Source organism: Falco cherrug, chromosome 4 (genome assembly GCF_023634085.1).
Source record: "Falco cherrug isolate bFalChe1 chromosome 4, bFalChe1.pri, whole genome shotgun sequence".
NCBI lineage: Eukaryota > Metazoa > Chordata > Aves > Falconiformes > Falconidae > Falco > Falco cherrug.
The window spans coordinates 511,187-651,576 of NC_073700.1; the positions used below are offsets into that span (position 1 = coordinate 511,187).

General features: G+C 45.9%; 4 protein-coding genes and 1 long non-coding RNA gene across 24 annotated transcripts in view; 3 read left to right on the plus strand and 2 right to left on the minus strand.

The window, feature by feature from the left end:
• Positions 1 to 2,814: 2,814 nt before the first annotated feature.
• Positions 2,815 to 23,045, plus strand: LOC114014896 (high mobility group protein HMGI-C-like). 6 transcript variants are annotated; one of them, XR_003558591.2, is made up of 7 exons: positions 2,844 to 3,573; positions 9,243 to 9,389; positions 11,027 to 11,238; positions 11,823 to 11,909; positions 12,315 to 12,362; positions 17,029 to 17,119; positions 20,258 to 23,045. XR_003558591.2 is itself a non-coding variant. In XM_027800190.2 (7 exons), exons 2-6 carry the CDS (start codon positions 11,149 to 11,151, stop codon positions 20,320 to 20,322), a joined length of 381 nt encoding a protein of 126 aa, XP_027655991.1. In that variant the 5' UTR covers positions 2,943 to 3,573; positions 11,027 to 11,148; the 3' UTR covers positions 20,323 to 20,343; positions 22,896 to 23,045. The 6 variants fall into 6 exon arrangements, 5 of the variants coding, with proteins under 5 accessions (XP_055564144.1, XP_055564145.1, XP_055564142.1 ...); XM_027800190.2 differs by lacking the exon at positions 9,243 to 9,389 and having other exon boundaries at positions 2,943 to 3,573; positions 20,258 to 20,343; positions 22,896 to 23,045; XM_055708169.1 differs by lacking the exons at positions 9,243 to 9,389; positions 17,029 to 17,119 and having other exon boundaries at positions 2,815 to 3,573; positions 20,258 to 20,343; positions 22,896 to 23,045.
• On the minus strand, positions 8,129 to 35,976 carry C4H3orf18 (chromosome 4 C3orf18 homolog). Of its 11 annotated transcripts, none has more exons than XR_008731913.1 (6): positions 35,825 to 35,974; positions 31,774 to 32,164; positions 30,512 to 30,537; positions 28,756 to 28,885; positions 23,047 to 23,146; positions 20,284 to 21,408 (listed from the first exon to the last, which is right to left on the minus strand). XR_008731913.1 is itself a non-coding variant. In XM_055708160.1 (6 exons), exons 2-6 carry the CDS (start codon positions 32,005 to 32,007, stop codon positions 24,922 to 24,924), a joined length of 501 nt encoding a protein of 166 aa, XP_055564135.1. In that variant the 5' UTR covers positions 32,008 to 32,164; positions 35,825 to 35,974; the 3' UTR covers positions 24,002 to 24,921. The 11 variants fall into 11 exon arrangements, 10 of the variants coding, with proteins under 10 accessions (XP_055564136.1, XP_055564135.1, XP_055564141.1 ...); XM_055708160.1 differs by lacking the exons at positions 20,284 to 21,408; positions 23,047 to 23,146 and adding exons at positions 24,002 to 24,942; positions 25,252 to 25,341; XM_055708166.1 differs by lacking the exons at positions 20,284 to 21,408; positions 23,047 to 23,146 and adding exons at positions 24,002 to 26,821; positions 27,752 to 27,791 and having other exon boundaries at positions 35,825 to 35,971.
• A 62-nt stretch (positions 35,977 to 36,038) lies between these two features.
• Positions 36,039 to 70,585, plus strand: HEMK1 (HemK methyltransferase family member 1). 4 transcript variants are annotated; one of them, XM_005435553.3, is made up of 11 exons: positions 36,039 to 36,184; positions 38,450 to 38,876; positions 39,351 to 39,442; positions 41,993 to 42,086; positions 57,198 to 57,350; positions 59,360 to 59,424; positions 63,402 to 63,451; positions 64,817 to 64,922; positions 65,801 to 65,896; positions 67,732 to 67,845; positions 68,192 to 70,585. In XM_005435553.3, exons 2-11 carry the CDS (start codon positions 38,586 to 38,588, stop codon positions 68,226 to 68,228), a joined length of 1,098 nt encoding a protein of 365 aa, XP_005435610.2. In that variant the 5' UTR covers positions 36,039 to 36,184; positions 38,450 to 38,585; the 3' UTR covers positions 68,229 to 70,585. The 4 variants fall into 4 exon arrangements, with proteins under 4 accessions (XP_005435610.2, XP_055564129.1, XP_055564128.1 ...); XM_055708154.1 differs by having other exon boundaries at positions 36,040 to 36,184; positions 38,450 to 38,539; XM_055708153.1 differs by having other exon boundaries at positions 36,144 to 36,280.
• Positions 70,586 to 101,546: 30,961 nt separating this feature from the next.
• LOC129735920 (uncharacterized) overlaps positions 101,547 to 140,390 on the plus strand; it is a 43,671-nt gene continuing 4,827 nt past the window's right edge. The window contains exon 1 of one of the 2 annotated variants that reach the window (XR_008731915.1): positions 101,547 to 101,966. This is a non-coding gene — a long non-coding RNA (uncharacterized LOC129735920). Of the gene's footprint in view, positions 101,967 to 116,131; positions 120,372 to 140,390 lie in introns of those variants that run through there. The other variant, XR_008731914.1, reaches the window with a different exon arrangement.
• CISH (cytokine inducible SH2 containing protein) overlaps positions 138,146 to 140,390 on the minus strand; it is a 9,611-nt gene continuing 7,366 nt past the window's right edge. The window contains exon 3 of the mRNA XM_005435554.4: positions 138,146 to 140,390. This exon is cut by the window's right edge and continues 892 nt beyond it. The gene's annotated coding sequence lies outside the window, so the exon portion shown is untranslated.

Consider the following 140,390-nt stretch of genomic DNA (forward strand, 5'->3'; position numbering starts at 1 on the left):
GTGTGTGACCCACTTTTTAGCTTCTCCATGGGCAGAGGCTCCACAAACTCGTAGCTTATTCCCATGTTCTGCTGTCCTGACCGTGAAGTCATTAGGCTTTCCTTAATGTTCAGCCTAACTCACTTCTGCATTGAAACTGACTTTTTATCCTATCCATACGTTACTACTTTCCTATATGCCACACTATTCAGTGTATTTGAAAGCCATTATCATGTTCCTCCTGTTCTCCTATCACTATTTTTAACAACCCAGTTCCTCAATCTTTCCTCACAGGCCATGTTTTCTAAGCCTCTGATTTTTGGAGACCTTCGGGCAAGTCCACAACTTTTCTCAAAGTGAGATTTTGTAACCTTGCGTCATCCAGAGAGTTTGAATTGCTGTTGAGCATAATATGAAAGAATTAAGAAATATAATATTATGGGGCACACTTCCATTACAATGAAAAAATAGAGCATAGCAAATCTATTTCTTATCTTGTGGAAATCACACCTCAGCCCAATCTCTAGTTAAAATATTCATTAATACAGCCTAAATAATAAGCATGTATAGAACAATTACTGTGAAACTAGCTTTCATTACTGTTACGAGATACAGGTTTGTGCACATGAGAGGGTCTGACAAGATCAGGACAGCAGTGAATGAAGCTCTTTGTATACACCTGTCTAACAGAAAGGGATTATACACAAATGAATCTACAGTTGGTGTTAGCCTGTGTCTATCATGCTATACCACAGTGACCAGTCTAGTTTCTGGAAGAGAGAAGATAAGGAACAGGGATGCAGGCAGAGACTTGCACTGCATTGTGGTAAAATCTGGATGTTTCCTAAAGGAAGCTAGTAACTATCTCGCAGGCACAAGCTAGCCCTTGTGTAGAGCAGGTCTTGCTGCAAACACACCAAACCCTCTCAGGACATTAATAGCTTAGCAAGTCACTCAGGAATGGAAACCTTGCTAATTTGATATTCCACCCCCCCCACCCCCTATCTAAGGGGAGGGAATTTGAAGGACTTCTGTCCTCCAGATTTGGCTGCTGCTGTTTTTCTTCTGCTTGGTCCAGCTCATGCTTGTTCCTCCTTCATGGGGCCTCTGAAAGAGAAATTGCCTAAGATGGTGCAATTGTGAGCAGGCTCTCTTCTTAAAATTTATTAATATTTGAAGATGAGGAGAGGGGCACACATTTTTTTTTGTGGTGGTTTGTTGTTTTTTTTTTTTTTTAGGAAAAAAAAGCTTTATAGTGTGAGACTTAAGGAACTCAGACTATTTAATTTTTTTGAAGAATAGTGTGAGTAGACTTGATAACAGTGTAGAAGTATCGCTGAGCAGGGGAGGTAGGAAACAGGTAGGCTGGGTGCTTATCTGAGAAAAGTATGATAAGAACCAGCACCTGCAATCTGAAAGCACACAAATCAAATTGTAAATTAGGCATCTTTTTTAAAGGGGATTAACCACTGGAACACATGTCCAACAGTAGTGGTACATTCTCCATCCCATGATGTCTTTAAATCAAGAACACATGATTTTCTGGGACTGATGTTTCAGCCAAGTATAAAAGTTTTGGGCTCAGTCCAAGGATAATGATGAAATGACAGTCATTTATATACAGAATTATTGAATCATTTTTCTTGGCCTTAAATGCTAATGAAATTATGAAGTGTGGATATTAAATTAAAGACACTATTCTTCAATATATGCCCAATAAAGGTTAAATAGGACTCCATGTGCCAATTTTATATCTGACATTTTCTAACTAGAAGTTTAATTTTTACAGTATTAATGATGTTCTTTGTACTTGTGGACAGTCAACCATCTCTGGTTTAGTGCTGTAGAATCAAGTTTAAAATTTCCTTTCCAGGAAGTATCCATACGAACTGCAGATTTCTTCATTTCATACAAAGCATAACAGTTCAAAATCTGACCTAGACTTTATGATTACACTGTTTCTACAGCATGCATACAGTTTTGTCTCTAGTGATATTTAAAATAATATTAAAATATTTTAATTTAAAAAAATGAAAAGAATTTGCATGTTTCTATACGATACAGTAGTGTGTCTGGAGGAAGATTTTTGATGGATTAGCTACATATATTTAAGCATTTAGATTAATAGATAATTTTCAGGTACTTGAATTCATATACTTTTAAATGATTTTTAGATCAGATATTGTTGCAGGGGTGCTTAAAGGCTTTTCTTAATATTTCATGTTCATTTTGTTTTATTAGTGGTTAGGAGCTCCAAGTAAAGTCTTGAGGCACTTTGTCTAAGACCTGTGTAATTATGTGTGGGAAATTTATTTCTTGGCCAAGAAAATACTGTCTAAATAAGCCAGGTGTTCTGTGTGTTGTGTGTTATCCCCATTTTACATGTGGGAAACTGAGTACAAAGGAACGGTGACTTTCCTGAGGTTACAGAGGAAACACATGGCAGCCCCAAGAGCTGGACACATCTCCAGAGCCCCCATGTACACGTTTAAAGAAGAGATCATCATTCCCATGGTTTAATAAGCTAGAGACTGGTATTTTCCAGATTGCAGTAAGTGATTTAAGTGCATTACTGACACCTTCATAAATCACCAAGGAACTCAAGTGATCTTTTATATGGACAGCTCTGAGAAAAAAAATTAGGTTTCAGTTTATTCAATTGTACTGTCACTGTAAACAATATACTACTTGACATAAAGAAGAGTCTCAGACTTTGTCTCTAAGATACTCTGATGGGTTTTATACAGGTACAGATTGAGATTTTTTTAAATTTTCTGGGTTTGCTAATGGTGCAAAAAACACAATATAAATGTCTTAAATATACCAAGTCAGTCATATGAAAAGTCTGCATTCTTTTTTGCAAAATACTTCTGGGGACTTTTGCCAGCCCTAATGGTTGTTCACATAATTAATGTTGAATACCGAACTTAGAGCCATGTATATTTATGCTCAAGTGAAGTCAGCTTCCCATTTTTTTGTGGCTTACAGTAAATGCCCTGAGCACATTTTGCACTCAGATTAATAACCACTTTGTTATCACAAGCCTTCCTGGGGCTACCCATTTGGGGTTTCTTTGTTCTGGTATTTTTCTTTCATAAAACAGGGTCAGCGTGATTCTTTCTAGCATTTGTAAAGAAGGAAGTCTGCGAAACGATCTGTCCCCTTTATTCAGATCATTCATTTCACGTTTGGAAATGGGCCTTATTTTTAGCAAGCAGGGCAGTGGTACAAGCTGGCTGGTGTGAGTGGGCTGGGGTGGGGTGTTCTTATTTTTGGTTGTTGCTGGTTTAGTGTGAGGTTCCAGGCAGGCTGAGGTGAACTCAGTTTCACTTGCTGTTGCTACTCAGGACTGCCATCGGAAGGAGATCACTGGCAGCGCTCATGCTGCTTTCCATATTGCTAACTGGGAGCGCAATAAATAGCGTTCAGCTCATTGTAAGGCTCCTGAAACGAATGTGTGCAGAGATTTCTCTTAGCTGCTTCTCTCCAGTGCAGGAGGGGTGTCAGCTGCTGGATACCTCTGTCTTGCTCTCCTGCCCTCATTGCTAGGTCTGCTGGGGTCAGGTCAAGTGGTGCTGCCCAACTTCTCAACAGGTAATCTTGTTCCTTTCTTACCGCATTAGCCAGCCTGCATTTGAAATGTGTATGCCGAGCTCATCTGCAAAGCACTGGGGTTTATTAAGGCACAGGGATTAATAAATTGCATCTTGCTGCCTCGTATGTCGCCATGGCAGGTGCCAAAGTGCCTGTCCTCACCAGGAAATTCAGAGGGCCGTTTCCTGGGTTTGTGCAAGTGGACAGTGTTTGGCTGATGTCAGTAGTTGGGCTGAACAAGATAGTAATTTGGTGGCGGAGTGAGGCTTATCTGAAGTAAGAGAAGACTCTGATTTTCAATTTTGTTTTAGTAACCACAGATATCTCCTTATCCTTTTATTACCCTGTGAATACTGTTGTTTCTTCTCCACTGGTTTAACTCTGCAGTGCTTGGGGAGCTTGCTTTTTGGTGAAAGTGTAGGGACAGATACTCTCAAGAGAAGAGAGTCCTTTATCAAACATTTGGGTCTTTGGGCAAATTCCCTAAGGGACAACTTTAACAGACTCTTAATGTGCAATGCTGGGGAGTCTGCAATCCTCACAGAGGCACTGAGTGTCACTGATCTTCCTTGATACTTTTGCGAGAAGTGTTGGAAGGGTGTCTTAAGACCTCAGGTGGAGGCCTCAAGACTTGGGGTCCTGAGTTGGGTACGTGAGTTTCCTTGGATAGAGATGGTGAGAACCCTGTCTCCGCTGCCTGCTCGGCTTCGGGAGCGGGCGAGAAGCGCTGTGCAGGCTGGCAGCACTGCAGCTCCAGGGACCCCTAATCGCACCCCAGCGCTGCTGTGCCGCGTTCCCAGGGCAGGGGACTCCAGGTTACAGCTTTGGCCAAACTGATCCCACTTCAGCTTGCTGGGGAAAGAGGGTGAGGGTGTGTTTTTCTGCCCAGCAGGATGTGGCTGATCTGGGCTGTTTTTCTTCAGTTGTGACAGCCTCTCCTTTGTGCTGCCAAACACAGCATGGGGGAGGCTGCTGGTGCAGTCTGCTAATGTCTTGCTCTGTTCCCTTCTGCTGGGGTTTCTGAGTTGTACCCTACAAATCAGAATGATTTAATCCTCAGTCTCTCCACCCCAGGTTGAGGACAAGTGTTAATACTTCTAATACTTCCAGTGTTATTCCTTAATCTTATAGACAGAAAATGTGAAGCACAGAAAGATTACGTGACTTGCCCAAGATGAGAGTCAGGAACAAGTTCCAGATCTCTCTTCTTCTCTGGTCTTGGCATCCAGCATGCTTTTACACATCTTCCCTGGGATGGTTAACTGCCTCCTTGCTTTGCCTGCTCTGACCACAGGAAGCCTGGGCCCTTGGCAGGGCTGGGGAGCTGGTGGCACTGAGGTAGGACTGAGGTTGAGCCCTTCACTGTGGGAGTATGTGGCAGCCTTCAGGAAAAGTCCTGCACGTACAGAAATGAACAGAACCTCAGGGCAGCTAGGATCCCCACCTGGCCTGACTCATTCCACAAACAAGTGCGAAGCCTCACTTTTCCAAGGGAGAAATGGGACTATGTTAGGCTAGCTACGGCAGAGCCATGGTAGTATTTCTATGATTAGTGGCAGTATGGATTAGGATAAGCAGGGTGCCTCTCAGACTGGTAGCTGGCTCAGGTATCTAGACAGAGAAGTTCACAAGCATTGCATCAATCATAGGTTTGTTCAAGAGGTGCCCTTGCAGTGTGCTGAAGCTGGGTGCTCAGGATCTGGGAACTAGGAAACAGAGGCTGTTCATGTCCACATCATTGCTTGAGACTCGGTAATCAGCAACCCTTTTCCCATGTAGCTGTGCATGTCTCCAATGTAAAAAAAGTTTCTAGCACTGTTTCCTAGTAAACAGGAGTTTAGTCCATAAGCTTCCATCACAGCTGGTAGCACCTGCCTACTGTGCTGGCTGTCTCAGAGGAACAGGCACAGGCAGGATGGCTTCTTTCTGCCTCTCTTGGGTTCTTTCCCCGCAGCCCCATCACCAGCATAGGAAGTATGCACACTTTGTGGATGGGGAACTGAAACACACGAAGGCCCTTTCATTAGAGTTACACAGAGAAATCTATAACAAAGTCGGAAGTGCAGCTCTGTAGGTAGCTACCAGAAGTTCCTGTTCAGGCCTTGAACTGGTCCCTAGAACTGATATGAAATATGGAAGCCTGTACAGTTCCTGGGGTGGTTTATCTGTCCTCTGTAAGCTTGAATAGTTTCTGTCTTCTGAATTGGATATTCTATCAGTTGGGACATGCTGGAGGTGGTGGAATAGCTTGCTGGTTGAATCAGTTGGGTAGGTCATGCTACTAATGTTACACAAAACCTGAATTTTTCCAACTGAACTGCTGCTTAGCCCATGCTTCTCAGATAAGTGGGAGGTTAAGTTAGTCAAGATGTCCTCACTGAAAACAGGTTTGAGAGTAAGAATCCTTATCATATTCAGAAGTGTTGAGCTCGGATTGCAAAGCGTGTAAATGACATCCAAAATGATCAGGAGATATGATCACATCCCAAGAACTGGAACACACTGGCTTGTTCAGCTGGGCAAGATAGATGGGGGACATCCAATTAATGTGTCTTTATCTCATAGAGTAGGTTTAAAAATGGAGGAGAGAGGAATGTTGCTGCTGAAGGACTCTAGAGATGCTAGAACTAATGACAATAAATTGCTCCTTAAAAAAAGAAAACAAAAACCAGGCAAGGAAATAGGAGTCTTTTAAGCATGACACCAAAGAAGGCTTAGACTTAGCCACTAAAAGTAGTTAGGGAAATCGCCTTGTGAGGTTATTTATGTTTCTGATATGTGATTGATGAGACCATGGCAGTTACCTGCTGTTGCCACAAGCTTGATTTAGTAGCCCATAAGTTCCTCATTTCACAGAAAAATCTGGCAGAAAAGTGCATTTGCCAGAGCGTTACTACCACTGCTCTTTCCCAAGGGAGATATTCTAGAGCTTGGCTGTCCTGCTTTTCTGGTAAAACGGTCCATGGGGAACCATGACAAGCTGTGTTATTTCTTGATCTGCTGCGAGATCTGAAAAGACATGAGCATTTGATTTCTTGGAAGGTGAAAGTAATTTCTCATAATGCAAGTGCAGATGGTTATTACTACAGTTACTGGAATGAAAGGTTTTTCTCTGCCTGGCCTTTTTAGTCCCCTTCTTTAGATGTCTTTAACAAAGTCTTTTATCCTCTTCCACTTGATGCAGGACTTGGGCCAAATCCCCCCCCCCTCCCTTTTATGAGAGTGACCATGTTCACGTCAGTGAAGTTACCCTGGATTTACTTTGTCACACGTGACAGCTGAACAATGGTGCTGTGCTACTAAGTGGGAGTTGTGCTCTGTGGATAGATTTTTGCTATTATTATAGAGACAGTGCCGGAGTTAAGGCTGTAATGAAGGGCCTCTTATAATCATGCTCCTATTATGCCTTGAACAAGGCTTTCTGAGCTCTGTATTTCCTATGCGGGCACTGCAGCTAGAGTGTCATTTTCTGGTAGCGCTTGCTGTGAATCATGCACACAGTTTAGAGGGTTTAGTACAATGTCTCAAGCATCCCTGTGTCCTATTGTATCTCTCCTGAGGACATAGCATAAAATTTAACCTCCCCGAGGAAACAATTAGGAATGGGGTTCTGCCATTTAATTTACCTGCCCAAGTCAGCAAGCACATCCACAAGGCTTCCTCTGTAGTCTGTAGAAAGGAAGAAGTCCCTCGAGAACACTACTCGATACCCTGTGTTGGACTACAGCTCCATTGCCCTGAGGAGGAGCTTTTCTTTCTTAAGGATTTGGTATGGTAGAAAAACTGGGTTTGTACAACTTAGCACCCAAATCTGGTTCAAAGTATTAGACTGTGAGAATCCCCTGCCCTCTGCCAGGTCCCTGGGAATGCTTTTGGGACATGAGATGCTTTGTTTTAGGTGATGTCTCTGCAACACAGAGGTCTGAATACTGCCAAAAACATGTGTTCACATATCTGCATCGTTTGCAAAGCTGCGTACTTGGCTGACATGAAGGTGATTTAAGGCCTGTGAGTGTCTGGACTTTTTAGATCTTGTGGACAGTGTATAGGACTGGAATTCAGCCCTGCTAGCTCCACTCTCAGCAGGGAGTGCAGTGACCCTGGAAAACATACCTGGTTTTTGGTATACAATGGGAGTCAATATTGGTTTAGGTTTTTATATATATAAATGGAAAGCTATTGTTGAGAAATTTGAAGTAGAATTGCAGTGGGTGCTTTTGCTTTTTATGCATCTTACATTGAGTCATGTAAAATTTACAAAAGCCCTAAGAGCTGATGCTTGTATAGCTTTGCTTGTGTTTTTTTCTTTTCACACCAGCCTTCAAGAAGTATGTGCCTTTAGTGGGTGATGGGAAGGTGGAAGAGTGATGTACAAAGGCACTGCTGTCTCCTGGCAGTCTCTGTACTGTTTGTCTGCAGTCCTGCCTGTAGAAAGCTTGCCAGATATGTGGAAGACTTTGTAGAGTGTATCAGTCTTAACAAGATTTAGAAAACAATCTTTGCGTAAGAACTGACTTTCTTTGCATCTGGGGAAAATGAGTTCTGTACACTGTGGTTGCTCCTACTTGAATAATGACATGCAAAATTTGGATTTAATGCAGGTTTCAGTTACGGTGAACTCGTAAGAGAGGCTATGTCAATAAGAGGAATGGCTTCAGTGTCTGTCATGACTGCATTGTTAGAACGTGGTGTGAAGGCTGGAAGTTTTCTTGCGGCATCTGCCAGTGATGCTTTCAGATTCTGCGTGTCCAGCCTGAGGTGACCAAGCAGATAGTGTGATCTGAAATTTAAAAATAAAATACAGATACATAAGTCAGCCTTCCTATCAGCACAGCCTTCACCACATATACTACATCTGTTGTTGTTTTCTTTGACAATACCTGCCATACCTCATCATTCATCCTGTTCCTTACACTTTGGCATTACCAGGAAAAAAACATGCATATATGATGCTTTTCAAGGACATGTTTATATTTCCTCCTTAAATCTTTTCCACACACTATCATTAGGACCTGAATTCCAAGAAACACTGAACCGGTGCTTTCCAGTTGCTGTGATTTATAGGTAGAAGCCGTGTTGTCAAAGCAGCCATAATGTCTTCTCAGGGCACTGGCTCGGACGGCACTTTCACACTTGCACGTTCCTATGGCGTTGTCTGTTCCCTTTCCACAGGCGCCTGAGGGGAGGCTCAAGCTCAGGAGGCTTCAAGCCACTTTTGCAGTGCTCTGGGCTGACCCCGTGTGCAGCACAAGCCAGGGCTGGCTTGGAGCTCCCTTGGGAAGAGGCACCAAGGCTCCTCTGCTCTTCGGGCAGTCCAGGGCCTGTGTACCTCGGGGACTGCCTCCTGCTTCAGCTAGCCCCACGTGCCAGGACCAGCACAAGGCCGTTTGAGCCCCAGTTCTGACCAGTAAATGCAGATGCAGGAAACAGTAGCTGGACCAGAGGGCAGGGTGTTTGTTGTTATCTACAGTTAAGGCTGTCTCATCTTTGGAATTTGAACATCTGATTAGACTACACAGCTCTGGTAACAGTTCCTGAAAGCACAGCTCTTCTCTGAAAGAGACTGCAAAAGTGTTTCGTGCTTGTCTCTGAGGGAACTGGCAGCAACTGTGCATGGCTTGCAAGTACAGAGAAACTTTTTTTTCTTTTCCTAACTGTCTCCCCTCCAGACGCAGCCTGAACTCAGAGACCTGAGCTACAGGCTTTCCATCGCCCTCTGATCAGAGGTTTGGAATGAAAAGCCGAGTGGTGCAGCAGCACCTGTGAGCCAGGTGCCAACAGAGAGCACAGAGGGACATCCAGAGGGAGTTTGCTGGGTAGGGCTGCTCATGCATGAACTGGAGCCGAACCCAGCTTCTGCCCTCCAGCATTATGTTGAAGAAAACAGTCACACCCTTCTTCATGGGGCAGCTGTTCTCTTATTTGCAATGCTGCCTTTATTGCCTCAGGTAGAGCCTGCCAGAGGGACTTAGGGACCCAGCAGCGCTCAGGGCCCATAGGACAAAGAGCTGTTAAAGCACGCTGTTGTTACCTTTAATTTAACAAGTGAGAAAGGAGAAACAAAACAGGTAGAGCAAAGAGCTGCAAAAAAACATTTCTTAGGTGAAGGTAGAAGAACTTCTATAGGCAAGGCAGATTACACACACAATGTCTAGGTGAGAAGGTGGCAATGGCTTTGCACAGAAGTTGGTTACCCGGCTGCACTATTCTCAGCTATTTATTTTGTGGTAAGAATTACTGACAAAAGAGGATTCAGCCAGCACTGCTGGTCTCTATCCAGCCAGGCTCAGTCCCCTCAGCCCGTCTCATCTCCCTCCTTGAGCTCTCCCTCCTGGGCAAGGAGGAAAGGAGGGCCAAGGTCTGAGGGAGGTGCAAGTGCCTTTTTCCAGCAGACCAGCAAACTGGGAGCTGGACTTGGATCCTTGGCTAGGGTTTACTTACACACAAGCAGGACTAGTGACCTCCACCTCTCTTAATGAGCCTGGGATTAAGGTGCCAGCTGCTTCTGGTGAAGGTCTCTTTCTGCATTGGGATGTGGGGGTGTAAAGGCTCACAGTCAGACTGCCACCTTCTCTGGCAGACAGTGCCAGAGGAGAAACCTCAAGCAGCAGCAAGGAAAGTAATTGGTGTCCTATGTACCTTCAACAGCTTGTGATCTTGGTTATTGGAGCAAACAAGTCAGATCAGGGCTCATTCCAACCACAGCAGGAACTAAGCAGAGCTTGGAGACAGCGAGGAGGTTGGCAACCCTGCTGATACAAAACTTGCAGTAGACAAGCCAGTGCTCCAGATCCAAGCAAAGCCCAGGTCTGAGTGACTTCTGTCCTGTAGGAAACAGTGAGCCTTGTGCAAGACCAGAGGCTGAGCACTCTGAGGTGGGGTCAGGCCACCTCTCCAGACAGCACCTGTTCAGCCAGTGATTAGGAACAAACTCTTGAGGGGCAGCTCCAGAGTCACATTCACCTCTTTAATAAGAGTTTGTATCCTGATACTTGTTCTCTTAAGCACCCAGTTATAAGGCTCTTTCTGCTGTGAATTTGGTCCTCAGGATTAGCTTTGATTAGCTGATGATATAGGAGCTCCAAATGAAGCTTTGCCCTTGAATCGGGCATTTTTAACTCGCCACCACCACTTTGTCTCCCACCTCCTTCCTCCTCAGACAATGGAAGCTGATGAAGAGGGGAGTTCAGAGAGCTGAACACATTGTCTTTGTCAGTTTGGATGAAACTGGCTAACTAGGGAGGAAAGGTAGACAGAGGTACCAACATACTGTGGCACCTGGAGCAATCAGCTCCTTTGGCCAAAAGCCTCAGAAAGCTGAACAATAGGCCATGTAAGGGAATGGTTCAATTAATATTTATGAAGCACGGTTACGCTTCTGAATGTCTGCTGTGTCCCAGAGTCTTCCAGCGGATAGCAAGCTGTCATGCCTTATTCTCTCTCACTATTTCAGCCTTGCAGGTAGAGGAGAATCCATAACAAGATAGAGAAAGAAAGAGGAGATACATTTTATTTCCCAGTCCATGGAAAAATAATCTGTTGGATTATCATCTGGAAACTGTGGAAGGTGCCAACATGAGCAACGAGAGGCCAGTGAACCCCGACACATCTACACTGACTGAAGGCCTGAAGAGAAAGAGGGGAAGACCAAAGAAGCAGCCACAGGTGAGGGCACATCATCCTGAGAGGTTGCCTGAGGATGCTACAGCATTAGCCTAATAGGATTTGCAGGCAGCCCTGGGAATCTGCTCACTAACAAAGAGCAAGGGAAGCTGAGCTGTGATGTTGTAAATATTACTGCTATTCAGGAAAGCAGCGATACTTGCACCCTGGGACATCTCAGCCACTGGCTTCGGATGTGCCTCTAATGTGTTGAGCCATGGCTGTTCAGGCCAGTAAATGGCATGAGAGGAGCTAGGCAGATCTCTGTTCCAGTCTGGAGATTTTCAAGTGTCATCAGCCTCTTTTTCTGTACCAGTAGCTAAATACAGTGGAGAAGGCCAAGGCTTTTTCTCTTCCAGGCACTATGGTCAGAGTTCTGGGAACTTATTCATTTCCCCAACCCAAAAGACAAAGGGGTAGGGGTATTGCCATCTTCTAATGCACTTCACAGCTGGAGAAGCAGAGACAACCAGGTATTTAGTGGCTTGGGTGCTGTTATTGATATAAGATAATCTAAGACATATTAGAATGAGAAGCTGTAAGTTCCAGGGAAGATCCTGCTTAAATGATTTTCTCCTTTTATCTAGGAGGAAGCTCTGGGACCATTGCCAGTGAAGAAACCACGAGGAAGGCCAAAAGGAAGCAAGAAAGTGACTGCTGTATCTGGACAAATGGTAAGAGTAAATGGTTTATATTTCTTTATGGGTGAGAGAGGAGCTGGCTGTCCCTGCTAGAGCAGCAAGCTGGGAGGTTTCTCTTACGTTAGTGATAGACAGTGAAAATTGCCCCTAATTCAGCTCAGCTTTAATTGCCACTGTTGGACAAACCAGTTATTGTGGTTTTAGTGTTGCCATTGCCTGTTCAGCAGCTTCCTTCTAGTGTTTCTCCTCCACCATTGCCAAATAGTCACAACCAGTATAGTCTGGCAGGGGTTTCCTCCTCAACTGTCTTCTATCCCCAGCTTTCTTCTTTTCTGCTAACTGTCTCACAACAACCTTGGCCACGTTCAGTGTATTAGTCATAGTGCCCAGCAAATGAGAGCTGAAGGTATTTTTCCCCCCGCTTTGTTTTCCACAAAGGTAGGACCTTCTGCTGGGAAGAGGCCAAGAGGGAGGCCCCGCAAGTGGGTGAGTACAGCATTTAGCCCTTTTCCTCTTTTCCAGTCATGGGTCCTAGGGGATTTTCAGTTGCATTTGCTCTTCTCAGGCTCTCTATCTGCAACCAACCAGCCTAGGTGGCCTGGAAATCTAACACATTTGGGAAGCTCTGACCTGCCTTTCCAGTCACCCCTAAGATTCAGGTCCTGAAGAATTCTGAGAGCCCTGGAGAGCTGCTGTACTTAATTCAAGACATGTTAGTCTTCCACAGTACTTTCCCAGGCTTGGAATGTCAAACCAGAGATTGCATCCTTTCCCAGGCAGAGGGGTTGTATACCCAGCAGTCTTGAAAGACTGAAGTGATTGCATAGTGTGTCAGTTTGTCTCAAAAGAAGACACTTAAAATTAAGCAAATAGAGAAATTTCGTGAATGACAAAACTTTGAATCCTGCCAGCAGGAAGCTCTTCTATGCAGCAAACAATGGATTAGTAAGAATCAGTAAATGAAGACAGAACATTTCAGGCATGGAAAAAAAGGTGAAAGCTTTTAATCAATAAGGCTATTCAGCCCTGTGAACAATTAATGACGTTATCTATCATTAGGAGTGATTTTAAAAAACCTCACAACAATCACAAACCACTAGTTGGTGTGTATCTGTTACCACAAAAAATTCTAGACCAAATGCAAGCTGTGCACTTGCTGCAGGAATCTATAGGTTGGTTGTAAGCTGTGGTGCCAGAGGAGTGCATGGGTGGGAAAGAGACACTGGGTGGTTCAGCAGAAACAGAGGGATCTAGCAGTCCGTGAGGGCTACGCAGGAGGCTGGGAAGGAAGTCTTCACCAGGGAGGAAGTGTCCACATGTGGGAGAAATTAGACTTATCTGACATGACAGTGACCTTAGGATTCAAATGTTTCTTGGATAGTGGTGGAAGGGAACTGCAAATCCAGTGAAGAACTGATTCTCCCAGACAAGAGATCTACTCCATAAATCTATACAGTTGCTGTTTCTTCTTTGAAATCCAGATGAGAAGGCCACAGTCTGGTTCAGCACATAGCTTTTGCTTAAAGTCTATTGCTTTTTTTAAGCCCACTTATAATTATTATGTTCTTTAAATACATTGTGTAAGGAAATCCAGTATGTTACCAGTGCTTAAAGCAGCCAGCTGTGCAAATTGGGATCCTTAAGCTCTATGGAAAAGCATTGGAGGCCAAAATGGCTGGGTCTTAGAGACAAAAACATCATACCTGGTGAGTTCTGCTGGTGTCATTCATGGGCTGGCAAATCACAAAGACAAGCAGGAGGACACAGAAGGGCATGAATAAAGGACAGCGTTCTCCCTTTCAGTAGTAGTAGGGTGCTGTGGCCAGGTTGTTGTGAAAAGCCCAAAGTACATTTGGAGGAAAAGGAAACATCTTGGGGGTACAAAGCAGAAAAAGAAAAAAAAAAGGTTGTTTTTGTTGGGTTTTTTTGATGGGTTTCTTTTTTTTTTTTTTGAGGTTGTATTTGTTTTTTAGAGAGAGGCAGAAATATGACAAGGGAAAAATACAAAGCAGCAGCAAATTAGGAGAGAAGATGCTCTTTTATGAATTAGGTGTAAGCAAGCAAGAAAAATGACTTGACCCTGTAGAGCTCAGAGAGATCTATACTAGAGCCATGTGCACTGGAGAGCTGTCAGAAAGGGGTAAGGAGGCACAGCCAGTTCTAGGTCTTGATTTCCTATCAAGCACAGAGTGGGTCAGAAGGAGCTCAGGCTCTGTGGGGAAGATGTTCTCCTGCCCAAAGACTCTATAAGCAGGGATACATAGATTGCTCCCTGGACCAGATGAGGACCACAGTCCTGGCCAAGCAGAGTGTCCAGCACATCAGGGACTGTGAGAAGGGAGACGTTACCTGCTGATGGAGAGCAGAGTTGAATGTTGCTGAGCTGGACTGAGAATGCCAGGGTAGTACTGCGAAGTGTGAGACACAGCATCAGCCTGAACTAGGGCTGGGCACAGGGATCTGTATGGCCAGAAAACATACCTCTGACTCCCCAGGTAACAATGATGGAAGATAACTTTATCAAAATGAAGTAATAGGTAGTATAGGTGTTCCCTGAAGGATCATGATTGCAGGGTTCTCCCTGCTCTGAGAGTTTGTCCCAGATGAGGGGGTTTCTCACCCCTTCGTGGGAGGGCTGGGCACTGGCGCTGTATTCTCCAGCTGCGGTTGAGACTGTTCGAACTCTGATTTGCAACAGATTTCAGACAGACCCTGGGGGCAAACGGGTGAAAGTTTCAGGAAGCTCAGAAGCTGACAGTTAGAAGTTACTTTAAAATTGTAACCCAGATAGAAAGCAATAGCTAGGAGAGGAGTTGTGCTAAAAAGAAGCACTGCTGAAAATAGAGGAACATCACATGGCATACCTCCACCAGGTGAATGTAGGGTCAGGGACTGGCATCCAGATGGTTCCATGAGGTCTAGCAGGCAATCTGAGTGGTGTGACAGCCCTTGGGAGCAGTGAAAGGTGGCAGGGCTTTACAAGCAGCTTTGAAGTAGTTGGGACATTGCTAGATTTGAGAGGGGGTATGAGGGATATTCATTAGCAGGTGCAATTTGACCTGGTCACGTGTGAGGGGAGGCAGAGGTTGAAAGGAGAGGGGGAAGGAGGCCTCAGCTACTGCCTTGCCTTGGACAGTGGTACAAATGGATGTGACCTGTATGTGTAGCCACAAACTACAGTGGGTAAATGCAACTGCAGAGGCCAGAGGCCTCCAGGCGAGCTGGCAGGCAGTTTCTGGCACTAGTTGATGTGTTTTTCATCGAATCTGACATAGGCAAGTTTAACCCTCAGGAGTGCTATAGTGTTCTGCTTCCTGCCTGGTAAGGGAAAAAGGCAGTGAAATTCTGTGGGAGCAATAGATTCAGTCCCAGCTTGTCCTGTTGCTGTGATGCAGTCTGAACTGGGGCAGAGAAGCCTTGGCTGTGAAACTCTGTTATTGTGGGGTTCAGGAAAGCCAAAAAAAGTGAAGTATATTCTGTATAAAGCTGAGGATCCTATGCAGGACAACTCTGAAAGAGAGATTCAGAGCAAAGGGCAGTTTCTAAAACACCTGCTAGTAGGGCTGTCTTGTGGTTAAACTGACAGTAATGGTGACAGAGGAGATGGCTTCAGCCCTGCTTTGTAGTTAATCTGTGTGCCTGCCACTGCTGCCAAGAGAGGAACACCTCCCTTCCTCCCCAGGGAAAAGGAAATGGGGGCAGCCAGGCAGCACCAAGAACATGCTCCCCAGCATTTTATGTGGCACAGCCAGCCATGTGTGTTGGCAAAAGCTAACATCTGAAATAAAGGTAGCTGGAATAGTTTTCCTGTCCTATGTTCTCTCTCTCTCTTTTTTTTTTTTTTTTTAGAAGTGGAATTTCAAAATAAATCTTCCATGCAAATTCGTATTTTTCTGTAATGGTAATCTAATTAAAACACTTTCTTATAAATTTAGTTGGCTCTTTATTCTTCCTTGAGACCTTTATGCCACATGGAAGAAGCAAGACAATAGTTTGGAGCACCCTGATATCTCCCAGGATCTACTAGTAGTGGTAGTGAATGTCTGGTATCCCTCAGCTGTGTGTGCACCTATGCTTCTCTTTATTTTTTTAGAATCATAGAATAATTTAGGTTGGAAGGGCCCACTGGAGATCATTTAGTTCAAACCACTGCTCAAAGCAGGTCTAATTAGATCAGGGTACTCAGGGATTTGCCCAGTCTATACAAACACCTATAGCATACTAGAAATAGTATATAGCCATCTCTAATCTATAACAGGCTGCAAATGAGGTTGGAAAAAACTATTCCAGCCATTCTCTTCTGTAACTGATTGTAATAGCTGCAGTTGTAGGCTTAGGCTTGGGGTTTTGTGGTTAAATTGAGTTCTGTGCCAGAGCTGTAAGTTAGGGTGTTTGTTACTGTAAACAGTGAGCTGCCTAGTAATTTGTTTTAAAAAACCAACCAACCAAAAAAAAAACCCCAAACCCAAACCAAAAAAAACCCCAAAAAACCTGTGCTACATGCTGGTTTATTGACATTAAAACTTTTTGTACACTGGCTCATTTTTCTTTTTAGTGTTTCAAAATGTGTCATTCTAGCTTTGGTTAGTGAATCATTATGATGTTTCAATTCAAATTAACTTTTTTTAACAGCTGAGGAGTAGGAGGCAGGGAGGCAAAACCAAAGCAGAAGAAAAAGAACAGCCATTTGGATTTTAATTTTTGATGGACAAAATGTTTAGTTGTTCAGGACAGGAAAATACCTTGAAATACAGAAAGTGCTTTCAAGGATGAAACAACCTTCTCCATAGCTGTGTAGTGGGGAGATTTTTTCACAATGTTCAAAATTTTTTGCAAAATTTTTCAAAATATTAAAAAAAAATCTCAAAAGACTGGTATTATCATAGCTTATTATGGGTTCTGATGACCATTCAGAGATGCTTGTGAATGTGTGCAGACACTACATGCAGTGTTGCTTGCTCTTGCATATGGTTGGGTATAGGCAACGGTGACAAATGGGCATGCTTTCTAGGCTGCACAGTCTTATTTAAGTAACATTGATCAAAGGCTTTTTGTTTTAAATCTACTTTATGTATTTGCAATTTTGTCCCTTGATCCTAATTTTAGGGGTGGGGGGTGGGGTGTTGTTTGTTTTTGGTGTTTTTCTTCATAGCCTCAACTAGTGGTCCAAGAAGGAGTGTCTCAGGAAGGAAATCGTCAGGGAAGCAGTGACTTGAATTCGAACTTGGCGCCAGCCACACAAGGTTTGAAATTAGATAAGTATAATTACATGGGACTAAATTGTGCAGCCATGCTCCTGGCAAACCATGCATGTACCCCCAGAGCTCTAGCACTGGCTGCAGTCATTCTGGTAAATCCTACAGAGGAGAATTTGGAAGGCTTCCCAGATGCATTACAACAGGACATGTAGCACATTCCTTCCATCTAATGAAGCTGTGGCCACTTCAGCAGAAGTGAAGGCAGAAAAGAGGGGTGGGAAGGAAATCCCTATCTCTGTCTTTCCAAAAAGTCACATATCTGAGCTTCTGATGACTGTTACAGGTATGGCTCAGTGAAATTCTCTGGCTGTGGTATGTAGTCTGTAGAAAGTGAAAATAGTTGCTCATGAATGTCTTGCGTTACTTAGGTGGGTGGGGGGGGTGGGGGGTTGGGGAAAGTTGAAGATCCCTTGACATTTGGGACATCCTGATATTCTGGATTAACTCCAGCATGCCTCCATGATAGTCTTGCACTCTCCTTCCCAGTGTGTGCTCTAAGGCAGTGCTCTCTCCTGGTGGCACAGGAGCAGAGATGCTAGTGTATCAGCAGCACAGAGAATGATGACACTGGCAAGTTTCAGTATAGGGCTGCAAAGTTATCTAAGCCTCTCTGAGACGAGATGCCAGATAACTGTTATCACTGTCACAGGAACTTACAGATGCCCCAGCCTCGCTACAGCCCTGGGGAAGAGCAGATCCATGACCAGCCTGTACCATTGGGGGCCGTTTCTGAGGCAGATGCCAGGAAAACTTGTGTGCAGCTGAGTCCTACCTTCAGTGAGCATTGTAGGAAGCTATTCGTTAAACATTTTCTCTTGAGGGGGAAGGGGCCAGCAACCCAAGAGAGGCAGATGTTGCCTTGTTTTGCCATGTGGTCAGCACAGCTGCTCCCTCATCCCGCTGCCGTTAGCGCAGTTGAGCGTGGCGTGCGAAGCAAGCTAACTGATGCTGGGCAGCCGAACCCAGCCTGAGGTTCTTAGAAAGTCCCGGGAAATGCCGCATGATAAAACACCAGCGCAGTTAACCTCAGCTGCTCGATTCAGTTTCCTCTCGAGCGCCTGCTCCTGTATCACTTCCTGCCACCAAGCTGTGTGATGCCATCAGCAGAGCCACAGGCTCACAGATGATGAGCTCACCTCCTGCCCAGTCGTTGCCTTTTTGTAGTACTCTTCAGCATCGCCCAAAACCACAGCCGATGTGGGTACTTTCTTCTTCCTTTCAGTTTGAGTGGGACCGAGGGCAGTGACATGAGGAATATGTTTCCCTCCTGTTGCAATGAGGTAGAACCAGATGTGACAGGATAAAGCGGATGCTGCGGTCAGCACAAGACAGCAGTGCAGCGCATGGCGCTGCGTGCTCAGCACCAGACACGGAGAGGGGAGTTTTACTGTTGGGGAAGGCATGCGCTTCTGTAAGAAAAAAACCTGCTAGCAAATCAGTGGGATTAACCAGAAAATCAGTGAGGATAAGCGTGTACAGCATGAAACCTGGAAATCCTCTGGAAAATTTTGTAGCAGTTGTTATTCACTCGGGAGCTTGAGACGGAGCAGTAATCCTGTCTTAGAAACTTCTGACTAAAAAGGGAAAGGGGAAATTTACTATTCTGACTTGCTGGAAACTAAATCCTGTGGCTTGTCTGCAAGCAAGATGCAGCTGTAGCAGCTTTCAGACAGTTTCTGGATTAACCCATTCTGTGGGTCTGGGTTTAATTTAGATATTAAATGCCTGCAAGCTTTTCTGTTGTGTGTGCAGGAGGCTACTGCTCTGAGATTTGTTGTCAGTATTCTGCAATCACGTAATAATCTTCTGCTACAGGCACAGCCAGAGCTTTTGGTCATTGCGGGGTTCATTGGTTTGCTTTTTCTTTCAGGTGAGGATTTTTGAGGTGCTGGCTAGAGAGAGGTCATGGGAGGATACACATGCTTGCTTATCCTGCGGGTTGTATGCTGTAAAACTCTGGGAAAGAGATCTGCCCTGGGCTTCATGTCTGCAACATTAAGAAAGAATTGCTGAAATAAACAATGACTGACTCCCTGGTTTTCAGTCAGTCTGTTACAGGGGAAATCATGAAATAGGAAGAGCCGAACTAGAAATACGCAAGACTTGCAAACCTGCCAAGGGGCAGGGAGCTGCTTTAAAGCTAGCTGATATTTTCCCATGGCCTTTAGTTGGGGGATTCAGCTCCAATTTTCCCAAGGCACTGGTTATGGGTGGCTCTAGGTTATCCAGGAGCAGGCAGGGGTTTGATGATGGTTCAGACTTTATTGTGTTGCTACATGCAAGTGCTGCCAATCACAGCTCAGTTGTTAAAGTTTTTGGTTTCTGGGCCAAGAAGCAATTGTCTTCTCTTCCAGGAGTACCACTACCAAATAAATGATTGATGAAGCTGATTCGTAGCCTCCTAAGCCACAAAAGCAGCCTGGGTTTGTTTCAGTAACTTTGTTTGGTGAATGAAGTATAGGTGTGAGAGGGAGTTTGCTTTACGGCTAAACTTCCAAGCCGCAGTCCAAAGCCAGAAGCAGCCTCCAGACCTTGCTCCTTGCCTGTCTTTCCTTCCCCATGTTCTCAGTACATCGAGAGAGCAGCTGCCAACTCCTTTGTCTTTGTTCCCTCTGCTGCCCCAATATCTCAGCTTTCCTGAAACCATGGGGTTAACCACAGATCAGAGCAAGCGTGTGTAGCCATAAACATTCCCCACTCTGAGGCATTTTTTAGACCTTCTGTGCATCTGCTTTCCTGATGTTTACGATGTTGGGTAAGGCACTTCTGGTACTCTGTGTCTCATGAGGATCCAGAGTTGCACTTGGAAATACATAACTGCTCACCGCAGAGGTTGATCATGTGTGTTTGCACAGCAGAAGCCAGAGGATTTCACGCAGACTGTAACTTCTGGGCTTTCACTAGCCTCCTGCTGAGGCTGGCTGCCAGGGAAACCAGTGGGTCAGTCTTTAGCCTGGAGCTGGCAAAAGAGCAATGGGAATGTTGCTGTGAAGACCTTTGTTGTTTGGAAGCAGATTCTTGCCACCTTTTAACCTTGCACTGACTCTGTAACGGGGCATTTGGGCAGCTTGGCTCCTGGACCCAGAGCTCTAACCCTCTCTCTCCCGTGATCTTTCCCTTTAGGCATCACTGGAAAAGACGGTTCCAGGCCCGGCAAAACTACTGGTCTTAGGAGATCTCTTGAGTAACATCCTTGCTGCAGCTCAGTAGTATGTCACCTGTTCATGTCTTGCTGAATCCAGAGGACTGGAAAGCAAACGGGATTTTTAATGTCATATTTCAAATTCTTTCTTTGTGATAGTTTTGGCCAAGCTTTCTCTCTGTTGTCTGTTGGCTTACCCCAAACATCCAAGCAGGGACTTAAGGGAAGAAATGGCAAATGCCTTGTCAGAGAGATGCTTTCCACGGTTTGTAGTACATCTTTTGTGAGGATATTGATCTTTCTTAAGAATACTTGGGTAACAGGGTGCCTTGCCCTGCCACAGACAGCAGTAGTTGAACAGAAGGCTAATGTTGACTCAGGAGTGCAGATACAGTGAAGGAAATCTATTTACACAGCTAATTGCTGAACTTATATGTCATATCACTTCTGGTAGATTGATGGAGTCCCAAGAGTTAAGTTTTGGTCAGTTGCCCACAGGAACTGCATCTGAGAGACAGTCTTTGAGTCCTTGACTATATGGGAAAGAAAACTTCCATGGCATTTCCAGCTTACTTAATAATGCTGTTGCTCCAGTGGTCCGTAGCTTGGATGGTTTAGAGGAAAGTTCACACCCTGATGTCTTGGGGATCGGTTCAGAAACTTTTATCCTAGCATTATCAGCTTAGGGCCATCCCCTATAACCAGCTCCTGGCCTGGTGGCCCTCCCCTGAATTTGATAGCAACTCTGAGTGCACAATGTTTACAAGCTTAGTCACAGCCACTGGATTTCATCACTTCAAAGGACCGTCTGACAAAGGTTGCTTCCTTTCAGAGCCCCAGGATTCAATTTAAATTAGTTGGTACTTTTAGTTCACAGTGTGTGTATGTGAGGTCCTCTAGTGTTGCAGTTATGCAAACAAAAGCTTGCTGATACAGTCTAGTTTTGGGAGACAGCAGTAGCCAGTTGGTCAGAGATTGTCACTGCCTGCTCTGTCTCGCATTGTATTGCAGATTTGTGCTTTGTGTCACAGCTGACCTTGCTAAATTCTGAAGAATTGAGGGTATTTCCAATATCCAGTTGTAAACAGTGAAATTCTAGTGGTATTTTCCATCTCGTGGATGCTCTGCCTGCCTATTAAAGGGACAAAGTGGGTATTTCAATTATCTTTGACAAGATGTAAAATTGGCTAGCTTTACAGTGTTAAATATTTAAACAGAACATAATTGGCTTTAAATTTATGGCAGTGCATAGCAGAAACCCATGAAATGGTAGTATATATTGAGCTCATTTATTATCCTTTCATCAGAGGTTTGTTCCCTTAGCAGGTATTTGTTTAACATGAGAAAATGTATGCAGAATTAAGAGGAAAGGCTGATTGGAGAGAGATAATAGGAGAAAAAATATTTCTTCCTTCTAGGCCATTTTGTCCAGTCCACTCAGTTTAGCAGCGATCAGTCCTGATCCTGTTTATTCTATATCTTGTCTGGTTTGCCCCAACAGTATTTTCTTGTGTATGGAGTTTGGTGGTCTCAGTAGAAAACTGCATCACAGATAACCTTTGTGCCTCCCCTACCACATATCAGATACAACAAGGATTAAAAGGATTAGATAACAGGGACAGACATAAATCTTACGCTTTAGGATGAGGTGTGCTGCCAGGTATGGGAAGAGTTTGATCCCCTGCTCCTGCTCTGTGGATAAATCCAGGTGGGCACAAATCTATAACTGTTGATGGTTACATGAGAAGATCAAACTGGATTTCCTCTGAATTCAGGTTAGGGAGCTGCTCTTCTTCCATGGACATGCAAGTTCAGCTGCAGGTCATGTCTGCATTTAAAGTCCGCTCCAGTTGCAGACCAAGATATTTTTACCTGCTTCTTTTAGCCGATTTTCAGGCAAATTGGCAGGTTTAGTACTCTGCTTGCAAGGCTGTAAGGCCTATTTACTTAACCCCTATTACCTGAGAGTAATAGCTGTTACAACGTGAGACTGGAACTTCAGCTTCCTCTAAATGGATTAGGGATTGCATCTGTAAGACTCAGGCTTTTCTTATGACATCAGTCAAACCTTTCTCAGCTGGTGGCATGGACTAGGGATGGAAACCGTCTCAGCTAGATACTAAACCCATTTGCTTTAGGTCAGCAGTATTCCCCTAGGACATGCATACAAAATGCTTCTCTTAAAAAAAAAAAAAAAAGAAAAAAACAATCTGGTCTTTGCTACCTCTTAATACTCCATTGGGAAGCCACAGTAGAAAACATGTCTCCATACAAATGTAAGTGTTCAAGGAACAAGCAGAATTCCACACTATTAGGAGGTACTCTGAGTAGCTAAAATCCCAGTCCATAGCTTCAGCTTCCATGTTTACACAGAGACTTGGAATGAAAGCCAATGCCTATTAAAGGTGGGCAGGATTCTAGCCATCCTCAGAGAGCTAGGATCTCATGCTGGATTACATGGATTTTCTTTTTTTGAAATGATAACCAATTTTTAATTCCCATATAGTTAGTTACCTTTTCTACGTAGCCAAATCCTATGTCTAAGCAAATTCATTTCAAGTGTTTTTAAGTTCAAGACAGTTTTGGTCTGACTCAGTCAAAAATAGGAATTCATTACAGTTGGATTCAAAACACAGGAGCTGAAGAAGGTTTCTTATCTAGCAAAGTTTGGAAGATTCTCATAAACCGTTTTGGTGAAGGCATGAAGAGCGTTGGCAACTTGCAAATTAGCCTTGAAGTTTGTTTTTAATAAAGGTATAAAACATAGTACCTTAGGCTTCTGCTTTGCCTCTTCCATGTGCAACAACCTCAGCACACATGTATAGGACCAGACAAGGTCAGATTCTTTATCTGAATTGGAGTTTTGGGCCCTATAAAACATGATTTGGTCATTCAGGAGCTACAGACCTATGTGAAAACAAGGAATAATGAATGTGAGGAATCGCACACGGAGGAAAACAGATAGGCCCTTAAAACCCAATGTTGATACCTAATTCCATCCTCTTGTAGATCTTACAGTACCTCATAACTGGCTGGATTGGAACACAAGCCAGTTCTGCTTCATGTGTACGTCCAGAAGTCTCCACAGCAGTCAGTTTATGCCCCACATTGTTCTGAGTGCCATACAACTATTTAGCTTTTCATACAATTAGTTTTGTTCCTGTGCATAACCTCTTCAGTTAATCTGACACCTTTCTTAACTAGTCCCAAGTTTTGGGTCTGTGGGCCAGAAGGTGAGGCAGAAAACAAATCTCAAATACAGCAACAGTTTCACCAGGGAGCTACTAATGCTGCTGCCCACAATGTCCACCCCAGTGTGGGCAGGCTATTGAGGACAGAGCTGCAGGTGATCTGATGAACCCCTAGTTCGTCCAGGAATTAAGTTGATTAAAGCATAATATGGCAAACAGACAATCTGGCATTTGTCTTTATGCAATCTAGATGCCTAGGGTCTGTTAGGCTGGAAGATCCTGCCTTCCTGGCTTCTCCACCAAGCACCAGGGTTTCCTGGACAGGTCTGAGTTTCCATGCTGTGGAACACTAAACCTTGACACACACATACTCCCCTGCCCCGAGTTTGTCCTTCCAAGTTTCTCACACTTACTTCAGTCTTTGAAAAAGTAAGGGAATTCAGTACACCTGAATTAACAACAGGTATTGAGGATACACTCCAGCAGTTTTCTGTGGAAAACACGAATGGTAAGGAGGGAAAAAGACAACGACACTAGATTTCATGTAAATAGTTTAATTATATTTCAATGCTTAAAACACAGAAACACTTGAATTAAATTACATTATAATGCTTCTGCTAAACTGTACATATACTTCCAAGACCTGTGAGAGGAGGTGCTATTGAACTAAAAGAATACTCCAGTGCAAGCCCAGCAAATACCCGTAATATTCTTTTAGTATTTTATCTGTACTTCTTTAATATAAGGGCAGTCATCACAGGACAAAGCCTACTGTTACAGGAGGAATGGTTAAAGAGAATTCCTCTGTAACTGAGTTTGTTATACAAGATATAGCTCTGCATCAAAGTGGAACAAGGTGCATGTTTTTGCACCTGAGCTGGCAGCTGCACTGCTTGGCAGCTGCATGCACAGCACGTGGAGGTGGGTAATGAGCACAAAGTAGGTTGTTGGTCTGAGGAATCAGCTCAGCTTACACTTGCCTTTTATCTAGTTTAAAACAACAAATGAAGTTACAATCCTAAGCGTTCCAGGGGAAATGCTGTGATTTAGGACAGCCACACACGCCTGCTGCCGCTTGCATCCCTGTCTGGCTGCAGAGCGTGGGAGTGTGATAGGCAGTGGCGTGGCAGCTGCTGAAGGGAGAAATCTGATGTCTTTGTAGCTGGCTGCCCTCAGTGAGCATTTGGAGGAGATGCTTAAGTATGCATGTGGGGGGTGGGGTGGGTGATGTGTCTGCCTCTCAGCTGGTCACAGAGACATAACCTCTGGGAAGACCCACAGATAGCGTCCAAATCCTAAGGACCTTATTGTGTATTTGTACCCATGCACCTTCCTTCCAACTGTACCCCTGGAGTGCAAACACCAGCAGCAACCAACAGCCTGGGAGTAACTCCTGCCAGATCCCCTGGGTATGGAGGATGGGCTGTTTTCCACAGATGATGACACTCCTGGTCCTAATACACTCCCAGAACTCCCTGGTTTTTAAAAGAAAGAGGGATACTGTAAAATTAAAGCAACTTAGCCTTGCAAAAGTGCCAGGAGGGAAGCTGTGTCAGTGAAGAAGGGCTGGTAAGAAACTGTGTGATCAGTGACACATGCCCAGGAAAGAGTCTACATTTAATGAAGGGGGGTGGGTGGTGGGGAGGGAGGAAGATCACAGTGGAGAAAAAAGAAGAAAAATAAAAAGATTTGGGAGAACAAAAAACGCCAGGCCCAAACTTGCCACAAAGCCCATGATACCTGAATTGCTACTCAGTGCAATGGTCTCCTTGCATAAAGCCTACCTTTAGATATGTGTTCAAATTTTGGCTTGCCTTGATTCCGTTTTGACCGGTGCTGTGGATGGAATATGATCCAACTGACAAATGCATATACTGCAAAAAAATATCAGGTGATCAATGCACGGCTGGGCACTGATGCTTGCATGCAGGCTCTGCTGCTGGCCCCTGGCCACTGTGCTGGCCTGCAGCACTCGGGGCTGGTGGCCACTGAAAGGCTCTGCCGTGGGCAGCCCCCATGCCGCACAGCCAAGGTGGCCAGAGACCCCTTTGCTCTCTCTCCCTCCTGCAGCCCTGAAGAACGCACAGGCAGAGATGCTTCAGGGTTACAGGGCAACTCCTGGCTTACTTGTCTAGTTCTGCCCTCCCTGCATTAGCAGGTAACACGAGCAGAAGCTAACACAGAGCTGGGGGTTCCTTCAGCAGGAAGAAGAGGAAGCTCTGACTGCAGGTCCTGGCAGGAAAGGAAGTACGAACCAGCTGTTCAGTCACCTCTGTGGGCAGACATGGGGCTGTTGTAATGATCCTGAGCCAATACATGTTTTTCCTTATTTAAAAGAAAATATTTCAAGGGTTAATCTTTTTTTCTGGATAATATTCTGCACTGTAGAAACTTCCCTGAGCCAGAACAGGAGGAGGGATACATAGTGTCAGAAGCCCAGTTCTACTTGACTCCTCTCTGTGGCTCAAGCACTGTTATTCCTAGCGCAGCAGCAGGGAGTCACATCGCCAAACATTGACACCTCCTGTCTCTAGCTGTGTGAATTCCCTGCTGTGTATACAGCAGCCTTCATTTGGGATATTCAGCCACTTGCTCAGTTAAGATGTAATCAGCCAGATGTTCACCATTTCACTTTTTAAAGCTGGTGAACTCCCCATGCTTCAACGTCATCCCAGACACACATTTCTCAGCAGCCTACGTGCCACAAGGGGGATAAGCTCATGGTGTTTTTTCCCTGCCACGTCCCAGATTACCACTCAGCTAGGGGAGTCTGCTCTCCTTACTCAAAGGGGCTTTGCCACGAGTCACACCTCCAGGACCAGCCAAAGATGCGGTCACTGTGCAGAGAGGCTCATTCATCCCTTTTTTGGGGGACTGGTGGCACAAAGCCAGTGGGGAAGCTCTCTGAAACACGCACCTCTCCTTCCCTGACCCAGAGAGCATGCACATGTGCTCTGACAAGTTAATCTACAACAAAGCAGGCACTGTTCCTAAGCACGCAGCTCTGTAAATGATAGCAGTCAGCGCCAGCCCAGAAACTGGAGCTCAGGACCTTTTAGTGGTAACAGACGCGCCAAAAAATCACCACTGCCATCACAAAGGGTTTGCTTCCCAAAGTGGTGACAGTTCCCAGTGCTTGTGCCCTTTTGTAACACAAACCAATGGAGTGACCAGCTGGGCTCAGTGGATCGGCCGTGCTTGCGGGAAGTCACTGGTTTGTTGGCTTCATCCTCCCCAGTCTCAGCATGATCCCAGAGCAGGGGCAGGTATTGTTCATGCATTGATGGCATTGGCAACGTCTGTGAACACAAGACGGCTGGGTCTCTGGAGGGCTCCTTGACTTGTCAGCAGAATCTGCATTGAAGCAGTGAAAGATGAGACCCAGCAAGTCTGCCTTTGCTCAGGTGTGTGTGCTTGGCACAGACTGCACAGTACTGTAACTAGACTCTGCCCCTGATGGAAGGGGAGGCTGGCTGACCAATGTGGCATTAACAAGGCTGTGTCAGAAAAATACCAACAGGCCAGAGAGTACGTCAGCCCATCCATGCCGGTTTAAAATTCCAACATCGTTGGACTACTGGGTCTCACTATTTATATATACAAGGCAGCACGAAAAGACTTTTCATCAAGAAGGCCTGGAAACGTGCCACAGACTGAACTTTAGCTGTTGTTTATAGACTCTCCCACTCTTACTATGTTAAGCTTTTAAGCTTGTGTACTTTCCAAGCAGAGATATCTGTGCATTAGCAAGCTCTGGAGGGATCTGAGGTATCCTGCTGGCCAGTCCCTACATAGGATCTGCTTTTACTGTGCTAAGTTTAACTCTGGCCTTGTCATTTCCCCCTTTTACTACCTGAAGGGAGTCCTCTGTGTGCACTAACAGAAGGACCTGATGTTTTCCCAGTATGCGCTACTTTGAGGACAAGATCCTTTGCTTTTATACAACAGTATTCCTTGCTGTACCAAACCACTGTATGGAATATGTTGACTATCTTTCATATTTCAAGACACACATCTCCTTTGAGCTCTTTAGCAGCTTGGGAAGCATATCTCAAGGTAAATATTTTATAATTACAGTTGTATTTATTATTTCCTCTTTTCCTTTCTCCCACACCAAGCTTGCTACCGATAGCTGAAGGTGTGAAGTGTGTGGAAACTGAGAATTGCTCCTGGAACTGGAAAAGCAAGGGAAGACACAGGCAACACAGAGCAGCTGGAGAGGAATTCAGGAAAGGAGAGATGCTTACTCTAAGGGGAGGCTGCATCACTGGCTAAGAGACATACCTTTTCCAACCATCCCTGCTGGCTCTGTCTTTCAGAAAGGCTTTTTGTGTGGTTGTGGCGGTGACAAAGGAAACAGAAAACACTGTGAAGGTGGCTGCAAACGATGGTGAGAAGCCCTTCTTCCCTGTTTCTCCTACCTCTTGAAGATGGGGGAAGGAGATGTCCAGATGGGTCTTTGACAAAAGACTTATTAACCAAAAACAACTGGCCAAGCTATCAGGCTCTTTCCTAACTCACAAGTAGCAAGTCAGTGGTCTCTGAGGACCCTGTCATTTTGCAGCATACTGCATGCTTTTGAACACTTGGGAGGGGTCAAAGCAAAGCTGCCTTCCCCTCTCCCCAAATTCAAATGGAGAACTCTCCTCCCTTTTCTCTTTCTGAGCCACACTGCTCTGTGCCCAGCAGGGTTGGCCTGGAGGTGCTGGTGAGAAGACCAGATGTACCATGCCACAACAACGTGCAGGCTTTCTGCTTGCGTTCTTCAGGGCTCGCAGCACAGTAAGCTGTTACTACAGGCTTTCCCTCAGCAAGGCCTTGTTCCATACTTAAGTCCTTGGGCAAAGCAGGGATACCTTAAAACTGGGTGGAAATTACTTGCTTTTCAGGGCCAGGGCAAAGGAGCCTCAGTGCCTTGTAGGCACTGAAGCCCATCTCCCAGAAAACGGCATTCATCATCCTACTGCTCCCTTGTGGTGCCCTGGGCAGTAAACTGTAGTAAACTTGCCCTTAATTACTGAAGTTGTTCTTTTCTCTCTCCTAGTTGAGCAGAGCCAGTGCTTTGCCTCCTCAGGCTCTTTGTCCTACTTGCCTGACTCTTCAGTCCATCCTAAGCACTCCAGAATGCTCAACCCCTGTATCTCCAGGGCTGGCAGAGATGGGCAAAGTCCTCCTGAAGTCTGACATGGTTTACTTACTCTACAATCCTACAATGTTTTGACTCTGTAACAAAAACAGTGCAGGTGCCAGTGGTTGTAGTAACAGACTCACTGGTCCCTGATGCCTACCTTGTTCTGCGATGCCTGGGAAGATGCTGCATCTCGCCCGTGTTCCAGCAGCTCCTGCTCCAGTTCATCCTGTTCCTCAGTGGGATCAAAGTTGTACATGGGCATGAGCTGGTGCCGTAACTTCTCCAGTCTGCCCATGGGAGGGAAGAGAAAGGGTTGGCTGAGGAGGACAGGTGCTCAGGCTGCCTTCCCCACCTCACTGCTGAGGCTATCTGCAGCCTATTTCTCCTCCTGTGCAGGGATTCTGCTCATATTGCTCTTGCTGGATAAGGATTATGTCCTGTCCCACAGAGATGAGGATAAGAACCTACTACACATAGCTGGCAGTAGTGGAAGATACCCAGAGTGCAGTTACAGGGATTAATTGCCATCACTAATCTATGTTAGCAGGCATTATGAATAGAGGAATCAGACAGGGATTTAAGTTCCTGCAGACCTTAAAATACCAAGCTTTATGTGGTGGGACAAAAGAGATGGTGGAACATACTGGCTAGGCATTTTGTGACCTCCCCTTCCTTCTATACACAACAGCCTGTCCTGCGACGTCACACCATGTCTGCCAGCAAAAGTCCACTTCTAGCTCCAGTGGTCTAAGAGCAGTACTTTAACTCTGGGGTTGAAGTACATAAAAATAGAAAATAATAAATAGAAAACAGGAAAGAGAGTTTCTCATAGGAGGTTGATGCCTGTGGACAGACTGTTCTTACTCTTCTATCATTGCTCCAAGTGACAGAGCTATAAAGTACTACCCCAGTGGGTCTCCCTAACTACTGGGCAGCTCAGAGGTGGAGGACGGATGGGTGGGCATGCTCTTGTGAAAACACTAAGCCCTGCCTTAGGCTGTAGCTGAGTTTTGGGCGGTGGGGCAGGGAAACACACAAGCAGTTACTGGCAGTGTCACCACAAATATCTATTTTGGCAATTGTTAGGATGACACATTCCCTCCCTGCTTCTACACAGGTTTGCCAACACAACCATTATCTCCAGCAGCACTATGTTAATAGGCCAAGCATTAGCTGCTACTATGGCAGTACCCAGATCTGGGATTCAGGGTCTGGCTTGGAAATTTTACAGTGGGCAGCAGCACTTCTTCAAAGCCCATGGCCATGCCAGGCCTGCCACAAGGTCAGGCAGGGGGGAGGTACCACATCTAATGGATCTTCACCAGCCTCTGCTGTCAGAAACAGAAGAATCAAGATGTGTGTCTCCCTGCATGCTGCTCTCCTCTCTATTTTCAGCAAGCTTAACAAGGAAATTAACACTAAGGCTAGAAGGCTGCATCTCTGCACTATGCTACTGCCAGTTGCTGTGACTGCAGCTAAAGAGGCCTTCAGCCTTGCAAGGCCAGTGTCATTGGCCCAGGGTCTTGGAAAACGGGGATCTGGGAATGGCTGAAATGTGAGATCCACACCTCTCATGCAAAGGTTCCCAGCTTCTTTACACGCTCATTACACTCTCCTCTGTTTTAGCGTATCTCACAGATGAAGCATGAAGAGTTTGCAGGCTAACCTCCTGCTCAACCATGTTTTCCTTGCCAAAGCTGTGCGGGAGCCTCTGAAGCTCTGATGTTTGAAGGTGGCCCAGTATTAGGAGTGCAGTGTCCCTACCCCTGCCTCATTCACACACAGCTGAATCCCTGTAGGTTTGTTCTCAGACAGCCATCCCTCACACTCTCCCCATCTTCCTGTCTCCTTCCTAGTTCTCTCTGCATTTTGAAGTACTGAGCTTCCTTCAGCCAGCAATAGACGTTACTTACCTCTTCCTCTTCCTGATATACAGAACCTGAGGGAGAAAGAAAACCATCATTATAACAGTCACAGTAGGATGGGGAACAGCTGAGAAGAGAAATTTTGGGCACAGGGCACAGAGAAAGGAGGTGTAGCAAGTCTGGTGTCACTGCACACCAAAGCAGGGGGAAGGGAGAAGTGGCAACCAAAAATGAATTTTCATGTGCATCAGTGTAAGCTTGGTAGCACATCATGTCTGACACTTACGTGCTCGAGTGGCGTGTTATTAGGCGTGTTAGTAGTAGTAAGAGTATTAGGTGTATTATTACTAGGTGTAGTTCAGCACATTTCTGGTGGCTGCAGGACATGTGTGGCAATTTAAGAGTGGATGAAGAACCTTTCATCATCTGTAGATTTCCTACAGCATGGAAGTGCTGTTACCCCCTCCCCAGTATAAAGGGAAGAAGCAAAGAGGGCATGCTCAGTGACTTGCCTCATGTCAGCCAGTAAGAGTGGCTGTGCTGGGAAGGAAGTGAGGCTTTTGGCCTCCAGAGCCTTGTTCTGAGAACTACGAACGCTGGGTGTTGCTCTTGGGAACTTAGGACCGTTTCCAGGATAATGTTTCCAGGTTCTCTTAGGGGCTTTTGGAAAAACTCCTCCTCGGGTCTGCAATGCAATTTTGCAGTAGTCCCTTTCTGTAGGCTCCTCTGATGGTTGTATTAGTGAAGCCCTTCCTCATATGAGGAATGGGAGCTTGCTGCTACCTTCTGTTCTCTGTTGGCAGGTAAATGATCTGGTTACATATCAGAAGAAGAACTGCAGCACTTGCATTGCCTGTGTCAAGCCCAGAACTACAGTTTCTGAAAGCTGCTGCCTACAGCATTAACAGCAAGGCTAGTTATGCAGGAAAATCTCAAGTACTTTGCTGATATCCAGCAAGCAGAACCTTGGGAATGCAGTCCAGAATGAGTCCAGCTAAAATGGATTCAGGCCGCTTTAATTCAAAAATTCAAATGTCCACAGGGGAGATTAATGTGGTTTCAACAGTCTGCTTTAAAACTTGAATTTGGATGAACTTTCTTGCAGGGCCCCTGTGTTGACAAGGTTTAAATCAATGCAGCTGTTCCACTTAACAAGTCAGAACAGAATCTGCTTTGCATTCTTTTAACCAAACTTCCTACTGCTATTAAAAATAAATACTGATACCACATATGGCTTCCATCAGTCCTAGAGCCCCTTTGCCACCCTCCATCCTCAACAGAGAGAGAAATATTTAGCAGGCCTCTCTTACCATAGCTACAGCCAACCCAATCACGGTAATGATCCCAAAGGACAGCAGCATTGTGCTCATGCCGGGTCCGGTGCTAGCCACGTCTGGGATTTTGGTGCTGTTGAAACTGGTAGTCTCAGGGCTTATGGTAGCTGTTTCTGGTACAGTCACATCCAGAGTTGTGCCTGTGCCTGGCTTGGCTGTGGTGGTGCTGCTGTGATACACATCATGTATAGAGGGTGAGCTGTAACTCATCCTGCCAGCTCTTGGTAGCTCCTTTCACCAACCTGTTGTCCTCACCCATCAGCTACATAAGTAGAAAGCTGCCCTTCGTATCAAGGACCCTCATGTGAGACCTCCTGTAGCATCATCACTGATGATTTTTCTTCATAGGAACCACACTTGTTTCAGCCTAGGAAAGAATGAGAACAAATGAACAGTGCAGAGCTCTTAAGAGACAGGCACAACCTTTTCCAAAGTTTCCTGATTCACTGGTACAGCTTTTGAGAACAGCTCACAGATGCCCACTCAAAATAAGAAAAAGATTTTTCAGGGGTACTGAGAGCCCCCAGAGTCATGCCCGATCCATTTGAAATCAGTGATACACTCTCCCCTTGCTGCTTCAGCTCTGCCTCCTTGCAGGCACTTGGCAGACCGATGTGGGGACAGCCTCAGAACCCCTGCCTTTGTTCTGCTTCAGGCTGAGGCAGGCGGCCTCTATCTGCAGATACAGCATTTTCCTGCTTCTGTCTCGTTTTTCATTTTTGGAAAGTTACATGGATACCCTTATCAGTGGGAACACGTCCAATAAAACAACACTCAGCCATGAGGCATCCATATCTCAGAATGTTATTGAATCTGAAGTTGGACTTCCCTGTTGTGGTAGTCACTGGTCTATCCAGTCACTGCACTCTCCGTTGCCCCACATTCCTTCATCCCATGCACCCCGGAAAGGCACTTCCTTACACTGGTCCCCCATCTGCTACTACAGTCAGTGAGTATTTTTCAAGTCCCTCATGAAAGCACACACTCAAGCTTAGTCATGCACTGCTGATTATCAATATTAATTTTTAAATTAGTCCAATTTTGTATGAGTTGTGAAATTTGATACATCTATTCATGCTGAAAACATGAAAGGCTTAATTGCTTCATGCTTCTATTGCGCAAATCATCAGGAGTTGCAAAACACCATGGGATGATCCTATGGGAAGCATTTGCACAACTGTGTTTATAAAATCACTGCCTATAACGTTAGTTCAGCAACTCTTTCTGCGAAAATGCAGCTACCTCTGGACCAGAGCAATGACAACCCCAAGAACTACTGTAGCAGTCCTCTGATAATTCCTCAGCAGTTTAGCAGATATAACATGTCTGGACTAGAATGCAGCAGGGGGACAGGGGTTAATGAGCTCTGAATGGAAAAGATGTGTCTGCAAAGAGAAATGAGCCATTGTTCTGCTCCACTCTGTTCTGTTCTAGGCAAGGTTACTGTGCAGCTCCCATTACTGTGATGCCTTACCGCTGTCCATAACTGCATTAAGCAGCATGATTAACATCTGTCACTAACAACCGAGGCAGAGAAATCATACCAGACGAACAGTACCAGGCTGCTCTGTGGTCAGTCCGCAGCTGGAGTAGCCACCTCGACTCAGACAGCACTTGTCCTGCATCTCCCTGAGCAGGTACGTTTCTCAGCACACATGCAGGATCTGTCTCACAGCTCCCTGTGAGCAACTTTGTGAAGCACGAGTTGCTGGGGGATTTTGAAGTGCCTGGGAGACTGTGTGAGCTGTCAAACTCCCGTGAGTTTCTAGAGGAACGTGAAGATGGCAGTTCCGGTCAGGTCCCACCTAACACCATGCTGAGACACAAGTTCATTGCAGCCTTCACTGACCACCAAACTGTGCACGCCTAGTTTAAACCATGTGGCACCTGGATTTCCCCAGCCATTGCTGACCACACTGGAGCTCAAGTGTAGTGGACACTAGGGCACAAAGATGGCAAATTTGAAATCTGAGTGCCACAATAGCAGCAGCAGCAGCTACAGCCCAGCAGGGAAAAGGAAGGAACTGTTGAGCAGGTACTGGGCAGACCAAGCAGCTGCCCAGAGAGAATCACTGACTGTGCTGTTCAGGGAAACTCTCAATGATGATAATTCACATTTTTTTTAAAAGCCACCATCAAGGAAACAAAAAGTGGAAAAAGAGCCTAAGTGAAAGGAGTGAAGCAGGCCCAAGGGCTTTGCAAAGTACGGCTTGTGATCTCGAACAGCTCCTGAATTTTGGAAACAAAATGGGTTATGCCTTCACCTCAATATGGTGGTCAGCTTTGGAAAACCACTGGAACTTGGATGGTGAAGCTGATACCAAGCCTTTGGGAAAGAACCCTTTTGTATGGACCACACGCTGTGCTGCTATGCACTGGCTAGTTTAAAATTAGCCAGCTGAAAATCTGGTCTGGTGGGAACAGAGGCTCTTGTTCATGCTTTCAGGGTCCTGTCTATGCTGAAGGATTCCCAAGCCCAGAGACCTAGCTCTAAAAGCAGTCATGTATGAAAGGTTTCTGACATGGCTTAGACAACCTCCAGGTCCAGGTCCAGATGAGGGTATTGCTGTTCCCAAGCCCCTTCTGGTCTAGGTTGCAGAGGGGCAGATGGGGAGGCTGACTGCAATTATGGCTCAGGGCCCACAGCTTACAATGGTAGAGCCAGGGGCAGATGATGATGATGATCTTTCCCACCACTTTCCCAGTTGTCATCCTGGTGCTGGAAGTTTGATCTGCAGGCTGGGTACACTCCAAGTCTCTGATGGCTGCTCTAGGGCCAGGGACAGCTACTACCTATTGCTGGTGGGTTTCAGCATAGTCCATGCACAAATAGAACAGAAGAGGAACCAGATCCTCAACTGCTGCGAGCTGGCATTCTTCCATTGCCTGCACCAACAGAGCTTCTCACACAGCCAGGACCGCTCTGTGCTGGGCTCTGCTGGGTCTGGGAATAAGGAGAGCACATTTGATTCTCCCCTACGACAGCATTTCCAAACTGGTTTCTGATAGATGCTGTGGTGGCCAGCACCTCTGAGATGCAGAACATCATGTCGGGCAGTAGCCTGAGGCTGCTGGCTTTTTGAGTCTTGGGTTTAACGCTGCAGCTTCCTCTTGGGTATGACAGGAATAGAGGTTTGTGTCACGGGGATGAAGATGGGTCGCGGGGTCTCTGGATGAAGAAGGCAAATAACAACTAGTATTTTTTCTGCTTTACTTCACAAAGATGAAGTGTCTCCAGCCATTCCACAAGGCAGGCGGCACAGGGCTGCTGTCGCCTATGGGATCTGGCTTCCCGCTGCGAGCGGGAACCGGGGGCTTCTCCCCCCCGCTCCAGGGCCCAGCGGGCTGGGGCAGCCCCGGGCTGGGGGAGTCGCCCAGCCACCTGTGCCCGCCGTCCCGGAGCGCCTCGTCCGCCACCCTCCTGCTGCCGCCGCCGTGCCACGGCCCCGTCCCGCCCGGGCACCAGCGCGGGGCGCTCCCCGGGCGCGCCACCGCTCCTCCGGCTGCGCACCGGCCGCCCCGCGCCCGCGGCCTTCCCGGGCAGAGTGGGCCCGCAGCGGCGGGGCGCGCCGTCCCTGCGGGAGGCCGCACGTTCGCCGTCCCGGGGAGCCGCTTCCAGGCGGGTAACGGGTTGCGCGGCCCCTCCCGCTCCGACACGCTCCGCCGGCGGCGTGGGAGCGGTCCCGGGGCTGGCAGCCGACTCCCACCGCTCGCTCCGCTCCGCCCGCAGCGCTGCGCCGCGCCTCGCCCGGCCGGGCTGGGCGGGCCTCGCCGGGGCGGCAGGCACAGAGACGGGGCCGGGTACAGCGCGGCGCGCGGCCGCCGCCCGCCGCCCGCCCTTCCCCGTCACCGACAGGCCGCGGCAGCCCTCGCCTGCGCCCGCAGCCCGGCGGGACAGGACGGCCAGAGACCCCCGATGGCCCAGCCCGCCGCCGCCGCGCCCCTCCCCGGAGGCAGCCGCGTTTCAGCGCCGCGCCCCACCCGCCGGGGCGGCTAGTGCTCCCGGCTCTCCGGGGCCGGCACTTACTGAGCGCTCCCCGCTGAGGCGTCCAGGTCCCCCCGGAGCGCCGCTGGCGGTGGGGCCGGCGGGGGGCCGCGCTGCCCGCGGGGGGCAGGCCGGGCCGCGCCGGGCCGCTCAGCTCCGCCACACCGCCGCTCGGCCGCCCGCCCCGCCCCGCCGCGCCCCAGGCGATTCGCCGGCCCCCGCAGGGCTCGGCTCGCAGTTGGCCACTGCGCCTGTCACTCATGCGCTCAGTGAGTGGTGGGAGCGTCTCGGCCGTGCTCCCCACAGCCCTTCCTCGAGTCCCCACCGCAGGCTGCGGGGCGGGAGGCCGCTTCCCCCGGCCCCGGCCGTGTCTCTAGCTCGGCCGGTGGCGGTAGCCATGAGGTGAGACGTCGCTGTGCGGGCGCGCTCGCCTCTGAGGGGCCCCCGGACCCGCCACCCCCCCCAGGTGAAGGGGCCCCGTGGCGTGGTGCAGGCCAGGTGGGCCGCCCGCCGCGGCCGGGTATTGCGTCTGCAGGGAAGGCTGGGGGGTGGCTTGAAGGAAGGCCGGGCTGCGGTGCCGGCGGTGGGCTGTGGGGCTCGTTACCGCCGCAGAGACGCCCAGTCAGTGGAACTGAGGCGTGGGCGGGCAGCCGCCCGGCTGGCGAGTGGGGGGCTTGTGCCCGCTGCCCCCCTGGTGCGGCCGGCGAGGCTGTGCCCGCTGTCCCGGTGCTGCCGCCCGCCGCCCTAGTGGCGGATGGTGTCGGCTTGTGCAGCGCAGCGCCAGCTCCTGCCCGAGCCTGCGGGCGGGACGAGGAGCGTGGGGCAGGTGCCGGGAGCCGGGCAGGCCGTGCCTTTCGGCGGCTCCAGTGCACGTGTTGGACTAAGTGAATGGGGAACTGTGGGTCAAATAGACCAAACCACAGACCTGCAGGGGGAAAAGAATATGTGTTCCCTACCTGCGTGCACACAGGTATTTGCACTGAGAAGTAGCACACAGTCACTGTTCTTGGCAGGGACCTTGCATCCGCAGCTGGGCTTTATTAATTGTGACAGTAGTGGCAGCATTGTTCCAGTCATGGCCAATTAAAGTCTTATCTGACTCCCTAACAACAGTAACGGTTAATGTTTTATTCCTTTAGTGTTCCTCTTGTGGCAGTATCATCAAAACAGGGCCTTGGAGTGGGGAGCTGCTCTGGTAAAGACTACAGTTGTCAGACTGCTTATGTGTAACATAAAAGGAAGGCCTTATAGGGGCTGCTTATCTATCTGCTGGGGGTAACAAAGTTGATACGAAGGGGATCCTTAGGCTATTCGAGCACCTGCCCCTTTGCCAGGAGGTAGCAGGTAAGCCAATCTGGAGATCTTTGCTGCAGGGTATTCCCTTTGTTGCTTCCCAGGGCTCTGGTTTGATTTTGCAAAGGAGGACAGTAGAGGCCTGACTCTTTCCAGTTTCACTGCAGAAAGAGCAGGGCAGGCCCCATGCAGCTGCTTGTGCGGGTGTCCCATGCAACAGGGTCCAGGGCTGCTGCAGTGGTTCAGTGCCAGCATCTGCCAAGGTGGGAGCTGACCCAGCCTCCCCAGATCTCCCTGCAGCAGCATTCCTCCAGGGCAGCATCCACCCTGGGTGCTGCCTGCAGCTTGGGGGAGGTATTTATTTGTTTGTGTGGTTGTTTTCTGGAGGAATTGGAGGAGGGGAGGTTGTGGCCTCTCTGAGATAGTGATGAAAACCAGCCATCCATAGAGGACTGGGAATGGGTGCTCAGGGAAACCCACAATGGCTCCCAGGGACTGTGAGTCAGGAGGGAGGGGCACCCTTCTTTCTATTGGATCACAGCAGGAAAGTGGGGTTGGTGTTCTGTTTGTCTCTCACAGTTCCAAGTGTGATACACAGCAGCTGTTTTGTAAAGTTTCATCTACTTTGTCTCCTGCAGGCATCTAGTCTTACTTCCTTCTCTGTCTGGCTCTGCTTGTTCTCTCCTTTAAGAGACTGACCTCCCTTTGGCAGGGTTTGCCTTTTCTGGTCTTTGTATCTTTCAGGTGTTTCTCTTCCCTTTAGTTGTGCCCTGTGAGCTTTTCGCCTTCCTCTGCTCTTAACAGTTCAGCACTGGCTCTGTGGCCCCTTGTCTGCTCTCCAGGGATGGTGACAGTGGGGAAGATCCTTGACCTATGAAGTCAAGGGCTTCTGTGAGCCCACCCACTAACCTAGGACTTGTGGTTTATGACCAGAGAGGGGAGTAAAGGAAAGAATCCAGGAGAGACTGAAAGCCTTCCTTCAGGGAACCAGGGTGACCCACTCATGGGATAGAGCACCAAGTGCTGGAGCTGAAGGCTGGCCTGTTTGTGGCTTTCTGGGACCAGGAACAGGTGGGAGTGTTGTGCCTGTGTGTAGGCGCATTCGCTTCTGCCCTGCCATGGGCCCAGACTGGCCTCCTGGTAGCTCTGGCCTGTGGAGATGGGCAGCTCTGCAGAGAAATGTATTGCAGTGGCAGAGCTGGTTAGCTGTCACCCAAGTCTTTTCTTGGGGTAATCCTTTGTTACTCTTAGGGTGCAAGTAATTGGTTTTGTACCTGTGGACTGGGATTAGGGCAAGCAGTCTGCGTTCTGTCAGGGGAACCTGCGATTTGCCAGGCCGAGGGATTCAGGCTGTACTCTTGTCTCTTTTTCTAGACCAGAAGAGCTGCAAACTAGTGCCGTTTTCTTGCTGCCCTGAGGAGGATCTACTGACTGTGGTCAGCTGGTGCTTCACAACATTGGCCTGTGAGTCTCAGCACTGACTAAATTAGCTGATGGCAACAAGGAACACATGTTGAAGCCAGGAACTGATTTTGCCACAATGCGATGCCTCAGCCACCCACTGCTCAGGAGGTTGCTGGGTCTTGCACCTCAGTGCGTGCCAGGGAGATTGAGTCAAAGTCAAGGTCCTATCCTCAGTCCAAAGCAGTCATCTCTGAGGCAGAACTGCAGCACAAGACCTGGGTTTGTGACTGCCACTGATGTGGTGAACTACTGGCAGAAGGTGTTCGAGACAAATGGGATCCCTGAAGCACGTGAATCCAGTGAATATATTGTGTCATTTGCCCTGGGAGCAAAAACAGTTAAGTAATAGGAAAAGAACAAGGTCTGCGTGTGCTTCTCACTTTGTCACTTTGCTTGAATCCCTTACCTTTCTTTTTATCTCACAGGAAGTAGAGCAACTTTCCCTTCCTTAGATGGCAGTGAGGCATGGTTTATTAATGCCAGCAGAACACCCTGGGGTCTCTTAAATGCCCTCTTCTGCAGAGACTGAAATATGACCCATGACATATATGCCCACACTGTACCCTGACTTGCTTGGTGGAATGATTCTTAATCTTACTACTTATTCTGAGCCCTGAAAAGTAGCAGAACAGTTGTCTAGGTCTGTTTTTAAACATGCCAATAGGTTCTCCTAATCATTTGTGGTTTCCAACAGTGCCAGGCATACCTGTTTGTCAGCATACGGGGTCTCCCTGGAGGATGCCCTTGGGAGGGTGCAGAGGACACTCAAGTGGCACAAGTAGGCAGGTTTTAAAGTGACCTTGTCTTTCAGTTTCAGAGCTTGAATTCCAAAAGCCTGCATACTCCACTTACAGCAGTGCAGCAGGAGCAAATCCAGCAGCTGAGCAACAAGCGACTAGAAAGGTAGGAGCATTCTCTTACAGTCATTCCTTTGGAGGGTTTTCCTTCAGTCTTAACGCAGCCAGAAGACCAGTGGAAGAGGGAAGGCAGAAGAGAATTAGCAGCTGATGTGTTCAAGTAACAGTATTGTGTTTGTCTCTCATGGTGGCTCAAGGGATGGGCACTTGCTGTTGCTGTCAGGTTGCAAACCACCTGTCTGTCTGGGAGCAGAGAGGAGTAGGAAACTGGCAGTATTGGCTCTGAGTTGAGTACATTTTCATTAAGATCTTCTGTGCTAACAAAATTTAGCCTTGGTCCCTTCTGTCTGATTCAGCGCCCTCTTCAGCTGCCAGTCGTATACTGGTCTGTGGTGGTGTTGTGCTTTTCTTTCTAGGCTTTGTCTGCAGAGGGGTTTCCCTGGTGTTTAGAGGTATCCATGGCTGATGAAGCTTTGGTCTCCATTTGGCCTCCATTTGCTTACTCTGTGTGAGGGGTTCTCTTAGCGCAAAACTTGGATGGGTTTGGTGTGAAGGAGCTACCTGTAATCAAGGTGGACCTAGGGAGTAGTGTGTGGGGAGAGGAAATATTCAGGAACTTGGATCATTGAGAAGGATGAGAGATGCTTCAGAATACATTTGGAGGTGGCATCCTTCTGCTTGTTTACAAGAGTGTGGTTATGATGTGGATCCTTGTTTTGCTGTGTGGGTTAATCTTGCCACGACTTACACAGAATAGGATGTGAAGGTTTCTCAGGGAGGCAGAGTGTTAGCAGTGGTTACTGTTTGCAGGATTTGAGTGTCTTCACTGAAATTTTCCTGCTGCTCTGGATTCTTGTGTTAGGAGCAGAAATGCAAAATTCCCAGGGCTGTCTGACTTGCAAATTGCTCTGACTTAAGTGCTGTTAAGATTGCAACAGATACGTCACTTCTTCATGTAGAAACAGCAGATTGAGGCCACAATTTCAGCCGCTGTGAGGCACCATAACTTCACAGAGTCATGGAATCATGAATGCTGACTGGGAGCTTTGGAAGTCTAGTCCACCACCCCTGCTCATAGCAGGATCAGCTAGAGCAAGTTGTTGAGGGTCATGCCCAATTTGGTTCTTAATATATCCAAAGACAGATACTATACAACCTCTCTGGACAGCCTGTTCCAGTGGCTGGCTACCCTCACGGTGTTTGGAATGGAGAAAAAAATAACAGGTGGGGGGAGGTGCTGGTGATTATTAGGTTTGAATGGACTTTTCTATATTTCAGTCTGTGCCCTTTGCCTGTCTTTTCACTAGACATCACTGAAGAAAGTCAGGCTCTGCCGTCTTTACTCCATCTCACCAGATACATGTTGTTATTGTTGAGATTTCCTTCCCCTGTCCCTCGCCCCTCACCCCTGCCTGAGCCTTCCCTTCTCAAGGCTAAACTGTCCCAGTCTCTCTCCTTGTATGTCAGGTGTTCCAATCCCTTAATCATCTTAATGACCATTTACTGGACTTACTCCAGTATGTCCATGTCTTTCCTATACTTGGAGCCCAGCACCCCAGATATTTCCTACCAGCACTGAATAGAGGGGAAGGATCCCCTCCCTCGACCGTCTGGCAACGCTCTGCCTAATGCAGCCCAAGAAGCCACTGACTGCCTTTGTTGCAAGGGCACATTGCTGGCTCATGGTCAGCATGTCCACCCGATCCCCAGGGCCTTCTCTGCAGGGCCACTGTCCAGCTGTTTGGCCCCCAGCCCATACTGGTGCATGGGGTTATTCCTCCTCAGTTTTTAAGACTTCGCATTACTGTGCTGAATTGTATGAGGTTCCTGTCAGCACATTTTTCCAGCCTCCTGAGGTCCCTCTGAAAAGTAGCACATCCATCTGGTCTATTAACAACTCCTCTTAATTTTCTGTCACCTGCAGACATGCCAAGGGTGCTCTCTGTCCCTTCATCAAGATTATTAATGAAAGTGTTATGCTATATTGGCCCCACTGTTGACTCCAGGGGTGCTCCAGTAGTGACTGGCCTTCAGCTGGACTTTGTGCTGCTGAACATAGTCCTCAGAGCCTGCCAGTGTGGTCAGTTTTCAGTCTACTTCGTTTATCTAGTCCATATATCATCAGCTTGTATATGATGATGTTAGGCGAGACAGTATGAAAACCCTTAGGAAAGTCAAGATAAACAGATTATTCTCTCATGTGCTGAGCTAGTCGTTGTGTCACGAGTGGCTGTCAGGCCGGTCAGGAAAGATTTCCCCTTTATAAATCCATGCTGACTACTCCCAGTCACCTTCTTGTACTTGGTATGTTTGGAAACAACTTGATCCATCACTTTCCCCAGTATCAAGGTGAGGCTGACTGGCCTGTAGTTCCCAGAGTCCAGCATTTTATGACAAACTCCTGTGGGAATGGAGCTCCTGCAGCTTCCTTAGAGTGCACGTGTGTGTTGCACATGAAGCTGAGAGCTGTGGTGGTGTCTAGGTGCTCACCCTAAGGGTTATGTGGTTAGTAATGAGGTAAGCATGGTATTGAGAGCTGTTCTGTGTTACAGAGTGTAGTCCTAAAGTGTTCGTGCTTGCTTTTTGCCTGCCACAGAATGCCGGTGCAGTATGTTCTTGGTGAGTGGGACTTTCAGGACCTGACTCTGAAGATGAGACCCCCAGTATTTATTCCTCGGCCTGAAACAGAGGTATGAATGTGGGGAACCAGGAAGGGGCAGGCTTGAATCTGTAAATTACATCGCATTGCTGTGAAGGTGCCCAGTGTATCGTGAGATTGTAGTGATGAGTAGGTCAGATCACTTCTTTTAGAACAGAGGGGGATTCTAAGCTTGTGAACTGGAACCAGTGCTGTTGAACTTCACCTCCTGGCTCAGAGTGAGAGATGTTGCAAGCTAGCATATCGCTTAATTACACAGACATCCATCTTCATTAATGGAAGGACTTGGCTTTCTTTCCTTATTTCTAGTATAGTAATGACTCCTAGAAGTTCAAAACCCATACTGCTGTATCCCAGTGGCTTAGTACTTTGATACAAGGGTAATAATCTCAGAAGTTGTCCAAAGATTGTTAGCAAAATCCTGCAGTAGTAGAAAGCTGCTACTGGAAAATGGTGATGGACTCCAGAGAGCTTGTTTGTCCATGTGCAGACTAAAACAGTGCAGGCTGGTAGGAAATGGCACCTACTGCCTGTCTGATGGCTCCACAGTGGTTTCTGGACAAAGACTGGAAACTGAAGGGTAAGTTCTGACCTGGGCTGGAATTAAATATAAATGTCAGTTGTAAGAATGTAAAGGACAGCCATTCACGATCAAGTTAAAACTCCATTTTCCCCAATGTTGCTGCTGCTAGAGAAAAGCCTGAGAACTACATGGTGACAATTTCCCTTACAGTAGCCTAGCTTTCAGCTCATGGACCATCTTATCAAGGAAGTCTTTCTGTTTACTGGTCCCCAGGAGGTTTCTGTTTACTAGTTCTCAGGAGGTTTTAGGTTTTTTGAGGGTTTTGAGTTGGTTGTGGGTTTTTGGTTTTGTTTGATTGTTTTTTTAAAAAAAAATTCTGAGAATTTATTTTCTTTTGGAGCCTGTGTGAAGTTTTAGAGTTACAATGATCTCCATAGCTTGTTATTTAGGAGTCCCAGAAGCTTAAACCTGTTTCAGTCTAATAGTCATTTCTTCAGTCATCTGCCTGCTGCTTGATGACTATTGTAATATGTGGGCAGCCCTCTCTGCTCAGGACTCTATAAGTAGGGGCCCATGTTGTAAAAAGAATGAAGAAGCTCTTTCAGACAGAATGTTCCCTACTGACAGTGTCAGAAGAGATGCCGAGGACTGAATGAGCTTTAAAGATGGGAAGGCCACCTTTGCTTTTTATGGGGAAGGGATGGTATTGGGAATGTATGAAGAAAGCAGCAGCTCAATAGAGGATGCAGTCTGCAGAATCCTTCATCTGACACCTTTTATTACACAAAAGTTAAAAGGCAAAGGCAGCCTGTGCTTCTGTTGTGCCCTTTGAAGAACAGTGCTACTGAAATCCATGAGGGTGTTCACAGACTGGTCAGGGTTGGAAGGGACCTCTGGAGATCAGCTAGTCTATCCCACTGCTAAAGCAGGTTCACCAAGAGAAAGTTGCACAGAATCATGTCCAGGGTTGTTTTGAGTATCTCCAGAGAAGGAGACCCCACAGCCTCTCCGGACAGCCTGTTCCAGTGCTTTGTCACCCCCAAAAGAAACAAAAGTTCTTCCTCATATTCAGAAGTAACTTCTTGTGTTGCAATTTGTGCCCACTGCCCCTTGTTCTGTCACTGGGTACCACTGAAAAGAGCCTGGCCCCGTCCTCCTGACACTCTCCCTGAAAATATTTGTAGACATTGATAAGATCCCCTCTCAGCCTTCTCTTCTCCAGGCTGAACAGGCCCAACTTGCTCAGCGTTTCCCCATAGGGGAGAGACGATTATTCCAGACAATTTAGTCGGAATCGGCACAACTACTACTTAGACATCCTCTCATCTTAACCTATAAAAGAAAATTCAGAACCAGAATCTTGGTTTGGGGTGGGGCATCATTAGCATCTCATCGAGAGTGTGTTGGGCCCTGAATCATAGTGATAACACTTGTGTCCAGAGAAGGTGCGAGTTCTCTGTTGTGTCTGAATTTGACCACTCTGTGGTGATTAAATTTGGAAATAGGGTCCTAAGGAATAGTTTTGTGAGTTGGAGCCCTGCAATGGTTAGCTTTGTTATTGTCAACAATATTTCTGCTCTAGTTGATTCAAGAGAGTATTTCCAACCTCTAGCTCCCCATTAATTTGTGGGTGCAATGTTAGCATTAAAACCAGGGAGAACTTGTATGTTCTGCAAGTAAAACATCTGCTGTCAAGGCTTCCTCTGGTGATACGCTCCAGTTCTCTCCATGCAGTGCCAGGCTTCAAACAAAGGACTATTGTGTGGAGTGGAAGCCAGGGTGGCTCATGTCTGAGAACACTGTTAATTACACCCACATGCATGATTTTGGTAAAGGCATCTCTGCTGGCCCAAACTGAAATGCAGTGCTCTGTAACACACTGTGTTTGAAACCACTTAACATACCCTGGTGCACAAATGTAGCATGAACAGCTTGATCCAAACCTTGTGTCTCTGGGAAAACTTTATTTGATGTGTCACGGTACTTACTGTGAAGGCACATTTTTAGCTCATTAGTTACGGAAGGCCAGAAGTTTATGATGATAGCTCGTGTGAGAGTTTTCTTGTGATGTGGTACTGGGGAGATTACTTGGACAGGAAGAGCATGGAGACAAGATCCAGCTATTTAGCAGCACCACACAGGATGCTGCTTTAGGCATGTGCTGCTTCCAGGACCCGTGTACAGTGTGTAACCTGTTGCACGAAGTGAGTTGGTGTCCAGATCCTTTCTTTCTGCTAGGAAGGAAAGGTTGGTCATCTCTCAAAGCTTTGTGTGATGTGTTTGGGTTGGAGTTTGCTTGTGTTTTGTTTCATCACAGTAATTTTGCCAGACTTCACTGGAATATAAAACTGTAGTGGACATATCTCCTTTTAAAAATATTGAAGTTAGTTGCATCTGTTGCTCTTTTTTTGTTTAGGATTTGTCTGCAGTGTTCTTAAAACCAACAGTGCTGAAACTTTTCACCAGATAATATCTGTAAATAATCCTTGTTCTTTAGGATTTTTTATCAATATTGATGTCCCAGGTTTAAGTTGCCGATCTGTGACTGCACACACAACCTACATGGCATATCTTGTCCTTGGCTGAGTAAATGTGACTCCCTGAATGGACTTGTTAGTGCAGATATGCAAGCAGCTGCAAAATTTGCTTCCTAGTTATATTTATGTAGCTTCTGCAAATGCTCCTGCTTGTTGATTCAAAGTTTGAAAAGAAGAGGAGCCATCTTTATGACACACTTTATGGTTACGACAGAAGGGTTATGGCTTTTGCTCCCAGATGCATTACTAATGTCATGAGGTTAAACACAGTACGACAAAATCCACCAGCATTGTTTCAGTCCTGGGGACAGAGACAGACATGCAAAGACAGAAATTCACTTCGCTTAATTTAGCCCTATGTGAAATTTGCCCTTTTGTAGTCTGTTTAGTTCTCTCTGGTTGCTGAGCCCTCTCCCATTCGCTCCCCTTGGGAATATTTTTTCAGCACATCTGGCTTTATTCTTCTGTTCCTTGGGAATCTGGGTGGGGAGGGGACAGGCAGCCAAAATTAGGAAACTAGCAGGTCCTGTTTAAGCTCTGAGAGTGGGATAACAGAACTGATTCCATTCAGTTGTAACTTCTTGGCATACAGGACTGGTGGATACTTCTGTGAGCACAGACATACTGTGTTGGAGGAGAGTTTTGTTAAGCTGTCCGCAGTCTCACCTTCCTCCAGTTACCTTGCTCTCTGTGAGCAAAGCTTTGGCCTCCCTGCTACAAGCACTGAGTGGGTTTGCAAGGGCTTGCAGAACTCGGTGTCCTGCCTGCTTTCCTCGTGTGACTGCCAGAGCCAGGCTCCTGCACTGCAGAGGTGTTTGGGTCAAAGTTAAGGGATGTTCTCAGTCTTATGAATTATCTTTGTTATGTCATTATTACTGTAATGTCAAAGAACCCCTGTCTCAGCGTTGCTCAGTCGCTGTATTAATGGAGAAGAAAGTCCTTTTCCCAGGACAGGGCCTTCTAAACTTGGGCCACAGCCTTGTGGATCAGTGGAAAAATAGGACAAAGAGGAGGAGAACTCAGCCAGCGTGGATACAAAATGCCTTTTTGGTCCGGGTAAATACGAGCTAAATGAAGCCTCACCATGACTTCACTGAGGAAAAGTTTGGTTTGGTCCAGGACTTCCCTGCAGTGCTTTGGGGTGTGCGGCTCTCCGGGCCCGTACCTGCAGAGGGCACTCCAGGCTTAGGCTCGCGTTGCTCCTGAACAGTTCTGTTTCCTATTAATTATAGGATTTCTGATGCCTCTGAGCCCCTCCTCTCTCAGATGCTGTGTTTTAAAGAAAATGAAGGCTTATTTGTTTAGTTGAAAACAAAAATGGTCATCTTTTATTCCTTGCAACTACTGTGTGGGTAGTGTTGGGTTCTTTTGCTGGAGGAGGCTCAGAACTGCTTGGGAGGATTGTCACGGTCCCACTATCCCCTCTGACCTTCAAGCCACCCGTAAGTCCCCTGGTGCCACCCCCCTGACCTGTTGTGATCTCAGCAGGAGCTCAGATCTACTTTTTTTTTTTTTTTTTTTTTCTGTCTTGGCTTTGTTGTGGTGTCTGTGTTCTGAGAACAGTCCATTGTCCTCTAAGGGACACTGTAGGGTGAGGATGCCTGTTTAACCGGGGAGAGATCTTAGGGGAAGAAATTGCAAGTCTGTGCCATGCTGAACACTTTTTAGTAGTCATGCAAAAAAGATCACGGCTGCAGCCTCCTTGAGAGCAAGAAAGAAGACTTGGTCAGACTGTATTGGTCTGTTGAGTTCAATGTACTGTGTCTGATTGGGGCTCATAGCAGATGGTGGGGGCAAAATTACAAGGGAAAAGATAGGTATGGAAGGATCCTTGGATGCTCAGCAGTTAAGGGCTGTTCTTAGCCAAAGCTGGATTTGGGGCCATCCTGCTTCATAATCACTAATGGATCTGTTCTCTATTAATTTGTGTAATCCTCTTTTGAGTCTGTGTCTAGTCTCCATGACATCATCTGACAAAGAATCTTTCTAATTTGGTATTGTAAGTGGGAAAAATATTTTCTTTGCTTCTGGTACTGCCTGCGCATTTAACAGGAGCCTCCTTCTTACTGCATAACACAAAGCATTCGTGCTCCCTATAGCATTTGTAAATTTTAGTCCTGTCACTGTTCTAATCAGTTGTTTTTCCACCTATGATTTTTAAGCTTTTGTTTCCCAAGATAGATTGGTTCTTTCTCATGATAAAACATGCTCAATATGCAGAAACCATTGCTGTTTACTTGCATCTGTCAGCTGAATGGCAGTCATTGTGTTGCGGTGTTGTGTGTGGAATAGTCAAAGATTTGCTCGGAGAAACCTTTCATGAGTTAAACCTTACTTGTAGCTAAACATAATCATTAACCTTTCAAGACAGTCAAGTACACAGAGAAGGGAGGATTTTTGTTTCCTGACAGGTATATGCAAATATACAGATTGCAAGGTGGGGCCTTTCTCCAGTGCTTTGTGTCAAACCAGTGTACATGTTTTCTGTTTAATCAGTGCCAAGAGGAAACTTTTGATGCAGAATGGTCTTTCATTTCCCTAATTTAATTGCCACAGATGGCTACTTTTCAGAACGGTCAAAAGGTCACACTGTCTAGTGAGTACAGCCATTGATCAGAGGTCAGGAGATTGCCCTTTTTTTTTCCATGGTTTTGCCTCTGACCAGTCGTCTCTTCAAAGGAAGGCTGCTTCTCCTTTCTGTGTCACTGGCTTCCCAATTTGGGGAATGAAAAGGGTAATGGTGTCCTATCTTGTATGTAGCTTAAGGTCCTTTTTTGAAATATATATAGACTCCTATAAGGTATAATGAATGTAAATGCAATAGGACATTATTTGATACGTCAAAAATTAACTGCTGTCTGTCAAAATGTAGCTGTAAACAAATGTGCTAAAGTTGGAGCATTGCTGTTATGGCCTCACACAGATCAGATTTTGTCCATATGATAGCCAATATTTTATCAGTATGTTGGAAGAAAACAATATTTTCTGAAAGTGGGCTGTTGCACAGAAGCTGAAGAATGGGAATTTTGAAAGGAGCCTGTTGTTGCTGCAGAACAGTTGGAATTGTCCTTTGAGCTAGGCACAAATGTTTACTAGGGTCCTACGTGCAGAGAAAAAATAATGCAGCCTGTGCCTTGTGGCTGAGGGGCTTCTGCTACCACAAGAGCTTGGAGGAAGATTTGGGGCTTTTACAGATATTGGCTGACCATGAACACCCATTTTCAGTGGACTGTCCAGCAGGCTAATGTGATCCTTGCATGTTTTAACAGGTGATCGCCAAATACAAGTAGCAGGATTAAATAATCTGTGTACTGCAGTAGTGGAATAGTTGCAAAAATACTATGTCCAGTTATGTTACTGACTGGTTGAGAAAGAGATGGAAAACGGGGTTTGGAGAGGAGTCAGTAGGTACGTTAACAGCTGGAAAAATCTGCCTCATTGTGAAACACTGTTTAGCTCATCAAAGACAAGCTTAGGGGTTAATTACGTGGCACAGGGAGCAGAAATTTGGTAACAGAAGTCTCTTTGGTTTCATAGACAAGTGTATAACAAGCACTATAAATGCAGGCCAGAAGAGAAGCTGCCCAACTTTAACAGGAGTGTAATTAATTACTGAAACAGTTTAGCATGAGCCTGTTGCTGGCTGCTTTAAAATCAGGATAGGATGTTTTCCCGGGAACAGATTTCTTGTTCAGAAGGAACCATCCTGTTTCTTCCTCCATTTCCTGGTTAACTGGCCAAGATGAACTATGGCAGTAGCTTCTCCTGGCTTCCTCTGCAAGAAAAAAAGGTTGTGCTTGTGCAGAGGATTACTTCAAAGTTGCCAATTTCCAGGACAGGCTCAAAAATGTAAATTTAAAGCTAAAATCTGTGCTGAAGGTGCAGAGAGCAACAGCTTTCTTTTAAGTCACGCACAAACCTGTTCCCCAGGTAAACTTATGTAGACTTTCCTAATATGTTCTCACAGATCTCCATGTTGTTAATGCCTTTATTTTTTTGGCCCTAAAAGAACTCTATGAAGTCTTCAGGTTTTTAATCTCCTTTTTCTAATTGAAAGAGAGTCCCTGTTTATGTGTTTCAGCTGAGTAGCTTAGCTCATGAGCAGTTTGGGCAGAAGTTAGGACTAGAGCTGGAGAAGAACAAACTATAGAATGGCTGTAACAGGAGGGATCGGACTCAAGGGGTTTCCCATATGAACAGGGGGAAAAATCAATTTCCTACAGGCAGCTTCTTTCAAACATCTAAGTAACTGGAATTTCAGAGCTGGAGATTAGCAAGCTGGACCAGTGCATCTGGACAGATGCTGTGTCTGGCAGTGGTCAATACCACTGTCTGCAGAGGAAGAAAATGCCTTCCTTCTGCGGAGATGTGCCTAGGGAGGTCTGTGTGCGAGACCTGTGGTGCAGCCACTTTACAGTGACTTTGATCCATTCTACTCACCCCTCCTGGGCATGGCTAAATTTAGACATGACAACTGTGGTAATTTCTCTTGGGCATTAGCACATATGAGTTGCAAAGTTTACTGCCTTTTGGTAAAGTTGTTTCTGGGTGCTGTCACAGCCTCTTCTCCAACAGATGAAGCAGCGCTTGGTGTGTGCCACAACACATCAGGAGCTTCTTCTATTGTATGATGGAGAAGCCAAACCCCTTGCTCAGTATCAGGTATGCCTTCACTTCTTTATTGCTTCTGCCTAAAGCCACATTTTATTTCAGGAACAGTGGCCCCTTCTGGAGTTACTCTGGTGTTTTGCTTTCTGTATGTGTATAGGGGGAGTTTCATGGGCTTTTTGCAACATTTTCTCTTTCCCACTGTGGTGTCAGGCAGAAGAGCCCACGACAAAAATGCTATAGCCTGCCTGCCCACTAAGCACTGGGCTGGCTTGGTGGCTTGCTTTTGGAAGAATGGGATGTGGCAATGATCTTCTAGGGCCATTGCCATAGAGTCAGGTTTTTCTTGGCTTCCTGGTGTTTTGTTATGTGCTGATTGGCAGCCAAGTGGACAAACAGGAGAGGAGGGGTGATTTGATTAATATCAGATCAGGCTCTATGGAAAGTCCTGTATTCTGAGAACAGAAGTTTCTGGAAAGCACATAAATAAGTAAAACATTCCCAGGAAGTGTGCAAGAGCAGAGAGAAGGTTACTCAGATTTCCATGTGTCTTTTGCTTTCCTTGTCCTGTTTGCTAACCTGGGAGGTTAGAGCCTCTTGCTGCCCTGTCTCGTACCCCTGGAACCTTGTCTTCCCTGCTTTACTGAGAGCACAAAAAAAGGTGCTTCTCGGGAACACAGTGTGAATTTGTGACCTCCACCCTTGCCTTTCCCATTCCTCCACTCATCTGTTTTTCTTAGCCTTGTACTTTTAATCACAGAAACATCAGATAGGTCACTCGCTGTTTTGTTGGACTGTAGCACATGATTGCTTTAACTCTGGACTTCTGCACAGCTCCGTAGCCACCACTGAGCAGCAAGAATCTCTGCTGTTTCCCCGTGACTGCCTTGGTGCTGAAAGCTGCCTGACCTTGCGCTGTCTGCCGGTTGGAGCTGCGCAGCTGTGGAGCTTGTGGTTTGGGTGCTGGCAGACACTGTCCTCATGCTTTCTTTGTTCAGCTGTGGTTCCAAGAAATGCAGTGAACTAGAGACCTGGCTGCAGGGCGGTGGAGGTAATACCAAGAACCTGTCAGAACATGAATTCGTACTGGAGGGGCTGTTTGGGGAACAGGAGCTGTGGGTGGAGGCTCATGGGAAGCTGGAGGTGTTCACAAAGTTTTGCATTTGTTTCACTCAGCAGCAAAGATGGTGGGGGGAGGGGGGAAACGGGGGACGGGGATGGGGACACACACACCCCAAATAAATGACAGCATGAACTTAGGGTGAATTTGGCAGTGAAGCAAGACTTCCTGGAATTGCAAGGTGAGAGCAGGCTGTGAGTGGCTTGGCTAAGAGACAAAAGCTTGAGAACCTCTGAGTGCTGGAAATTAAGTAGCATGGGAGGCAAATATTTGTCTGCCCTGTATATGGAACTCCAGATAATAGGACTCTTCTAGTCCTTGGAAGGTCGTTCTTTGTTAGTCAGGACCAGATATCCTTCTCCCTCCCAAGTATGTCCTGCATTTTTTCCTGTGGATTTTTAAATTCACTTCTGACTAAGACATAGAGGGTCTAGATACCTCTCCCCGCTCATTTTGTGCTAAGCAATAGAATGTAGGTCCCTGAAAACCCATCTTGATACCTGTATCACTTCCAGCCCAGTGCAATGTAAAAACCCTTCCAGATGCTTTGCTTCTTGCCTAGCTTACCACCCTCGTGAATGCACAGGTTTCAGAGGTGGCTCGTGCTCTTAACATCCTCTTGAATATTTATTTGCACAAAATCCTGTAAAATGGGAGAGAAGGGGAAGTTCATTGATTATTGCTGTGCAAGAGGAGTTTGCAACAGGTAGAGAGATTGGGAATTAATCATGCTGGTAACTGCAGAGCTGTGAGCTGGCCCCGTTCCTAAGTCTAGTCTATGGCCCCATTGTGTTGTCTGCCTGTAACAGATGACAAAAAGGTCCTGGGGACACTGGCATTGCTGGTGCACCCTGGAAAGGGGCCAGGGGCATGGCAATCCTGCAAGCTGCAGGGGAGAGGACAGCTGTGGGGCAGTTTTAGCCATACATAGGATTTGCTCCAAGGGGCAGCAGCAGTAGCTGCTGAGCTCACCTTTTCATGTGACTTCTAGCTCTTCCTCTCAGCTGCTTGAACATATCCGTACACCCATCTATTGAATGAAATGTGCAGTCTGCCCCTGCACACAGATGTCAGCAGCTCTGTTTTGGGGGCTACCCAAGCCATGTCCAGGACCCTCCTTCCTTTCCACTTTGCTGCCATTGCAAAGAGAGGATTTTAGTTTCTGGTTTTGTCCATTTGCCATTCATTCCCTCCATACTTTCCAAAACTGGCTTTTGCTGGGGGATAGGATTTCTTGCACAGACTAAGGGAAAAAAGATCTTCAAAATGTTCCATTTCTCCACTCTGACACAAATATCACACTTACACCCATGTAGGCATACACCAGACTCCAGGATAAAAGTAGTTCTGCCAGTACCGGTAGCACTGGTTAGCAGGTTTTTTAGTGTAGTAACTGCTTTGTTACTGATAATAAAGATTCATGCTGTAAGCGATAACTTGAATTTTAATAACTTCACAGTTGAGCATTTGTCCTACCCAGTGGTTAGCAAGTTGTGGGCAAATACGGAATCAGGTCATATTTCTAAGATATTTTTTTAATTTATGATTTTACTTGCTCCTTAATACAGCACTTTGGATATTTTTTAAAAACATTTACAGCTTTTTATCTAGAAGAGTAAAAACAAAAAGGTAATTCAAGGGTAGCCAAGCACTGTTCATTTAGATGATGTGGTAATCTGCGACTTTTCTGCAGGAGGTCAGTTGCCTTTGCGTGGCTGTAGACCTGCCTCTTCCTAGCTGGAGTCTGGGGGACCTGTTCCCGCAATCTTAAATGGTATCATTGGAAAGGTGTGGATGAGGCTTCTGGAGCACTGGGTTCAATACTCTGCTCTGCTGTAGTCCTCCTTCATGAGTTTGGCATAGTCACTTTTTACAGTAGTTCATCTGGAAAATGGGAGTTGTGAGGATAAATGTGTTAATGGTACTGAAGTGCTCAGCATGTTGCAGGGACAAAGGCACCTGAGCAAGCTAACTAATTTTCCTGGATTTAGAAAATACGAAGATATGCTGATTGTCATCTTTGTTTTATCCAAAGTAGTGGTTTTCTGTAGAAAGGACATTCCTCTCTCTGATGTATTGAATCCTATAAATGGTATGAGTGAAAGTAAGCTCTTTTGAACAGCCTGCCGTTTCAGTTTAGAGTGCCAGATTGTGGAGAATTTACCTAACATATTCCAAAGGTTAATTACCTAGGATGCCAAAGTGTTTTCTCTTATTTCCCGGTGGAACTTTTGTAATTTTCATCTGTTAACCTTTAGAGCTGGTGATCAAACTGATGGTTAAGATGGCTTTTAGCAATGGTGGCATTAGCAGGTGTTTGCACTCTGAATCTGTTCAGTTAGAGAAGACATGAGGTACCCTGCGCAATAAAGACCACACAGCCTTTGTCCATCTGCTGTTGTCCCACTTTCTCTGTGTCTGGGACTGGCATCTTTTTTTAGCACTTTCTGCCTCTTTGTGGCTCTTCCCCAGCTGTGGCTCTACTCAGATTCTTGTACAGAGATAGGGGATGTCTGTCTTGCAGGGTATTTTGTAGTCTTTGTATGAACACTGTAACGCATGGCCAGAAATACTTCATCTCCCAAGATGAGATTTGAAAGTGGTTCTGCTATGTTCTGCAAAGTGCTTTAATTTATCAGTTTTCAGTGGTGACATCTTGGAGATTATGGTGTGCTTGGAGGAGTGCAGATTTTGGTTAGATTGCTTGCTGAAAGATGAAAAATACTGAGGAGAATCTGAAGAACACTGTTTCAAAACAATTTTGGATAACTTAACCATTCACGATTTCTGAAAATGAAACCTGGTGGCAATGGCAAGGGTCTAACTGGACATACTCTGTATCGTGGTTGCCGGGTTTTTCTCATTGTCTTGCACATGCTGGGGAGATGTGGTTTTCACGTGAAAACTGTAAGCAAAGAAAAGAACCATGGTATCACAGCCAGTTAATGCAGAATTACAAAATGTCTTATTCCAGTGTGTTCTGTTTTGTCTTTACTTCGTGCTTTTAATATGCGCATACTTGCAAATTTAATTTGACATCAAATAATCTATTCTTGTAATTTTTTCCTGATTTTCCAGTTACAATACACCTGTTTTGCTTGCCAATCAAATTTATTTCATAAAAGAATTTGCTTTCATAATTATTGATATTTTTTTTTAGTGAGGTACTAATGTCTGGGAAAGGATGTAGTTTCTTTAGGTTGTCACATTATTTTTATGTCTTTTAATTTTGAACTATTATGGTAAATGTTTTATGAGAGAATTAGCCTTTGCCTCCATAAAAAGTATATGAAATAACCAAGAGTCAAGAAGCAGGATACAAAGCCAGTATCCTGCTTATAATATACATGTGGTAAAAACTGAAATCAGTCATATTTGAATACAAGCTTTCGTAAGCACTCTAAAAATACTTTCACTGTGGAATGTGTAAAGTAGAAGTTCCTTTAGAAACTCTAAGCTTGAAATTACTAATGATAAACTTTAAGGAAGTTAAGAAATGGTGACAGTAGTTCTGCTGTGTGGAAGTTACATTTGGACATCTGTAATAAGTAACTTGTGCTACTCTGTGATCAGCCCTGGAGACAGATGGTTCTGAGTTATTGTAGAGATTTCCTGGAAATATTTTTAAGTGATCAGAAATGACTGGTATTTCAAAGAGTGATTTAGTGACTGAGCAGAATTTTTTGGGTGGCTCTTCCTCTGTGGTCTTGGACTCATCAGCACCTGCTTCCCCAAACCAGCTGCAGTTACAATTTGGCTGTCTCCACTGCAGAAGTGTTTTCAAACTGGTTCATCTGGAGCTGTTAGCTGAAAGGCAAAAGCTGTTTTTGTACATAAGTGGGTAGATAAGGTGTTTGTTTTTTCCTGTTGCTATCTAAGTGCTGTTAGTCCTCTAATGGTTTCCCACAGTCCTGTTGGGAGCCTGTAAGAATGGTTTCCTCTGTAATTGTCTAGGAAAGGAATCCCAGAGCAGCACCAAGGAATATGTGATTTTGAAGGCTGTTAGCAGAACTGCCTTATGAGTGCAGTGCCGATAACACATGGTAACCAGGGTAGGGCATCGCAGTGTGGCTCCTCACAGCCGGCGGAGGCTGCCTTGGGCATCAGTCACCAAACTCCACTTTGCAGAGAAGACACGTCTCTGAGAGAGGCCTCTCGGAATGGTGCCCTCCAGCCTGCGGGCTGCTGCTCCTTCCGTTTTGGGCATTTGGGTATGAGCACGCAGAGCTCATTGCTGAGGAGCGCTGGAGGCTATGGAAGGCAGAGGGCACAGTCTGGAGGAGCACAGAGGCTGTTGTCCTTACCTGGTGGGCAAAGGCACAGGCATCTCTGACTCGCTCCAGCTGCAACAGCAGAAGATTTGAGGAGAAAAACCAATGAAAACAGTTAAAGGTGCTTATTCCTAAGAAGCCCCTGAAGGTCCCAAAAGGCTGTGAAAAGGGGCCTGAAGAAAGCTGAGGAGCCAGTGGCTCCCAAAAGGCTGTTGTTGGCAGAGCCAGGCTACTGGAAAAGCAGCAAAGCCTAGCACTGCTGAGCTGAAAATGGCAAAGGCTCAGAAAAGCTGATCTGAAGTAGAAGTTATGTTACCAGGAGAAATATGGAGAGTTTATACATTCAAATCAATCAAATATCTCCTTTTTACTTATGCTTTCAGGCTCTTTGAGCGGGAAGAATCAACAGGCAAAGGGTTCCGTTAAAATGGGGTGGTTCGAAGCTGCTCGATTTGCAAGGCCTGAACAATGTTGAAATATGCCTCTTTCTCTATCCCAGACTGTGAAGTAGTGCAAGCTTCACTTCTGTTCTCTAAGCAGTGGGGGTGTGCTTGCATGTAGGGGCACAGTTCTTTCATATGTTTTAAAACAGTTCATGTCTAGTGGGAAACCTCAGAAAATACTGTCTGACAAAACAGCTCATGTCCCATGTTCTCTGCCACCAGGGATGTTTCACTGAAGCTCATCTGTCCTAATGCTTCATTTTTACACCTGTTTGCATCCTCCCTCCCTCCCTCCCTCCTTACTGCAGATGCAAATTGGCCAAGCATGAAGGACAAGCAACAGCAACAAATATCTTCTTAAAAACTACGGCTTTGCACAAGGCACTTACTACACTGCACCCCAATGCAGGTGATATATCCAAGTTAGAGTGATATATCCAAGGAAGGGGTTATGCCGTTGTGTACAAGCCTGCCCATTTTAGGCTCCTGGAAGAGGCCGTTGCTTACTAAAAAGAAGCTGACCTGCCTGCCAGGATGTGTTGCTTTTTAAGTATTCCTGCTTATGCCAAAAACCATGCAAGATTCCTTGTAAACATAGAAGGCCAGTAATTTTCCTTTTGGTTTTTACCTGTTGGCAAAATAAAGCCAATTATTCTTTGTAAATTTTGTTAAGCTTCCTGGATTTACAGGAGAGATCCAAGAGCAGACCTCTCAAGTGAAATAACGTAGTCATCATAGGAGTGCCTTGGGCAGGAAGGCCTTGTTTCTGTGCTGCTGTGCCATGAAAGTGCAAGGATTGCAAGGAGTCGTGAGCACCTGCTGAAGCTGCTGATGCACTCAAGGCATTCATAAGTTTTCTCCAGTGAATAGCAAGAGAAGTTCATGCTGCAGTCTGAGGGAGGCTCATGTGTGCTTTCTGTTGTAGCTAGTCACTCATTTTCACAAACCTTCCAACTACCTCTCCTGCTATGTTGGATTTTACATGAAATTTCAAAGGGATTTAAAAAAGAGATTGGTGGGAAGGAGGAGGTAGCAATGGCAGACGCATATGCATCCAGGAGCATGGATGGAAATGTTTTCCAAGTGCCTTTGTACCAACAAAATGTAGCAGGAGTCCAAAATATGAAATCCATGTAGGGACCTACTCATTTGGATCATTCAGTAATTCTTTGCCTTTGCTTTTCATCTGCAGGTTGGATTATTCGTTTAGATGCTGTTAGAAGCTGTACCCCTGTCTCCAGATTACATACCACAATGAGACAGTGTAGAAATCTTAAATTTTGAAGCTTCCAAATTCTGAAAGTTGGAATTTTGGAGTAAATAAAATGGTGTTTCAGAAGATAATGTGCTCCAGCTGTTTGGTTATTGTTTTTCCCAACAGTGCTAGAAGATTTCAGAGGATCTGTGGGAAATTTTATCCTGAGGATTTGGTTAATAATCAAAGCACTCTGTGGGGGAGATGAGACCGAACTGACTTCTAGTATGTCAGTTCCATTGCTGACATCTGTGTTTTAAAAATTAGCCACAAAAATAAATGGGCTACAGAGTGAAGAAATTTGAACTCCAGTCCTCAGACTGCAAAGGTGTGAGTAAAAACGACTCCATTAGAATTTTTTTTTGATTGGTTGTTTTTTTGTTAGGATCTTGTCTCTTTAGTTGTGGAGGAAGAATCTCGGAAATGTGAGAAGAATTCAGGTCTCTGCTTCCAAGTTCCTGTCTCTCATCCTGTGATCCTGGAGATTGGCTGTGGCTCTGGGGCAATTGCTCTGAGTCTGTTGTGCAAACTGCCACAGGTGAGCTTTTGTCAGTGCTCATGGTACCATAGATGCCTGTGTTACTGGACAATGCCGCTCTACTAGTCTTCATTGAGACTTCACAAACTTCTTTGCTTTTATGGTACTTAAGCAGCTGAGGTTTCTGACAGTCAGGCTCTGTTAGTTCATGCTAGGTAGAAGAGAGAAATTTAGGAATTGCTCTTCCCAGCTGTCTGCAGGAGTAGTGGAGATATAGTCAGGATGAGAGAAGCAAATGTTTTCATTCTTCAGCTGTCACAGCTCACTATTAATCACCTTAGCTTGAAGCACTGATGGGTGTTCATTTAACCCAGTATCCTGGGCTGTGGGACAAGAGGGGCTGAGGCATGGGCACACACTCTATTAATTGAATTTATGGGGCAGTCATCTCTAAAAATCACTTTGTTGTGAATCAAAAGATCTTGTCTCTAGGAGACTGAAGACTAAATGAATACAGGGAAGGGATTACCACAAAAGTGTCAGTACTTGGGATCAGTATGACAAGAATATGTCATAACTGCCAAACAACATTTTTGGTCTTTTGTTCACTAATAACAACTCATGCGTCTTCAACAGAGTGAAATGAGCATGAAGGGGACTGAGATCTGGGTGGCCAAAGCCCTTCTTGCCCCTGATTATTGTGGCATGTAACATGCTTACTGAGATACTGTTGGTAAACAGAAAGGGAAATGAATGCAAGATCTCATCACACGTGATTAAGGGAAAAATATTCCCCTTTCCTCAGAACAGCAGACCAGCCAGTTCCTTCTTGTGAATGAGAATTGCTGTGGCCAGCCCTTCCTCTTGTAGAAGTATAAGACTTCATGTGTGTTAGAGGTTGATGTCTGTGTTCCTCTGCCCAGTGACCTGATAAGGTTAATACTTCAGCTTTGAGACTTTATAATTACTCTGATTTCCTGAGCTGTACTTTATGCTCTTTTCCTTGCCTCTTAAGTTAAAGAGCTGTGTCAGTCTGTCCCTGTAACTGATGACAGTCCTTTCCCAGCTGGCTAATGCAAACTGCTGTGCCCAGACAAACAGGGAACCTTGACTGATCAGCGTTAGTGGTAGCCATGCTGACAGCAAAGTGAAGGTCACACTCTGTGTGATCTCTTCAGTTTTTGAGGCAGAATTTGGCACTAGGGTACTGAGAAAACAACAGCAACTTTTCACTTACGGACTGGGCTGTGTCCTTCACTTTCAGGGTCAGCTTTATGTGTGTGTGCGCTAGTCTCAGGCTGTGAAATCAGTCCCCCTGGGAGTGATGGCCAATCACACCATCATCTCCAAATCCAAAGTAGTTTAAGCATGCTTTCTCTATGTAAAAACTTACCAACATCTGTTTTAAAAAATATTAAGCAAAGCAAAACCAGGTCAAGCCTTTGCCTGCACTTTTCCCAAGGTGGAATGGAAGGTCAAACAAATCTATAACTATGTAGTCCTGGCTGTTATGCTGGAGGACTCTCGAATACTTGACGCACAGTCAAATACATGCAGTTAGTACGTGCAGTGAATGTGGTGTAAAGACTGCAGTGGAGTAACTAGGCAAAAGGTGTCTGCATAACAGATGGGAAATGCCAGAACCTCTGTCCAAACGGTTGTTTTAATTCTGGAAGGGATTCTGTCCACATTAGAGAGGAGAAGCCTGTGACATCATCTTCTTTCAACCTGTGACTTCCCCATACTAGTCAGAGTGTTGAGTCTCACACTCAGCGTGACTCCCATTGTTGTCAGCTGAGTTGGTTTGGTCAGAAGCCTGTCTATTTTGGTAGGCTGATGGCAATGCTGTGGAGTGCCTTCTGTCACGTTAGCAGCCTTATTAGAAGTGACTCGTGATCCCATCAATGCCCCTGAGATGCACTCTTTGTGAGCTGTTCCTATTAGGAGCCAAGAGTGAACAGTCAATTGTAATTTTTATCTTGCATGTCTTTTCTGGCAGAACATGTCTGTATAGGAACCTTGATGCTGTAATACTTCTTTGGTGGTGTTTTGTTTTTTTTTTGTCCCAGAGCCAGGTGATAGCCGTGGATAAAGAGGAGGCTGCTGTGGATCTCACTAAGGAGAATGCACATAGGTATGAGCCCACATGTTACCCATTTTTTGTAAATTGTTGTTTGAAAAAGACCAAGAGTCCTCAATATTTGGACATGTGATCATGTTTATCACCACTGGAAACCAGAGAATGTTCTAGTTGGTTGACCTCCTGAAGTGTGTAAGATTTCAGAAGGAAAAAAAATGCTTATGTTTACCAGAGTGTTTTTTTCTTTGACTTGTGAATGTGCTTTTTGAAAGCAGCAGCCTAAATAAAGCAATAGTACTTACATGCTGTCTGTCTTCGAAGGGTTTTCAAAGTGTTTCATAGTAACTGCTCTTACCCCTTCCTGCGAACTTGAGAAAATCAAAGCAGCAGGTAGTAAGAATGTATATGTCACTTTAGCAGGTTAAGGACGAGTATAGCCTGAACCTTTCTCTCTCTGGCTCCCTACATCATTATTGCCGTGCTTGTTTCTGTCGTTGGTCCTCTAGACATAAGCTTGCACACTCAAATAGCACTTTTACTCTATGTGCTAGTGTGGCAGTCTTGGGTTTGGTGAGAATGGTGCTGCTGGGTCCTGTGCTGTTGGGACGTGGCTGGGCTGTGGCTGGACATGCAGAGCTGCTGAATCAAACTTCTTGTGCCTGAAGTCAGGACAGATCTGTATCAGGTTGACCTTGTCCTTCCCAGTGGCTCCGCATCCTCAGCTGGTTCTTCTTAACTCAGGTTGTTCTGGACTGTGACAACATAGTCAGCCCCAGACGGAGAATCGCAGTATGCTCTTGAGCCCAGGACCCCAGTCTCCGTAGGCATTGTAAAAGGTACAGAGCTCTAGTATGTATTCGTATCCTCAGTAACTGCTGGGCCCTAGGCATTAATTAGGGCAGTCTCAGAAAGGGTTCCTGCTCGCTGCTCTTACAGTCTAGTACAGTTGTGAGTCTTAAATAGTGCTCATTAACTGACTGTAGTGGTTTAACCCCAGCTGGCAACTAAGTACTATGCAGCTCCCCCTGCTCTCCCCCAGGGATGGGGAGGGGAATCGGGGGAAAAAAAGGTAAAACCTGTGGATTGAGGTAAGGACAGTTATATAATTTAAATTATTATAATCAAATAATAATAATAATTTTAATGCAAAAGGAGACAAAAAGAGAGAGAAACAAAATTCAAGAAAGACAAGTCATGCACCATATAGTTGCTCACCATCTGCTGACCGATGCCCAGCCAGTCCCCAAGCAGCAGTTGGTCCCTCCCAGCCAGCTCCCCCCCGTTTATATACCGAGCATGACGCTCTATGGTGTGGAACATCCCTTTGGCTAGCTCGGGACAGCTGTCCTGGCTCTGCTCCCTGCCAGCTTCTTGTGCACCTCCTCATCAGCAGAGCAGGGCAAACTGGAAAGTCCTTGACTTAGAGTAAGCACTACGCAGCAACAACTAAAACATCAGTGTGTTATCAACATTGTTATCGTACTAAATCCAAACCCACAGCATTGTACTGGCTACTAGCAAGAAAATTTTCCCCATCCCAGCCAAAACCAGGACACTGGCATTTCTGTCTGCAGGGCCCACGTGCCCTTTCTTCCCAAGCTGCTGCCAGCATTGGGGCTACAGAGACAGGCTACTTCTGTTTCTGGCTGCGCTGAGCTGCATCTCTTCACTTCTTGCAACTCAGTCCCAGCTGTTATGTGAGTCGGAAGTGATGTGTAGGAAAAAAGCTTTTCCTAAACTTGTCACCTATTACCCTTTGCCTCCTAGTCCCATTACAGGGAATGGGGAGCAGAGATTTTCTTCTGATGTGTCAGTGTGAAACCAAGTTATGCTGCAATTTTGCATAGATAGAATAAAAGCTGGCTAGATCTTTGCCTCCTCGGTAGATTGTTGCTCTGGCATCTGGGAAGAATCATCTTGCTTATTAACGTTGCTTGTTGGCTCAAGAGTGGATGAGGGAGTGTAAATGCCATGCCAGAGAACCTCATATTTCTCCATGGATATTTTCATTGTGTCCTTGTGATCTTACCTATGGCATGATGCCCTGTAGCTCTTGGGAGAGAAGCCAGTAGGATACGCTGTGTTACTGCTTGACTGAAGCCAGCTTCATTTCTGCTTTCTTTTTCAGAGCTCCCTTAGCACAGCTGTGTTCTCTAGATGCTTAGGTGAGTCTTGCTCTCCCTAAATCAATCCCAGTGCCAGATGGCCCATCTGGACACACTGCAGACAGATGCAGGAATCCCTCCCTTTCTTGATGCCTGTGTATGCTGACAGAGCAGTACCACAGGCCCTCAGCAAAGTCAAGTAGGACTTGGATATAAGGCCTTCATTGCAGCATGCTCTATGAACCTCATTGCGTAGCCCTGAGGTGTTATACTGAAGAGCTGGGAGGAAAACTGCCACTGTGGTGGGAGGAGAGAATATGCTGGGAAGAGTTGGGCAGTTTGTTTTCTCTAGACACTGACTGCACTGAAGACAGGAGTTGGGGGACAGTACAGACTCTGCCACAACATGCTGTTGCTGGTCTGGGAATGGCATCTCCTCTGGGAGGCTTGGAGGCTTTCTCCAACAGCAGGTCTTGGCCAGCCTTGTCTTTCTGACTTTGCGGGGTGCTTCCTCTGACATTACTCAAATGTCTTCACAAAATTAGAAAAGAGATCTATTTTGATGGGTGAACCATATAGCTGAGGAATTAGAGGTTCTGTTCCTTCCTTGCTGTTTCATACTGTCTTTTTCTGTACCTTCTGTAGTATCAGGCTGCCACCAAGCACCAATGCTGCTTTCAGACTAGTCTCTTTCCTGTTTCAGGAGCATCAAGGGAACTTTGCTTAGGACTCCTAAGATTCAAGGGGATTACTGTCTCAGTTTCCCCTGGCAGGGAGCATATTCTGTAGCAAGCTGGGAGCTAGGGATGGATCATGCCAGGTTGTGACAGACTGGAGCACCATAAGCACCATGCAGTGGTGGTCTGGCAGTCTCAAGGCTGTTATACCTTGGATTAGTGTAGTGAGTCAGAGAGATCAGAATCTTGCTGAGGTTTCTCCCTAAAAAATACTGAGGCCTTTTTAGACCTGTTTCTTAAAAACAGCAAGCCAGCACGCTTACTTGCTCACTTGTCACAGGTAAAGGAGAGATGTTTGTGTCTTCAAGTGCCTTCAGGGGTTCTGCTGGTGTGAGCAACCTGGGGATGTCTGGCTGCAGGTGAAAGGCGCTGACTGTGACGTGTGTTTCCCAATTAATGTTCACAGAGATGTCAGGGGCAAGAAAGATTGTGAGTTAGAAACTAATACTTGAGAGATCCTAGTGTGTATTTTAAATACATTATACTGTAGAGTCTGTGCATGAGCTGTCCTTTAAAATTAGTCCTTTTTCTTATCTCTGTGTCTGGCACAGGGGTTCTGCTGCACTGCACGTGCTGACATCCCTGTTGCGTGCAGTAACATCTCATCACCTTAACAATGGCATGTGATATGAGCCTAGAAAATACACTTAGATGCCAGAACACTCTTAAGATCTAGATTATCAAGGAGGCTGGAGAAAGAATGTGGCAAATACGTGAGCATGTTGTCTCTACTTAAAATAGCAGCCTTACATATTTGAAGCAGGTGATTTTGTTGGGGGGTGGGTGGTTTTTTTGATGTTTGGTTGATGGTTTGGGTTTTTTTTCACCAGAGATGGTGAGTTCACCTGGGGGAGGCCCTGGAGATGTAGTTAATATGCAGCAGGGTCATGGAATACTGCTGTATGTATGGCAAGGGGTGATACATACACATTTTGGGTGCACAGGAGCATCACCCTGGAATCACCATGGGTGTACAGTGTGCTCTTTGCTTTGAATTTGTTCCTTGGGCAAAAAGCAGATCCTAACTTCCCTCAAGAGGAATCCAGCAGCAGTCAGTGGGGTAGAACATATGTGTATCAGATAAGAGATGTGATATTTAATGATGTGTTTATACAATGTGCTGTTCATGCATCCACACAAACATGCCTCTTAATCTTTTCTTTCTGTTCTTGCATCTGGAATTTTACAGGCTGCAGCTTCAGGAGAGGATCCACATCTTCCACCATGATGTTTCATACAGTAACTCTTTTCACTGTTGTAGTTCCCTTTGTCTTTCTGCCTTTTTACTTTGAATGAGGGGAAGCAGGCTTGAGAGACAGCCAAGGGACCCCTTTGGGCTGCAGGCATCAGGAGGGTGTTGAAGTTAGTACATAAAAAGGTCAGGAAGAAGTGATCCAGTGAAGCTTTTCCCTTCAGAGGTTTCCAGGCCAAATGATCAGCTGAGAGAAGTCCCTTATTACATCAGAAAGTGAACTGTTCCTGGTTTTAGGTGTCCAAAAGCTGTGTCTGAGCTGGTAGTCCAGATGCTTTCTACTGTTAATAGGGAGAGGCAAACATACAGCATGTAACTCATTCCATGCTGATGTGGATGCTTTAGATAAATGTGTATGTGCCTGCCTCTCCATTGATTTTAGAGGGAGCCCAGATACTGAGCTTGGATTAAATGCCCAGCCTTATTCACCTGAAATTAGGTGAGCTGAACCAGGCAAGAACACCTGTCTTTTGCAGACTTGGCTGAAACCAGTTAAAACTGCCATTTGGTGAGGCATACCCAGTTTGATAGGTGCGTGCTCAGCTGTTTCTTAGCCAGGAGCTGTGGAGCCATGAGCACTCATTAGTGCACCTTTCTGACACTATCGTTTTTGGCACTGTACTACCTCTTAGGGGTATGTCTGCACAGTTTTCTGTCTGCAGATCCAAGTTTGTGCTGCCCATACTCCAAACAGCAGTAAGCCAGCCAGCTCCAGTCCAAAAGCCACGTAGCTGTGTTGGCATTGCACTTGCATGGCTAAGCCCCGTGCTAAGGAGGTGGCCTGAGGACAGTGCCACACTCACATGGTTACATGGTGTCTGATTCAGGGCTGGTATGTGTCAGTCCAGACAGCAGCATGAGCATAGCGAGCTGAACCTTGTCTGCAGGAGAGCAAACTGTTAGGTGGTTGATGCTGCTGAAAGGGCCTGGCTGTTTTGCTCATTGGAGGTCCTTTTTCAGCTCTGATAAGAGGAAGGATATGCATCCTGACAGCTAGTCTGAGCTTCCCACTTAGGTCTTTGTGGGCTCTCTTGTTCAGGTTGTTGCTTTAGGTGCAGATGGTCACAGAGCTCCAGAGCATCAAGGTTCTGTGCTTTGTAACATGTTCTGCTAAGCGGGGGCTACTTCACCTGCTCTAAGCTTTGTATCACTTTTGCATTCAGGGTGGGAGAGTGAGTAGGCCAGGCTATCCCAAAAAGAAATAGGATAAAATGTTATTAGACAGAAGCAGAGCCAAACACCTGTGGGCATGTGTCTGGGGGCATAGTTTCCTGCGTAGGATTTTGACACTGAGCTTATAGGGAAGATTGCTGTGGTTGTGAGACCTGATTGTGTTTCTTTTTCTTGTCTAGGTTCTGCTGAGCAGCTGCTACTCTGGGGCCCCATAGACTTCATAGTCAGTAACCCTCCATATGTCTTCCATGAAGACATGGCTTCCTTGGACACAGAAGTCCTCCGGTAATCAGACAAATAAGATTTTTCATCTCCTGTTCCTTGAAGCAAGGTTTTCTGTCTGCTTCCTTATACTTCACACAATTGCTCACAAAACATGCAAACCTAGTATACCTGTACATTATGTAAGTGTGTTTATATTGTATATAATAATACCGTGTTACTTTGATACTGCTTACAGGTCTGAAACAATAGCAAAGTATTTTAAATATTTATAAAAATGGAAAAAGCACATACTTTGAAATTAACAAGTTCCCAATCCAAAACTGTTTCAGAATGTTTTTCCTGTTAGTTCTTCCCACCTCCCCTTAATAATTGGTGTGAGTTTATGAAAGAAAGTACAAGCAATCTGAGCAGCTTTTTATGATGAAAAAAACCACTTGTGTGGAAATGCTGTGACCCATTCTCATCCCGATACTTGTCTTAAGCAAACAAACCCACACAAACATGAATAAGCGCTTTTGGGATGTGGAATTACTCTGTGTATGCTGGTTCTTCCTCAGAATTGATTGTCACGCATGTCAGGACAAAGTCTTGTGCCTACCTCTGTACAAGGTGTGCACCAGAGCAGATTGTGGAAGCTGAGCTTTCTATATCCTAATTCACTCTGCTAGGTTAGAAGGCAGTCCAACCTGGTGGTTGGCACGCTTGAAATAAAGCAAGTGATCCCTTGCTGTACAACCCACTCTCTCCCTGTCCAGCTGGCACAGAGAGAACAGATCCACGTGTTGGAACTGCATGACCTTGGCTGCAGTTGGCTCATAACCTGGAGCTCAGGTGTGTTAGGTGCACCTTTCTCCATGGGGAATGGGAGAGTGCATCCTCAAGGGGATGGTTCATGCCACATGAGTTGTTGTTAATGTCTTCTTATTCCCACACTCCAGCTATGAAGATCTTGATGCACTGGATGGGGGAGATGATGGGATGAGAGTCATCAAAACAATTTTGGCTCTGGCTTCTTCTCTTCTGAAGGATTCTGGGTAAGCACTGTTCTTTGTTTGATTTTCATGTCTTTCATCCATTCACTTCTGTAACTTCTGGGTTTTTTTCATACAGGAAGGTACAGAGGGAAAATCGTTGCAAAAATTCTACACACACACACACACCCATTCTAATAACAGCAGTGTAAAAAAATGTCATGTTTATAAGCAAAATTAGCTTGCAATTGGTTAATAAAGGGATACAAGCCTTCCTTAAACAGTGATGTTGTTTGGTAGTTGTTAATGAGGAGAGAATCTTTAAAGGTCAAAGAAGCAACAGAAACAACATGAAAGAAGCAGCAGAGAAAGGGGGGGGGGGCGGGGAGGAAGGATTCTATGCAGAATAACTGATCGGAGGAGAAGCAATATAAACCTCTGTGAGAATGGATGTAGAGTCTGCTTCTCTCCAACCCTTTAATTAGGGGAAACTTACTGAGCCAGGATACAGTGCTGAATGTTCCAGGAGAAAGAAGTTCAGCAGGAGATAGTTTCTTAAATGTTAAATTTCTCTATGGTTAACATTCAAGGCTGATTATTCCTATTCTCTGTCATATGGGATCCATTTTGTGCTTAAAGATCAACATGCTGATACCCAGAAGTCTGTTGTGCCAGGGCATTCACATATCCTATTGAAAATTCCTGACATTTTACCAGCATAAGAGAGGTCATTGGAAATCTGCTGTTTTGAGAAGAGGAACAGGAGTATTGAGAGAGAGTGCATGCAGAAGAATTCATTCCTCATGCTCTGCATGACCACGAGAGCAGAAGATGCTCCTCAGAACTTCCCAGCAACAGAGATTGGTCCAATAGGGTTGTTTGTTGGGATTATTCCCCACCCCCACCCCCCAACCCCCGCCTTTTGTTTTTGCTTGTTTTATAAGGTGGAGCCCCCACTGAGGAGTGGAAGTTTTTTAAGGTCAGGAATGAGATCCACATCCAACTTGTAGTTAGTTTGGTGAATTTATAGGGAGTATTCAATGTGGGTTGTTTTAGGAATTCTCAGGAGAGCGTATGATTGGGGCTTGGCCTCTGTTCTTTGCTTGTTAAATTTGTGTCTTGCTGCGCTGTCACGGGCTGTAACCAGTTCCATCGTCTCCATGTGTCTGTAAGCTAGGGTGGTTCTGCCTCATTGCAGGAGTGGAGACTCAGAAAGGGGCCAGTGTCATAAAGCCTGGCTGCAGCAGAGACAGAAATAGCCCTGCAGTGTCCCGCCCTAGTCCTGGTGTGCTAACTGAGGTGGTCTGATAAGTTCCCTTATCTCTGGTGTACTCTCCTCTGTACAGGCCTCTGTGGAGGTCTGAATGCTGGTGATGGTTTTGTAACTGATTTATGGAGACATTTACTGTGGGAAAAAGTGTATGCTACCTTGTACTTTATGACTCTTGCTACTGGGACTTGATGTCACCCTACTTATACAAAGAGGAACTTGATGCTACCAGTCCAGTGCTCACTGTTAATGCATTTGCATTATAAAACTTCATTCTAGCTTTAAATCTTTGGGGGCTTCGGAAGGCCAGCTGGTGGTATCACTTGCATGGTTCAAAAGTGGTCCTTACATCTTCATACAAAGGTTTAACTGCTCATGCAGAGAAGTATCATGAGAATTCCCCCCAAGATCAACGCTTTCTCCCCTTGAAGGAGGCAGTTGGGATCTGCATCTTAAATGCACAGCTATGATCTCTTTTAGGATTAATGGATTGCAGTGTGTTTGCTGACCTTCTCATTTCCTGCGCTGCTGATAGGAGCCATCCAGAAAGACCAACCTTAATTTTTATCAGTTTAGTAACCTGAATGTGTGCATCTCCCCACTTTCTACTCCCAATGTGTCCTTTCAGGAGTGTGTTTTTGGAAGTTGATCCCAGACACCCAGATATGGTGGACAGCTGGCTACAGGCACACCCCAACTTGCTGCTCGTCCTCCGTGCCATTCACAAGGACTTCTGTGGCAAGTAAGTCCTTTTTTACCTTCAGATTTTTACTTCAGGTGTAGGTCTGTGTCCTTTGTAGATTACGTTCCTGCACCTTGATGTAGTGAATGAACTCAGCCAGAGAAAGTCCACAGCTGAAGCCAATTTTAAAAAAACAGGGGCTTCTTTCAAATATCTCAACCTTATATCCTGAGATAACCTGGCAAGTGTTTCTGAGTCAGAATTCTGATGCAGGTAAGCATTTCTGATGGGGTGACTAGCTCTGGTGAGATTAGCGCCACTGGAAAATTGCTGCTTTTATGGGATGTAGGTAGAGGCATGCTCTCCCTAGCAAGACTTAAAGCTCTGTTTATTCTTTTTTCCACAGGCATAGGTTTCTGCACATCCAAAAACAAAGCAGATGACAACTGTACCAGAAATAACTCTTCTTTCAGTATGCTTTTTGATTGTGAGCCCTGCTGAACAGCTTGTTGAAAACTCTGCATGGCAAAAGGAATCTCCACTTCATTCCCAAGTGCACTGAATTCTCCAGGCAGTGGCAGACCCCCTTGTTTCCCCGATACAGACTTCATCCAGAAATGCAGAAGTTCAACAGAGCATGCAGAAGTGTTTCACGTTCCTCAGGGAACTGTATGCAACTTTTTAGTGTGCTCTGCTAAAGTGACTCAATAATCCCGGGACCCAATATGGAAGAGTTCATAGCTCCAGATATTTCATTAAAAATACAGCTTGTCGACATGTTAGATCATTGCTTTGACCTAGAAAGAATTTCACGTCTTTTATTTGCCTTGAGATACGTTTACATAGAATGTGACCAGATTGGGTGATAAGTCCAAACTCTGGCTTATATTGGCTTTGCAGGTGGGACATGACTAATCTGCACATTTCAAATTCAGTTCTGTTGCAGGATCCTGATGCTCTGGAGTAGATCAGATCTCCAACAGCAAGGCAGCTTTTGTTTCCCAGTCCTGCTGAGTGACGTATCATTGAAGGATCAGTGCACATGTTACACCATCTGAATCTCCAGCACCTGACACTTGGTGGATACTCCCAGAAACAATCAAAACATTGTAATAGAGTGCTTCAGATCGGTGTCCTTACAAGAACTGCCATGCAATTACATTTCCAAACATGCTAGCAGACCTGAATACATCTGGCACCCACAGATTGCTTCTGATAGTAATAGAAATGCCTAACTTCCATGTAAGGCATTTAAATGCAAGACTTTACAAAGAAGGCCAGAATTGCTACTCCAGTTTTGCAGATGAAAAACAGGAGGTGAAATTACTTGTACAAAATTTGACAACAAGCTAAGTTTGGAGTAGGACCCGGTCTCTTGACAGCTGTGGGAACAGTTGAGGTCTGTTGCTTTGGGAAGGATGACTCAGAGTAGGGCTGCCTGAAACAACACTGAGAGAAGTCCCTGAAATGGACAGTCAACATCACAGCATGATAAATAATGGCAGGATTGAATTTAAGCTGCTGCTTGTTGTTACTGCTGTTGTTGCTCGTTCCCTTCCTGACCATAGACAGCCAGGGAGGGGAAGGAAAGCAAGCAAATGAAAGAATCAGGTCTACCAGTCTGAATGGAAGCAGTTGCTGGGCCAATGGAGGTGAGCACTCAGTAGGGGTGGAAGTGTCCAGACAGTGACCTTCGCAGCCCCTGTGCGCCAGGGAGGTGCTGCCAGGTGCTCTCTCCAGGCTGAACTGGCAGTGCATAGCCAGAAAAGTAGGTAGGAGATGCATCAGCAAACTGCATCTGTTTGGAAGGCTGCAGCAGATCCAGAGGGCTTTACATGAGTGCTAAGAGATCTAGTCCCTTTCTTCTCTACCTCTCCCACACTCACACTCTCCACTCTTTCATTTGCTCTGTAACTCTTGAACATTGACCCTGCTTTTGTGTAGATCCCTGAGTGCTCTCTGGTGTACCAGTGCTCAGGTCCCTGGTTGGATCCTCTCCCCACCCTCTGGGCTTTTACAGCTGCACTCACAGATGGGCCTTTCTACCCCATCGTACCACTCACACTGCATTTATCCTCCCCACCGCTCTGCATGGTCCAGTAGTTTGCTGTGCCCTGTACACTATCTACTTGAAGCTATGAGCCTTCTCTGGACTGCAGTACCTGCCCTGATTAAACACAGTAGAGGAAATCCAGGGAAGAGAGAATGAAAAAAGTTGATTTGAAGTACACTTGATCCTAGATTTGGAAATAAAGTTCCAGCACAGCTGATTTCTGGCAGGTTTGCCTGCTAGAGCTATGAGTACAATTTGCAGTGAAAGAGATGTTATTTTGTTTGGTTGTTGGTTGGTTGGTTGCTCAGTTATTTTTAAATAGTAGTTTAGGGTCTTTTTTTTAAGTTCAGTTTGTCAGACTTTAAAAATTAAATTTAGAGAAATGAGTTCACAGTTCATCGGGTGTTGGCAGTGTTTATGTATGAAAAAGAGCAACAAGTACAGCTTGCTTCTGCAGGGTATTCTAAAAGCTGGATAGTTTACTGGCTTATGAGAGTGTTAAGTGGCATCATACTGTGTTCTTCAAGGGGTAGCCTGATTCCCTGCAGCAGGCTAGAGTTAGATGGCCGCCTGAGAGTGCGGGTGGCTGGGTTGCAGAAAGCAGTGTGCCTTTTCTTGGAAGCATCAATCAATCACTTGTCTGAGCAGGACACTTTCTCTGTGAACAGATTCTTGGTCTGATCCAATAGGACAAGTGTTAAATTCCTATGTTTATAGCTAAAGCAATAATAAAAATGCTTGCATTTCTGTGGGTTTGTATTGCGTAGTGGTTGTATGTCTCAGAAAATCACATGGTGCCGCTGACCTTCTCATAAAGACAAGAATGGAGAAAAGTTGTTCTTCCTCCCAAGAGGCTGCATTTATTTGTCAGACTCGCATCTGAGGGAATGTGCTGGTGTAGTACAATGTGTTCTTCAGTGCTTTATTCATATTGGCCCAGGCTCCTTTTGGTACAGAAGCATTGCAGAGGTTTTTGGAGATGCTGGTTTCAAGGAACCACAGGCACTCCTGGCGCCCTTGCTGAAGCAGTGGACTATGTCTGTGTTGTCCGTGCTGCCTGCGAGCGGGAGGCTCAGCTGGCGCCAGCCATCCCCTGTGCCCCCAGCCCGCAGATGCATAGCTGCTCCCTGAAGCCACAGAAGGCTGATGTTTCAGTGGGCATTGTACATAATGCAGTATCTGACATACATTTGATTTTGTGGGAACTTACTGGGTCATTGGAACCATATCAAAACGGTGATCTGTTTCCTGAAGTGATGCTTCCGGAGAGGGGCTTTGTTTTCCTCCCGGACCCTGAAGAGTGTGGTTGCGTGTGTGCTCACGTCTGTGTGCCGGCCTCCCCCGTGGAGCTGGGGACAGCTTGGCCCTTGGCAGAGCCCTGCAGATGGTGCTGTGGTCCCAGCTTAGCTGCCTCTGTGCTGGCCAACCGTCCTGCCACAGCCTCGCCCGGCGGGGGTGGGCCTGGCGAGGTGCAGCCCCCGGGGGGGAGCTTGCCTCGACCGAGGGCTTCAGTAGGCGCAGCCGCAGCGTGGGGCTTTAACCCTTGTTACTGTGGCAGTAAAACAGGGCCTCTGCTTGGGGCGCGTGGAGGGAAGCTGGAAAGGGACCTCCCAGCTTGTGATACAGACTGGGCTTGTACCTCATGCTGTTAATGGGAGGCCTGAAGCCCCCCCTAGGGCTGCATTAATCCATGGCTTTGGACAATCTCCAGTGTGCTGGAGGACAGAGGTGGAGTATTCTTGTTCTGGTGCTATTTCCATGTAAGCACCCTGAAGTGCAAGTACCGCCTGTGTTTTCAGTTTTCCACCCAAGATGTGGGGTGAAAGGGACTTCTCAGGGACCTTAGAGAGTCAAAGAAACATGTTTATCCTCACAGCGCTCTTAGCTGAGCCTGTGGCCTTGTAGGGGTGAGACCTCTTTCCAGGTGAGGAACTGACAGACGTGGAGTGGGTCCACTAGGGGTGACCCAGGAAATCTCTGGGGACCCAGGTGACTGAATGCTTGTGGATTACTGGCCAGCACTCAGTTCCTTGATGCAGGGCCACAGATCAAAATGGGTTGGAAGAGAGTGTGACAGTCATTTAGTCCAATTTCCCTGTCCATGTAAGAATCAACTTGGCTTACATCATTCCTGATAAATGTTTGCCCAGCCTGATTTAAAGGCTTCCAATGCTGACAAGGACTTTTGCATGCAATCTGTTCTGGTGCTTTATTGTTCTCTCTGCTAGAAACGTATCCTTTGTACGTAGTCTTCCTTGCACCCATTAAAGCTGAGTACTGCTGCCTCTGTCCTGAGGTGGAGAACAGCCAACTTTCTCCTTAGAGCAGCTTCCAAGTGGTAGTCTGTTCCCATGCTCCCTTGCAGCCTTCATTTCTGAGGAAAAGAACACCAATATTGTGTTGTTCCTGTAGGGCACTTGCGCATCATTCCCTCCCTGCTTGCAAGTTGTAAAGGGGGACCAGGTGGGCTGAAAGGTGGTGCACTTCAGATGTGTTGCAGGTGATTCTTGTGCCTATGGTGTTTGAAATAACAGAGCTGCTACAGCTCATCTTATTACAGGAGAGGAGTCATTTCCCAAGCAGTGAAGACCAAGCCAAAACTTGCATTAACATTTTGTTTGGGCAAGTTTTCAAAAGCTGCATTTAAGTTTTAATAAACTACGGTTTCTCCTCCAGGTTGCATCCAGAGGGACAAATACCCAGTGAGAAAAGGCTTCTCTCTCACAGCCAAGATGATGATGAGATACCAAGAGAGACTTTATCCAGTTTCGAGCCAATTTCCTGCTCCATATATGTTTTGATATGTTTTGAGTTACTTGTCAGAAGTTTCAGATGTTCCTCCCTGTGAAGGGTCATGTCACAGTCGTCCTCTGTTACTTTTGCATGGCATCTGCTTGCAGATCTCAGCACGGTCCATCGAGTCCCTGGTGAATGCAGAAGGCTGCCTACATGCTGCCATCCGGCAGCCATGGGATCACAGCCAAGGCATGCTCTGCATTCAGGTGTTGCAATTGGGACAGGTAGCAGAAGATACTGTAGCCTCAAGGATGTTCTACAATGTGCCCTAGTTGCAGAATCAGACCTCTATCCAGCTTCCTCCTGCTTTGCGGTCAGCTCTTTGGTTGTGCCACATGGGCTTAGGCTGATGTGCCTGGAGTCAGAGTCTGCATCTGAACTGTTCCCAAGATTTGCCCTCTGGACGGGGCAGTCTTTTACAAGTGTGCCTGCAAGCGGGAGGTGGTGTCTTATGGGGTACTGACCTGTGTGAGCCCCCTGCCCCTCTTTGATCTTGCCTGTCTCTGCCACAGTGGCTCTGGCAGAACAGCCTTCTGAGGGTAGAATGAAAGTACAAGCGGTTTGCTAAATTGCCTGCTCATGTTACTTGGGGTTTTTGATCCCCTCCAGAGAGGGTGCATAAGGGTTATGTTACCCTCTAGGTAGAAGGAATGGAGCAGTCCAAGGAACATGCCAGTACCAAGAGATGTGATCGTGCTAACCTATGTGTACTGTGCTGAGCTGAATACCGTGATGGTTTTCCTTCTGGGCTGAATCTTGGGATCAGGCTTTTGGGGAATATGGTGTGTGCAGATGCACTGGAGTTTTTGCAAAATCAGCTGTTTTCAAGGGTTTTGCTCTAGAGCAAACTGCTTTAGATTGCTTTCTCTCATGCCTGAGAAAAGAAATTCACGTGCCTGTGGATTTCACTGTGGGGACAGTGGGTTGTGATGAAAAAGAAGGGAGAACCTGTTTGCAGCAGTTCCTACCTACAAGCAAGGCCTAAGTAGTTCCAGCTGAGCCCAGAAGTAGGTGTGACTAGCACTCTTCTCCATCTGCTGTTGCTAGGTCAAAGGCAAATAAACTGTCATTCCATTTCACTCCCTTTGGGAAGTTTAACACTGCATTTGCTGGAAACTTGACAGTTGTTTCATCCTATTCTGGGATTCACCAAACTCGGATTCAGATCCCTGCTGTGTGACAAACTGCCGGCCTGACCTAGGGTGTATTATTGTTCCCTGCTGTTACAGTTGGAATAATATCCCTTCTCTGTCTTAGAGACCATTGTAAGAGTACCTTAATTAGAGGATGTTGGGGGCTCAGTTACTTCAGAAAGGACTGGATTATGACTGTCCTATGGCAATCTCTTCTTCAATTACATCTGGAAAGAGCAAAGAATGAGCCAACTCATATGAAATCTGCCTCACATGCTTCTTGGTGACAGGGCACACCACCCTGCTGCAGCATGACAAATCAGATTTGTTTTGCTGATTTCCAGTGCTGCCAGTGCAAAACCAAAGGATGTGGGAGTAAGCCAAAGTACCAGAACTAGTTTTTCTGCAGCAAGCGTATCTCTGAGCGTGAGAGCATGATGCACAGACAAACCAGCCTGCTGCAGAGTGCTGAGAAGGTGCATCCTGTTCACAAAAGCAGCTGGTGTTTTTACAGTATATGAGCATCTAATATATTGCTATTGCAGACAGGTGGAGACAAGTGCTGCCACGTTTTGTGGTCTCCATGGTTTGTCTCCTTTATGTGGTTGGTATCAAAACTGTAGCTTTGTTTAAGTAGCAGCTTCTAGCTCTAAAGATATGCTTCATCTTCACCCTCCACCAGCAGACCTGAATGGTCACTCTTCTGTCTTGCTCATCCTAGCATTCTGGACCGAGTGAGCATCAACGTGTCATTTCAGTTGCAGCTACCTGGTCAGTGTTACCATGATAACCGTGACTACAGGAGCACAGCTACCACAGGGCAGAAGGCCTTGGAACAACCGTGTGAACAAACTGCTGCCTGGGGGGGAAGGGGCCTTGTCCCCATTAATTATTTGCTCTGGGTTCAGCTTTCTTCAAAGGGCTACATAAGGAGTCTCAGGCTTCACCCTTTCTTTTGTGACAGCTGGGTGGTCTGGGATCGTCCTGTTCATGGCAGGGAGCATCGGGAGACACTGCTGGGATTCTCAGCCATCTAAATATCCAGGGCCAACAGGTGTGGTGAGAAACTGAGGCATAACAAAAGAAGAGCCATGGCAGAGTCACACGAAGAGTTCAAATGCTTTTAATGGGAGCTACCTAGCTCTAGCTGTACTTGTTTCTCCCTATACTGGTTCTTTAAATAGTATAGCTATCCCAGCTATCACTTGAGGGGATGACAGTGACTAGGAAGTCACTGTTATTCCTTCCTGTTTGCATAAGGAAAGGATGGGAGAGTGTGACCACAGAGATGTTCAGTTTCAAGAGCTTCAGTCTTGAGGTAGGACGCGAGGATGATTTTCACAGTTTGTGTTACTGGTCCAGCGATTACTGAACACTGCAGGACCTGGATGTATGCAAATGATAGATGTGATGGAGGAGGAAGGCAAGGATAAAAAAAACATTACGTGAAGTTCATCTAGAGAAGATAAGATTCCTGAGAAAGGGTGTGTTAAAATGAAGCTGAGGTTTTAGGAGGGATGGCTTGTGCTGCCACATTCCTGCTTTGTCGCTCTGAAATGATAAGCATGGGGCTGAGTCTCGATAAGGACCAAGCTGTATATAGGAGACAAACTGAGTATCTCTGCTTAATGTATGTACTTCAGAGAATGAATGGAACCCCTTCTCCAACGTGGATGGCTTTCTGGTAGGCCACAGGCAATGGGCCTGCAACAGTGGACAGAGCACAGGACTCTGAGGAGCCTTGTTGATCGAGAGCAGAGCACTGCTCAGAGTATGTCACAAAGATGCCACTTGCCCAAGTTTCTATAAACACCAGCCGCACAGTTAGGTATGAATATATGGGAGGCAGAACTCTGCTTCTAGTGGGATGTCTTCAGCAATTCTTACATGGGAGATTTTGATTTCCATTTTGTGCTAGCTGTTGCCTACAGTTTTTGCTCCCCACATGCTGCTGCTTCCTTTTTTGATGGTTAACTTGTCTCCTGTGTTTTGTATATACGCTATAGCATGTGCACAGTGGGGCATGCCCATCAGCTTGATAGCACAGTGCCTACTGCAGTGGAGTCCTTCCCTGGCAGCCTGAGCTGTACCCAGCAATGCTGGTAGAAGAGGGGCTTCTGCCATCAAAATTCTCACTGTTTATCTGAAATACTCATCCAAGACTGTCTAGAACATGAACAGCATTGCTTGGGTTGTTGAAAAGGGCTTGAATTATTATGAAATTCCTGGCCTCGCATTTGGCTTATGATTAATTACTTAGGTTTGCATAGCGCTTTGGTGTTCTACCTGTAAATCCAAAGTAAGCCGTTACAACTGTGTTGACCTCAGTGGAGTCATACCGCTTGCTCCAGCTGGGTTGAATTTGGCTCACCTGGTAGTATGTGGTATTTGCATTCTGTGAAACAAGTGTCCAATCACTGATCAAAGCCTTTCCAGGGACTGGAGGCTGCTAAGCTGATAAATCTTTCCTCCTTTTGCATACTGCTCTGCCACTTACCTGGGAATGACCTTCTCACCATACCTTTTGACTCTGAGCTTGCTGCGTCTCTGCAGTCCTTCTCTGAGCCTTTGCAGTTCATGGTGTGTTTGTGTTGCCATAGAACTTAGAAGCTTTTCTCACAGGTTACTCCATCTCTTTCAAAGCTTTCAGTACTCCATTCCCCTGCCAGCATCTTGTTGCATAACTCTCCCCCTGCCAATGTTGCTGGCTTGCATGGGTGAAATACTTTATGCTAGATAATTTGGAGTAACCTTGTGACAAAAAAATCCTAATCTAAAAGGCAGTTTAGTCTTGCATTGTCCTTCACGTGATTTTACTGCTGATGGGTTTTGCTGGGGTGGGAGTCATGGTGCTGGCATCTGGTTTCTTTGCTTGAGAAGAACAGATTAAGATCATACTGTGCTCAAACAAGGCTTCTTCATTTAATGTGTATGGGCAGTGGGCACTCAGGCTGAAAGTAGATTTTGTACTTTAACTTCCAGGTCAGTGAGTTTTTTGTCTCATTTGTGTCAGCAGACAGTAACCCTTTGTTCAGCATCACAGTATTTTCCACCTCAGCAACACTCACTCACACACAGACACAGACACACACACATGTGATGCAGATCCTGAATTGTGCAATAAACCCCATGGTAAGTTCCATAAACCCAGCAGGTATATCAATCTGTTCTGCTTCAGGGCTTGATTGTGTGCCCTATTGACCAGCAATAAAGCCAAGAGTATGGAGGTAGTTAGTTATTCATTTGTTTTGGCTTTTCCATCCGTCATTGCCTATGTGGGAAAGAAAAGGTGCATAAATAATTTGAGTGAAAATTTTGTCTTTGAAGAGGTAGCCTTTGTAACTTGTGAAAGCTGGATAACTCAGTAAAATTAGTTAAGTATTAAATAAATTATTTAATTTAGTAATTAAGTAATTTTGTTACTAAGTAGTGCCAGGATTAAGGCCAAGGTAGGTCATGAGCATGAAAGATCATGAGTCACAAGCACAAAAATTAAGAGGTGAATGCATCTGGATGAGTGCCCTGTAGCCTGTTGGTGATGTCCTGATTAGCAAATAACTGCTTGAAGTCCTGCCTTTGCCATGGTTGGTAGTTTCTGGAAACCTCCTTTGCTGATGCACAGCCTGGAGAAGCAAGAAGGGCGGCACCATCCTGCTGCTGGCACGCCTTTCCCGAGCATCCCTCTCGGAGGTGCAGGCGTGTGCCAGGAGAGCCTCAAGCATCCATTTCTGGGTAGCAGTGTGCGTCCCACACAGGAGTGTGACCCTTCTCCCTCTCGAGGCCTGACCTGCTGCTTTTCTGCAGACAGTGACCAGAAGAGTAAAGGCAACCCGCTTTGCTCTTCGAGTCTGGCAGCGCCTTACTTCCAAAACTCTGCTCAGCCCTGGAGTGCTCTCACACCCAGCTGTGCCTGACCTCCTGTAACCTCGCTGTTTGTGCTGTGGATCCCTACAGAATTCCCTCTGTCCTGATCCTCTTGGACTTTGTCCTCAGAAAAAAATCCTGCTTAGGCTTCTCGGAATTAACACACATTAGCTGAGCTCAGAATTGCCATTTCCTGGGAAGTTCTGACACTGTAAAGCTGGTTTGGTTTTTTTCCTCCTCTTTAATCAGAATTAAATAATTTATTTGTAAAATTTCCTATGAGGACACTGTGTCCCAGATTTTGAGTTTTAGAAATGTTTTGCTCTGGGATTTCTGAATTTTTGTTTTGAGTTATATCCATTTTAAGTTGTTGTATTGCTTATGCTTACTGCTGATTTGCTAAGTAAAGACTAACAGTAAGTCACAGTATGTATGTAAGAAAGTAGTAGTTACCTCTTTTTTTTTTTTTCTTTTTTTAATCAGTAAAAGCAGCTGCTGCTTAATGACTGAAACATCTTATCTTATTCTCTAGAACAAGAAGTCCCTTGCTTACAATGTAACAAAAGTCTGGCACTGACATTACAACACCCAGGAATTGCCTTCATCTAGAAAAGCAGGTAACATTTCATTCTGTAGTAAGTAACTCATCTTAATGATCTAAAAAGTAATAAAATATTTCACTAGTTCTGTCATGTTAGGGCAAAGTAATAACAATGCATGTGGGACAAAAACCTCTAAGATAAAACATGTACAATTTGCAAGTGCTGAAGTAGAGCTTCTGAACTGCCAGAAACAAAGTTGTTCCAAGTAGATTTGGCAGGAACTTTTACGAAAATCAATAGCTCCTTCAGGAAAAAAAACTTTTTAAAAAATCTGTTCTTAAAAGAAGTTCTTCTCAAGAGTGTGTTTTGATGGTGCTTTTCTACTAGCTATGTTTCTGTCCCAGCAAAGGCACTTTTTGTTATGCTCCTTAGCACTGTGAGTAGAGATGACTTAAACCTTTCTGACTGGGAGTTAAACCCAAATCTCCATAGTGAAGGTCCTAAAAATTCCCTCAATGCACAATCTGCCCTTCTCTGGCTCCCGCACTGCTTTTGTACTGCTTGTAACACATCGTGTCAGGTATGAAATAATTCCCCTTATCCTGAGGCAGGAGCACGCTGTTCAAACAGCTGCTGTCCTTCCTGCCCCTTACACAGGGAAAGGATAGTGCTCTCACTGCTGGACCTCTTCTGTGGAGGCCTCCGTCCACGCGGAGGAAACAGCAAGTGTTGTCATGCCTGTTTTATCTTTTCTGAGGTTCTGCCCAAACAAGCAACACAAATAAGTTCCAGAAAAAAACAGGGTGGCCTCAGCACGGAAGGTAGTTTGCATGACCAGGAGACCACAAGATTAATAGAGGCAAGGTTTCCTTTCCTTTCATGCTTTGTGTTAAGATGCAATGACTAGTGGATGGGCCTTTGCTGCCTTTGTGGAGGAAAGTGTGTCTGTGGTTGCCTTTCATCACTCATCACTGCAGACACTGGTGGGAAGCCACAGTTGGGGAACAAATTCCAGTGTGGCTCACAGCACAGATAAAGTTTATCAGTCTTAAATTAAATCCATGCACCTATTACACCATATAGCTAAAAGAAGACAAACTGATACCACAGAAGCAGCTTGCGTGTGTGTTTTAAGCAAGCATGTTCAATTTGGGAATAGCATCCACAGTGGGGAGCAGATCTGGGCTGTCGCATGGCAAAGAACTCCAGTGGGAATGGGATTTATAAGTAGGATATTTTCATGGGAGTTGGTACACAATCCAGGCATCAATAGTTTTAAGATGTAAAGAGACCAGCAGAAGAAGCATGAGTCAGCAGTATGCTGCCGAAGCTGGTCTGCCCTTAGCAAGACACAGCTGCTATGTTCCCCCTACTCCACTGATTTAAAAGCTATTTTACTTTAATAGTATTGCGAAAGAAACTCTTAGCTAACAGGGAGGGCTGAGCTCTCCAGAAGTCAGAAGTAAAGGTGCTGACAGCTTTGTTGCAAATGCAGAGATAAGAAGATGAGTGACAGGTTTTGAGTCAGTGTAGAACAAGCAGATTTCATGAACTAGTTTATGCTGTGTGACCTTAATGCCAGTATTACTGCAAGGTCTGGGAGCAGTGCATCAAGCAAAGACAGGGTGTGAGGGCAGTTTCTGGAACCATGCCTCTGAAATAGCATTGGACAAATTCCCATGGGTGTACTCCTCAGAATTTTATTTCCACAAGACAACAGATGTTCCCACTTGCCTCAATTCACAGAATTAGATTGAGGGTTGGAGAATGGAAGTATTGGTTATTCCCTAGGCTGAGATCTGGGTTTAGCTATGTCCGAATAAATTCTTTATGCAAGTATGAAAATGCCTTTGCTTGTTCTTAAACGGTATTTAGTATGCCATTTTTGCCCTATCTGGATTTATGCTGGAAGTGGATCTTTGAAAGGCTAGGCAAAAGGCTGTAGTCTGGAGACATCACAGCTACGTGTACAACACTAGAAGCTACAGGGGAACCCTAATGTAATGAAGCCAGTTGAACAGGGAACTGGTGTTCCATTAGCAGGGAAGCCTGAGGAGAACTGGCCCGTGTCAGGAAAAGGATGTTCCTGTGCTTCATGGTAGCAGGGAAGGTTCAGTGCATGTATCTGACCATTTTGAAGGGGTTCTTTGGCTGCATTTTGGAGCTTGCAGAGTCTAGTTAAGGGCTATGTACTTCTGAGTAGGACAGAGGTCTAAGATTTGGGTGCCTAAGTGAGGCTCTGTCTTTCTGTCATCACTGACTGAGCCATAGAAGACCCAGGGTTGAAAGCTGGAGAGTCAAACCAACATGGTAAGGTTGCCCAGGAGGCATAGGATCAGGGGAGTTCTCTGTGGGCATTTGCTTGTTCTTATGTTGAGGAGTAGGGCAATGCAGCTGGTGCCTGCACTGTGTGTGGGAGAGCCCTGCGGAAAAGCAGAGAGCAAGGGACTGTGTGCCAGCACCAGCTTCATGCCATGTGCGTCCTCAGTCAGTGTGGGAATGATATGCACGAGGGGCTGACAGGTGGGCGTAGAGGAGGGAATGAGCAGAGTGCTGAGAAGGCTGCTGTAGGCAGCAGAGGAATTTTGATGGCAATAGGAATGTATGGTGAAGTGTCAGGGCTGATATGGTTGTAGGATAGTTTCAAGTAGACAGTCCTGCTACAGACAGGGATGTTTAAAACCAAGACACAAGAGTGTGCCAATAACACTGTGTACCGTTCTGTCAGAAAAATGTACTCGTTCAGGAGCAGGTGCAGAACAGGGCTAGGAGGGTAAGGGACAGAAAGCTCAGCAGATGAGAGAAAACTAAGAGATGGGTTTGTTTTACCTAGCAAAACAAAGACTGGGAGAGGAATGTGATGTCTCTTTATAAACACTTCATTGCAAAGTAAATACCAGAGGGGAAGAAAAGGTCTTTATTATAAAGATCAATGCTGGCATGAGGACAAATTGGTACAAATTTGCTATTAATAAACTTAGCCTGGAAATAAGATTTGCAACCACTAGAGGAGTGAGATTCTGGAGCAACCTCTCAAAGGGAGAAATGGAACCCAAAGGAGCTTTGTAAAGGAGCCTGAAGAGCCTGCAGTAGCAAAGGGAGAGTAAATCGAATCTCGTTTTATTTTGTGCGTGTTGATGCTATAGACAGCCTGACCCAATAGTCTATGCAGGAGGGCAAGTTGCAGTAGAAGAAGGAAGCAGCAGTCAGCAGCTGTAATTAAGAATCGATAGCCAGCTGCAGGAGATGGAGAGTTTCATGGCAGCTGAGCTGTGCAGATACCCAGCTTTGTGTTTAGTGTTTAGGAACAGAGACTTCACCAAATCGGGTAAGTTTAGAGCCTTTTCACAGCATCTTTTAGAAGCAAAACTTCCACAGGACTCACCTAAATCTTCCCTCTCCACCTCTCAGTTGCTGCCGTTTTCTGCTCTAGTCTGGCACAGATCTACATTGTGGCTGTAGCAGGGTAGCTTTGTCTCTGTGCCCCTAATTCCTCGTCCATAAAAGATTAGGATATGTTTTGGGACATATTTTGAGAATGCTTCCAGTTTTGCTGGAGAATTCCCAAGAGAGCCTTTTGGCATGAAATTCTAGAGGGAAGGTTAGCAAAGCTTAGGAGAGCTGCCTTTGTCAGAGGAGATGCTAGGAATCCTGCAAACCAGCTTGTTGGTTTGCAACAAGCTTGAAATGCTATCAGTAAATTTTTGGATTAAGAGAAAATGAAAGTGGTTTGGAAATTACAATGTTATCTTGGGTCAGATCTGAGGAATGCTTACCTATAGGACAAGCTGAACTTTTCAGGCTAGAAAATGAGAGGAAAATGCAAATAGATAAGCAAAAAAACAACGAGCTACAAGAACTTCAGCCCTTAATGGTGGTACACAGAAGGGTATTCCCAGAAATGGCAGTTCTTTGGAACTGGACTGAAGAATGCAAGAAGCAATCAATGAATAGAAGATGCATCTGCACAGAAACATGAGGAATGACAGAAGGGATAGTAGGGGAAGCAGAGCAAGTATCTTTTTTCAGCCGCTAATCAAACACGAGCATTCAGTGCAAGAGACAGTTTACTCCCCATTCCTTCTGGCTGCAGACCTGGAGACCATCAGAGATATATGGCAGAAAGCTGGAGGAGCACTATTGCCCATATGAAGAAAAAAATCTGCTGCTGCTTTGAATTTTGCTGCAATATCCATGGTGTAGCTGTGCTGAGTTTTGTTTTCTGTGCAGCATTTTTTTTCTTACTAATAGATTTTACTTATTTGTCCCCCAGACTTGGCAATAAAAGTAAGCAGAGCTTTGGAAAGTTGCCATTAATCGATGGAGTCAGTGCACTGGAGTAATAAAGTGAATATAAAAATCTCATTTCCCAGAGGAGGCTCTTACCCGACAACGTGAGAAGTCATAGGTCTTTCAGAAGTGGCCAACTTCTCTTGCCTCCATCTAATTAAGGCATTCTGTCTTTGCATTTTCAAGTGATCATGGGACCAGAAGGGAATTTTAGTAAGGAGAGGGAAATCAGTGAGGGACTGACACCAATATGATTTAATAGTTGGCAAGGACAACAAATCCTAGTCCTCCTCTGCAGCCCAGCTTGACACCTGTAGTCCTTGAAGAAGGACAGAAACTTGAGCTCTTCGCTTACGGGCCGTTTGGCCCATTTATGGTGAAGTTAACTGTCCTGTGCACATGCTGATTTGGTACCTTGTTTTTATGGTTTTCTGTTGGTGCACAGAAATAGTGTGATTAAAGCCAGGCCCATGGGATGCATGACCTGCAGTTGCTATTGACTTTGAGGAATGTTTCTCCCCATTCGACCTGACAGGTCAACAGAGGATTGAATCCTGGTGTTACTTACTAAAAATGAAGTTACTCAAAACTGTATTCTAACATATCCTGTTTGGAAATGAGCACAATCTTACCCTAACTCTTCTCAGCAGTGTCCTTCAACATTACAACAACAAAGTTGATGGTCAAAAAAGGTTACTAGTAGACTGGCATAATAAGTTAAGACTGTTTCATCGGCTGAAGGTTATCAATTTGAAATAATCTGAATTTGTTAATGCAATAACTCCTACAACATTACCTCACACTTCTGAGTATTTGAAGTGTTAAATATTCCAGATACCATTGTGGTAAGTCTGAATTTCTGTCTGGTTTCCAGAAGTTAAAACCTGTGTGTCGGATTCTGTGAGACCTAGATCTGTAGTCTGCAGGAAAAAAAATTCTCTTTTTCTGCAATATCCTAGAAATGGAGGTAGAGGCTTATTATTCAGTAGAGACAAAAGTTTTGTCCCCAGTTGTCCAAAAAATGCCTCTTCAGATATGACAAGAATATCTCTGTTCTAAGCTGTCTTAGGATGTTTGCATGAGCAGCATAGGGGCATTTGGAAGAATGCTGAGTAGCTCACAGTCTTTTCTCTTGGCAAATGGAAGAGGTGAATACAACAAATGCTGCTCACTAAGAAGCTGAAAGCCTCAAGAGAACATAACAAAGATTAATCTGTCTCCTTCTGAGGTATTCCACAATTTCCTTTTTACTTCTGTCAATTTAACATAGAGCGTAGTCTGTATAGGGGATAGTCAAAACATATTTCTGTATTTCTTCCCATTTGTTTTCCTTTCTTCCTCTGCCACTCCATTCTTTCTTTTTTCTTTTTCTTTTTCTTCTTTCCTTCACAGCTTAAATGAAACCAAGTAAGGTGCTTGGTAAGTGTTGTACAGTTTTAATTTCTTTCCTTTCTAATTCTGTTAGTTAATGTGAGAAACTTTTGCATGTTGAGGAGCTGGTTTTTATATTAGTTCCAGCAAAACAGCAATAACAGAAACAAAGGGCTCAAATCTCATTTGTCTTCACTTTTTCTTATTGGCTATTCCAAACCAGAGCAATGGTTGTAAAAGAGGACTGAAAGAATTCTGAAAAATGAGTAGTTGTAAACTTGCAAGTTTTGCCCTGAGTGCATGCTCAGTTTTGAAACTTTCATTTTTGCAAGGTGTTTGAATTTAGAACAGTGAGTCCTCAAGAGTGTCCTCAACTTGTATTGAGAATCTGTCTCAGCTGTGGACGTTCCAGAATGGCAGTGCCCTCATAATAATGGAAACACTTGGAAAATGCTTGCCACGTCTTTTTACCTTGTGTCACTGCCACAACTCTTCACAAAATCACAGGGTTGGTCAGGGCTGGAAGGGACCTCTGGAGATCATCTAGTCCAAACTGCTAAACCAGGTTCAGCTAGAGCAGGTTGCACAGTGGCATCCAGGCAGGTTTTGAATGTTTCCAGAGAGATTTTTGTCTCTACAACCTCTCTGGGCAGCCAGTTCCAGTGCTCTGTCACCCTCAAGGTAAAGAGTTTCTGCCTCATATTCAGAAGGAACTTCTTGTGTTGCAGTTTGTGCCCACTGCCCCTTGTCCTGCTGCTGGGCACCACTGAAAAGAGCCTGGCCCCGTCCTGTTGACACTCACCCTTAAGATACCTGTAGGCATTGATAAGCTCCCCTCTCAGTGTTCTCCAGGCTGAACAGGCCCAGCTCGCTCAGCCTTTCCTGAGAAGGAAGATGCTCCAGTCCCCTCACAACCTTCGTAGCCTCCGCTGGACCCTCTCCAGTAGTTCCCTGTCTCCTGAACCGGAGCCCAGCACTGGACACAGCACTCCAAACACAGCCTCACCAGGGCGGAGCAGAGGGGGAGGGTCACCTCCCTCGACCTGCTGGCCACGCTCCTCCTAATGCGCCCCAGGATGATCCCACTGGCCTTCTTGGCCCCCAGGACACGCTGCTGGCCCACGGGCAACTTGCTGCCCACCAGAACGCCCAGGTCCTTCTCCGCAGAGCTGCCTTCCAGCAGGTCAAGCCCAGCCTGTACTGGTGTGGGCGCTGGTTCCTCCCAGGTGCAGGACCTCACACTTGCCCTTACTGAGCTTCATTAGCCTCCTCTCTGCCCAGCTCTCCAGCCTGCCCAGGTCTCGCTGAATGGCAGTGCAGCCTTCTGGCTCATCAGCCACTCCTTCCAGTTCCGTATCACCCGCAAACTTGCAAGGGTGTGCTCTGTCCCTCCATCCAGGTCACTGATGGATGAGTTGAACAGAAGCAGACCCAGCACTGACCCCTGGAAACACCACGAGCTACAGGCCTCCAGCTCGACTGTGCTGCTGATCACAACCCTCCGAGCTCTGCCACCCGCCAGCTCTCAGCCCACCGCACTGGCCACTCACCTAGTCCACACTTCGTGAGTTTACATATGAAGATGTTATGGGAGACATGTCAGCAGCCTTGCTGAGGTCAAGGTAGACAATGTCCACTCCCCTCGACTACCCAGTCAGTACTAGCCACGGAAGGCTATCAGGTTGGTCAGGCATGATTTCCCCTTGGCAAATCCATGTTGACTGTTCCTGATGACCTTTTCCTTCACGTACTTCAAGATGACTGCCAGGATGAGCTGTTCCGTCACTTTTCCAGGGATGGAGGTGAAGTGACCAGCTTTTAGTTTCCTTGGTCCTCCTCCTTGCCCTTTTTGAAGACTGGAGTGACATTGGATTTCTTCCAGTCCTCAGGCACCTCTCCTGCTCTCCATGATCTTCCAAAGATAATGGAGAGTGGCTTGGCAGTAACACCTGCCAGCTCCCTCAGCACTTGGAGGTGCATCCCATTGGGGCCCATGGATCTGTGGGTATTAGACTTGCTTAATTGGTCTCTCACATGATCCTCCTGGATGAAGGGTAAGTCTTCCTTTCTCCAGACTTCCTCTCGTGCCTCCTGGGAAACTGGAGAGCCAGCCTTGGCAGTGAAAACCGAAGCAAAGAAGGCATTCAGTAACCCCACCTTCTCCATGTCTTTCATCACCAGAGCACCCACCTCATTCAGCAGCGGGCCCACATTTTCCATAGTCATCCTTTTCCTGCTGATGTACCTGAAGAAACCCTTCTTGGTATCCTTGACCTCCCTCACTAGATTTAATTCCAAATGGACCCTAGCCTTCCTTATCCGCTCTGCATGTTATGACCACATCTCTTTATTCCTCCCAGGTAAACAATCCCTTCTTTCATGTCCTGTGAATGTCGTTCTTCTGTTTGAGGTTTGACAAAAGCTTCTTGCTCATCTATGCAGGCTTCCTGCCCCCTTTGCTCAATTTCCTACTCATGGGGTTGCACCTATCTTGAACTTGGAGGAAGTGATGCTTGAATATTAGACAGCTCTCTTGGGACCCCCTACCCTCTAGGGCTGTAACCCATGGGATTTCTTCAAGTAGGTCCTTGAAGAGGCCAAAGTTACCTCTCCTGAAGTCCAGGGTTGCAATCCTACTTATTGTCCTGCTTCCTCCATGCAGGATCCTGAACTCTAGCACGTTGTCATCACTGCAGCCAAGGCTGCCCCCAACTTTCACATCCCAACCACCCCTTCTTTGTGAAGACAAGGTCTAAGAGCACACCTTGCCTTGTTGGCTCCTCCACCACCTGCATCAAAAAGTTATCATCAGCGCTCTGCAGGAAGCTGTCTTTCCAACAGATACCAAGGAGGTTGAAGTCCCCCATGAGAACCAGGGCCTATGGTTGTGAGACTACTGCCAGTTGTCTGTAGAAGGCCTCATCAGCTTCCTCTTCCTCATCAGGTGGCTTGTAGCAAACACCCACAACAGTGTCCCCCATGTTGGCCTGCCCCTTCATCTCGACTTGTCCTGCATCCCCCCCAAGGGAGAGCTTGATACATTCCAGTTGCTCCTTCACATAAAGAGCCACTCCACCACCTCTCCCTGCTGGCCTGTCTTCCCTAAAAAGTACACAGCCATCCATGACAGCATTCCAGCCGTGTGAGCTATCCCACCATGTCTCTGTAATTGCAATAAGATCATGGCCCTGCAACCGCACACAGATCTTTCATTCTTCCTGTTTATTCCCCATGCTGCGTGCGTTGGTGTACGGGCATTTCAGAGTGGTGCTCGAGCACACAGGTTTCCCAGGAGGGGTGCAAGAGGATCCACCACAGTGATGCACACCCTTGTGTCACAAGGCTGGCTTTCTGATACTCATCTTGGGAGGCAGCTAGGGTACATACATCACTGCTCTGGTTGGTCTGGCTTGTTCCCCAGTTGGATGTGACAGCATGAGCATTGCCACATTGGATCCCTTCCCCTGAGTCCTTCAGTTGAAAGCTTGCCTCACCAAGTTGGCCAGCCTGCTGCCAAAGATTCCCTTGCCTCCTCTAGGCAAATGGATCCCATCCCTCCCTAACAGGCTATAGTCAAAGAATGTCCCATTGTCATAGAAGCCAAACCCTTCACAACGGTATCAACTGCGAAGCCAGAAGCTGATGTGCATTATATGCCTATTTCTGGTTGCACTCCTTCCTCTTACTGGTAAAATGGAAGAGAAAGTAACTTGGGCACAAAAATTTTTCGCCTGCACCCCCAGGGCTTTATAGTCTTCCTTGATTTTGCCCAGGTTCTGGCTTGTGCATGGCGGTTGCCTGCTGCCTGTATGAGTTAGCCACAAAATCATTTTAGTCTGGTTCACACAATCACAAGGGCTGACCTACAGACTCGAGAGCTTTGTAGAAGCAAACAGTGAGTGTCAAACCCTGCTCTCAGTTGGATGGAAAATCAGACATCCATGGAACAACCCAAGCAGACTTCTCCAATAAGAAAAGAAAGTTGAATGTTATTTGCTGGTTAGCAGAGATAGCTGGGTTGAAAGAAATTTCAAGGCATTTTTTCTAATCAGGGGGTCCTTTTTCCACACGCACATACAGTCCTGCTTATCCGGTCAGAATGACACACTCAGCGCCTTCCTCAAGCTGAGTTTCAGTCTTTCCACATACTTCTGCTACTGGTGGCAGTCGTTGCAAAGGGGTTCTTGAACCTGTTCACTTCTTGTTGCATTAGCTTCAGCCTGACAATAAGTAATGAAGGGTGGAGTGTGTGAATCCCAGTGAGTGTGTTCATAATTTCACATTGAAGAACTGGTTGAGTTGGGAGTGTATTGCACAAGATGTATTGAAAAACCCAGCTACAGTTTCCCTGTAATCTGAATGCTCCTATTCATGATTGTCAAGGTTTGTCCGTTAAAAGGATAAAACACCTGCACTGAATAATGGAAGGTCTTTATCGTAGAAGTTACATTCCCCACTTGTGGCTCACTTAAGACATAAGCGCAACTCTGATATAAAGGACACCCCATCTCCTGTCCTGTCTTCCCACCTGCCATTCCTGTCTCCACAATGAGCTTAGCAGCTGGGTCGTTCTTTGTGCTGGTACAGCATGTTCAGTTGTGCTGAGGTGGTTTCTTGCTGCCATGAAGGAAAAAGTTAAGGACTGAAATGAGCTCTGCCATCATCTGTAAGGCAGTAGGAGCCTGGTGCTGCTTCTGCTTTGCAGAATTCCAGCACCTGATGGACTGGACCTTGCCACCTTCCCTGAAAGACAAGCCAGTTGTGGGGGATTTAAAATTCCCTTCCCTACGGCAGATGGGAAATGTTGCAGGATGGAACTCAGCACTTCCCTGTGGCTTGGTTCAGATCCAAGTGATACGAGCCTGTTCTTGAAATATGTCAATTATAACCAGTGCCATGGCATCATATTTTGTACCACTTTCTCTAGAAATATCTGAGAGGGCAAATCTTGGTCATTTTGGATGTGGAGAGTCTCTCATGCTTGGTTCAATTACTGGTTGCAGTCTCATTGTGAGGATGCAGCAGATTGAAAGAAGGAGCAGATGGCATTAGAAGATGGATTAATAAAATGAGGAAGAAGGCTGCAGACGGTGGGGAATTACCCCCCGTTTCCCTTTTCCTGGGTAGGCATGGACTTCTACAGTCTTTGTAATACAGAGCTCAGTGCCTGGCTGAGAAGTATGGTCCAGCTACTGAGGTGGATGTGGTTTTTAATGTCTGCTTCTCTGGCTAGGATTATGGATAATGACACTTCTTTTTAACATCTGAATGCAAGGGAGTCTGCATTCTGTGCTGTCTGCTGCCCAAAGGTTAGATATAAATGTAGCTGAACAGTCAGGGAGGAGGAGAAAGGGATGTTTATGTGATGCTGAAGTCTATTCAAGGCAATAGTGCCAGACTCCGGGGAGGAAATTCACTTGAGGAAGCAAATTAACATGATGTAATGCTCTGAGAAAAAACAATACAAATCAGGAACTGCACTAGCCTCACTGTTGTGCCTTTCAGTCTGACTCTTCTGTGCTGCTGTTGACCAGGAGGAGCAATGCTAAACAGTCCATGCAGGTGATGAGGCATTTGCCTTTCATTTCACTGGATCAGGGTAAGAGATGTTGTATAGAGACAGGACATCATCTAGTCAAAGTGAAGTTTAGCTGCAAATATCATGGCACATCACAGCGATGTTTGTGTGAGATACTTCTTCTAACCTCTCACTGTGAAGGTGTAGAGCTTCTTGTTTTAACGACTTTTCTGAAATGCATACACCTTCACCATGCTTGAGCCATTCACAGTGGCAGCTGTTGGAAGTATCTGAAATGCAACCATGCAGACTGACCTGTTGCACAATCTTGGTCTACAACACACCTGCAATTTTCCGCCCTAATTCCTAACAGGGCAGGGAGGGGTTAATGGTACTGTGACTTATGCCAAGTGACTCTTGACCTGCCAGTTGCCTGCCCAGCTCTGATAAAATCTCCGCAAAGAGGCTTTGATGGATCACTTGCTCTGATCATACCAGCTCAAGTGGGTGCTTGTCTTCAGACTCCTGAATCTACTGGCAGACACCTTATTTGAAGATTTGAAGTCGACAGCTCACCAAGCTTACGGGCTTTTCAGTGACTTCAGCAGAAGGATACCTAAGAGCTGTATTTATGATGTAACATACTGTGTCATAGGTTGAGAAGCACCTGGAATTTTTTTTTTTTTTGTTCTCTTTGAAGTGACAACAAAAAACAACTACCAGATTATCTGAAAATATTCTGGTTCTTGAGCCTGTGTCTGTTGGGTTCTGCCATGATCCATGTTGGGAATGGGTGACCTCTGTGAAGTACTTAAGCAATTGGATTGGTAACTAGGGGACATCTGTGACAAACGGCCTTTTCACCTGGCTGGTGAGGGCTGCTAAATGCTTGCCCTTTGTGCAGGTGCTGCTCAGAACCGGGCAGGTGCTGGGTGTTAGCTGGGAGTAGGTCTCCTGCAGAGACCACCTGGAGCAGCTTGGGCACAGATCTGATTTGCAGTAGTGCTTCTTTACGTCTCTGTGGCAGAGGGTGTCTCAAAGTAGGAATTAATTAATTTTTCATCTGTTTGACCTCCTTTACTCACTGTAGTGAGATACAGAGTAGTAGAGAGGCACTGTGACATGAAGATGAAGCAGTTTGATCAGTTCCGGTCAGGACAATGGTGGTGATGAGGCTGCAGCAGTGTGCTCACAAAATGGTGCTGCATTAACTTTGTGTTGATTTATTCCAATGCTAGCACTGTTTGTTCCCATGCAAGCAAGGAAGGAAGGAGAACTGTGCTTAATATTCATTTTCAGCATTGCAGTTAATTGTAGAGTTCTCTGAAAAGTGAGGATGTTCCCTTTCCTAGTGTTCTTCCCTCTGTTAAATTAAGCACAGGTGAAATCATTGACTTTCCAAGATAACTATCAGCACAAGGTCATTTTTGTGTTGTCTTGCTCTTCCATGTGTATTAAAAGGAAACAAATTCAGCCTTACTTGTCTGCCTGAACGATGAGGTGTAAATATAGTTCTCATTCTTTTCTTCAGAAAGGAGAGTCAGACCAACCCTGATAGCCTTTGAAAACTGAAATGTTTGGGTTTTAATATATGTAAAAAACAAAAGAGTTTTATGTTGATCTACACAAGAATTGGAAAAATAACCATAGTCCTTAAAAATGCTGGGAGAGAAAAGTATTTTTCATATAATTGAAAACATTTGATTTTATTAAAAAGATCATTCTTTAACGCCAAGTTCCAGTTTATGTTTTTACCTGCATTGATTCCATATTACTGCTTATTTGTGGTTTGAACAGCAGATTGTGCATTACACTTAATTGTAAGATGGTTGTTGCAGCATAGATCACTCTGAGCTCTGCTTATCTGTATGTAATAGCTGTCCCTCAGCCTGGTTCAGACTTGCAGCAGGCATTTATGTTTATTTGATAGGTGAGATCAACTCCTTATTCTTTGTGATCAAATAAGAGATATAGAAAAGAAAGTGTAGTGTGTAAAATAATAATATGCTCAGTACAACCTTTATATAACAAAAATTGTACAAGGTACACAGTGATCCAGTTAACAGCGGAGCATGAAAATGTGCTATGCTAGTAAGTTTGGGAAAGGAAAAGTATCTGTAGGAAAACCTAAACACCAGGATTGTGTGACAAAGTTACCAATTTCACTTCTGTAGTGGAATGACAGTATACACAGCCATTTCTTTTCTTTGAACAGTGTTGCTGGGTTTTAACAGACCAGCATATTTTGTTTGGAAGGGTAGTCCTGGGTTTCAAATAATACCTCGGATCTCTGTGATAAAAGGGGGACCTCTGAGCTGCTGGTTTCCTGTCCCTGTTCAGATGAAATACTCTGGCCCCATAAATGTGGGCAGCCTCAGTCTTGTGCTCTGTAAGTGAGCACTGCTGGGATTTTGTATCACTCACAAAAATGTATACATTTGTATACCACAAACAAATGATTTGGTGGTGGTTGAATTTTGTTACTTGGAAGAGGCACTGAGATGTAAAACCAGGAGGACTTCACATCGTATTTCTTCCCCAAGAAAGTGCCTCTGTGGTGCAGGCTGCTCCATGTTCCGTGGTGGTCATGCCTGCAGCATGCTAGCGGAACTTCCCCGGGGAGCAATCCAGTTGCACCCCAAGCCTCTCCTGTCTTTCCACTTCTGTACGTACCGGCACCTGCCCTCCATGCTGTTTTCTCAGCAGAGGCATATGTAGATGGATTGTGGCACTGTTTGAGCGTTAGAGTCATGTCTGCAGGGTGTGGACCGAACAGGGAAACAAGGAAAGGCAAAGCATCTGAGCAGTCTTGTGCAGGGAGGCTTATAGGACTCTCATAAAAATGGGGAAAAACTCCTATCTTTTTTGAGGTTGATCAGCCACTACAACAGTAGAAGCAGAGACCCTCTGCTGACTCAGGAAGCTGCGTCATGTGCAAAGGCCTTTGTGGTGGTCATAAACACACAGCACTGAGCAACGCCGCAGCGCAGAAGGCGCTGACTCTGCCTGCCGGTGAACCACACGGTGTGACAACGTGTGCTGGTGAGCAGGGACCACAGCTCTGAGCAGGAGGAGTCTGTTCCTCACACTACTTGAAAAGTTGCCAAGTAGAGTTTATCCTCTTAGGATTTCATCAGGCACAGCAGAGAGAGATTGAAGGGGAAGGGAAAAGTTGGGGATATTGTTCCAGAAGCATTGCAACTCCTTCTCAGCACATCAGCAGGTTCTCACCTTTGAGGTGGCAACAGTTCCTGGTTCCCACAGAGCTCCTGCAAGGTGAGCAGCTGCTGTGTCACCCAGGAGCAAGTGTTTCATTCTTTTCACTTGAGGAAGAAGCAAGAAAAGAGTGTGCTGGGTTTCAAAATGAAGCAGTAGTCATTGTCTATATCATATAGCAAATTGCAAGTCCTGCTTCCCTCTCAGTCCAGGGGGATTCATGAGCTCTAGAAAATGCAGATGCAAGCAGTTAACAAGGAGCTGCTGAAAATAGGCTCAGCTGCTGTGGAGAAAGGAGCAGGATGAGTGTTAAAAATATTTTTTTTCACTAACAGGCCAGGTAGATCAAGCCCTTTGCCTCTGATCCTTGAAGGGACAGCAGAATAAACTTGGTAGAGTCATAGAACATGAGCCTACAAACCTAAGAAATTCTGGATCCTCCAGCAGTGCAATCTGGGCACTGACAAATGAGTGGAAATCAAATTCAGGTGGAATGTATCTTTCTGTCACCAATGACCCCTAAAGAAGCTCCTGTTCTAAGAACTTCAGTTGGACATCTCTGTTTAGCTGGGTCACTATAGGCAGTAAGGGCCTATACTAGTCTTCACTGAATTAGGTGGTTTTAAAAAAAAACCAAAACAGTCTGATGTATTGTTTAGTAAATCAGTTTTTCCTGGAAGAAGATATTTCCAAAAAGTGAGAGTACCTATATTTTTTGCTTTCTTTAAACCAGTTTCAATGGTGTGGATGGAGCCAAAGTGGTGGACAAGTCTGGGCAGAATCCTCTATCAGCTGTGAATTTCACTCAAGGTAAGTCACTCCCCTGCTTTAAGACTGTTACAGGATCAATGTCATGTTTTGTGCCTGGTGGTAACGATCCAAAACCTGCAGTGCTGGGGAAAGAGAATGACATTCTTTTATGCCTTCTCTATTTCGATGGACCCAGCAGGCTTAAGGTATCTTGGGGTACTAACCAAATGAAACACAGCACTTGGGACGAGCTGTGGCAGGTGGAAATTGCTGAAACTGTTTCTAATGTGATGTATGGTGGGTACGTAGCTCCTGCCCTACACACTGCCCTCTGAGCTGGAGCTTGCTGGAAGGGGACTTGTAGGAGTGCCTTAAAATACAGGAATGTCATGCAAGGAAAGAGGGGTGGGATGCCCAAGGCTCTCCTGTCCCCTTATGCTGTGATCCAGAGGAGTTGTCTTGGGCTGTTGTCTCTTGCTTTGTCCTGTGTCTGTGTTTTTTATAATGGATTTAGAACATGTTTCCCTTAGAGCTTTTTTCCTGTCAATATGACAATGAAGTAGAGAGATGTATATAAAGCACAGATGTTCCTTCCAAAGCACCAATCCTGTGCGCAGGAGAAATCAAGGCAGCAGCAAAGCATCACAAAATCCATAAGATACTGGTGCTATATTATAATATCAGTTGAACAGCAGTTGTTTGTTGTATTTGATTGCCTGAGGAGCCAGGAGTTAGCAACAAGTGGTAAAAACCAATCTGACTGAAGACTAATTGTTTTTTTTTAAAAAAAAATTAAGAGCACTTATATATGATTGGCTGGGATTTTTTTGGCTGAAAAAAAAATCAATTTGCATTTAATAAATTTGTGTCCTTTCCCTGTTTCTCAAAAAGCTCTTAATTTTTAACAAATTCTGTGTGTACATGCATAGGTAAAAAATGAAAGCATAATGTTTATTTGAGGGTGAAGTTTATATGTTTAAGCTGTAATACCTTTGGGTATCTGGTAAACAGTGATGTAAATATCTCATGAACATGAGAACACAAAAAGTTCATGAGAAGAACTTTTAGAAGTAGCTGCAGCTGTCAAGACTGCAGAGCTCTATGTGAACAGGATGGATCAGTGTGTGACAAGCTGAATAAATGGGCCTTTTGACTTTAGCCTGGCTTCTCAGGATTGGTTAGTGAATGCTGCTTAAAGAATCTTCCTCCTCTTGGAAGTCAGCTATTGCAGTTAACACTGAGTAATTTTAAATGAAAAAAAGGAGTGTAGCTGTCACTGCTGAAAGTACAGCTAGAGCAGAAGTAAATAGTTGCATACGCTAAAGTCTACATGCTGCAGCTCAATAAGCTCCATTTTTTCTCATAAATGGCTTTTTCTTGCCTGACTTCTCCTTCCTGAAAGCTTGGGTATGTAGGACACTATGCAGCGTCTCTTAAAGTTCATCAGACCCAGTTAGTCCGAAAAGAACAAGACAGGATTCAGGAAGAAGGACAGAAGCTCTTTGGTTTCTGTAGAGGAATTACAAAGGAATGAAGGCAGGTTAATTAACATTGATAACATACAGCTGTGGGCTGGCTTCAGGGGCGGTGGGTTGGCTGATGTGGCTAATGTGCAGCTTGTGGCTGGTTCCCAGTAAGTAGTTACATAGCTCTAAGGGGGCTGGAAAAGGGGTACCATATGAAGAGGAGCACTAGATGAAGAGAGACTTGGAAGAGGCAGAAAGAAGAGAGAGCGCCCCAGGTGTAGGAGAGGCCTGGGGAGAAGCAGGGGGCTTGGATGAGGAGAGGCTGGCTGGAAGAGGAGCCCGGAGAAGGAAGACTCCGGATGCAGCAGAGGCAAGAAGCAGGGTGGGCTGACCTGAAGAGTATGAAGAAACAGCGCAGACAGTAGATGAACTGTTGAAACCCTGTGGGGGATTGATGGCCGTGCTGGGGCAAGGTGAGGGAACTACTTACTGAAGTTAACCTGGGATGGAATGGTAAAAGCCTTGTTGCAGCCGGCCAGTTTTGATAGTGCTGCGACAGGTTTCCTCAAAGAGGTTTCCCGTTATGGTGAGCATTCTCACACCACCTCCTCCTCTGAGTACCCCTTGCACAGAAGGGAACCTAACAGAGCATTGAAACTAATGGCCCTTCTCCTGGATGAAGGGTTGGGGTGCTGATCGAGGAAAACTTATCCACAAAGACTGCTTTTTACTCTGGGCAACAGCACAGAGTCCCATGATAACTGTCAGTAGTGCTTCATTCCTGGAGACCTCTGTGGTCTATTACTAAGCCATGGCCGGTGAAGGGGAAAGGGAAGATGCTTTGTGATTTTTGTGGTGAAAACAGCCCTTCACATCTTACAGAGTAATGGCACTGCAAGAAAGGATGTGTTGTGGGTAATGTGTCAGCCAGCTAACCTGACCGTCCTGGTTCCAGGTGGGACAGAGTTAAGTTTCTTCTTAGCAGCTGGCGCAGTGCTGTGTTTTGGGTTTGGTGTGAGAACAATGTTGATAACGCACTGATGTATTTAGTGGTTGCAGGGTCATGTTTATACTCAGTCAAGGACTTCTCAGTTTCTCAGGCCCTGCCAGTGGGAGGGCAGGTGGAGCACAAGGTATTGGGAGGAGATACAGCCAGGACAGATGACCCAAACTAGCCAAAGGGATATTCCATACCATAGAATGTCATGCTCAGTATATAAACTGGGGGGAGTTGGCCAGGAGCTGCTGATCACTGCTCGGGGACTGGATGGTCATCTGTCAGTGGGTGGTGAGCAGTTGCATGTGCATCACTTGTTTTTTTCTCCCTTCCCTTTGGATTTTATTTCTTTTCCCTTCTCCCTCCTTTTCATTATAATTGTTACTATTACTGACATTATTATTGTTGTTGTTTTGGAGTTTTCTTCCCATTTTATTTTAATTATTAAATTTTTCTTATCTCAGCCCATGAGTTTTACCTTTCTTTCTGATTCTTTACCCCATCCCTCATTGGGAGGAAAGGCAGGGAGTGAGCAAGTGGCTGTGTGGTGCTTAGTTGCTGGCTGGGGTTAAACCATGACACTGACATAAGTGGTGGCTGCTTGCTAAACCTACATAGTAATCAGAGTCTCAGAGATGAGGGATGTTGGGTTTTTTTAGGAACAGCCTTGTCTTGTCTTCGATAAGAGAGGTTAAGTGAGACCCAAATGACTTAAGCATTCCTTACAGTGTTTTTGTTGTATAGGTGAATGTTTCCAATACGTAGGAGTAGCCCTGAGTATCATAGAATCATAGAATGGTTTGGGTTGGTACCTTAAAGATAGTTGTTCCAAGCCACAGGCAGGGACCCCTCCCCCCAGCCCAGGTCGCTCCCAGCCCCATCCAGCCTGGCCCTGAGCCCTGCCAGGGTCGGGGCACCCACAGCTGCCCTGGGCAATGTGTTCCAGCGCCTCGCCGCCCTCACGGGAAAGGTCTTCCTCGTGTCTAATCTAAATTACCCCCTTTCAGTTTAAAGCCATTCCCCCTCATCCTGTCGCTACATGCCCTTGCAAAACATCTTCCCCCCGGCTTTCCTGTAGCCCCCTGAGGTACTGCCAGGCTGCTACAAGGTCTCCCTGGAGCCTTCTCTTCTCCAGGCTGAGCAACCCCGACTCCCTCAGCCCGTCTGCACAGCAGAGCTGCCCCAGCCCTCTGAGCACCTTCGTGGTCCTCCTCTGGATTGGCTCCAACAGGTCCATGTCCTTCTTACACTGGGAGCCCCAGAGCCGAGTACAGTGCTGCAGGGGGGGTCTGGCGAGCAGAGTAGAGGGGGAGGACCCCCTCCCCCACCCTCTGGCCACTCTGCTCTTGGTGCAGCCCAGGGTTGGGTTGGCTCTCTGGGTGCAGGGGCACAGTGCCAGGCCAGGGTGAGCTTCTCCTCAATCAACCCCCCCAAGTCTTTCTCCGAGGGGCTGCTCTCAATCCATTCTCTACCTGGCCTGTACTTGTGCTTGGTGGAACTGTTGTGTCTGTTCATGTGTAGCTAGAAGAGCACGTAGTTGCCTTCACAGATGCTGGTATTGCCACAGTTACCCACCTCCAAGTCACTCTGCTGCAGAGCACTGCATGTGGGGCCATCCACTGAGATCACTCTGAAACTGAAGCCAGCACAAAATAAGTGCTGCTTGTTAAGCAGTGTGTCATGGAGAGAACATGTGGCAGCAGTTTCTCAGAACTCATATTGGCTTAAGTGGTATCAAAGAGGAATTCAGCCTGTGGTTGTAACCTGTGCCAGGGGTTCCCAGATTTGTGTTGCTCTAATGCACAGGCAGCAGCAATAGCAACCGTAGGTATTAGCAACAGCCATCATTATCAGTACTGGAGTCAAGCGCAGATCACGAGGCAGCAGCTGCTGGAAATGTTCTGTTTCATGTGTGTAGGAAGGTGGGCCTCTTGAGTTTCCTGTTTGCACCCTCCCATCATATACTTTTCTAATCCTTAAGCTACCATATTCCTTCTCAGAGGAACCCATTCTTCTTGTCCTGAGTCAAGACCCACGCTGTAGCCTTTCATTTACCAAATCCCATCTCCATCAGTTTTAACTGTGCTCGTAGAGATGTTTGCCCTGTGACCTGGGTAGTTCCTTCTTCAGTGATTCCAGTAGTGCAGCTTAGGAACAACTGCCATGTAGGTTCGTAAACATATAGAGATGATCTCTTTACCTCTAGTCTAGTAACGTACCCCTTGTAAATTGCTTTGCATTGGTAATGAATTAACTGAATTGCTGAAGTATCAAAACAGTGCAGGTTTGGGTGAAATATATTTTGTCATTGGAAAAAACAGTGGTGAGTGAAAGTGTCTTCAAAATTCAAATTCACTCTTTCTAAGCTGGCACTGGTATCTGCATGTAATAAGATGACTTTTTGAGATTATTTTTGTGCCTGTGCAGAGTTCATGAAAGCAACTGGGTTTTTTCCTGGCATGGGGGCTGAAGGAAGAAGGTCCAAAGCACTGGGATCTTACAAGTCTCTGCTTTGTCTCGGCCAGTCCCCTGAAGGAATTTACTGCTCTTTAAGTTTCAGGCTTCATAGTCAGCAACCTGTAGTATTGCAAGGCAGAGAAGAGGCTCTGGTATGTGAATCCTGCCTGAAAGTATGGCCTTTTGGGAGGGAACTGAGAGAACAACTCTGTCTCCTGCCTTCCCCCTGCCACCACCATGGAAGCACTGCAGTTTGGTTAGTTGCCTGTTAAATTTATAAAATTAGCTATAGGAAGGCCTTTCTACGTGCTGGCTGTGTCTCCACTGGGGCATTAGCAGGGGCTTGCCTGCCATCGGCTCAAGGCTTGGATGAGATGACAAAGCAGACTGCTCCTACGTAACAGACTGGAGCGTGGAAGTGTGAGATCTTGCCCAAAGAAGCTTTTCAAAGATACAGGAGAGACATGCCTGAGTGCCACTTAGCAGCCTGTGCCTTTGAGCTCCTTGCTGCAAAAGCATGCAGCAGTAAGGAAAAGGCTGTTCAAAGGAACAGCACGCCTTTGGGGGAAAAAAGAAGGCAAAGCTAAGGGTGAAGTATTAAACTAGTTCACATGCTGATTATGCTTTGAATTGTACGATAGAAGATATTTATTGTCTGTACTCTGCACAGTTGCCCACCTCCCCGTCAGCTTTCCTCACAGCTTCTCATTTACCCTCAATTACAGCTCTGCTGTCCTCTGCTTGCGTGGGTTCACTGCGATGGCAGAGGTGGCAATTCCACTTCTATTTCCTTAATGTTGCCTTGATAGGAAGGTAACGTGGCTGTTTTTTAAAACGCTGGAGTGTGTTTCCCTGAATTGCATTTGACATGTAGTTTTTCAATTATACTTATGTCTCCAGTGAGTGTTTTGTAATCTAGGAGTAAATTATTTCTTCTTGGTTTTTCTTCTAGGAAATGCTAGTATCTGTGAGTATCAGAGAGACTTTTGTGTTGTTAGGTTAACTCAGAGGTTAGGGCAGTTTCTGTACTCTCACGCTTTGCATGTGGTATTTTTCATCACCATTCATTACAAATAAGATTCTCAGCCTAATCTTTTGTTCCTACTGTCAAGCTGGTATCTTAATGATGATGTGAAAGCAGTATTAATTATTAGATGAATGGAAGGAACGGAACTGCAAAGGCAATGATTAATATTTATGGAAACTTAATTATGCTATGATGTTTTGTAGACCTGCATTGAAAAAGATCTGCACCATACAAGAAATTATTTCCCTGATGTGGCTTTACAATAACCAGTATCTGGGGCTTTGAGTGATTTTTAGGTTCAGCTTTAGCACTCGGCACTGCTTTTCCACTGCAGGGTGATGGCAGGGAATGGAGCTAGCTGGGCCCTTCCTTCTTAGTGCTCTTGCCTCAGGGTGAATCAAAGGCACAATGGCTGATTTAAATTTACGCTACTGTTGTCTGGTTCCCATAGCCTGTTTCTCTCCTTGCTTTCTCACTTTCCCTGCTCTGTCCTTGCCTTCTGCCTCCCGCAATAGCATGGCATGGGAATGCAGTATATGAAACCAGTGCGGGGGAACTCTTAATCTTTCTACCTCATCTGCCTTGGTCCAGTAGAGATCCCACAGTATGCAGGAAACAATTGCCAAGAGAAGTCAGTAGTTTCTGCGTGTGGGAAGCAAATTCAGTCCTAAAACTTTGGCAAAAGCTGTTTGGAGGACATTTGTAGGGGCACACTCTGCGCATGACAGGCTGTTCCGTCTGTTTGCAGAACAGTTGCAGAAAGCGTGAGCAGAAGAGACGGGGAGGTACAACTGACCTCTTCAAGGGTATTGCCAAAGCTAGAAAGTGTAGCTCTGAAATATGTTTTAAAAGTCTGACTTAGCTTTCCTCTGACTTAGCTCTGCATCAATGTCTTTGCAGATCCTAAGTGGCATTTTGAGGCTTGTGGTGCAGATATTGTAGAAATATATAAATATGAAGCTCCCTTTCACTCACTGTGAGCTGCAAGCTTTGACAGTTTCTGAATCATTTCAACACTTCTTAAATGTCTAACTTTGTTTCTCCTTACAGAATATTTTCGTTGTCTTATTCTTCTGGCAATTGTTAGGTTAGAGTGCAAAGAGGAAAAAAGGAAGTTCTCCTAAGAGTGACATGAAAACTGGTGACCAAAAAAAAGATTTTTTAAATGTAATTCTATTCAGCCCCCCAATAAAAATTAGAAGATTAAGAAGAAAAACTAGAAGACTCAATTTTTTGTCCTTATTTTGAAAGACCTATTAAATAGTGGATTTGAACAAGTGCAGTGCTGTGGGCTCCTGCCTGCTGTCCTGGCTGTGTTGGTCAGTGCTACTGCAGTGTGGCTGCTGCCTGTTTTATGCATATTGCAGTGTGTACAATGAATTTTTCTTTCACCCACTCCTTCCTATACGTTCTGCTGTTCACCAAAGTTGCTGACAGAAACAGATTAACATTATTGCAGAGGTACTTCAGACCTGTCGTTTCCTTCATCCATTAAGGACAGGGGTCTGAGGATGTTCTTATACAGTGAAGTGCAGACCATCAGAGTTGTCTGCTCAGTAATTCTTTGTACATGGGCTGCGCACTCTGAAGCCTTCCATGCAATCCCTGGCCAGGGTCACTGTGAAGCCACATTTAATTTAAACAAGGGTATGTTCAACTGGCCAGAATGTGTGTTTGGAGTTTAAACTCATGGTGGTTTCCTCCTGCCTCCATGGGGCTGATTACCACACATTCTTTTAATTTCAGCCCGCTGCAGTTCTAGGAAAAGGTCCTTGATTAAGTACTGAGAAACCAGTCTATTTGCGGGTCTAACTTTGTTGCTTCAATTACATTACTGTATGCTAAATATAGGAAGGCACCAAGCAAATCCCAGTTCCTGGACTGAACAGGGTGTTCAAGAGCACTCTTCAAATTTAAATGGTGTGGCTTGGGCCTCTGTTTAGTTAATGAACCAATTTCTCACAGTCTGTAAATCAGCACATCTACATTGATTCCTAGGCGAGTATCTGGGTCATCACGGTTTTGCACAGCTAAAAATGAGCCTGGTGCCCAGTGCCTCGCTTCGTGTTTCTAATTGAAGGTAGCAGAGATAAATGGTGCGTCACACTGATGGAGTTTAGAAGTCCTGGAGGGACAGCAGAGTGCTTCAGTCTCTTAGCTGGTGTCTGAGAACCTAGAAATCAGCAAATGGAAAATGAACGTTCAACAACCTATAAACTGGTCTTGTGGTTTGCTGCTGACTCTGCATTGCTTTCTGTACTATTCCCTAAGTAGTTTTTTTTTGGTAGCCCTGAAATCCATGAAAGATAACGATGAAGCCTGCTTGTCTTCTAAACACTTGTGTATGGCCTTGGCAGTGCAGGGAACTTCAGTGTCCCATGTAACCATGCAGATTTGTATTTTCCTTCTGTCCAGCAGGTGAAAAAAACACCGGACAAACAGAAACCTGCAACAATTGAAGTGTAAAACTTATAATAGGTGAGAGACTGATTGTGCTGGAGACAGACATCTCATCTGCTGTATATCTCTGGGAACAGCTTCTCCTGCAGTGCCTCCCTGGCAGCGTGCCATGGCTCTGTCCTGGGGTCACCAGTTGTTCGGCTGAGCTGCTGTGTGGCCCATTCGTTCCCGGGCCTGCTGGCCAAGACACCCGACAAGGGAGCCAGTTTGCTGGGTGCTCTGTTGAGGCCTACTGACACAGGTGACGCAGGCTTTCTTTTATTCTTCTGCAGGGCCAGACCTGAGTCTGTGTGAGAGATGGTGCAAATTCTCACCCAGCTGCACTGGTGACTGCAAACTTTGCAGCAGGATTTCTGCCTCTGTTCACAGCTCAGTGCTGCTGCCTTTTATTTCAAGGGCAGTTTGTGGGGAACCATGAAACAAACTGTCTGATTCCTGGTTTCCTTTTTTGTGTGCCTGGAGGAGATCCTCACATTCCTCACAGCTGGTGACTGCTCTATTTCCCTGAATCTCATTCAGTGTACTGTACCTACAAGCCAGATACTTGTCATCTCTAAAAGATGTTGTTTTCCACTGAAGAATAGCAATGAGGTTACAGTCTGCTCCGTTCACAGTCAGCCAGGCTGGGAGAAGTCCAAATATCCAATCATCCCTTGGAATTCGTGTTGCATGAAGATAAAGCAGCCAAAAATAGTTTACGTGAGCTGGATGGTTCTATAGCTTTCTGTGTTTATCTAACAGGAAAATGCTAAGAAGTACAGTAGGTCATGCACTAAACTGAGTAAAATCTTGGGGCATGTGGGAGCTCATGGAGAGGAGCTTATCATTTATTTGATTAACTTAACCTGTCTCTGCTTGACAATTGCCTGCAGTTTTCTTGCATTGCTCTTATGTTTATTTGATAAAAGGAAAAACCAACCCAGCTCTACTGCAAGGAATCAGAGACACTGAAAGAGGCTTATGGGGAGTGGAGGAGGGAGAAAGCAGAGTTTGCACAGCTCTGCCAGAGCTTTATTTTTTCCTGCCTTCCAAGAACAGGGCTGTGTTCCATCCCCTGCTGCCCCCTCAGCTGGTGCTGGGAAGAGCAGCTGGGTTTAGCTCACTGTTCCTGGAAGTCACTAAGCACTGAGCATCGAGAAACCAGCATTTTCTGTATCAGGCTCTGCTTGAATGGAAAAGATGAGCTGATCTTGTCCCTCTTGTTCACTAGCCTGGATTAACCCTCACTGCACCAAGAGAGGCTACAAAATGTGCTCTTTTAGAAAGGGACAAAAGCTTTCTTCGTTCACAGGGGCCACGTGTCTGGAAGCCACTCTGAAATACAGTGTCATATCATCAGCCAGATATCTCCCTGATGTAGCGGAGGTTCACTAGATCTGTGCTAGGACCACCTTTTCTTTTTTTATCTTGCCTATCAGAATTGAAGCAGGAGCAGCTGTTCAGCCAGGCAGGTTGCTCCAGTGGCCATGTCCTCCCTGGCTCTGTGCTTCAGTAAGGGAAGTGTCTTTTGGAGGGCAAAGAACTTCTCAGCCACAGGCTCCTGCAGAATTGTCCTGCTTAAGGTGTACCTTGAGACCGTAATTACAGCATGGTGCTGTGTACTGAAGCACAAAAAGGTTGATGTGCTTTTAGGGCCATATAAAGACTGTGTGCCATAAGGTAAATTGCAGTCAGTTAAGTGAAATTGCTTATATGAGGGTCTGTGGTTGTGTTAGAATTAGAGAGGAGTTTGTAGTTTATAACCTTGTAATCTGGATTCTGTTTCTCGCTGTGTGTTTGGGGCCAAGCACTGTTCTCCGGTGCCTCAGTTTCCACTGTGTAGTGTAGGATTACTGATCCTGTGGTTCAGCTGGGGATCATAAGGGTTTATTATATATATATGTGAGGTCCCCAGGCAGAGATATCTCTGGAAACACAAACTATTACTGGATCACTGGAAATGCACTGGCTCATTTGCTTCTTTCTTCAGGCTAATGCAAAGCTTGTTATTCCACAGCTGTGACTGTCACAGCCATAGCCCCAGTGCCAAATTTGTCTGAGTGATGACTGTGATGAATATGATGAGATCCAGAAAACCGCTTAAGGTGACCAGCAGATGCAGGCTTTTCTACTGCTATTTCCATGGGTGCAATTAGGTGAAGATGAGTAGTGCAGAGGTTTTTCTCTTTCAACATTTTTGGCTTGCTTTATCCAGGGGAGAAAGAAAATCCCTTCCTTCCCCTCTGTACCTACAATTGGCTTAGGCTTCTCACTTTACACAGGTTGTCAGGTTGATTTTGGTCAGCCTGGGGTCTTTACTTTCTCAGCGGAGCTCTGATGAGGGCTGGCCCTTGATTTCAGCTCCTCAGTGCATTAATCTGGGAAAGGAAACAAACTCACCATGAACACCTTCATAGGCATCTGTCAAAGTACACACGAAGGAGGGAATGAGAAGGGGTTGGGTAATCTGGGATGTCAAATTCACTCTTTCTAAGCTGGCACTGGTATCTGCATGTAATAAGATGACTTTTTGAGATTATTTTTGTGCCTGTGCAGAGTTCATGAAAGCAACTGGGTTTTTTCCTGGCATGGGGGCTGAAGGAAGAAGGTCCAAAGCACTGGGATCTTACAAGTCTCTGCTTTGTCTCGGCCAGTCCCCTGAAGGAATTTACTGCTCTTTAAGTTTCAGGCTTCATAGTCAGCAACCTGTAGTATTGCAAGGCAGAGAAGAGGCTCTGGTATGTGAATCCTGCCTGAAAGTATGGCCTTTTGGGAGGGAACTGAGAGAACAACTCTGTCTCCTGCCTTCCCCCTGCCACCACCATGGAAGCACTGCAGTTTGGTTAGTTGCCTGGATAAACGTCGGTGGGGAGGTTTTTTACTCAAGCATGTATTCTGGGGAAATGTAACAGCACATCCTGGAGGCTGCCTTGCTGCCTCTGGTGTCTGCAGAGGTGCTGAAGGTGCTGTCTCTGGCAGTTCCCTGCATGCGTTGCTCAGCCCTTCTGTTGTGTGTGGTCTCGTTTTGGTTTCTGCAAATTTTTGCTACAGCGTGGGCAGTTGCTGGAGCAGTGATGTTCATGCTGTTGATGAATCTGTAGAAGTTTCTTTGTTCAACTGCCTCAGTTCTTGGAATTAATCTAGGCCAAGCAGCATCTTGAAAAACAGTAACTAGAAAAATAAACTCTCCACCTGATGCTTTCCTATTAGCACAGATTCAAAGGGAAAAACAGAGCCACTTCAAAAGAGTGCAGGCATCCTGTGTGGTGAGGAGGTGTCAGCAGCTGAATCAGGCTCACAGAACATCATTTAAACAAAAATCTATGAGTACCTGCTCTGCTGGACACAACTTTGTCCCTGTACTGTGCCCATAAGGTGGGTGAGTGTTTGCAGGGAGCAGAATAAGTAATGCATGCTTATAACACATGATACCAATAGTTCCAGTTCTTGCACTGTGGCCTTACAGATACCGCCTGCAGGAACAGAATATGGTTGTCCTATTTCTGGGTAGCAGACTGATCACAGTGAAATAAGCAATTACATTATAGGGTCTGACTAAACCCATGATAATAAACACAGCTCTTCTTCCCAGGCTCGCTAGCCCTGGCATGTTAGGTCATATGAGCTGTGACATTTGTCCTAGAAATACTAGGCTTGAAACTTAAAGTAGTCATTATGATTTCCATTACAGAACCATTCAGCATTTTGCAGTCTGGGATGCATTTAATGTTACAGGCATATACTGTCCAGCAGCCAACGCCCAGGAAGCTTGCATTTAATACCAGTGAGGCAAAAAAGGGAAAAGGGACCTGGAGCCCAAGGATGCACAGTGGTTTGTCTCCGGACAGCTGACAGGTTGGGGCAGAAATGGAAATAGGCTTTAGGTCTTCTGAGTCTCAACCAGCACCTTTGCTGCCCCTCAGCTGGGGGTAAAAGTCTCTGAAATGGATGGTTTTATCACTTCTGGCTCCTGACTCAAACATAAATAGCATAACAAATTTGCATTTGAAAAACTGTATGGTATTTTTTAGTGCCGTATTGTGCACGGTGAGGACTCTGAAACTGTGCTTGAAATGCAGTTCAGATCTGCTTCAGCTGGACAGAGCACCTGTGCAGTGCACCCCCGGGACACAACCACCACGTCTGTGGTGTGGAGCTCTCCTGGAAGCACAGAACAGTCCCTGCTGACAGCGATGCTTCCTAGGAGTGAATTTCCTGGATAGCCAGGCCTGGATTTCTCTCATTTATTCTGTCTTTCTGATTGTTTACTGGGTTTTGACACCAGTGATTTGGGACAGGATGGGGCCTTTTCTGACTCTGACAGGTTTCTGTGAAGCTGGTGCATGGCGGCTGCGCGTGCGCTGGTGTGTCTGCACGGGGACAGGGAGGGCTTCCTTCTCTCCTCCTCTGTGTTCAGTAGTTTGTTTGCAAAAGCAATTTCGTAAATGTGGTTTTGTCTTCGGGGACCAGAGGGTTGGAGTTTGGAAGTTCAGTTGACATTGAGCTCCCTAAGGTGCCTGGGAGCTTAACTTGTTCAGCAGAAATTTCCAGAAGCCTACTCATGTCCCAAGACCCTTTTGCACCAAGTGCTGTACTGACACAGGCAAAGAGCTGAGCTTGTGAATACTAGTGCTGCTCATGTCTGCATTCATGGTAAGGAAACCAGGACCATCTTCTATGGCTGAAAAAGAGTGACTTTTGTGTCTTGTTCCACCTCCCTGCTTTAGGGCTCTGGTTGTTTTTCAGGAATGGCCCTTATGCAGATGAATAGAGACGCAGAAACGCAAACTCTGGCTCTGGTGTCTTGCTGAGAACTCAAAATGGATGGTAGCTTCTTTCCCTCAGTGTAATGTCTCTTTGTTCTCTCAATCCCAGGGCCATTGTGGTTTTGCTGTACCTTCCTCACCACCCCTGAGTGACCGTCCCTACTATCTTTTCTCCACCCTCTCTGCCCTCCTCGCTTCCCTTGTTTTGCCTGCACTTTTGGCTTCTTTCCTCCTGGGATGTCATGTACCCGTCTCCCTGGCTGTCCCCCCACCAGTCCCAATCACACAGACTGTCAATCCCCATCCTATTGCCACCAGGTTTGTCCTCTGCTTTCTCAATTTTTTTCTTAAATCCTCTCCTCTGCTTTGTAGCTGGTTCCTCTGTGGCTTTCAAGTACTTCCATTCTTAAACTCTTTGTTCCTGAAAGAAGAACAAATAGACTAAACAGGAGGTTTGCCAGGTCTTTGCTGTGCTCTTGATAAATTCAGTGCTTCTGTAGCTCCTCTTCTGACAGCACAGGCAGGGAGCCCAGCATCCCCCCTCCCACGCGATGAGCTCACAGGGAGCTGTCACAGTTTATTCTAAGAAATCAGCTAATGTACAGTACTCAGCAGAGGCACCCCTCCCCTGGGAGGATCAGCAGAATTAGGATGTGCAGCAAGTTATCTTGGGGATTACACAATCTTATCACCTCCTCCAGGGTGCCAGGGAGCAGTGAGCACCCTGCCTCTGAGTCACACTTCCCCCTGCACGAGGTGCGGGTTTCCTGACTCACTTCCTCCCAGGACTTGTTTCCTTTTGGCTTGTGATGTTGGTGCAGAGACCTAAAAAATGTGACAGACACAAGGGAAGGCAAGGTAGCCGTGGCCTCCAAGCCCCGGTAATGCCTGCCCCGTGCTGCTCCTCTGTTCTGGCTTCGGGTGGGAAGCCAGTGCTACTCAGCAGGCAGTGCACAAACTGGTGCTGGGGAGGCAGTAAGAGTTTTTATTTGGCTTGGTGAGACAACTAGGACCTAGCTGAACATTTTCAGTTATGTGGCTAGTTTGTATTTTTTAACTTGGAAACACCCCATCGTATATCTACAAATCAAATGCACACAAGCGATCACCCTCCTACGATGGGCAGCTTGTCCCTGTATCATCTGAGTCTGGACTGGAGAGAAGAGGTGGTGCTGGGAGCAGGCAGAGCTGCTGTGGCACAAATCCTGCTCTGGGAGCCAGCTGGTTGTTAAAAGCCGATCTTCTAGGCAATGATGGTGGGCTTTCCTTTCTGCTGGTTCTTTGAGAGGACGCACCAGCCTAAACTATCTCCAGCATCAGGGGGATGCCGTGGTAGTTGTTAGCTCTCTGCATACTTTACTGTTTTTCTTCAGGCCTCTGGCCCTGGAGTTGTAATTCTCTCTCATGATGAGATAGTCTATGATTATTTTTAAAAAATAAAAAGAAGATTCTCAGCACTTGTAGTGACAGAGAGAGCTTGGGAAATACAGCTCTCTGAAGGGTCAGCAGACTGAAGGCCAATAACCAGCCACACGCAGCCGTTCCACCCTGACACCCCTGCTACTGCTACTAACATTTCAGGCCATTGATTTGAGACCTGTGACTCCTGGGTTCAGAGTAAGCCTCATGTCACTCACTCACCTGCTTCGGGGGAGGGAGAGGGGAGTGCTAAGTTATTGGAATAGCTGTTTCTTCAGTACCTGGAAACACTCTTTCTGACTGCATCACAGCCTAGTTCTAGAGCGTGAGCGTGCCATGTGACATAAATTAAGTTCAAGTTGCTAGTCATCCCCAGGGCTAAATTCTGTCAAGCCTTTATATTAGAGAAAGGATCTGTACGGGGCCTAAAAGGTCCTGCTTATCTCCATGGTGACCTGGCTGGCAGTGTGCGTTTCCAGGACATGTTGATAGAAAGTCAGAGCCTGGTTTGGGGTAGCACTCCCATGCAGAGCTCTAGATCAGAGTGTAGCAGCTGGCAAACTTCCTGACGTCTGCCCCCGATACCACCATGTGCGCTTTGAAGTCGATAATATAAAGTCATCCCACTGACCTGCTAGCTTGTGTCTCCTGGCTGTTAGAGAACAGGCGAAAATGAACAGGCCTTTCCCTTTTGTTTAGTGTCTTCTCTGAAAACACTAGAAGGAGCTTGAAAGAGAGTACATGTGACACCCGGTTCCTGCGTTTATTTGTGTGCTTGTGGTTTGGCTGAAAGACAGGAGAGGGAAGCGTGACTGTGTGTAGTCCACCTGGGACTCCCTCCTACCCAGCACGTGTTTTGAATGAAGATCTGCTCACACTAGTTAGCAAGTTGTCCCAGGGAACTGGACGTGGGTTAGATCTTTGGGAAGTTTGCCTTTCCGTGCGGGTCAGTAGGACGGCATGGGACAACCAGGCTCTGTTGAGATGCAGGTGACTTGCATTCTGCCTTGCAAATTAACACTTTACAAGGGATGAAACACTTTGGCCTGGGTTAAGCATATAGTTTTCTGTTACTCTGACAGCAGAGATGATAGAAAGGTCTATTTTTTCTTTTTTTTCTTTCCTTATTTCCTTTTTTTGGGGTGGTGGTTTGTTGGGGTCCCCCTGTCCCCGCCCGGTCCCACCACCACTAGCAGAAGCATAGGCTGCTTATCTTGTTAGCTACTAATAGCCAAGGAATGCTGCACCTCAGCAGTGATGCATTGTGCCTTAGCCAGGAGATAATGATTGTGTTTTTCCACTTAGTTACAGGTATACAAAGCCAGCACCAGTACTCATGCAAGAATCAGTGTCAAGTACTAGTTTGAGAGTCTTATAAGAAGGAAAGCTATCAAAGGTTCGCCAGCTTTAAGCTTTCAGAAGGAGGGGGGAAGGAGAACGTGCAGCACACCTCTGTTTGAGGAACAGGAGTAAGAGCGTTGGCCTCTGCTTTGGTGTGGGGAGATGGGTTTGGGAGTCACAGTGGCCAGGGAACAGGAGGGCCCTGTTGTGGAATATCCCACTGAGTGCCAGGTTTATTGCTGTTGAAAGGAGGGATTACAAATGTGATCAGACCTTAACTCTGAGCATGTGAGAAGACTGGCATCTCCTCTCGGAAATATGTAGCAGCTGATTACTGTGCCCATTTTTGTGTCTGTTACGTGACTGTTTTCCCATTTCTTTTTGCCCCCTCCTCGTTGACCTAGAGTATTTTGGCCATTAAATGAAAAAATCTATAGGATGTAATAGAGTGTTGAATTTATATTGAGTGACGTAATCTTACTGTGACTGCTATAACTGTATCTTAAAGGGCTTCTCCAGCAGGAGAAGCCTGACCTAACACATATAGTTCTGCTGCAGGCCCCTCTTCCTATATATTCCCACAGGATAGCTTATGTTTTGGGGCAGGCAGTTAGGTGGATGTGAGGGGCAAGGAATGGCTTGTATGTGCCCAAGTCATCGTGAGTAGCAGGGAGGAGAGGCTCCTCTGCTGACTTTGGAAAACAACCACTTTGGCTCTAGCTGTCTCAAGTTCAGAGGGGTGGAAGACTTCGTAATAGCACCTGGTCTCATTCTTCCTTCCCGCCCTGATATCCTGGAACACTGGGCATTTATCCTCTGTCTCTGAGAGGATTTGCTCCCAATATATCTGATAGTTAAAGTAGTAGTTTTACAGTCTTGTCTTACGCTTAGGGAAAGAGTCTTTGCTTGACAGCTCTTGCAATCTAAATAATGCAAAATAAAACCACAACAGATAAAACACATGGCATGAATTGAAAGAAGGGCTAGCGAGAGGACAACTTAGATGTAAAACAATGTAGGCATACTGAACTAAATTCTTGTTTTTGCTGGAATGGTTGAAATCAGTAATGTGGGGGGAGGACTTTTCTTGGGGTCTTGTCTTGAGTTTGCAGATCTGGTCAGAATAGAGCCCTTTGCCCAGTTTCTTCCATGCCTCGGTCTGTTAAACCTGCAAAAGGGGAAAGTATGTGCAGCAAACAAAAGGCAGCTTTGACGTCAAGACCTGGGACCGTTGCCCAGACACTGGGAGGTGGAGCGCAGAAAGGAATCCACAGCTAATAGGCTCTGGACTGGAGTGCACTTTGGCAGAGGGACAGCTACTACCCCTTCTTTCCAGGAATAATATTGTTTATTTCTATCTCACTCTCTCTGGCTAAAGTTACCCTAGTCAGGTTTCACTTCACCTGTCTCTACCATAAAGTCACCAGAGCCCAGGAAAAATCTAATCTGCAGACTCCCGGTTCTCCATACCTTCTTTCCTGAAGAGCTACGCTACGTATTTGTTTTGTTTCTTTACTTTGATGAGTTCACAACTGCAACTTTCTCTTACTGAAGCTTTTGCTGGTATGATTTAATAAACACATACACATGGTGTGTTTGTGTGTGGCTGCACACATGCCTGTAGATGTTCAAGTAAGCATCGCTCCCGCCTGCCTGCAGCTGTGTACATGGAACTCACGGTGTTAAGAGCAGCGGATATTTCTGGTTTGTGTAAATGGCTCTGTCCTGTGGGTGAAAGCTTTGTTCTGGGAAGTTTCAAAACATTTCAACACAATGCGGTAACAACCTGAAGTTCAGTGGATTTGTCACACAGTTTGGATTGGCTTTGGATTTGTTAAAGACGACACTATTTTTACATCAGTTTCAGGTTGCCAGCCTTTCATGGGCAAACTTCACAAACTGTTGAGTCATAGACCAAACCTTTAGTAAACTGTCCCGTATTTTCTGTTTTATTCATATTTCCTAGCTCTGCAGTTCAGGTCAGTGCGTATTTGCCCCCTGTGCACTTATGAACATTGTGCAGCCTTTGAAAGTTTAGGAGCTGAATCCCAGCCTCTGGACAGGATGGCAAAGGCACTCTCTGGTGTAGCTGTATTTGGCTGCACATGATCCGGGAGGAGATGAAGGGAACTTTATGACCAGCTTTGGAAAGCTTCGCTCAGTAAATGAAATGCAAGTTTTTCTCAGAGTCCTAAGAGTTGTAATCCCTGATCACTTGTTCTTCAGGATGGTTGTGGGGAGCGACCTGTAAATAACCATTCCCAACAGTGCACAAGGCAATACCACTACTCAGACTGTTACAGTTACAGTCTTTTTCACCAGCTCTTATTTAACCCTTCTGAGATTTAAGACCATGAAAGTGCATTACCACGCTTTCTACATATGGGTGCAGTATGAATGAGAAGTATTGAAAACAAGTCTATGAGATATTAATGGCGTAAGAATTTATAGCTCTTTTTGGTCTTAAGATGTTTGAGTTAAATTCACCCCTTTGAAACATGTGAGTTCATTTTTCCCATTCACCGTCAGTTACTCAGGATTGTCCCTGGTGAGATCTGAGCTGCTTTGCTATTTTAGCAGTCGTTTGCTTCCTCCTCCTACCTCAAATTCAAGTGTTAAAATCGTTGAGATCATCTATGTTAAAAAAAGGAAAAAAATTAAAAACTGAGTGTTCAGCAGCTCCTCAAATAGGAGCATTTAAACAGGGCTGTTTTTTCCTTCTAGTTCCTAGTACAAGCCTGTTGCTCGCATCTTACAGCATGCACTTGAGGATCTGCAAGTTTTCAAGTTTGGTTCAGAGCTGTCTCTGTTTCTCTCTGTACTTCCCTAATCTGAATTCCTCACTTCATATGTGTTGTAAGAGTTTCTTTGTGTGTCATTCTACCCAGAAGCCAGATCCTAAGAAACAGTAAAAAGCTGCTTTAAAAAAAATTAGTTTCCTCTTACAATCCCTTGCCCCTGCTGTATGATCGGGTGGTTGGCAGATGTGTGATTCTACTCTTGTCTTGTCTGGTTTCCTGGAAGAGCCTGGCTGCTGGCTGAAGTGACAGCAGGAAGGAGGATGGGAGGGACTGCGTTGCAAAAAAGCTGGTGGCAGATGAATGTTAAAAGAGAAGATAGAGTTCCTGGATGTAGTTTAAGCTCCCCAGCCTTCCTAAGAAAGGGAGGAGAAATGAATGCAGCTTTCCAACACTGTGCTGTTCCAGCTGCCTTCTGCCCTTCCAGATAGGCACTAGCTCAATGTTTCCATGTTGAGCAACAGAGAAGATGCTCTGGTCTGGACCTAAAGCACCTTAACACTTTAGATTATACCGTGGTTTCTCACTGTGTTTTCCCCTGCATTTTAATTCGAGCTTATATTACATTCTTACTTAGAATTACTTATGTTACATTCTTACTTAGACTGTGCTGTGGAAAGAGAAGGTGCCACCCAGATATTTCTGCAGAGGAGGAAGGAAAGGTGGGGCACCGGGAGACACAGGAGAGGGCTTGAAAGATGAGCACACAGTGCTTCTGATAAACTGATTGGCAGTGAAGTAACTGGCACTGGCACACTGCCATCACTGAGTATTGATACAATTTTCTTGGATCGGGTTTTCAAGGTTTTTTTCTCCCAAGTCCTGGTCCTAGCAGCCCCACTGGTGAACTGCAGTTTGTCGCAGTAGAGGAGAGACTAGTATGGTAAATCATATGACTGCCCAGCTATGATAGTTGGAGCTGGGGGACAAAAACAGGCAAGTGGAGATTTCTGAGTATTTACAAAGGCAAATCCTGGCAATCAAAACCCTCTTTGGAAACTAGCTCTTTGGGAAATGGCTCTGCATTTTATGCTGGCTGGGCAAAAATACTTGCTAGCGATGTGTATAGAATTAAGCCCTGAGAGGTGAGCCTGTGACATGAGTGCTTTGCTGGAAAAACACAGGTGTTACCTTACTGGTGGCTGAAGGAGTTAACTGAGAAATGGGCTGTGTCTGTTTGGACAGATTTTCAGTTGCTTTTGTGCTCAAACTCTGAGAACCCAGAGCTTTAAACTAGATTTTAAGGGGAAAAGGGACAAACCCAGGATTGCTAGAGATCAGTCTGCAGGCAGCACACCAGTGTTTGAGGGACAGTGTGCTAGCAAGGTTCTTCCTTTTGACACCTCAGTGGAGGCAGGAGATAGAGATCCATGCAGCAGCAAAGGCACAAGGGTTATTGATGTGTTAGAAACCACGGAAGTGCCTGAGAATGATCGTGTAGGAATTAGGGCTTCTGCCTCACAAAAGTCGGTGGGATCAATAGCCCAACTGAGGTGCATCAACATCAGTGCATGCAGCATGGGCAACAAACAGGAGGAGCTGGAAGCCCTTGCGCAGCAGGAAAAATATGACATAGTTGCCATCACAGAAACTTGGGATGGCTCACACAACAGGAGTGCTGCAATGGATGGCTATAAACTCTTCGGAAGAGACAGGCAAAGAACAAGAGGTGGTGCGGTAGCCCTGTGTGTTAGGGAGTGTTTTGATTGTCTAGAGCTTAATGATGGTTAATAGGGTTGGGTGCTTATGGGTTAGAATCAGGGGGAAGGCCACCAAGGCAGATATCATGGTGGGAGTCTGTTACAGACCACCTAACCAGGATGAAGAGAAAATATTCTATAAGCAGCTGGGAAAAGTCTCACAATTGCTAGCCCTTGCTCTGGTGGGGGACTTCAACTTACCAGACGTCTGCTGGAAATACACTACAGCAGAGAGGAGATGGTTGAGGAGATTCCTGGAGCATGTGGAAGATAACTTCCTGACACAGCTGGTGAGGGAGCTGGCTAGGGAAGGCACCGCTGGACCTGTTGTTAGTGAGCAGAGAAGGACTGGTGGGTGATGTGATGGTTGGAGGCAGCCTCGGGCACAGCAATTGTGCAACGATGGAGTTTTCTGTTCTCAGAGAAGTAGGGAGGGGGGTGAGCAGAACTACCACCTTGGACTTCTGGAGGGCCAGCTTTGGCCTGTTCAGGAGCCTGGTTGATAGAGTCCCCTGGGAGGCAGTCCCGAAGGGCCAAAGGGTCCAGGAAGGCTGGACATTCTTCAGGAAGGAAATCTTAAAGCTGCAGGATCAGGCTGTCCCTATGTGCCAAAAGACAAGCTGGTGGGAAAGAAGACCAGCCGGGCTGAACAGTGAGCTTTGGCTGGAACTCAGGAAAAAAGGGAGAACTTATGACCTTTGGAAGAAGGGGCAGGCAACTCAGGAGGGCTACAAGGATGTTGTGAGGTTGTGCAGGGAGAAAATTAGAAGGGCCAAAGCCCGAGTAGAACTTAATCTGGCTACTGATGTTAAAGACAAGAAAAAGTGTTTCTATGAATACTTTAGCAACAGAAGGAGGGCTAAGGAGAATCTCCATCCTTTGTTGAATGCAGAGGGGAAACAGTGGCTAGGCTGAGGAAGAGGCTGGGATACTTAATGCTGTCTTTGCCTCAGTCTGTAACAGTAAGATCAGTTATTCTCTGGGTACCCAGCCCCCTGAGCTGGGATGCAGGGACGGGGAGCAGACTGAAGCCCCCATAATCCAAGGGGAAGTGGTCAAGTGACCTGTTGCACCACTTAGACACACACAAGTCTATGGGGCCAGATGGGATCCACCTAAGGGTACAGACGGAGCTGGCAGAAGTGCTCACGGAGCCCCTTCCAGCCATCTGCTAGCAGTCGTGGCTAACCAGGGAGGTCCCCAGTGGCTGGAAGTCAGCAAATGTGACGCTCACCTGCAGGAAGGGCCGGGAGGAGGATCCAGGGAACTATAGGCCTGGCAGCCCCACCTCAGTGCCGGGGGAGGGGATGGAGCAGATCACACCACGGGGCATGTGCAGGGCAGCCAGGGGATCAGGCCCAGCCAGCGTGGGGTTATGACAGGCAGGTCCTGCTTGACGAACCCAATCTCCTTCTACGACCAGGTGATCTGCTTAGAGGATGGGGAAAAGGCTGTGGGTGTTGCCTACCCAGACTCTAGTAAAGCCTTTGACACCAGCTCCCACAGCGTTCTCCTGGAGAAACTGGCTGCTCCTGGCGTGGATGGGTACGCTGCTCACTGGGTGAGAAGCTGGCTGGCTGGCCCAGCCCAAGAGCGGTGGGGAATGGAGCAACATCCTGCTGGCGGCCGCGCACCAGCGGCGTTCCCCAGGGCTCCGTGTGGGGCCAGCTCTGCCTCGTACCTTCATCGGCCATCTGGACGAGGGGATCGAGCGCAGCCCCGGTACGTAGGGTACTGGTACAGCTTGTGGGGGAGTGTGGGTGCGCTTGAGGGGCAGGAAGGCTCTGCGGAGGGATCTGGACAGGCTGGACCGATGGGCTGAAGCCAACCGTGTGAGGCTGAACAAGGCTCAGCGGTGGGTGCTGCAGCTGGGTCACAACAACCCCCCGCAGCGCCGCAGGCTCGGGCAGGGGGCTGGGAAGCTGCCTGGCAGGAAAGGGTCTGGGGGTGCTGGTTGATGGCCGGCTGAACACGAGCCGGCACTGTGCCCAGGTGGCCAGGGAGGCCAACAGCATCCTGGCGGGTATCTGAAACAGTGTGGCCAGCAGGACGAGGGCAGTGACCATCCCCCTGCGCTCGGCACTGGTGCGCCCGCACCGCAAATCCAGTGTTCAGTTTTGGGCCCCTCACTGCAAGACAGACACTGAGGGGCTGGAGCGTGTCCAGAGACGAGCAACGGAGCTGGGGAAGGGGCTGGGGCACAAGTCCTGTGAGGAGCAGCTGAGGGAACGGGGGGTGTTCAGCCGGGAGAGGAGGGGGCTCAGGGGGGACCTTATCGCTCCCTGCAACGACCTGACAGGGGCTGTGGGCAGTGAGGGGTCGGTCTCTTCTCCCAGGCAACAGGACAAGAGGAAATGGCGTTAAAACACACCACAGGAGGTTTAGATTGAATGTTAAGAAAATTTTCTTTACTGAAAGGATTGTCAAGCACTGGAACAGGCTGCCCAGGGAAGTGGTTGAGCCACCATCCATGGAGGTGTTTAAAAGACATGGAAATGAGGGACATGGCTTAATGGTAGACTTGGCAGTGCTGGGTTACCAGTTGGACATAATGGTCTTAAAGGTCTTTTCCAACCTGAACAATTCTGTTACTCTCTGATTCTAAATAGGGAGGGGCATGGAGAACAGCAAGAAAGGGAAAGATGCTTTTTGTTGGTTTTGGGCCAAGTGGTGGTATGAGGTCAGGCAGATGACTGACTGCATTTGCAGTGGCTGTTCCTTTTAGTTTGGAACATGGTTGTGCGTTTGTGTTGGGACCAGAAGAAAACAGGGGTAAATAAAAGGGAAAGAAGCAATATTGGACGTCCCCTGTGGAAAATGGGGGAGGGAATGTGTGAAGTCTAGAAATCAACTGAGGAGCTACTTTATTATAACAAAAAAGGTGTGGAAACAATGGAGGGAGTAAAAAGGGTGAAAACAGCAACTGCTGTGAAAGAAGAGACTGAGCGGAATATGGCCTGAATGAAACAGGGGGAAAGAAAACAGCGAAAATGTGTGAATCAGTATGGTTTTTACATTTGGTTCTGTATTTTATTGAATTTCCATGGCACCAGCTAACGGCGGACTGTTTACTCCTTTCTGTGCATTACATTGTGTGTGAATGTGTGCAAGCCCTTTGTAAACTGTTGGGTGTACAGTACACCCTGGGTTGCTTTGACCTCAGTGAACATTCACAGCATCTTGCTGTCCTTGGCAGGGCTACGGAGGGCTGGTCAGGATGCCAGGAGCTCCATCCTCTGTGCTGGGGCCAAATCCTGCTCTGGCTTATCAGGAATTTAGGGGGTAGTTCCTAAAGCCTATTGCAGACCTGCTCTTCTCTCCTAGATGCTTGCTTTCTTACACCTCCATCACATGGAACATAGTGTAAGAGGCAGGTGTGTCTGATACTGTAGCAATAATGAACAAGTTTAATCACCATCTTGAGGGTTAGATATTATTTATAGTTTATGCAGTTAGGCCTTGATGGCTGCAGAAACAGTACGTCCAGAACGAAGAAGAAAGGAACATCTTGTTCAGCTTATCAGCCATTGTCTGAGAAAAGGTGGAAGCTTTGTGGTCCTGTAGTGGGCAAGACAAAGCAGCAGCACAATTAAAGTTGTGGAGAAGGAATTAAGGACAATCATTTCTCAGACTGGAGTATGGCTACATGGGCAAATTGGCAGCAGTGATGGTACACTCTGTATTAAGAGGTCAGTACATGAAGGAAGGGTTATGTAGTTCGTGCAGTTTTGCATCGCCTGGAGGGTGGAATCACATCTGGTTTGTTTTTCTTATATTTTGCTGCAGGGATTCAAAAATTCACTGTTTTGACTAGCAGAATTTGAGTGATGAGTGATGACAAAAAAAAGCTGGTTTTCTAAACAGAAAGAAAAAATGGTTTTCTTGCATCTTTCATCTCTCATATCAGTAAAATGACCTAACCTGCTTTGCCTGAGCAAGAGTTAATTTAGCCTGGAATTTAACAGGAGGAGCTAAATTAGGAAGGAGTGGATGTAGCTCAGTATGTAGGTGGGAGGAGAAAGAGCATCACATCACCTGTCAGCTCCCACCCAAGGCATTAAAAGACTCAGAGAAACTGTTTGCAACTCATCACCTAAAGTAGTGGTTGTCAACACTTTCAACATGACTAACTCAAAACTTTCCATCAGAAAGTCCTCCTGACAGTAGGCTTCCTCCAATTAGTCGTCTTTCATGGATGTCAGCAGTAATCCATGGAAAACCCCCAAGTTCTCAGGATGCAGCTTGAAAACCACTGGTGTAAGACAACTTGATGATGCCTCTGGTGAACTCTGGTGTCTGGTGTGTATTTTATCATGTCTTTTCTTCCTTTTCTGTATCAGAAAGGGGCTTGGATCTGAGGGAAGCTGAACTCTGTATTCCCGTGTGGTCACTGCAGTCATTGTGCTGCTGGGTCAAAACCAGTGCACGTTTGTCCAGGGTCAGTGTTGGTGCAACTTCAGCATCAGCTCACGTTGTTCCCCATGTGGTGTGTTCTGATTTCTGGAGGTGTCTCAGGAGCATGGATTTTTGCCAGTCGTTCTCCACTTGGGTAGGGAGAGATGGTTTCATTTGCAGTTGTTCTTTCTGGAAAAGTGAGACACAGTTCTGGACCAGTGTCAGGCTCCCAGTCCTCTTGATTTCTGACTATTTCTGTGGCCACTACAAACTGAAAAAGGACTATCACCAAATAGACCATGGAGTTGGGGGATGTGGAGAGTAGGACAAAACGCCTTTTGGATAGTGTGTGTGCCTGATGGCCTGTTTTCACAAACTACATGAAGTCCCAAGTTGAGTTTTCCAGATAAAGGAAGCTGATAAGCCATGCCAGTGGTCTTTTGGGTCCCATGGAAAGGGTGGTGTTGCACCTGACTTGCTAACTGCAGCTTCTGCCCACGTATTTAGACTGGTATGTGAACACAGTAGCCCCAGGTATGTGATTGGTAATAACGGTACTGATTGCTTAGAATTCTTCCACACAAATCAGTGTGAATAACTCCCTGGATGTGCCTGACTTGTCTGAGATTGGTCACTCAGGAGGATCGGCAATGTGTTCTGGGAACACTGTAAAGTCTAGATCTTGATGTTTGCTTCTCTTTCCTCATGTATAATAAATCTTTGAAAAGCTGTTGAGAAGGATGTGGAATGAGACTGAAAGCCTTCCCTCTTTCAAAAGCCCCCCCTAATATATGTAAACAGCAGTAAATATTTTTTCATTGCAACCGTCACGCTTTGGTTTAAGATCCCAAAGGTGAAAGTCCACAGTAAACTTTCTGTGTTACCCAAATACTTATTTGACCTTACGAAAATCAAATAAACACACTGTATTGTGACCTTGGGGACAGGCCAGGAAAAACTCTGTAAATGGAGCAATATAATCACCTTTCATTGCAGCGCAGATGATTGAAGGAAAAACCTGGGCTGTCAGAGCAGGAAAACCCATTTAGTTTATTTACTTTCTTTCAGCTTCTAGTTTTTATCGACTGTGTTCTGGGGTTTTCTGGCTGTTATTCTTCAGCCAGGTGCTCAGAGAGCTTCCTTCTGAAAACCCCAAGCCTGCGTACAGCTAAGTGCTGTGCTGGGCAGTAGCTGGACTGCGGGCCAAATTCTTCCTCCATCATCTTGGCACAGTTTTCTCGAAGCAAGAGAAACTGTGTGTGATTAGCTAAGAAAAGAATTTGGTTCCAGACATGTCTGGCTCATGCTGTAGACATCTATTCCCTAGAAATAAACTTTATAGCTAGGTGTGTGATGGGCTGTACACACAGCTGCTTGGAGGGGAGGTAGGAGCCGAGGTGGCTCTGTGTGAGTGCTTGGGATAGCCATGACATAGAAAATCTGTTAGATAAAACGAGCACTGTCAGAAGCACAATGACATGACTGCAGCAGCACACAGCCTTTGTACCCAGCCGCCATTCAGGGGGCTGTAGAGATGTAGCACAGATGTCCTGTGTTAGGCTCAGCCTAGCTTAAACCACCCTCCTGTGGCAAATTTCCTTCTTAGTGGTACGTGTTACTGCTGATGTTTCCCGGTATAACGCAGGCTGACACTCGGAAAGGAGTTGTGGCGTGATACGCAGGCATGGCTGCCACCTCTTGCAGAATCATTTTCAAATCCAGGAGCTGGAATTACTGAAAGCAAACGGGAGATACAGCAGGAGTGGGGAGGCAGTGCCAGGGAGGCGAGCTGGGGGAGAGGTGGGAGCTGCCACTGCCAGTGCAGGCAGGCTGCTGCTAGGCTCGTCCCCACACTTAAAAAGAAGGTAAAAATAATCCTCCTGGGACTCACATGAAAAAGGAGAGGGGAATGTCTGGAGAGCTGAAGAGTCTGCGCAACATGGCCTCTTTCCCATCATCCGTCCTCCCCCTCCTCCACCCTCTCCCCGCCGTGCCCCTCACCCCAGGGGTGAGCGAAGGCCCGGCAGTTCTAGGAAGAGCTCAAGCCGAGTCAGCAGCCGCCAGTTCCTGGAACTGCAGCCTGGGCCCACGGGACGCTTCAGGGAATTCTCGCTGCCATTCCAAGGATGGCAAAGAGCTCGTCCAGTGACCTGGGGCTCCCCGGCGGCAGGGGGCAAAAGTTTGGAGTCACGCCATGGGACTGGGAAGATTACCAGAGCCACGAGGGCCTGCTCAGAGCTCTACTACAGTGAGTTGTTTGGCTCCTCGGGGGAGAGAGAGAAAGAATTTGCTACACAGGAGATACCAGTAGCGACCACAGGAATTTAGAAAAAGGATATGGAGCTAAAAGGTCAAAATTTCCCGCCATCAGTCATCATCTCCTTGGTAGGGGCTGGAGAGGCTGCCAGAAGCTCAGAGATTTCAAGACCCTGAAACCTCCCACAACCACATGACCTTGAATAAATGGAACAAGAAGCAGCAAATCAAGGTTGAGCCTGGCGTGTGCTGCTGTCCCACACTTTCTGCTTCCCAGTGCTGTGGCTCTCATCAGTCGTTTGCCTGTTCAGGTTCAGTCCCACTGCATGTTCCCTCCTTCCAAAGCAGGAGACAATGGGAGCTTTTTTCCCAAGCCCTGTAGACCTTCTAAGGAAAACAGTCAGCATGACACTGACAAATTAATGTTATTCTTACTACCCATTTACAAGATAAAATTATTTCACATGCTGCTGGCAGCCTGGGGGGAGTGAATTACTCCCAGTGCTGGACTTTAAATACGTCTGCTACATGCAGTTACTGAGTTGCTCTGGGTCGACTTCAAATTATCAGAGATTTGAGTGGAGGAAGTGTTGAAGTTGGATACTGGCTTCCAAGATACTTCTATAAGTCACTGTAGCAAAGCTGCAGGCAGCAGGTAGCGCCTGCTTTTTCTGGTTTTGTTACCAGATGTTACTGATGGAAGGGTTGCTTTTCTGGAAAAGGTGGGCTAACTACTGCGAGTTGTTCAAAGAGAGGAGGCAAGGAGTTACATTTTCTGGCTTTCTCCTGGGCCAGGCCAGATGGGTCCCTCAGGCCTTGACGTCGTCAGTGCCATGAATTTTATTGGGACTTTATCATTCTGCACACGATTTTGATTCTAGTTCTGCTTTTTTAAAAGTCCTGTGAACTCTGTTCCAACTCTGAGTTTTGCTGTTCTTTTTTGACTCCAGCTGATAACCACAGCTCTGCCACGTTGTGCTCTGGCCAGCAAAGGTGTTGTCTTCAGATGTTGTTCATTCAACGCCATCAGCTTTCCCCTAGACATCATAGCAGATTTTCTTTGCTTTTACATTTAATGCCTTTCTATGGTATCAGTCAGCCCACAGACCTCTTTCTTCCCATACGTTTATTATGATTCTGCTTCCAGTATTTGATCAGACTTTCTGATGCTGCTTTGAGCCTTTCTTCTTCTCCATTTCTTGTTTTTTTTCCTGTGTATTTTTCCACCGTGGAGAAACTTTCATAAAATGAGAGCTACCAAAATCTTTTCGGCTTGCATCTGCCCTTGGTTTGGGAAGAAGCATATGCTCATGTTTCGGGGGGAGGCAGCTGTTCTTGCTCTTCATGTAAAAGACTTTAATGGATTCCGAGGATTATGCTGCTGGAGTAGCTTTTTCATCAAAGCCATAGCAACTTCCTTGTTGCCTTTCATTTTCTTATTATATTAGATGTATTTGGGTTCTGTGAACAACTAATTAAAATGCAGAAGAGTAGCTCTTTATTAAGGTTTTATTAACATTTAATTTGCTTTTTAGTTTTTGGTAGGAGATCAAAAGGCTTAGCTCTTTCCTAGAAAGATAACCGAAGGGTTGCAGTGCTGTGCTAGGCTGATCTCCCTCTCGTAACTATGTGGAAGATGCGGGCAGAGACCCCTGCTGCCGGGGGTGCGTGGAAGAAAGGTGCAGTGGGGGCTGTGCATGGCGGCCAAACCAGAACATGGGACTTGCCCGGTGCCATGGGTAGGAGCAGCTCTGCAAGCTTCCCCCAGGGAGCGTTCTTCCTGCCCATGGTGCGGAGGGCATCCTGCACGCTTCTGGCTCACCTGGAAGCATTGAAATCCTGAATTCAGGAGAGTCCACCCTCCTTCAGCCCATCTCCCTGAACGTGATGCTTCCTCCCTGTTGAGCTTTCATACCACAAGGGTGAATGCTTAGTGAAGGGTGATTCCTTGTCATGGCTTCTTCATGGTCTCCTGAGGTTTTGCTGGTGCGTAGTCGATGCAGGCTCTGATGAATGGGAATGCACACACTTAGCAGCTGTCTTTCAAAGACTGTCCGTAGACTCTTCATCAGGAATCTTCCTTTTTCTCCTAACAGGTTCAGTTTCTTTTTAGTTACCTTTCTGTGCAAAGGCCTTTTGAGGGACTGGGAGAGCAATATATTCAGGTCCTTTGTAGGTGCTGTGCTTTAATGGAATTATTGCCAGGCCTTTTAGCGTGTCTTCGCTGTGCTTGAAAGTAGCTAGAACAGTGTAAGTAGTTTTTTCTTTCCTGTCTCAGTTTTTCCCTCCTTCACCAAATATTCTCCTCTGGGATGCAGGCACATGTTTAAAATACACAGGACTCCTGCTTGGTTTTGTGACTTGTTGCTTTGCTGCAGCAAAGAGACAGGATGGAGCTGAGGGAAGCCATGAAATTCTATACCAAGTTAATAAAAAAAAAAAAAAAAATCTGTATTGCTTCTCTCTCTTTCCATTGCTGCAACCGGCATAAGTAGGTGCAGGTGCCATATGCCATTATTCACTCAGGTATATGCAGTTTCAGCAGCTAATACTTACATGGATAGAACCTGCGTTTCAGATGTTACTTGCTGTCAAGATAGGGGGTTTTGTCATGATACAAACTTCTTGGTGCCACCACAGATCAGTGGTAGAGTAGTAGGGCAATTATCATTTTAGTTTGTGAAGTCTTGAGTGATTTTTTGATCGATCCATTGTTGCGTTTTCTATTTACTTCCATCTAGGAAAGGTAGGTTTGAAGTTTGCCCATAACTTGTTTATTACATATGTATCCAAAAGGTGAAACAACTCTCAGCTTTTCTGTCTGTTAGCTTTGAAACAAGCTGCACAGTGATTCCTCAAAGTAGCTATCAATGAGTTAACTTTTTATGAATTTGTTACCTAATCTGAAGGGTAAAGATGGTGTTCAGCTTCAGTTTCATAGGAAACCTATGGGAAACTGGTGTCCTAAAGCAAACAGATCCTACCCCTCCCTAAACATACAGATATTTTGCTGTAGAAGTTCCTTTGTCCTGTCAGAGAAACCCCTTCTCTTCCAGACAGTAACTGCATAGTTATTCTTGCCTGAGCAAGTTTCCTTGCAAGCGATGAGCAATGCCTGGGACTGAGAATCCAAGCGTGGCTGTGTCCTCTGCAATGTGGACTGGCTGTCCGCGGCACTTTGGCTAACTGAATTGTGCCACATGCTGTTTTGGCTCCTGGAGTAAAGCAGCTTTTGCCCTTCCCTCTCTTGGGTGTTCTCTGTGCCACATTGTCATGCCAAGAGTTGCGGCGGAAAATCCTGCTTGCTGGACTCCATGGAACCTGCAGACTAGCAGCAGGGGCTGGCACAGGAGGGAGTTTGGAACAGCTTGAAAAAAGTGGGAATAGTTGCAGCATAATGTTTACAGACTGTATGGTCTCTTTGTGGTGACCCAAGAAGGGTGCAGAAGACATGAGACTCCCTGTTTCGTGAGCTGTGGGTGACGTCTGTCCAATCTGAGATTAGCGCCATCATTGGAAGAGCTTTTCCCTATGAACTGGCTCTCCAGTGGGGTCTGGGGAAAACCTGTGCAGATTTCTTGCTCAGCAGTGGGTGGGAAGGTTCCAAAATTATTCACACCACCATAGGGTTCCAACATGATCTGGTGCCAATGTATTAATTCTCTCCTGATACTGTGTATCTCTCTGTATTTGTTTGCCTACTCATTTGTTACTTTATTCTCCTGTTGCTTGAGACTATCTGATAGAAGGTTGGAGGGAACAGAAGCAGGTGAAAGGTTTGGGGCAACACAATATCCTGGAGTAACACGTTAGCAGTTGTCTTCATTGGAGCTTCTCAGTCCAAAGGGGGTGTTTAAGCAGCTTGAAGGCTGTGCAAAGCATCTGTGATAACAGTAAATACCATGCAGAGGCCAAACCTGAGCTGTCACAGCCCTCACTAACCCCACAGCTGGAAATACTGGGCCTCTAAAACTGCCCAGATGCAAACAGAATGTGCTTGCCTGGTTTGCACCCTACCAGCAATGACTCATTTTGGCAGGAGGGACCTACTGGTGCTCAGCAACATAGCTCTGCTGCCTGCAGACCAGAGCAGGAGAGCACACGCAGTGCAGTGCAGTCTGCTGCCTGTGCAGCTGGATAATCTGCTGCAGTGAGGACATCTGCACTGAGCTCTCCTTGCCTGCTCCTAGGTCTTCCTGGGGAGAGCAACCACATCTGCTGCCATTTGTGGTGTTTTCTGCCTAGAAATACTAGGAATTTGTTTTCTAGCTGTGACTGCTGGAGGAATTTAAATAGAATTCATTATTCTGGCAGCTGCACAAGCCTTTGTTGAATTACGTCCCACAAATAGAAGGTATCAGGGAGACACTGAAGAAGATGTCTCAACCCTGTTCATCCTTCAACCTGATGATTATATTATCTGCCTTTCAGCTGTGCCTGGGCCCTTCACCTTGCACAGGATTGGAGACCCTCTGTTCAGATGACAGATAGGTACATTTAGAGTCAGAGTGTCCAAGACAACATAATATAAAAAAATGAGCAATAATTTTGTGTCCTGTCCAGCCTACATTTATGGATAATGTGTTTCACCTCCCTAAATTCCTTGTGAACACTTCCTGGCTTCCAGTTCCAAACTGTAGTTTGGAGGTGCTGCCTCGTAATGAATTGCTGTCTTTTTGTGGGATAGGGATGTATGGAGTGATTATTATATATCCTTTAGTGACTTGTGCATCAATATGTGGATTAAAGATTAATTCTAGTCATGATAAAATTACGCCTGTGCTGAAGTGGGCACATTTTCATAAACCCTTTAGAAAACCTCAGATGAAAAATCTGTAGGAAGCCAATTGCTATAAATAACTGTGTTATGTTGCTATATTTCTATTTATCTTGCCATTGAAGTGAGAGCTATGGTGTGTATGAGGCTTCAAAGCTTGTTTCCTATCTGCTCCATCTTTGCTTCCATACCTGTGACCTATAGCAGTGAGCAACCTATTCTCTTTTTAAAGTCTGGAGAAGTGTTTGCATACTACAAGTCATGCTGCAGAGATGCTGGAACGGGAGCTACTCTGAGCTTTTGTGTCTGTTCAGTACATGGCCACGGTGATACCAGCTTGGGTTCCAAGAGCAGCATAGCTCTGTGGGACCTGGTGTCCCCAGGCTTGTAAAACCATGGCTGGTGCGTGATGAGTGCCTTCCTGTTCAGCCCCATGTGTGCTCTGGTCCCTTCAGGAGTAGCCTTCCACTTCTGAGTGGGATGGTAAAGAGCATAGGTGGGACTGACAGGAATCATCTTGTATATCCAAGGGGTATATTCCCTCACAGTTTTTAGGTAATCAAAGTATGACTCTCCCAGCCTTGCAGTGCTCGATGTATTTGTAACGTTGGGATTAATCTCAGAACCTTGGGGCAGCAGGAAGGCAGGCTGCTTTACGAGTTACTACAGTACAGAGAGGGCAACTGGAACTCTACAAATACAGAGTGTGCTCAGTGTCCTTGGCCTTACTTTCACCACTTCAGTGTGCTAATCACTGCGAATGGGTTTGTGTAGTGAACAGCAATTCCTGTCACATGGTGAATTCTGAGTCATCTTTTGCCCCACAGCTCACACTGAAAAGTGTGTGTAAAACTGTCATTTTAGCACTTCTCCAGGCATTGATCCTGGAACTGAGACACCCCTTCAACAAAGTGTAAGGTGCAGGCCAGGTGTGGGTCTTATGTCCCTTCCAGACCCCAAGGAAAGCTCATCATTAGCTTTTTGTGCTTCCCTAAACAGTATTTCCAGCTGATCCTGTGCCTAGTGTCTTGCCCTCTGGGTTTTCTGTGTTTCGTAGAATTTGCCTGTAGAGCAAAGCAGTGGGTGTTGGTTGGTTTGCTGTTGGGTTTTTTGGTTTTTTTTTTTTTGTTTTTCTTTTTAATAAGACATGTTCAATTAGCTTCTTTAGAAAAACATCAGTCGGTGCTCTGATTGGGTGTCTGGCAGAGGAGGGACTGCTGTCAGCATGTCTGAGTTCCTGGAAGAGCTGAAGTGCAGTGAAAATGACCCCAGGGAGCAATGGGCTTTCCACAGAAACCTGACAGTCTGGAGGCGGGCTGACTGAGACTGGATGGTGTTAAGAACTCATTTAGTTTCTTTTCTGCAGCCTGACAGGGAAAAGCAAGGAGTGACAGTGCTGCACACAGCTTCAGTTGCATCCTTCAGCAGTAGGGGCTTAATGCTTCCTGCAGCATCATGCACAGTAATGGCACTGGGCCATCCTTCTGTGGTCTCTCTGTGTGCCGCAGGGCACCCTGTGGGTACTGTCAGCATCCTTCTCATTTCTGGAGACCAAAAAGTTCAGCAGATAACTTGTCTGTTCCTTGTTTAGACTATCAGTTTTTAATTCTAGGTCATATTCCCATTTGTGTGATGTTTTCCTTCACCTTTCACTATTGTACTTGCACTGTACTTGCCTCTCTGCTTCTAAAGAAACAAACATGAATTGCAAATTCCATAGCTGTGCTTTGGTCTTTTCCTTGGCTTGTACCTTTGGGCTGATCTGGTGGTACGGCCTGTTCTCATCTTTTTGTATCATTGTCATCCCACAGATGTACTGGTGTTTACAGAGTTGCTTCAAGCTTGTACCTTTTTTTTATCTGGACCAAATGCCTTTTGCCTTTTTTGAGGGTATTCAAGGAAGAAGGAAAAAATAGCACCTCAGTCCTTACAGCAGAGGCCTAAGGGAATTCACATGAAATGAAAAATCTGCCTCTGTTACAATCTGGAAATAAGATAGGAGTGGAACAGAAAGATCTGGAAGTTGCTTTCCGCCCCAGCTTGCTTGCCTTTGAATGCAGAGAGCAGTGTCCTCTGGGTGCAGCCCAAGGTGTGAGCAAGCAGAAGAAGGTGCTCCTGCTTTGGTGCTGTCAGGCTGAAGCTGCTGTATAGGAAAATGCATGTGCCTGGTTTGCATGAGAGCAGTCTCGATGGCTGCGTGTTGCACAGCAGCAAACCTTTGGAGCCTATGGCTGCAACTGCCTTGAGTTCAGGAGTTTGTCTTTATCAAGAAGTCAGAGAGAACTAAGCCAGTGAATGGATTTATAGTGTGCTTGCTGCTCTCTGTGTATTCGCAGTGTCTTCCAAGAGGTCTATTTTATGTAACGTAGTAACTCACTGAAATGATTTAATTACCTTGTGTTTGAAACTGTGACCAGAACTGTGGGGTGCTTAGGGTACCCTGGCATGCAGGGTTATACTGTCCTCCTGCAAGTTCTGCCAGGCTCTGAGCATGACAAACTGTTGCTCTGAAAAGTAACCTGCTCAGGATTTTTTCCCACTCCTGTAGTGTATGTAGGGTGAGCATCATCTCAGACTGCAGGCTCCACTGGCACCGAGATCTAAATTGTTTCCTTGCCTGCAGAGGGGGTTCTTCAAAGTTTAAGTAGAAGAAAGAGGCATGCTGCTATTGTTGTTATGCTTGGTCTATGGATGGATCCTCCTCAACCAGCAGCAAATATAATGCTGCTTCTTGGCCAAGTCAGAAACGGCCCCGCTTTCGTTTCCCACCCTCGGATGCATGAGCAGGCCAGTAATGTGAGTTTGCCCCTCCATTCCCACATCAAAGCCTTCTCTTAGGCTGTCTGCAGCCACTGCTGCATGTAGCGGGAGTGACTGCCCTTTCACACACACCTCCAGAGCCTTGAGTGGCTTACCTGGGAGCTTTACATTTACCACAATATTGGAGGAAAATTGAGTCCAAAGTATTGTGCATAGGTTACAAACTATTAGTGCACCATACGGAGGAGGCAAAAAGTACTTTTCCAAGCAGGGGAGGTTTTGAGCACAATTTAAAAATCATCTTCCCAAGCTCCTTTTGTCCACTTTGGAGACTCAAAAAAATAAGTGTACACATAACAAAAGTACTTGACATTTAACAGCACAGGGAAATTAAACTAATCAGATGTGGTGTATGAAGACAGCAGGAGGGAAATGCTCTTTTGTGGTTGGTTTCTTTCCAAGCAAATCATCTTAGTCATCTCTCTCAAGCAAACACAGGGTGGAATAGGTGTTTGTCATAAGAAGGGTGTAGCTAGATGTAATTAGTTACAGAATCCAACTTTCCATGAAAAGCTCATTAGCTGACGTGAGGAGTCAGACCTGTTCAGGTGCTCTGACGTTACATGGCTCCTGCTCGATCAGACTGAGCTTCAGAGCAACTGCGATTCATCGCCACCCGCAGCCAGCTACCCACCACGGTGATGGGGAAAGGGTGGGCTGTTCCTAGCACTCCGGCCAGCCAAGCGCTTGTGTGTGTGCAGGAGCAATAAAAATACAGGGTATGAGCTGTCAGATGAGGGGTCAAGTTGGGGTGTTTTCCGTTTGAGAGGGAGAGGACCAAGTGAAGACCTTGTATGATTAGGAGCCCAAGAGACAGCTTTACTTCTCGAGCTTGTAAAGCCAGGCTTAGAAACGTGGGTTTCTTCTCTGCGCGGGACTATGCGGTTGATTGCCCTAGGGACAAGAGAAAAGATTTAGTGAAGTCACTTGTGCTTTCCTTTGTCGTCCTACCAATCTGATGGACTTGTGTCTTCACTGGCAGCGTTGGAAAAAGGGAGCTTGGGCCACTTACAAATCATTCTCGTTCAGATTTGAGGCAGTGTTGCAGAGGGCTAGAGAAGTCACCTTTGTACAGAGTAGCTTTGGGCCCGACTTACTTTTTGTTAAGGTTACTTGTATCAGTTTGACCTCAGCAGAGGCGGCAGAGCAGAGAACCAACCCCTCTGCACGCTGGCCATAATCATTTCTCCAGAATTGTTTTTGAGGTTGTTTTTAAGTTGCGCTGCAGGAGACTCTTCAAGCTTGGGTAGAGCCGTGTTGGTTCTGGTGACTGGCTCCTTGCCCACTGTTGGAAAGGGCATTCCCGCTGTGGTGGCTCCCAGCCGGGCGCGTGGCCCGGAGCTCTGCAGGAGGATCTGGGCTTTAGGTCAGAGTGGGAAGCCTGGGGAACCTGAGTGCTGTTTGCCCCCTGCGCCCCGCACCCCAGAGACCTCCCCGGGCCACCCGCGGGCAGCCCTGGTCTCTGCGTGTAAATCCACGGACCACACAGGAAGCGTTGATGTAGTCCTCTGTCATCCCCGGGGACAAAGGAGTGATTTGAACACAACCTCTGAGACTGGGTTGTTCAAAGGATTTTCAGTAACGTGCACAGAATTAATTTTAGCTTAAGACAGCAGTAGAAACTGTCTGATAGCTGGAATAACTGGGTTTAAGTGAACACAGCGATGGTTGGTCTGTTTTGAATTCGACAGTGAAGAAATGACCTACTTTCTGCAGAGAGAGCTGTCATTTTAAAACAGATGTTAAATTGTTACTTGGTAACTGTGTAGGGCCTGAAGTACCTTTAATAGTCCCCCTTTGTCCCCACTGCTGCATGTTGTAGCTGCCTTTGTGTGCCTCAGGGTCAGGCTGGTCACCACTGATAATTCTGTATCACTCAGACATTTCCTGATTATGTGGTAGCAGATCACCAGTACAGGGAATGGAAAGGAGGAGTGACATGAAAACTCTGTCATCCAGGCACTTCCGTCAAGCGCCGTGTAGGTGTGCATTCAGTCCTTGGGTCCTCGCCCTTTCCGTTCCTGCTCCCCACTGGAGGCCATGGAGGCAACACACAAAGACCCAACATCTCCCCACCTCAGAGGAACAAAAGAGGAAACTTCCTTCATCTGCCAGTTTTCCTTATGTTCCCTGAACATGCACATTGTTCAACTGGGGAAGGAGGAGTAAAAGAAGAAGAAAAAAAGTTGCTGGGGCTCATAGATTTAAACAATCAAATTAAAAAAAAAAAACAAATCCAGAGACACGTCTATGCAGATTATTGATGTCTTTGCCATTTCACTATAATGATTCCATTGCTTTAACTATTTATAGGTTTGCTAGTGCCACCATCCTTTTCCTTGTTGCTGTTAGAAAGTATCACAGCCATGATTCCTTCAGGATAGGAGGCAATTTTAAAAGTTTGTGTCCATGGGGTAAGACTGTAGAACACATTTCATGTTGATTTTTATCAGAATCATCTCAAGCATACATACTGATCTCAAGGTTTAGAAACTGGGGCTGGGAGATGAAGCTGAAGAGAGCGTATGTGAACAATATTTGATTGCTAGTATTCTCCGCACACACACACACAGAGGGATGATTTTGGGGGTGTCTTCCACAGTTATTTGGCAGTGGTTCCAGCTGGCATGAATGCCTAATAACAGAGACAGCAAAGGGCCTGTTTTCTTCCCTTTTCCTGTGGTTGATACCATAACATATAAATCTCATTTGACTTCATCTCCCATAGCATCAAAAAGCCATCTCTACAAGGCAAAAGATACATGAAAAATCAGTGTTCCCTGGCATAATTTGAAGTGCTTCCTTCTGTAGGCTTTAATCATCAATTGCCTCCAAAACAGCACTGCTGTACTGATTATATCAGCCATAGGAGGGCTTGAGGGTAAGAGTAAAAAAATAATTCCTTTATACTTTGATTTCCTGTGATACCATCTTTTGAAATGTCCGCCTTAGCAAGCAAACATACTGGAACAGCAAGCCATGGCGAATAATTATATCTCTGTAGCTGGTCAAGGTAAACCCTGTGTGAGGAGTGTTGACCTCAGCTAGCTACGTCATCCAGTATTTGTTGGGTCGTTACATGAGATAGCTGGCTACCTAGAATCCACCAGTGTTCGTAACACATTCCCTTCTCAGTAAGTCATTTGTTTCGTCAGTGACTGCAGAGACAATTTTGAGAGCTTTCTGGTTATGCTCCAGCAAGAATTAATGATGCTAGGTATAGGGATCACTATAGGATATACAACATTTGCTGTAAGGCTTTGGGATTTTAATTCCACCGAAGCAATAGGCTGAAGAGGGATGCTGGCTGCTGCTGCTGGGGAAATGGAAAGAGATAAATAAGAAACAGCTTATTTGATAGTTACCTATTTCCCTTAACCCAGGCATCAGAAGAAAATGTTTCTTTTGTCTCACAGGAAGGATTGTCCTTGGTTTAAGAAGCTCTTTGACAGGACTATTGCTCTTCCATCAGCTAATTCCTCTTAGAAGAGCTGAGGCAAAGGAGATGATTATGAGATTAATAATAGGCCAAAAGGAAAATACAAATTAAACTGCAAAATTAACATACAAAATCCTGCTTGTTGCCTTCTGCAAATGGAGTAAGAAGCCTAAGGAAGATAATATATTTATTTTTATTGTTTATTAGTCAAGTAGGACTGGTTTGACAACATGTGGCAGGGGTGATCTGATTGTGTTATAGAATGGACCATTTTTTTCTGAACTCACCTTTCTTCCCATCCAAGACTGAGTGGAGTATTTCCCCTTCCAGTAGTTGTGATGGACCCTCCCTTCAAAACCATTTTTTCATTTAAAAATTATTTAAATGAAGAAGTAATACCAATATGATGTTCAATGCATATTTTCTGTCAAAATCTGCTGATGCACTTCTATGTTAGGAAACAGAAGCCAGCATGTGACATTTTCACTTAGTACAGAAGTCCATGTCACACTGTGACTTGACGCTAATGTGAGCTATTTGGTCTTCAGCTGCATGCCTGATTTGTACTGTTTTGTGTAATAAAGGCTCGTCTTTTCAGGTAAGACAGGCTGTGTTATACAGCCAGCCAGTAGAGAGCTAAGGGGTCTAAGAAGCACTGGCCTTCAGGTGTCGTCTTTACGCGGCACATCTGAACAAGAGGGACCTGCATACGAAGGAGTGTGTGGATCTGGCCTCCTCCCTGCCTGATACACAAACTGGCAAGGCATGGTGAAATTCTTCCCTTCACCCAGAGTCAAGCTAGAAGGTTACATGCAGCCTGGGGGTGCACAAGTATGTCAGGCAGAAAATGGTGTGGATGAAGAGAGATGGATTGAATCGAGTAACAGGCAGCCACTGAAAGCGGAAAGTGCAGCTGTTCACTTTGTAACAGAACCAGTGACTTCTGCAGCAGAACTGTTTCCCCACAACCTTAATGGCCAGCTTTCCCTCCCAGCTAGTTTTCAGTATCCTGAGGCACTGGGGTCATCGCAGCATTTGCACCTTTTTGCTTGGAAGTGCTGTTTGTGAATACCCCTGACTCAGCAGCTTGGCAGGTCACACTAACTCCGCTCCTCGCTCCTAAGGATTTGATCAGCAAGAAAAAGTTTTGCAGGCACAGGGAAGCCTTCAATCTCCTATATTCTTGGAAAGAAAAGGGTAATATGGAGTCCCCATGTTGGCCCCATAGACCATCCAGCTGACCTGCCTCACTGCAGCAGTCTTGCAGTGCTGCTTTGTACATGTTCTTTCTGAAATGTTGCCCAGTGCCTCCCAGCCACAGTGACTTTCATAGCACAGGACTGAAGGGAAGGAAATTAAAGAGGGGTGAATTGCAGAGAGTCTTAAAAGAACATAAGGAGTATTCCAAAACCAAAGGCTTAGAAGAGAGGGAGGTATTTTCAAAAAGAGTTACAGATATTTTCCCAAAAGTTCCCTGGAAATAATATTAGGTCATGTTTTAGGCTTTTCCGGATTTACATTTTAATCATAGCACCACCTTTTATTACTACTTAACACTTTTAGACAAGTGCAAACACATAGCATGTGCACTGCGCACTGTGCTTATTCACCATACCTACGGGCCTGGAGCTGGCGTTTGGAACTGCCTCTGCAGCGTTGACTGTGGCGACATGGGCATGACGGGAAGAACCATTGCCAAGTTGGGTAACTTCTGACAAGTATAAACATAGCTCTGCCTTCTGTAAACTAGATTTCAAACCATATTGCTGTTCAAGGGAAGAGACAAAACTGACAGGAAAGACTGCGCAGCCTCTCTGATCAGCTATTACATCGAGTGAGCCTATAAAGGACATGCAGCAAGGGACGGGGGGTGGGAGGACGTCCCAGGAGCTCAGCGCTGGCTCTTGCTGGCTCTCTGTCACAAGTACAACCCAGATCTGTTGTTTTTAGGAGTTGTCATCACTGAAAGTTCTCTTAGCCAACATGAAATGAGCTTGCTGAGATCAGTCCAGGTTTGTCTGCTCAGTTTTCCACGGACTAACGTTTACATCCCAAAGTAGCTTTGCAAATATCTGGCTGGCCCATTTGTAGGTGAATTCAAGTGAAGCCAGAACTTAATTGTCCAATGCATGGTGAGCTTTCCTTTTAATTTTAAAAAAAGAAATGTCCAGACTAGGGTTTATGCGTGCTGGTGGGGCAGTGTGTGAAGGAAGGTTTTTCTTGTATTAAGTAACCTGCGCTTCAGTGTTACGGTTTCCCTTAATGACAAATTCATGTCAGAATTACACCAGGGATAAGATCCTTTTCTGTAAAACTAGGAATATTCAGCAGAGCAAAGTCAGCCCTGAAGGAAAGTAATTCCCATCACACTCAATGGGAAGCAAGCCTGGATTTAGCCTGTTATGTTTTACAAGTTCCTAGGCAGGGCAGTTTCAGTAAGAGCAGCACTTCTCCGACGGCCACAACTGGAAAAGCTGCAGCATATCTTCTAGATCAAGGCAATCACATGATGGAGTTGCGCAGACTGCCAGGCTGGAGTCCAAGAAACTCAAGTCCTGGCTGAGCTCTGCCACTGATTTTTGGTTGACCAGCTCTTCCTTTGTCCTTCCGTCTAGCATAATTGTATCATAGGTTTTTGAGAAATACCAAGTCTCCGATTACATGTTTGGACAATCTAATGCTGCAGTACCCAGTATTATTTCAAGTTTCTATTGTCACTGTAGTTGCACAGGGGTGCGTTAGAGCAAATGCCTTTTCTGCCTAGATAGAGTGTTCTCTTAAAATAGCTATTTTTAAATTAAAAACTGACATTGCATTCATTTTGCAACTCAAATCTGATCTGCTGCAAAGTGCAGTTACACTGCACTGAGGAAATAATGGCATTCAGGAGAAAACCCAGCAAGGTCTGAGCAAGAGGAGGCAAAGGGTGAGAGCAGTTACTGGTCACAAGGGGAAGCCTTTTTGCAAACCTGGGTTGATTTGTCAGGCTGGGAGCAGCTCTGACTGAATACTTCCCTCTGCTGGGGCAGGCTGCTTACATGGGGTCTGGTCTTTTCTATATTTAATTTATTCAAATGATGATTTGTAAGAATGCAAGACCCAGCTCTGTGTAGGGCTGACCTGTGGGCCATCTCGCCCAACAACCTGTCTCCAGCTGTGACCGCTACCACAGCTGATTAAAAGGAAATTGCAAGGACTAAGCCAGCCACCAATGGTTTGCAATAAAATTTCCTTTTTTGTTGAGTCCCATCTTTAATGAATATTCGCTAAGTTCTGAAGTTTTGTTGTATTCCCTCCCCTTTCCTTGTCCTAAAAGCCCTCTAAATTATTATGTTAAGATTAATTTTTATGTTATTATGTAAAATCCAAATTGTAGTTTACTTACTTTTCATGGTTTCCTTTTGAAGTTTAATGCCCAGGCTAACAGTGAAGCCATTAAAATTATTTTTCTTCTGTCTGGTCTACATTTTGCCTGCCAGTAGCCTTTTCCTCTAAACAATAGAATCTTTTTTTTGAGTAAAAAACCCCCAAACTAGTTCTTGCAAATATTTGGAATATATGTTTGTATACACCCATCAGTCTATGTGATGTGAATACTGAAAGACTCTAATCTAATTTTATTCCTAGGCCCACTTTGTCATTTTTCTTTAAACTTCTTTTTTGATGTATAGCGGAGGAGATGATGGATGTCTGATTGATGTTGCAGGATTATGCCTGCTCCTGAGGACCACTCGCCTTACTTGTTTGTGCGGTGTGTAGCAGAAGTCACACGATCCTTGTGTTTCTCAAGAAGCGTAAGTGGGAGATCAAAATGGGGTTCACATGAGGCAGCATTAGCCTCCAGATAAAACCAGGCCTCCACCCGGTCTCGTTCCCTGACACTCTGGCACCTGTGATTATAAAAAAAAAATAAATAGGCAGGACTGGGTGTGGACAGAATGTAGACATGTCTCAAAAGAAATTAGTCTGAGTCTGAACGTGTTATCAACACACTTAGCAGCAGCATAGCCCTCTTTTTGCTATCATGCCGTTAGGCAGCACTGGACGACTGGGGTCCCTCATACTCCTGCTTAACAATTCAGTGCTAGGTTGCTGTGAACAGAAAAAGGCAAAAGGATGAATGTTTCTGCCCAAGGACAGGAGAGAACTCTTTAAATAATACCTTATTTTTACCTTTGGCTGGTTTGGTTCACAAGGCGCTGCGTAGTCTGGTGATTTTTCCTTTCATTTTCTCCTGTGAATGGCAGGCGGGGTTTGCTGAAAGTAGGACATTAGTGTTGTGATAATGCTGCTAGGAACTGAAGATGTTACTTGGCATCCAAAGTTGCTCTGGCACATCAGATCTGTACTGGGTATTGCTTTACCTCATGCTCCAGACCTTTGGACTGCTGATGAGTTCAGGGCTGGGGAGGAGGACCGTGTGTTCCTGGGAGGACTGCAGGTGCGGCACAGGCATCAGGGAGGGACAGGCAGGGACTGTGGTAACTGGCCTTTACCTGGTTTGAACACAAGAACATGATTCAGCAGAGCAGAAGAGCCATACGTACAGTATCCAGTTAATTTCAATTTTAATTTTCTCAGTTTCATAGGTAGCAGGTAAGACTGCCAATGGATTTTGGACTAAAAATGCCATGTAATAGGTTGGTGCTGGAAACATCTGACCATGTCTGTCGTAAGAGAATTAAATACATTCTGCTGATTCATTTCATTTCTTGCTGGTTCATCTGGCTTGGGCTAAGGGAAGTTGTGCACTTGAGAGGATCTGGGGAAAGGAATAAGATTTCAGTAAGTTTGAAAGGATAGGAACATGTGCATGTTAACAGGTTATTTTTCCCTTGCATGTGTTGCTGTTTCAGAAGGCTGATGGTTTAAGACAGAAAATGATACCGTATGTGCCTGACAAACTGTGGGGTATTTCTGCTGTGGCAGTGAGCCATGGTAGTGTGGCTTCCATCATGGGCTGGGATTTCTGTTCCGATCCTATCAGTCCACTTTTCAGACTCTCAGTGAGGGCTCCACGTCCATGTTTCTGTCTGCAGTCAGAAACTGCAAAGCAAGAGAGAATCCAGCCAAACTGTTGTGCCTTGGCTCAGCAAACTATACAGGTGTCGCTGCATGAGGTGTTGCAGCTGGGCTTCAGCGATTATAAAGGTCAGTCTGCGTTCCCAAGTCAGTCTGCTCCTGTTTCCAGAGATGTGGAACTCTGTTGTAAAAATCAGTTCAGTCTGCACAGAGGTTTGGTGCAGGAGTTTTCAGAACATGAACCTGTTTGCTTTAACAAAATGTGCTGAAGATGCCGGAGTGGGAGTTGTTAAGATAACAACTGCTGCAGTAAAACCATGTGTGTCTGCAGTTGTGTATCGGCTTGACTCATGCCAGTCGTTTCTGCCTTCAACCTGCGGAAAGGGAGCAGTGGGGTTTCATGTGTGTAGCTGGGGGAAGAGTTTAGCCCAGCTAAGAAATTAAGAAATTACTTAATAATGTGTCAGAAATGCTGCATCTTTTTCAGTATTTCCCAGGGGTTTCAAAGTTCTCTTTTAAAGGTGGATGCAGCCTTTCCTTCCCTTTGTTGTCATTTTTCCCCTTTGATTGCATTTTTTTTTTTCCACCCTGTCTAGCTCCCTTTCCACATTTCCTGTAAAACCAAGAGGGATGTGATTGTTTTTGTTTAACAACTTAAACTTGAGCAGATTATTCTGTTGCCGACATTTCCTGGTTGGGGTGCAATGGAAATCTGCCCACAGACTTGTGTTGGCGAGGTTGTGGGAACAATGTCTGCTAGCAAATGCCAGGACAGCCCATGCTTTAGGAATAGTTTAAAGCAGTACTTTGAAGTTTGAAGCCAGTGGATTCAGAAAGAGAGAATGATGGAGAAGAACTAGTTGGCTTCTGTTTTTTTTCTGAGCATGTTTCACCACTGACAGCAGCTGAGACATGTGGGCCTTGCTCGCAGCAGGACAGGGGGCTGTGGCGGGAGCTCCTCTCCTGGGCCGCGAGTGCGGAGGGGCCGCAGTGGGATCACACCAGCAGTGGGGTTGCCTCAGCGTGTTCCCTGCGTTTCACAGGGGCAGGACGGACGAGGTGGCCTCTGCACCCTCTGACACCACAGGGCAGACCCAGTTCCCCGGTGGTTTCCCCGCCTGCTGTGTCTCATGCATGGTGAGAAGGGGAAAAGGCGCTGGGCCAGAATGCAAGTACAGGCAGACTGAGGCCCAGCAGCAGCAGAACGTGGGGGGAAAAGCTGATGCCATGGGTCTCCCACCCAAAACATTGCCTGCCTTTGAGGTCTTGGCTTTCAACACTTGCCATGAGCAGAATTTTAATTTGGGGCCAACTTGCAGCCTGCTGTAAACAAGTTGCCAGAATTCGAGTTATGTTCCATCTCCTTTCCCCTAGATTGTAATGGTTTTCTACGGCACACAGAAGCAATCCAAAAATCAGTCCTGTGTTTTTCTATGTCATTAGTAAGGTCTGAAGGGGACATTCTTTAACTTGGGACTTAGGGTCTGCTCATTGGTGTGTGTAGAAATCAGGCCCACACTGATGGTGGTTTCGGTGTTGATTCTCCCAGTATCGGAAAGGCTTTACTTTTCGTTTAAGGGTTTTGTGTCTTGTTTGAAAAAAATGGTCAAGAGTTTGCCCGCTTTTCTTGAGGAGGATTTCTGTGAATAGGAAATCAATTCATCCATTTGGATTTTACCAAAGACTTCTACATTGAGTGGCTTAAAAATATATTTAAAATGTTTATTTAAAATCCAAGTCAAATGATTTTTAACAAACTGTCTCAAGATAGAAGAAACCGACTTTTTTGGAGTAACTGTGTTGTTTATTTTTGTATTGCAGTAGCACCTAGAGAACCCTATTGTGCTAGATGCGGAACAAACATACAACAGAGATGGTCCCTGCCCATATGAGCTTACAGCCTTCAGCTTAGCCTCTGCATCGTCCTGCTGGGGGATTAACCAGGCATTCATTCCTGTTACATGGGCTTTCTTGGGCCAATGAGGTCAAACCTGCAAGCTTGATTTCCTCATTACCCCCAACAGAGAAAAGATCAGGTGGGAGGCAAGTTTCAGAGCGCTGAACAACTTGCCCTTTCCCGCTGTACTTTTCTCAAACTGATTTTTCACACGCTGTAGATACCAAGCCTGTGGCTGAGCCATGTGGGCTTCCTGAGATCACTGCTGCCCCTTGAAGAGCTGTGGTTTCCTTGTTCCCAGTGTCCTCAGGCAGATAGAGGTGTTTGGATAAAAGGAAGCCTTTTCAGTGGTTTATGGTTTATATTATTTAAAAAAAGAAATAAAAAGCTTTCTTTTTTGTTTTGCCTTTTAAGTTTTCATTCTCATTCAGTACCTTCCCACAGTTGCTGCCATATGGGGCAAGAGGGAAGGATATAATAAAAAGCAAACCTGACATCACACATGCACTGTCAATCATCAAAGTATCAAAACCAAAGCTTGCAAGAGCACAAACTTGTATAAATGTGGAGGGGGAAAAAAAAAAAAAAAAAAAGACACTGACTAAGCACATCAGGCCATCTTGTCCCTTTGGACAGCTTTAAGATAGGGTGGAAGAAACTCCACCCATGTTTTGAGCTTGCCTCTTAGGTCACCATCCCATCCTTTTCCACCTCTGCTCCCAACCCTCAGGTATAGCTGGGATTTGTCTATTCTAATTTACAGAGCCTTAGAGAGACAGTCCCAGGGAGAAATGAATGAGGAATCCTTAACATTGGTTCATGCATCATCAAATTACAGGGTCTTGGGGGCAAAAGAATCCAAAAGATAATTTCTCTAGACCTGCCTGTTCCTTTCTTCACTCTCACTTGATGGCGTGGACTGGCTCCTACAGGCTGGGAAGGTGGTGGGATCAAGCAAATGAAGAGGAAGGGGCAACTTCTCCTTCTATGCTTGGTTTTGGGTAGATCACATCTGCTGTTTGTCCCTCCTATCTGCAAAAGAGCAACGGAGAGCCGTTGTGCTTCGTTTGCAGGGGAGTGAAAGGGATGGGGTGTGAGAAGTAAACCCAGAGTGAAAAATCTGATTAAGGATAACAAACATGCAAGTCAGAGAAAGGGAGAGGAGAGGTCTCCCTCCTTGGCAAGCAGAAAACTCGAATTGTGGTTTCCAGTGTGTGCTAGAACCTAGCTGTGACTGAAGCCGCATGGCTTGTGAATAATGCTGGCAGAAGCAGAGCAACTGGCAGTCTGGCATTATGTTAGCAGAGGGGAAGGACAGCTCTTTCCTACTGAGGTGCTTCTAACTTTTTACCTCCCAGAAATAAATAAATAAATATCCTGAAGGCGTGTGTGCCACTGGTGCAGCTCAGCAGAGCTGTCTCTGAACCCCTCGTCAAGGAGTCCCTGTTCTTGCCCCACGTCTCACAAGGACAGTGTCAGGGAACAGCACTTTCCAAACACAAGCCAAATGCAGAGTGCTCTGAAACCAAATCTCTCTGCCTGCAAATAAGAAAGTTTGTTTTCTGATTACTTGTTTCTAAATGTCTTGTCACAAACTTTCTTTGGAGATGGTGAAGATGAAAAAAAATGGGATGAGTGCTCCCTGGCCCAAGCTCAGTATCCAGAGTCTCTGCTCAGAGGTCTCAAGGAAGAAGGGCTTCCTTGAAGAAGTCTCCTGTCCACAACCTATGATGCAGCATGCATCTCTGGGAGCTACCACTGTGCTTTGAGGTTACAATACCAAGCCCCCTGTAGCCAAAGAAGAAAAAACAAAAAAACAAAAAAAATCTTTACCTCTGTAGAGGTGGGTCTAAGATACAGTCTCAGCGGAGTACTACATATCCCAGAAGTCTGGAGGAGTTTGGATGTGGACTCCCATGACCTGTTACAGAGACAGACTCAAACAGGTACTATTTGGATGTGAATCCAAAACCAAATTCCCACAGATTTTTGGCTGCCACTTGGCTGGGGGCATTTATTCTATTTCTAATGTCACAAAAGAAAAAGAAACAAAAAC

What these genes read in the sequence shown, in the direction of transcription:
- HEMK1 (XM_005435553.3), top strand. Translation starts at nt 38,586, where the DNA reads ATGTTGAAGCCAGGAACTGATTTTGCCACAATGCGATGCCTCAGCCAC. An exon ending in TGTTGTGCAAACTGCCACAG is followed by an intron (nt 57,351 to 59,359) that starts GTGAGCTTTTGT and finishes TTTTTGTCCCAG; the next exon opens with AGCCAGGTGATAGCCGTGGA. An exon ending in ACTAAGGAGAATGCACATAG is followed by an intron (nt 59,425 to 63,401) that starts GTATGAGCCCAC and finishes GGAATTTTACAG; the next exon opens with GCTGCAGCTTCAGGAGAGGA.
- LOC114014896 (XM_055708167.1), top strand. Translation starts at nt 11,149, where the DNA reads ATGAGCAACGAGAGGCCAGTGAACCCCGACACATCTACACTGACTGAA. An exon ending in GACCAAAGAAGCAGCCACAG is followed by an intron (nt 11,239 to 11,822) that starts GTGAGGGCACAT and finishes CCTTTTATCTAG; the next exon opens with GAGGAAGCTCTGGGACCATT. An exon ending in GAGGGAGGCCCCGCAAGTGG is followed by an intron (nt 12,363 to 17,028) that starts GTGAGTACAGCA and finishes TTTTCTTCATAG; the next exon opens with CCTCAACTAGTGGTCCAAGA.
- C4H3orf18 (XM_055708156.1), bottom strand. Translation starts at nt 32,007, where the DNA reads ATGAGTTACAGCTCACCCTCTATACATGATGTGTATCACAGCAGCACC. An exon ending in TTGGGTTGGCTGTAGCTATG is followed by an intron (nt 30,538 to 31,773) that starts GTAAGAGAGGCC and finishes TTTCTCCCTCAG; the next exon opens with GTTCTGTATATCAGGAAGAG. An exon ending in TATATCAGGAAGAGGAAGAG is followed by an intron (nt 28,886 to 30,511) that starts GTAAGTAACGTC and finishes TCCCATGGGCAG; the next exon opens with ACTGGAGAAGTTACGGCACC.